A 104,507-nucleotide genomic window follows, 5' to 3' on the forward strand; every position below is an offset into this window, starting at 1 on the left:
TCCTGTCAAGAAAACAAGGAAGGGAAAAACGGAGAAGCTGGTCATCATATGGCCGAGTTGTGAACCACATCAGAGGTCAGAAGCAACACTTAAGCCAAATTTATGACCTGCAGAGATCTTGCTGCAGTAGAAAATGCAGTATACAAAGTCTTGCCTAGCACTCGCAAACATCCGTGTCTCACTGATTTTTTGATGCTTTCCTGCAAAAGAAGTGCGATAGTAATCCCCAGGGTTTAATTCCAAGGCCTCCACCCTCTTCTTCAGGGTACTTCAGATGCTCAGCCATACCTGAAAGAAGAGCAGTGCTGCAGAACTGCTGTCCCCTCCGTGTTCAGGGGACACGGGAAGGAGAGGCACTGCAAGAGGTAAATTGTGCCAGCCCCCAAGTAAGTCAGGTTGGCACAACACAATTCCCCCATGGAGTAAAGTTACACAAGGGCTTGCATTATGACTTTCGTAACATAATTCATTCCCTGATTTATTCCTGTAGCAAAACTATATCCTGCCCTTTATTCAAGGCTCTTGGCAGTCCCATAAGTGTAGGTGGCATCAAGTGGTATCAATAGAAATTATAATTTAAAAAATTAAATTAAAATAAACCACTGGACTTTGCTTTTGGAATGAAAATTCAACAAAGAAAATCACGAGTCCGTTCCTATAATTTCCTCTCTACGGGGTGAAAAAATAGGGGAGTGGTTGGCCCACTTCAGTGAAGATTCTTCTCATGATGCTGTCATTTGGGGTATGTGGTAATTTATTAGATTATGGAATAGTCAACTGAGGGAATTGGTGAGTTTCTTTGCTCTGAGACATTAAAAACTAAACTAGTAAATTCATCAAAAAGTCCCATTAACAAGGGGGCACAATGTGTTTATACAAGTGGTTCCTTCTCTAGTATCTGTGGTACTATGAGTTTAAAAAGAACAGTGTACAGTAATTCCAGATTTTCATTAAGAAAGCTTAAAGATTTTGCTTTGTGGCTTATTTTTAAAATAGTATATATTCTGTTGTTACTGGCTACTTCTATGGGTATGTGGCCTCATATCTTCTAATTATCTCACATAAAATCTACCAAATTTCACAGTTAAAAGTGTTTCTTTAAAATACTCCCTCTTTAAATTGTACAACAAAAACATTAAACCCCATAATTTTGTTGGACTAAAATGCATCATTTAACTACTACAGGCACTGTTGGTCTGAAATGCCTGTTGTTAATCTTCTTTTTGAATTAGCAGTTTCTTTAAGAAAGATTAATAATTGCACAGTTTGATAAATCATGTTGTAGCAACAGAGGGACTATACGCATGCATGCACAAGACAGTCATGCAAGTGACCCAAACCACTAGGTGCTCAAATAAAAAGTGTAGGCATCTAGTCCTTACTACAGGAAATATTTCCCTACCTCAGACAGTAGGAGGAATCGGTGTATGTATAGTCTCCTATGACTTGATGGAAGTTGCACAAATTCCATACAACAGAGTGCAAACAACTTCTACTATAAAAGCTGGCATCAAAACGGTCCTATACTGCAAAGTTTGGAACTGGATTCAAGCACTGCTGAAGTTCATGAAACTCCAAATCCTGGTTCATGATCCAAAATCCTGTCCAACTAGAACACCACATACTTGGCATTTAACCATTGACGCACAGGCTTACGGCAAAATACCTGGTTTTCCTAGGTAAGCAATTTGTAATGACTTCTGGCTCTATTCATTATACACGCACAACACAGACAATACAACAATGCACGTGTAAAGCACCAAGGTTTTAATTAGTTGGCATTCCTTCATCTCCAAAACACAACTCCAAACCTACTGAGACAATAATATGTCTCCATTTACTTCACGGACTACTAAAATGTTAGGTGACAAAAGGGAAAAATCACAAGAGAAGGTGTCTGTTGTCAGCAGAATCATGGTATAAAGAAGAGCTGGGGAGTAAGATGTGGGCTTGACTTTAGATTTCATAGTAATGAGAGGGGCAGGGAGACAAACAGGGATAAGGGTGTGCTAAATCACATGCAAGGATGGTACATACGTACCATCAGCTTCTTCCTTATGATCAGTGATGAACTTATATGCATGAGTTTTAACAACCACTTAACAAATTGGCTATTTATAATTTCAAGGATCACTGTAAATATTTACAGTCAATTCAAATTGTATGTATTTTGTCATCCAGAAAATGATTAGGTTGACCTGTCTGTCTGAGAACAAGCAATAGGTCTTGTGTGACACAGTAAACTCCAACATCAGTGTTAAATATTATAATGGTTACAATGCACTCCTCTGGGCTTTATGTTGTTTGGAAAAAGTGACACAAAGTATTCCCCACTGATTTCAGTATCTCAGTTAGAAAAGCACCTTGCAAATTATCAGTTTCTTGTTAATCTGGGGAGAAATCCTAGCTCCAGTGGTGTCAGTGTAAATTTATGCAATTGGTTTGGAGCACATTTTATGCATTAAGTTTTCTCTCTTGGTTTTTTCCTTCCATTTCTGGTCCTTGTTTCTTAAAGCCAAAGTTTAGCTTTTAAAAAAATTGCAATTATCCATAGTAAGCTTTCCAACATGGGCTTCCCTCTTTCTGTTCCCTAATTTTCCAGAGATGTATGTCAGCAAGTCGCAAAAACAGATAGGGGGATACGTATACAAAAACTACTCAGGAGCTAAACATGCTTGTTCAATAGCATGCTCACAAAGCAAAATGTGTTTGTATGTGCAGAAATGTACAGAACAAATGTAAGACCTAATCCAGCTGAACATTATAAATCCTTGTTGATTTCTGTGAAGCAGAAGTTAGCCAGTGTCTTTGAAGATATCATCAAGACTTGGCAAGATCATTAGGGAAGGCTGTGTTCCACAGGATGCCGAGTACGTGCACATACTGAAGTGCTTGGGAAACTGCTCAGAATCTTCCAGGATTTGCTTTCTTTTGAAAATCATGCCCTGGGATTCAGTAATCAACTAAATTAGCTCTGCACAGGCTTTTTGTCATTGGAAATCAGCCTTGATGGGGCTTTTCAGGATGAATAAAGATTTGGTCATAGTTCAGACTCAAATTCCTCAGGAGTACTTTAGAGTTCACCCAGTTTTAAAGATTGAGTAATTAAAAAAAATAAAGTAAGGCTTTGTACTGGTTATTCCCTAACTATGTTAATTGCATGACAAGTTTCAACTCAAATTTTATACAACAGAAACTTTTCATGTTTTTCTACTTGCTGAAGCAAGATTTCATGAGAAAGTTATTTGTTTTATCTCTGCAACATTTGTATTTAAAACTTGCTTTTCTTATTCTTTTTCACTAAGTCTTAACTTCATTTCAGGCCAGACGCTCACATGACAGTAAGGCTTTCACAACCTACTGATATGGATTTTCTGCCATCTAGTCAACCATTTAAAACCTTATGCTTGATATTTCATTTTTCCAGAGTAACCAAAAGGAGGCATATATTTGATGAGGAAAGGGAATTATTTTACCAATTTAACCAGTAGAAAGAATTATCATGTGCAGATGCCTTACTCATATGCATAAATGGAAGTCTCTCAAATTCCACACAATAGAATAGAAACTACTTCTGCAGAAGTTGGCGTTATCTTTGTGGAACAGAGTTACAAAGAGCAAATCTCAGAGAGTAAATCCTTTCTGGGAATCCTGCCACAAAACCTTTGAGCAAGGACTTTATTTTATTTAAAATATTCAGAGAGCTGAGCATTAAATGTTCCAGAGACAAGGAATGTATAGCATAGTTGGTTTCCTGCAGATCCAGCAAGCCAATTCTTTCTCCTATAAGTAACTACCATTCTATCAATCTTGGTGGAGCTTTGCCTGTTTACACGAGAAGCAATTTTTGCTCTGGATGCTTTTCACCGGGTTTTTTTTTTATATAAAATGGTTTCTGTTTGAATGCTATGTTAAAGTTTTCAATAAGCTTTCAAACATCATAAAAATACTGCTTAAAAACACCTGGTAACTGTATTGTCCAATGTTGAATGATATTTCCAACTGGGATAATTTCAAAGGAAAAAAGATTTTTAATACCTCATGGAATCAAGCCCCTGTTGATTTATGAATCCATAGATACCTAGCCACTTCACTCCATAAATAAAATGGTCATAGTACCATATTAATTATACTATATTTTGGACTTTATTCTCTCACCTATCCTTTCTAGCACTCAAGTGTGACAAGTAATTTCAGCTGGAACATATTTATGTTCACATTTCACTCAGTTCATGTGAAAGTCCAATATGAAATTTTACTTTCATGATCATTTTGGTCTGGTCAAAAGAAATTATAGTTTTCTCAACTATGCCTGTGTTCAGTAATATTCAGCTTACCAAAAATCACTGTATTAAAATCTAAAGACTTTTCTGACTACTGTATTATCTGAAGATACTAACAGATATTTGATCAATCTTAGCAACTTCCTATAAGCTTGTACGAAATAAAAGCTTCCTGGCACAAATGGAAGTCATAAGTGTCATGCAACTTTCAGTAATGATGCTTATAAAATGTCAATGATTTCACATGAGCAAACAGCATAAAGCCATTCACTGATAAGACAGCACAGAAAACTTATCAAAACTGAGCTAGACTTGCTGTCACTAACACAGTCAGCTTCAAGATAAAGTCTAAATCAGATTTTCAGAGGAAATAGAAATTCTAGTAGCATCTAGAATTGACCTAAATAACTTCCGTGTAAGCAACAAAACACTGCCACCTAGTGAGCCAAAGGAAAACCCAATAATGTGTCATTTAAATAACTGCATCATGAATGGCAGCATAAAATTTAACTGGTGTACTGTCGTGGTTTAACCCCAGTCAGCAACTCAGCACCACGCAGCCGTTTCCCCCTCCCCTCCCAGTGGGGTGAGGAGGAGGAAAGCAAAGGAAAAAAAGTAAAACTCGTGGGTTGAGATAAGAACAGTTTAATAACTAAAGTAAAATATAATACTAACAATAGTAATAATGAAATATAATAATAAAAGTAATGAAAAGGAATGCAACAAAAGAAGGGGGGGGGGGGAAGAAAAAAACCAGTGATGCACAATGCAATTGCTCACCACCCGCTGACCGATGCTCAGTTAGTTCCCGAACCGCGATCCGTGCCTCCCAGCCAGCTCCCCCCTGTTTATATACTGGGCATGATGTTCCATGATATGGAATATCCCTTTGGCTAGTTCAGGCCAGCTGCCCCAGCTATGCTCCCTCCCAGCTTCTTGCACACCCGCTTGCTGGCAGAGCACGGGAGACTGAAAAGTCCTTGGCTTAAGATAAGTGCTACTTAGCAACAACTAAAACATCGGAGTGTTATCAACATCATTCTCACACTAAATCCAAAACACAGCACTGTACCAGCTACTAAAAAGAAAGTTAACTCTGTCCCAGCCGAAACCAGGACATGTACTTACTTGAGTCTAACTGTGATTTTTTCAGTTACGGAGTCTCCTGCTCCTTTTTTAAAAATGCACTATTTCAGTACATTTTCTTTTAAAATAATTTTCTTTTTCCATATTCAAAATAAAGGTTACATCAGCTTATGCTGTGGGGATCACAGTGCACTCTCTGGTGTGGCCATTGTATAGACCAACCAGTTGGGTTACCTTGCATGCAGTTTTGACGATCTCACAACCTCGCAATAACCAAGCCTACAGTATTTCACTCTCTACAAATTCAGTTCAGATGGGGGGAAGGGAGGGCCCTACCAAGTGCCAGTTCTACAAGTTTCTCTCTTGTACCATTCTGCAGAATTCAAGGACACGTTTTTCTGAGACGGATAACAAAAAGCCTGGTGACTACCTTTTAAGCAGTCTAAAAGCCTCTGTTTATGTGCAGTCTTCCATAGCTGAAAGAAACAGTATTTGTTTCAAAGAAAGCATATATGGTTTGTAGATAAAAGTTTTCTATTGTTTTGTTTTGTTTTTCAAAACTGGAAGACATACCTTGGCTTTGAATAAATGTATAGCAGCTCTACTGAGTTCAATGAAAGCTGCATCTGCATGGCTGCAGACAGAATGCAGTCCTTAAAGTCTAGCATAAATTGTGGTTTCATTTTGTGTGATACTTATCATCTCCTTTGAGACACTTGTGCTCACTGCCAGCTGTCGACATCCTGCACAATTAAACTTCTAGGGACTTAAAAACCCTAATATGAACATCTTAAGTTTGCACAGAAGCCAATGAGTGGAGGAGACGTATTTACATTATGATTATTTGACAACATTTACCAAAGCAGAGTTCTCTCCCTTTAAAAAAAACCAGTTATTCCAAACATTGTTTATGTCGTTTCACACAAAACTAAATGTGATCTCTTCTTTTCCAGACCCAGGTTGGTCTCTTAGAATGCACTTTAAATAGGTAAAAACTCATCAACAATACCTCTGCCAACCAGACCTTTCTTCCCTAGAAACTTTTAAAACCAATAATTTCCAAAGGATTCATTCCTTTTAATCAGAAAACAATTATAGTAGGTGCTATTTTCAGACCTGCTGCATTACAGAGTTAGCTTTTATGGATGATCCTACACTTACTGATACATGCCTCATGGGAGTTGCTATTTTTGTTGCTCTTTCCCATTGAAATTGCTGATGCTCCTGGTGACACTGCTTTTGAAGCCATTTCCTTTTCTGCTGATGCTACAGATTCTGCTGAGGTAATGTAATTGCTCTGGTCATTGTTAATGGCCCCGAGTGGCTACTTCTCTTGCTATCCAAAGTACTTCTATTTTTATTCTCTGATATTACACCCACCAGGGCCCTGAAAAAAACCAGTGACTGACCGCATGTAGGTAAGTACCTCATGGCTCAGTGTGACAACAAATGACAGTGAGATGATTAGATGACACTATTGCAGCAGTCACCCCGCGCAGCTGTCTCTGAGCTCCAGACCCTCTCCCAGAGCTGGGATAGTTCCTCCCACCGCTCCCTTCTTCCAGCATCAGAAAGTGAAAGTGCTGGGGGGGGGCGGGGAGGTGGGGTGTCACACGCCATCGACGGTGCCCGGCAGAGTTTTCCCTCTTCTCAGCAACGTGACAGAGATGTGGAATCGGTGCGAGAGGGACTCGGGCTGGGGCCCTGTACACCAGGGGAAAAGCAGAAAAGCTCCCAAAGCCCCCGCACCTCGGAGGTAGGCCCCGCCTCACCAAAACGATCAGCTCACAGAGGCAGGGGAGTCAGAGTAAAGAGGGGAGAGAGAGGACTCCCCTGCCCCACCCCGCCTCTGAGGCGCCGCTGCCCGCTCCGCAGGGACCTGGGCAGCCGGCGGTTGCCGCCACGCTCTCCTCCCGCACCACGGGGCCGAAGCGCAAGTAGCTGCCTCCCGCCCCCCGCTCTCCCTCTGCTTTAATCCCCCTGCCCTTCGCCGCGGGGCAGGCCCTTGGCGGCACTGACCCTTGAGAACCGGCCCGCCGAGCCGTGAGGGAGCCAACAGCCGGGAACGGCTGAGGGCAGGCGGCGGGGCGGGGCGCGCGGCATCGCCTCGGCGGCGCCCGCGAAGGAGCGGGAGGGGCGGCGGTGTGCAACGGCTGTCCTCGCGGGGGCGCTGCCGCCGCTCCGCCGCCGCCCTCCTCCCGGAGTCCATGCGGCGCTACTCCCCCCCCATCCGCCTCCATTTCCCAGAGTGCGGCGCGGGAGCGGGGCAGGAAGTCTCGTGCGCCTGAGTCAGGGGAGGAGGGGGAGCCGCTGCCGGGCGCTGGCGATGGCGCTGGAGACCCTCTCCCCGGACTGGGAGTTCGACCGCCTCGACGACGGCTCGCAGAGTGAGCGGGCGCGGAGGGCGGGAGGGGCCGGGGCCGGGGCCAGCGCCAGGCCAGCGGGGCTGCGGCGGTAACCGCCACAGAGTGGGGGGAGGCGCGGGCTGAGGAGACCCTGGGTCCCCCTCCCGGCCCCGGACCCCTCCCTGGTCGCTGCATCCCCGCTGGGAACGAGAGGGAGGGAGGAAGGGAGGGAGGAGGAGGAAGAAGAAGAAGAAGAAGAAGAAGCAGTCGTGGGAGCTGAGCGAGGTCACCCTCCCTGGCTTCCCTCACGGACCCTGCTCTGTGCGGGGAGCCGGGCGCTCGCCGCGTCCCTTCCCCCGGCCGCCAGCCGAGTGCTGCTTCCTCCTCCCGTCAGGCCTGCGGGGGTGGACCGTTCCGGTGCCCTTTTTTCCTCCCACCACCCTCTCCGTAGTTGTCGGGGGTTATTTGGGGTGGGAGAGTGGCTTTTCCAACCCTTCATCCTTTACCCTTTCTGGGGAGTCGTCTCCAGTGCCCCCAGCGTGGCAGGGAGGGGGCAGGCAGGCTTGCATGACTTTCTTTTCTTGCGCAAACCGGGCAGGAGGAACATATGCTTGTCGTGGGGATAGTGTTTCTTTCCTTCCCGATCATTTCTCGTGGCTCACGAATTTTTGCAGTTGCTTCCTCGGTTAGCCAGAGAAGTCATATCAAGATAAGTTAGTTGTATGCAGCTTCTGTTGGTAAAGGCTTTCTGGCATGGAGTTGGGCGGTCACTTGCGGTTTCACCTTTAAAAAATAATTAAATAAGACCTTGTGATGCTTAAGTCTTTGACAGTGGGTCTGTGTGCCCGTCAAAATCCACGTTTTTCTCAGCCTGTGGAGGTGACCTACTTTCTAAACAGGGAACGTATATGGTTGTCACGCTGTAATACACACTGTAAATTGAACTGTGCCAGATTAATTACACCAGATGTTGCTGTGAAAATATGTCACTCATGGACCAACTGTTTCATATATAATGTTATCCCAAGAGATGATACTGTTTATGCCATATTCATTTAATCTGGATTTCAGTGGAAACTGAAACTGTCCTGAGCCGAGGTTTTTACCAGTTCTCTAGCTGCGGAATGGAAAATGTCGCTTTTACTCAAAATGCCAGATCTCCACTAGTTTGACTGTGACATTAAGTGCAGCTGGGAGAACTTTACATGACATAATGTGCTCCATTACCACTGTCTTGACGGTGAACAAACAGGCTGATATTCTGTTGTGAACAGCACACAACGTTCTCCTAGAGAAGAGCCAAAAGTGACTTGAAAAACATTTTTTGTTGCTGTTGTCTACTTTCACTTTATACCTATATCACTAACCTTTAGCAATTGTAATGTCCTCAACTGAGGACGCAAGATACTAAGTGAGTCTGATTTGTTGCACCTCTGTCCTAGATATTTATGGACATAGTACTTGCAAATCCTGCTGTGGCAATAAGTCCACTGAATATTGATATTGCTGATTTTGTGGAAGAAGATGATGAAGTTGCGGGATCTGTACTGCTGAGTAGATCTCTTGCATTCTTCCAATTGTAATGCTTTCATTTTATCACCTGAGGAGAAACTAAATCAAACTTTATTGTAAACAGATTATACCTTATTAATTATGTCTGCTGCTCTGAAGAAAAAGAAAATATTTGCTTTCTGTGATTTCTTTTTCTTTCTCCATGTAAGCCAGTTTATTTAGGAAAATTTTTCTGCATCTTAAAAAGCTTCCCCCATCTCCAAGTCATTTTTTATCAGTTCAACCCTGGCTACCTCTGGCTAGTTAATAGCTTTCACTCTCTTCTCTCTCTAAAGTAGTGAGAAATTACTCACAGCTGTCTCTTATTTTATGTATGGTCTGTACAAGGTGGCAAATTGATAGCTATCAATAGTTAAGTATTTGGAAATTTTTAGTATCAGTTATGTTGAGCTATAGCATTGTTCAAATCCATCATTTGGCTGCCGGAAAGGTGACAGTTTGTGGGCCTCTAGCAGAGTGCTGGTGCGAGATTTTGTTTGAGAAATGCTGCCTGTTTCGTAGGGAATTGATTTGAACAGCAGTGCCAATTTCCTACTCTTGTATGACTTGGAAGCTTTTTCTGGTCTTCTTATAAAGCCCCAATATCTCAGTCAGTTTCTCTGCTCTTAGTATGTCTTTTGTGTGAAGGGAGGAGATGGGATTGGGGGAATACCACAGCATACCTCTATAATAATAAGTCTCCATACTCCAAATTTTCTGGCAGTAAAGTACTGAAGCTGACATGGTGGCTAGTTAACTCTGTTCTGCACGGCTCTGCGTCCATCAGTGTTTTACTGGTTTTCTGCAGCAGAGCTTCCAGAAGATGCACTGGAAGGAACCTGAAAGATGAGCTGAATTTGATGGAATAGAATAACATGATGATACAACTCAAGGGCTGCCCATCAGTGTCTGGAGCGCATACTGCTGATGGAGAGTTTTTTGTTCACTTGCTTCTCATCCGTTTACATGAAATTCAGTCTCCTTATTTTGACAGTGTCTGTGCGCTGTCTAGGCTGCAGGTACAGGTAGAACCCAATGGCACTAATGCAGAACTTAGTGTGGGAGAGTTTACTGTGCTTCTCGGATAGGCTTTGCAGTCCATGTGCCCTTATGGTTGGCATTGCTGCTGGCTTCAAAGTAGTAGAATTAGTTCAGGAGTTTGCTACAGTCATTTCTCCTTCTCATTCTCAACCTTCCTGTGCATAGTCCTTCTCACCTTTTCATTATTAATTTGTCCTTATTCGTTCATCCCCTTATGCCCGGTGCAGTGTCTCAGTCAAATATTTTCTTTCTCTGAAAAATGTCCAAGTGGTAATTGATTCAGTAGTGCTCTCCCACTGAAGTAGCCTTCAACTACCATTTGGCTCAGTTATTGGCAACGTGGATGAGTAAGAGGTTAAACATGCAGAATAAAATAATTTTTTAAACTTTTGTAGAGCAGCCTACTTGCTGAAATGTGAAAAGGGCATGTATAAAGCTACATGAGAGTTGAATTCTTGTTTAGGAAATGTTCAGTTGTTCAGCTGACTTACATTCTCTAACTTTTTTAGATAATCCTATTTTCAACAAATAGCAGATCACAAGCTATTAGATTTGTTATCTAATTACGGGGAAGACACTTTAGTCTTCACATGAAAAAGGATTGTGCTTCCTTACTGAGCATAGAAGCCTTGAGCTGTAATCATTCACTCCATAGTTCAGATTATGCAACTAAGTCAGTAATTGTATATAATTTGGGGAGGAGGGGCGAGTGTCTTAATGTGGGAAGAAAAAAGATCAGGATAGAGTGATGAAACTTCTGTGGACTAATTGTCTTTAGACTTACTTTGCTAATTAATACCACTATTCTTAGCGTTTGACCAGCTGAACCTACTTGCCCCTAATAGTAACAGGACAGCTGTGTGTTTCAATGTCCAGGTGCTAAGCAGAAGAGAAGTTCTGCTTGAAGATGGTGAATTTGCAAGTGGGGGGAATGATGAAAAGCCATAAACTTCCCATGTAGTGCCCAAATAACTTACTGAGAGGTAGCAGGGAGAGCGTGGAAGGAGGATTGCTACTAATACAACTGCTACTCAGGCAGAAATGATTAGATCCATTGCCTCAAAGTTCTAATATAATTGCCTGTGTACTGGTTCAGCCGATGGGTAGAATCACCTGCTGTGTTATGATTTCTACAGTTGTTTCTTTGCTCAGCATCTTGATGTGATTGTTAGGTTTGTTAAGATCTTAGTTTGAAAATATATGTAAACTTAAAAAATAATTTTCTGCAAACCGCTTGGATGTTTGATATTCTTAAAGTAGTATTTGGATTTCTTTTAAACTGGCACTAAATCGTAGGATTGTTTTTAGACAAATAAGAACTTCGTATTAAAGATGTGGTTGTATTAAGGAAAAATGCTGCAGCAAAATGAGGAATACAGTGCTAAAGCTAAATAGCAACAGATTAAATATTTTTTTAATAAAATTTTTGATATTGCAGTTTACTGAGCAGTCTATAAAACTGTACAAATGTTATCAATTCTCAGAAATTCATGCCGAAGTGCAGTTGAAGAATTACGGAAAATTTCTTGAGGAATATACATCTCAGCTGAAGAGAATTGAAGATGCTTTGGATGACTCTGTTGGAGACGTTTGGGACTTCAGTCTTGATCCCATTGCTTTAAAGGTCTTCATATATTTAATATGCATTGCAACTGTTATTTTCCTAGTTCCTCCTTCACTTCAAAACCTGAGTAGTAAAAGCTTGATGCATTTGTGCTCTTAAAATTTTGACTTTTGTGTTTGAGAAACCTATCCAATACTATTTTAATTATCAAGTAATTAATAAATTGGTACATATCATAAGAGATGATGTTTTCATATTATTCTTTTCCAGTCTTTTGGATACTAGTGGAAGTTAAATGAATTTATAGTTCTTCATGTGTTGGGAAGGCTAATTCCAGCAAAATTCTTCCCTGTGGCTGTTTGTGTTTTTATCTGGGGGCTGGGGCTCCAGAAGAGCTCACTAATAGTTGTATAACTGCAGAGCAAATTGTGTGTGTATTTATAGTTGTGTTTTGACTTAATGGCCTTGGTACAGTATTTTCTGTCCTCCAGAGGTGGCTGTTTCCTTGGCCGTAAGTTCTCTGTCCTCTGTGGAGCATTATTTTTTCTCTTTGCTGAATTTGCAGACATCATTTAAAAGCGCTTTTGTTACCATATGGAACTTGTTTGTGCTGAAGATGCACTCTCAAGCAATCATCTGTCTCAAAAATTTGAATAAATTATGTGTAGGGCCACCACAGTGCTGGATGTATATGAACTAGTCAATATCATGGCTGGCTTCAGTACAAAATGTCAGTGCCTGCATACAGATATACTTTATGCATCCTGTTTCCTGCATTTGAGGTTCTTAATTAATGTTTTAGGTTTCTGAGCTGGTTTTTTTCCTACATACTCCATAATGATCGTGCTCTTGCTTTCCAAATTTTGTAAGTAAATTGTTGTAAATGCTATATAGTATACCTAGTTATTTGCCTTTCTGCCTAGAGTGAAAGGAAAGGTATTTCCATGTAAATGTGAAGAGCGAAGGTTTCCTGCAGCGTAGGTTGCCAGCTATGTGCAATTATTGCTCTCTTGTTACTGACCCTATTTGAGATTAAACTGGGGGAAGGGGGAAACACTTACCTAGTTGGATAAATGTGTTTTTGACCAATATTTTCTAAAGTTGTTTGTTTGTTGGTTTTGGTTTTTTTGTTTGTTTTGTTTTGGTTTTTTTTTTTTTATTTTAGCTGTTGCCATATGAACAGTCCTCCCTACTGGAGCTCATAAAGACAGAAAACAAGGTAAGCACTTTATGCTTAAAAGAAAAAAAAAAAATTTAAAAATAGAGTTATTCTAGCTAAAACCAAGCCCTCTAAACATGAATCTATTTGTAATCTGTGTGGTTTTTTCCCCCTTTGAGTCTAGGTTCTAAACAAAGTAATAACTGTGTATGCTGCTCTTTGCTGTGAAATCAAGAAGTTAAAATATGAGGTAAATTCAGCTGTCTTTTATTACTGTGTATGAAAATGTTTGCAGATTGGCAAGCTGATATATAGATTTATTCTTTAGCAGTAAAGAAACAAGATATGATGTCTAAATTTTTGTAGCATGATTACATATATCCTATTTATTAAAAAACAAATTTCTGCTTTTGTTGTTAGGCAGAAACTAAATTTTATAATGGCCTCTTGTTTTATGGAGAAGGAGGTAAGTAGCTCCCTTTACTGTAAAAGTTTGTAGTTTTACGTTATTGCTTCAGGTTATGTTAAATGCTACAATAAGTGTAATTTTATAATATGGATACAAGCTTTCTCTGTATCTTTGATGAACACCAAATAATGGACTTTGCGGTTATAGGGATATGTGTTAGTGTCTTGTAACTGTCCTGTGAGTTACCTTAAGAAAACAATAACAGGGCTTTACAGATAACTCTTACCTGCACTAAGTATTGTTACATTAACAGGAAGTTATGTTGCAGCCTTATTTACGTGAGAAGTAGGGAGTATGAGCTGTTGAGGTTGTATTAAATGTATAACGTACAGCTTATATACTGTAGCAGCTATTTTTCAAAGTATAGCATTGGAAACCTGTTTTTCACATGTAAACACATCCTAAACCAACTTATTTCCTATTGGGACTAGATTTTACGTTGGTTGTAGTAAAATAATAAATCTGTAACTTGATTGTAATAAAACAATGAAACCATTAAAAAATAACTTGGACCAAGTCCTGCCTACTTTCCTTATACAATCATGGTTGTTCCAACAGAAGTTGCGGTGTGTTAATGTCCCCTGCCCTTCAAGTGCAGGTAATAGTACTTGTACTACTGTTTAGACCATGACATAATACAAGGGCATAAGTGATTGTAATTCAATTCACAAATCATGAGACACTGCTTTAGGTGAAAGCTGCTTTTTGTCTTGAAGTTAAACTGGTAACTCCTCCGAAGGATTGGTCTTAAGCTTCCACCTTAAAGGATGCTAGTCTGGGAATAAGCACAGGTCTTGGTCCTGAGGACTGAATGTATTAATGAGTTGATTTAGAGACGTATCACCTAACTTTGTTTTCTATTTCAGAAATTTGAGAGAAAGGGAAGGCCTTTTCATAGTAGTCTTGTAAAAGGGCTTTTTTAAAGCTTTTTCAAGAGCCTTGACTGTGACGGAAGTATTGAGGAATGTTAAATCTTTGAGCTAGGGACTGTGTATCATTCTTCTAAGCGCTATGTAAGAAGGCTGTTGTGGTTCAGTTAAGGAACGTGAAAAAGTGTGGGATTTGTTGGTTCCCTGCCCCCGCTTAGCAGATCCTCACTTCTTATCAGTCATGGTTTTAAATATCTTTAAAGAAAGCGATACCCTTCCAAAATGATACTAGGGGATCCCTGAAAACTTCTCCATGTCTCTAGCATGAAAAAAGTCAGACTGTTGCAGATTAACATATTACAGCAGCAGTATGTTCCCAATGGGTGTTCTGCAGGGGATGCTTGAGAATGACAAGAACTGAGAGGTCAGCCTTCTGTGAGTTAGGTAGGGATGCATAAATTGTGTTCTCCACTTCCATATCCCTCCTTGTAGCATCTTGCTTTGATAACAGCAAGCTTGCTTACTTAGAACAGCTGGCAAAGTTACTAGCTCAAGGATGGTTGAAATTTAAACAAATACTGTGCTGACCTTTTCCTTCTGTATAAAGAAACATTTATTTTTTCATCTTGTCCTTGGAGTGGCTAGGGCTAGTCTAGGAACTTTAAATAGTTAGTTGGATAGGTTTTTTTGGGACATACACTAAACAGAGTAAAGGTTACATAAAATGTGTAAAGGGGAAGCATGCAATATTTAGAATCTTGTCCCAGAGCTCCATCTTATAGAAGTATGGAGACTCCTTTAGTCTCTGGTGACTGCTCTAACAGAACATTTCTTATGCCGATAAACTTGCAGTTGTAAGCCATTTTTGCTCAGAGTGGCCCAACAGAAAAATCTCAAGTCTGGAGCATTAATCTGTCATCACATTAAAAAGACTGTATTTTGTCAGGTGGTATTACAACTGCTCCAGCTGACTGAAACAATTTGGCATTGGTGATGTAATTATTGTATTTCATAGTATCCTGTTAGTGTACTTTGTCATACAGGTAATGCTTTGAAGCTATGATGATGAGCCGGTTCTTTTGTGCAGGATGTTATGTAGGAAAAAGAAAACCAATTTCTTGAGGAAATTGTATGCTACACAGCTTTTTCTTCTGATTAATGATGTATATTCTTTCAGTAAATAATTACCAGTGGATGTTCCTTGCAATATAAATACCTAGTGGTTTCATACAAATTTTTTAAAATGGAAACTTTTATATGAAGTTGCATAATATATATGCCTGTAAAAAATTACATTTCATATTCTTTATTTTCTTTCAGGTGATGGAGATTTTTTTTCCTGCTTTGTGTCTAACTTATAAACAATGTAATTTTTAATGAGCAAGAAACTTCAAAAATAAGTCCAGCTTAGGAAAGCAAACTTAAAAGTTTTTAAGGCTTCATCAGTATGCTTATAATAGTGTGCTCCACTTGTGTGACAAAGAAATGGCTTGGAGGGCAACCTTCAATGTTAATTTAACAGGTATAACACAGGCTTTTGAAAGGTGACAAATGTTTGTCTTTTAAGCCACAGATTCCAGCATGGTGGAGGGAGATTGCCAAATACAGATGGGAAGATTTGTTTCTTTCTTGCAGGTAGGATATGTTTTGATTTTTTTTTTTTGACAGCAATTATAATCTTAATTTTACTTGCAAAATTGATTTAACAGTCTGCAGTATCCTGCTTGCATTTGGCTGAAAGGCATTGCAGTCGTTTGATACCTTACTATGTTTTGCCCGCAGACCTGTCACAACCAGCTGACATATCCACACTTTGTTTTGGGTTTTTTTATACTTGTCTAAAACCCTGGAAGTATAATGAGAGAAGAAATTACAGTTTGTGTAATCATTGGTCAAAGAAAGTAGAATTTACTTAAGAAAATTTCAGTAAGAGAAGATAAATTTAGGTTGTTTCATTTGATGATAAAGTTAAAGATATCTATTCTTATGGTTTTGATTAGCAAGTTTTAGTTTTCATTGAACACTGGGAATGGATTAATTGTTTATACATCTTTTATTAGCTGATAGAAGAAAGCAAAATTAAAACATGTACCTGGAAAAAAACTGCTTGTGCCTCACTCAAATTTTCAGGGAAGAACACTCATTTCTTATACAGTTTGGTTGTTATCAGGGTCCTTTGCATGAAAACAGGATCTGTGTCTCTTCTTAGGATTTCCTGTGCTCTTGGGTTTCAGTCTACTGTGGAATTTTTTTTGTCTTTAGGATAGCTTAAGTGACTGTCCTGTTCCCAAAAATGTTTCTATTTTTATGCAATATTGCTTGTAATGAAATATCTGTGGTGAAGTAGAGAATATACAGGAAGCTTCCAGAATGTTTAAACAAATTCTAGTTTAACAAAGGTTAAAATTCCTGTTCTTGCTGTATAGTAGCATGGCAGTAGTCATTTACTGAGTCATAACAGGTTGAATGCTATAGGAAGTTGTTTCTCAACCTCTTTTACCATGCCCAAGTGTAGTTAGTTGTTAGGATATCTTGGGGTTTTTTTTTTCCCCATTTTTCAAGCTTTTTGTCCTATCAGCTTTGTCAGTTTCATTCTTCATCCTCTATTTCTGAGCAGATGTTTGAGACCGTTTAGTGGTTCCGAAATGGGGCTACTGTATGCTTGTGTTTTTCCAGACTTCCCCCCTGCCCCCACCCCCCCCCCGCCAGGATGCTCTGTCCAGGTGGAAGTTGAGAGCAGGGTGACTGGCTGTCTGGATATCTATGTGTATTGTAAACCCACTCTGTAGAACAAGTTTATGTTTATGGGGTATATGCTGATGTGTATATTTATAGGGTAAACACTACACAAAAATGTAACAGTACTGCTTGTGAGCCCACTTTGTATGTATGCTACGGTGGCTTGCTGATTGTTGAGCAACTTTGGAAAAGGGAGATGCAGGATGTTGCCCCAAAGGGAGGGTTACTGTGCTAACAGGTGTGTATTGCTTTGGGTAAAGCTATGAGGAAAACTTTTTCCTTATTGAGTTTGTTCTTTTTCAACTGTTGTGTTCCCCTAGATCTACTCAGTAGTAGTCTATATTCATAGACTGGGAAATGCTGTTCTGGTCAATGTTATAAGCATATCCCCAAGGGCAGTGTGAAAATATGAATGGATGAAAGAGGTGAAATGTTGCTTTCATAGATGTCCTGGTTTTGGCTGGAATAAAGTTAATTTTCTTCCTAGTAGCTGGTATAGTGCTGTGTTTTGGATTTAGGATGATAATAATGTTGATAACACACTGATGTTTTAGTTGTTGCTAAGCAGCGTTTATACTAAGTCAAGGACTTTTCAGCTTCTCATACTGCCCTGCCAGTGGAGGCTGGAGGGGCACAAGAAGGTGGGAAGGGACACAGCAAGGACAGCTGACCCAAATGAGCCAAAGGGGTATTCCATACCATATGATGTCATGCCCAGTATATAAACTGGGGAAGTTGGCTGGGAACACTGCGGCCCGGGGATCAGCTGGGCATCGGTCAGCGGGTGGTGAGCAATTGTATTGTGCTTCACTTGTTTTGCGTATTCTATTATTATTATTATTATTTTCCTCTCCTTCTCTGTCCTATTAAACTGTCTTTATCTCAACCCATGAGTTTTACTTTTTTTTCCGATTCTCTCCCCCATTCCACCGGGAAAGGAGTGAGTGAGCGGCTGTGTGGTGCTTAGTTGCCGGCTGGGGTTAAACCACAACAATATAGCTGATGTCCATGTATTGGTTTATTGACTCGTCTGAGTTCAGGATTTCTTGATTAACTAGATTTAATAGCCTCAAATTTGCTATGTCAAAACATTTTTTTTTTTTTAATTATCAAAATAATGCTGTGAAACACTAGTGAGGTACTCTTGATCCTGCAGAAGACAGTGTATTTGAAGAACTCTGATAAAATGATAATCTTGTCTGTATTATGTAGCTGCTAATATGCATGTGCTGTTAAATTGGACTGTTTCCTGGAAGTTTTAAAATGACAGCTGGTATCCCTTCCTCAGAAAACATGATCTCAATTGTCTGTTAATCCATTCCTCTGGAATCTGTTGGCTTGTTTCAGCTGCATTTGTTAGAGTAATACAAGTGTAAGAAGTAATGACACTTTTCTGTTTTGTGAAAACTGGTGACTAATAGAAGACAGAAGCCCAAATAAGATCTATTTTTGATGGAGAGGAAGACAGAATTCAGCTGTTAGCCAGTCTTCTGGCAGGAACGGCAGGCTGGCTGGTTAGCCAGTGGGGGCTGTCTGCTATGAAGCCATATGTGTGCTGACTGGCTAGACTCATCACATGCTGACTTTTCCCTGGTGGGATTGTAGGGTGCATTAATGAGCAGATATTATTGTAGTTAAGGGAAACTAAGATTTGCTTATCCTGTTGCTCAAGGAATGCCTTGTTAAAATCCATTATAGAAATTAAGATAGTCCTTTACATGGTCAGAGTTGACCTGTTCTTACTAATTTTGTACTATGTAACTGAGCTTAAGTTCTGCTTTAGTCAAGCATATCTCTCAAGGATATTGTCTTATTTTTTTTGAAGGCAGTTTTTTGTGGCTTATCAATCTTAAAGTAGGTACAGGCTTCTGTGATAATTTCTAATTTGAATTTGGCTATCACCAGCTCCCAGAGTGTGACTCGTGAATCTAGTGGGAAAAGGCACGGCCTTTGCTATCAGGGATATTCTCTCTGAAAGTACTTGGGCACTGTTGTCAAGTCATTTCTTACTGTCTTTGATAAATTGAACCAATAGTATAAATAGTCCAAGTTGTACTGGAAGCTTGTGTTTGGTACCTTCTTAGCTTAGTCCCAGACCCTTTTTCGGAGCTCTTAGTAGGATGTGTTCCATCCTGCTGTAGATCTGTCCACTGACTTGGATTAGGGATGTAGTTGGAGCTTGGGCTGCAAATTCAGTGGTTTATGTTCAGTGTTTTGGAAGTAATGACAACTTGCATATGAGGAGGGTCTATACATATATATGCATTTTATTTTCTTGTATTTCAGGAGCTGTCTTGCTTTGTTACCCGATGTTACGAAGTGGTGGTGAATGTAGTGCATCAGTTGGCTGTTCTCTATACCAGCAACAAGTAATTATTCCCTAAAATGCTATATTGTTTTTATATAGTTAAACAAATGTATAAAATATGAATGTTCTGTCTAAGGCATGGTCATTTTTGGAATATTGTTGACTAGAGATATGGAGAATAGTTTGCTGTGCAAGTTTGGACTTCATAAGCCATTACGGCAGTGAATTTATTTTATTTCCAGAAAAGGTAGTGCTTTATATAATGAGATGCAAGAATTTTGTTTTTTTGTCATTTTTTGATAGAATTGATGCTTCAGAGGCACTTAGTCGTTATGGTTAAGAGATGATATTACTCTTTCATCCTTGCTCTGTTTGAGAGAGAGATTCCTTCTGTTGACTGATACAGTGGATACCAGTAGCTTCAGAAGCTTAAAAATCAGATCACTTCCACAGTCTGTTTTAAATATGTAAATCTTGGTATATATTCCTCACAGAACAACCATGGTTTTAATACCTGAAGTTGAGCTTAGTAAGGGCTGTTGAGTTTAGCTCCTCTGAAAACTCTGAGGAGAGTTTAGCTCTGAATATAACTGCAGGGCTCTTGATTCCCTGTTCTCCCCCGCCCTTGCCCAGGATACCATAATTCTTCTCAGTTTTATTTGTTGTTTTCATTTTTGTCTTACACTACAGCACAAGGTAGTTTTTCTGTATGGTGCTGAATGAACAAGGCTGGATGTGTAGCTTGGACATGGCTTGAATAAATGTATGAAGTGATTTTGTACTCTTGGGCCACAAGGCTGTATGTATCAAGGCTACTTGCTGTAGGCATAACTGAATTGGGAATTGCTGATATACATGTGCACTGAATGCAATCAGTGGTTTGAACCAGTCACATGCTGTACATTTAAAAATGCAATATTAAATTTGATCATAGCACACAGGTTTCACATAGCATATACTTTTAATCAAATTTTGAGGTTCTTTTGTTTTCTGAAATTACCATGTTAATGAAGAAAAATGTACCCCAAGAAACAAAACACACCGTGCTACAGAATTGATAAATATGCTCTGTTCTAAGGATTAAAAAAGCATTAAAATATTGATTTTATTTACAGGAATGCACCTAAAATTATAGAGACGTCTGGAGTTCATTTTCAGGTGGGAATGATTTGGAACCCTTTTGCTTATGTTAATATATGTATGTCTTGATCATTAATCCTGAGAAAAGCAGCGAGAAAGTGAGTTTCAAGTACAACTTTCAATCTGGAATCTCCTTTAAAGGTTTTATTTTGTTAATCAGCTTTTTCTGGCCTTTATGTGGAAAGGGCTGGTATCTCCATGTCTGTCATATTCTAGCTTTCTTAGCTAAAAAGTGTTTGCACGCTCTCTTAATGTGTGCAATATGTGCTTCTGCGTGTAGGCAATTTTAAAAATCCTACCTTCCGTGTCGAAATAGATCAGTGAACTTAGCGTTGCCTGCACGCAAACTAATGTTCCTTGTGTTGCTACAAGAAATACTAAATCTTTAAGCTACCAAACCAAGAAAACTCCAATTATCTCTCTAGCTGATGTCTTGTTGGCTGATAATATATTGAAAGGAACTGAAATTTTATATGCCACGCATGACTGCAATAAACTTTTCAGTAACTACAGTCCTGTCCTTTTTTTTTTTTTTTTTTTTTTTTTTTTAAACAGGCAATGTATGAGCATCTGGGAGAGTTGCTCACAGTCTTAATCACTCTGGATGAAATAATTGACAATCATGCCACTCTGAAAGATCACTGGACCATGTATAAGAGGTGTGTCTCTGAAGGTGTGAAAAATACTTCCACAACATAAAAGATAAAAGCATGTGCGTGTGTCTTTGTTCCAAGAAAGTCAGTGTGCGAACATGGATTTTGGTAGCCCCAAGAGTTTTCCAGAAATTTCAATGAAGAGCAGGGCTAAGCTCCCACTGTGTCCTTCTAACAGCACCAGTAAGTTTTTCAAGTGCTGAATGTTACATTTACAATACATGGTAAGCATCTTGACAAACAGAGTAATGGTTAGTGGGGTTTAAAATATATTCAGTAAGAAATCTAATTTAGTACAGAACTGATCTAAGACTATCCCTATCCATATTGATCATGGGGATGGGCATACAGATTTAAGTAAGAATGCTATCTTAAGTAAAAGCTGAAGAGTCAACAATTACAAAGGTAGTTAAATTAGTGGAATAATAACTCAGTTTCATTGAAAACCTAAATAAATGGGAGTTATTCAAGTGCAAATGGCTTATACAGACCTAGTGGGTTTTGTTTGGTTGGTTTTTGTTTTTTTAAATTTTGGAGTTGCTGCTGGGCACAGATATGGGCAATTAAAATCTATTATCAAAGTAGTACAGGATATGATAAAACTGTTAGCATGTTTTAATTGTGTTGTATGTATGTGTTCCACACCTACTCCTTACAGGCTGCTAAAATCTGTCCATCACAACCCTTCTAAGTTTGGGATTCAAGAAGATAAACTGAAGCCATTTGAAAAGCTGCTGTTAAAACTGGAATGCCAGTTACTTGATGGAATGATATTTCAGGTAATGAAATTAATGTTCCCCAGTATGATAGGGGAAACTATTACATTAAAGCAACACTCTTCTTATAATGGTTGGTTTGTTTGGTTTTGTTTTGTTCCGGATGCAGTGATGTGTGAATTTGGCTCTTGCATCTGTGCATGGGGGGGGGGGGGGAAAAGGCTCTATTGTAAGATTCTTCCTTGCTCTTCTCATGTGCTAGAACTGTGCCAGGCTTTGAATGGTAGCAGTTAATGCTTACTGTTTTGCGGAATTAAAGACATGCAGACAACTTGGTATTAGGACTGTGTATTATCAGAGAGTCTGTTTTTTACCAGAGATTTTAATAGTAGGCAGGCTTACATAACATAGGTCCACTTTATTTTAGCTGCAAGTTAAAGTCTCCTCAGTAATCTTCAAAATATGTTAAGTGTGACCTCTTGTTATATATTTTGTCTCATTCCTAGCATATGAGACAAGTAGCTGTCATTAGGTACCACTTCAGTGGTGTATACCCCTGAAACATGCAAGTGTACAGGTGCATGAGAACGATTATTACTTTTTCAATACAGTTAACTTAAATGTGTTCATACAAGCAGCCATCCTTTTTTAGAAAAGTGTCTATGTGAGACACTGAAATCGGATGTTGTGGCATAGTGGGCAAAGGATGGCATTGCTGAATCTGGTCACAGCAGACTCAGTTGAACAGCACTGTTGCTCAGTTCTTACTGTTACATCTTAAATGGCATAGGGAAGAAGGTTTTGTTCTGTAAAAGCCTCTAAAAGGGAAATTGTAGATAAATAATTAAGCACAATTTGGCTTATTCTTTCAAAGGACATTGCTACCAGCTATCCATTTGTCATCTTCTATTTCTCCAATGTTGCATTAGTACAGACTTCATTGTATGTTTGAGACATCAGTAGGATTTGTCTGGTATTCATTGAGGAAGTTTCCCCTCCTGTCCTGCAAACGGCCCTTCCTAATAAAAATACATGAAAAATATTCTTAAATACAATTCCATTAAAGACTTTTCTAATATCTTTAGAAAATCTGAAGTGAGTGTCTATTTTTTGACTATTGTGTGGGTTTTGGTAATTTTTAACCCCAGTGGTGTGGGGTTTTATGCTACAAGTTCATGAACCGCATCCTATAAGTGACTTGCATGATAATCTTGTTTAGTTAATGGATAGTTAGTAACGTATTATAATGTAATAATGCAAATACGTATCCAGTTTCTTATCACTAGCACATCAAGTGGTTTCTTTAAAAGTGCCCCTTAACAAAAATGTGAAGTAAATAAAATGGGTTTTTGAACGTTAGATATAAGAGAAGTTTTTAATGTTTTCTGTTATTACACTAAATAATTTAAGCATAGTTAAAAATCTGTATGTTGTGAAGTTTAAGACTAACTTCAGGTTAGTCTTAAATCAATGTGCTCTTGTAGTATTCTTCTCTTGCAAAATCAGTGTTCTTTTAAGGTCCAAAATTCATGGCATTATCATTATGCTTTTTTTTTTTTCCTTTTTGCTCAGGCCTGTATAGAGCAACAATTTGATTCGGTAAATGGTGGAGTGTCAGTGTCGAAGAACAGCACGTTTGCTGAAGAATTTGCTCATACTCTTCGCACAGCTTTTGCAAATGTTGAAGCCAAACTTGGTAATGCAAGCTCACGCTTCTCCTGCCAGCTTCACTGTTTCTAAAATTGTTTATATTGTTTGTCTGGGAGTAGACTTCAAAAAAGGTGTATTTCTGCAGGTGAACCTTCAGAAATTGACCAGAGAGATAAATACGTGGGCATCTGTGGCCTCTTTGTACTGCATTTTCAGATTTTTCGGACCATAGACAAGAAATTTTACAAGTCATTGTTGGATGTCTGTAAAAAGGTGATTGCTTTATTCTTTTGTCAATAATTAAGAGGGGGAAAAAATCTTCAGTAATGAAGTAGATAATTTTCTTAGTTGCATAGTATAACACAGACTTGGGAAAAGAAAGACACACAATTTACCAAAACAAGTCAGAAAGCAGAATTAAGATTTTTTTACTTTTTATAATTTCCCCCCACCTCCCATTTTCTTTTAAAGGTGGTCTAAAACCTGTGCATTCACTTAGCACCAAGGTAAAATAACTTGAAATTACCATTAAAATGTTTCTTCTCAAGATTAATGTGGCACTGAGGACAAAAAATTGTTTGAGTTATGAGTGTTGTGGGACTGAATAAATGCTGTGGGTTTTGACCTTGGCTATAAACATGTATTTTGAAAGACCTCTAAGTCCAAAGGTGATTGGGGCTTTTTCGTATCAGGTGGTGTTAAGAAATCATTAAATTCTCTAATACTGTTTAGAATCACTGAAAGTGGTAGTAACTTTGCCTGTGGTATCCTTAGTGGACTTCTAGGGGAGAAACCTTTTTTAACATGAACATAATACTTTGTAGGAACTAGTTGTGCAGAAATAAAATGAATTGTGTGTTATGGTTCAAAAGATGCATAAGAAACATGCATGGTGGCATAGTATTTGTTGTAGTTACTTATGTTTATTGCTACTTTGTAGTATTTCCCCACCTTTTTTCTCTTTTTCATTTTTTTTTTCTTCCCCCCCCCCCCCCCCCCCCCCCAGGTACCAGCCATCACATTAACTGCTAACATTATCTGGTTTGCTGACAACTTCCTGATTCAGAAGATACCAGCTGCTGCCAAACTTCTGGACAAGAAAAGTATTCATACAGTTAAAATGCAAAGGGAGAACTTTCTACAGCAGAAGGCACAGTCACTTACCAAGTATGCTTCCTAAATACTGCTTCATGATGCTGTTTGGCAAATAGTTTATAAACACGTGGGTTCCTTCAGTGTACTAGCATGTTGTGTAGTGTTGCTCAGTGGTATTAATCAACTTTTCCACTTCACTGCAGCAATGTGTGTGTTAGTGTTGCTGAAAAAGTGTTGGTCAAAACTAAGCTTTTTTCATGTCATGCTTTCAGAAAAATGTGTATTATGTCACCACAAGGTTCCTGGCAGTTCTAAATATTTGATTGTTTCAATTATTTCTATTTCCATACTTTCAACTTCCTTGTAAACTAGTGTCTAGTAACCTGAGCTGCTTTGTTTTCTATTAGGGCTCTCTGCTTTCTATGTGTTTATGGAGGTAAGTCACTAGTAGGCTTATAGAGGAGTTTTTCTCTGCTTGGTGATGATACTTTCTTTGCAAGCATTTGTTTCTTAATGACTGTTTTAATTGCTTGTTTAATGGTCTTTGAAATTAATCTGTATTTGAAAAGGCTTCTCTTGTGCTCTGCATGTAGTTTGCAGGTCACTTCCTTCTCTAAGTTCTTTCTAAAATATGTTTAAAGATGAGTTCGAATTTTTTTAGTTGTCAGTCTTATGAACGAGTGTGCTGCCCTGCATAGGGAGATAACAGGGCTAAGATTTCTGTTTATGTTGCAGACCACAACAAGAAGGTGGAAAATGGGGTCTGTGGAATAGAAGTAAAAACTTATATTTTGCAGGTTGTCTTCCAACCCTGTATGCAAGCTGGCAGAACTGGGTTGGAGGGGAGGAGGGAGGGGGGAAAAGCAACTCCATGCCTACATGATCCTCTGCCAGATTATTTTCACTACTGCCCTGTTTCTGTTTCAATCCACCTCTTCCTGGTTTACGTTCTGCATCCACAGAAAGATTCAAGAGCTCTGGCTGAATTCTTTCCTGGGCTTTAATTCCTGGATGGAGCATAATTGCACTGCTGCTTTGGTTCTGGTCTTGGGCAGTAGTACAAGTCATGTCTTGCAGCTCTTAATCTTAAGAAAAGGTTGAAAAAAAGATCTGGGTATTCACAGACATTTCATAGAATCGTAGAATCATTTAGGTTGGAAAAGACCTTTAAGATCGTCAAGTCCAACCATAAACCTAACACTGCCAAGTCCACCACTAAACCATATCCCTAAGCGCCACATGTACACGTCTTTTAAATATCTCCAGGGATGGTGACTCTGCCACTTCCCTGGGCAGCCTGTTCCAATGCTTGACAACCCTTTCGGTGAAGAAATTTTTCCTAATATCCAAACTAAACCTCCCCTGGCACAACTTGAGGCCGTTTCCCCTCATTGTATCGCTTGTTACTTGGGAGAAGAGACTGACACCCACCTCGCTACAACCTCTTTTCGGGTAGTTGTAGAGAGCGATAAGGTCTCCCCTCAGCCTCCTTTTCTCCAGCCTAAACAACCCCAGTTCCCTTGGCTGTTCCTTATAGGACTTGTGCTCTAGGCCCTTCACCAGCTTCGTTGTCCTTCTTTAGACACGCAGTTTTGAGGATATTGTAATAAAGTCCAGATTTTGCGTCTGCTGATTTGAATTCTGCCAATAAGTCTTTATTGCTTTTTTACAAATTCTTGCACTGCCTTTGATAATTGGACTGTTGCCTTAAATATGAGTACTCTTTAAAGTGCGATTTTTGATGTCATAATCAATGACCTGAATACATTCCTGCTATAACTGCTACAATAAGTAGTATTGCAGTGTCACAATTCTGTAGTATGGAATAAATAGCAGTTTTAAAAGTGAACTCTATTTAAACATTTAATTACAACTAGTGTAATCCAAGCAGATTAACTTCTGGAGAATTATGTTATTTAAGAGCAGTCCAGTCTGGCATAGATGTAATGACAAGTTATATTTGTGTGTGTTTATATAACAAAAATTCCAACTTGGAAGAAAAAAATTAACATCAGTGTAGGACTTTTTTGTCTAGTGCTTAAAAGCATTTTCTAGCAGTTTTATTTACTGTTTTAATTTAAAGAATTGTAGTATATGTACTGCTAAGAGGGCCACTGGTTCTCTGGAAAGATAGATGATTTTGACTCTTTGGGGTATGCTTGTACAGATATAATTGGCAGACTAACTAATCCTTACCTATAGAGATTTAAAATGTAAATGAGTATGAGGTTCTGATACTTCTGGGAATGGAGAGTTACTATTTTGGGGACTGAAGATTTAACATATTTCCCTTCCAAGAATTTAAACTTTGGAAAGAGAAAACAAAATCCTCATACTCTTCTTATTTGAAGTGAGCAACATTCTTTGTTTCCTTCTCCAGAGATATGCAGTCATACTATGTTTTTGTGAGCTCATGGATGACAAAAATGGAATCTATCTTGTCAAAGGAGCAACGCATGGATAAGTTTGCTGAAGATCTTTCTAACCGCTGCAATGTCTTCATCCAGGTGTGCAGTCTTTTAATGTGATGATGCAGCAAACTGATGTTTTGGTGCAAGTTGTTGAACATAAAAAGAAATCATAGAGGTTCTGTGATCGTCTGTGTGTTATTTTACAATGTGGAAATTCTTCTAAAACTTTAAATGCCCAGTAGATACTCTTTTAAGTAGATCTGTAAAAAGTGTTTCCGTAAGGCATGTGGGGAAAATAAATCTGACTATTCAGTGGCTAAAACTTTGAATTTTTCTCTTGACTTAGGAAATCAAGAAAGCTTTATTTCCTCTGTAGTAAAGGTTTTGGGTTTTTTCCTTTTGAGTCAGTCATGAGGTACATAAGTTGGACTGAACCAGTGTCTAATTAGTTTTATTTAGCACAGAACATACTTCCAGTAAAGGTTTTGTGTTGTTTCATTGTGCTTTGCCTAGTGATGGTACTTTGCAAGAATCTTACTACGTTCCGAGGCAGCTGGTTTTCTTTTGGCCTACTAACAGCATGTAGTCTTAATGTAAGATGCATCTTATTTCTGAATTTATTTTTTGCTAGTTTTTATATGTATCTGCCTGACAGAAATCTGATGAGAATAGGTGTGTGATAGAAGCATGATCCTGAATCTTCCATATCTAAAGACATACATGTACTGGGATCTGTGGGTTTTATATTTGAATTATTTGCAGTAGACTTAAAATTTTGCTCTGTAGCGAATTGAGTTTCTTATACCACTTGCTATCTTCTCCTAGTCTCTTTTTTTTTATTGTTACTACTTTTCCTTTCAAATAAGTTGAACAACACTTTTGTCATGCTGTATGTAATTGACATTGTATTTAAAAGCTTAGCATACATTGATTTAGAGATCATTGGGTTTTTTTATTGTGGGATGGAGAGTTCTATTTAGAAAGCGTAGAACTGTGTAAATACCGTCAGTGTATTTATTCCATGGAATCTGGACCTTTTAGGCTGTTTTTTGGGGGTATGGGAGTTGTTTGGTGGGTTGGTTTCCAATAGGTCTGAAATTATTAGATCTTTGAGGCTGTGTGATTAATGAATTCACTGACCTATGTTTAATTTGAATGGCTCTAGAAGAGGTTAATGATCAGGTGATCTAATGACTCGTAGGCAGTTTCATAATGTCTGCCTAATAAAAGGGTCTCATTCAGCTTTGGGATCTCAGGCTTGCTTATTAAGTGGAGTGGTAGGTTCTCTAGTGTGAAGAGGCAGAAGTTAGCTGTCTATCATGTATGAAAGAAAACAGACAAGACTTACTTGATTGATATGTTGTGAAAATATTCTTTTTTTCCCCCCCTCCTGTACTCATTTTATTTTTAGGGTTTTCTTTATGCATACAGTCTTAGCACCATCATTAAAACTACAATGAATCTCTACATGTCAATGCAAAAACCTATGACCAAAACCTCGGTGAAAGCTTTATGCAGACTTGTGGAACTTCTAAAGGTAGGTCACTGGATGAAAATTGTTTATTTCATGTAGGCCTTTACAGAGAACATTGATCAAACATCACATATTAAAAAAAAACCCCAAAAATCTCTGAGATGGGAAATGTTTTTGCATGGATGGCTTCTTGTTCAAGACTAAATTTGGTTAGAGAACAGGAGACTTGGGAGGCTAGAACTGATTTTTATGTAACTTCTAACCGGCTTCCTTAGTTGGTGTCACAGAATGATTGAGGTTGGAAGGGACCTCCAGAGGTTGTCTGGTCCAGCCTCCCCCTGCTCAGGCAGGGCCACCTAGAGCCAGTTGCCCAGGACCGTGTCTGGATGACTTTTGAATATCTCCAAGGATGGAGACTCCACAACCTCCCTGGGCAACCAACCTGTGCCAGTGCTCGGTTACCCTCACAGTAAGAAAGTGTTTCCTGATGTTCAGAGGCAACCTCCTGTGTTTCAGTTTGCCCACTGCCTCTTGTGCTATCACTGGGCACCTCTGAAAAGAGCCTGGCTCCATCTTCTTTGCATCCTCCCTTCAGGTATTTATATACATTGATAAGATCCCCCTCTGAGCCTCCTCTTCTCCAGGCTGAACAGTCCCAGCTCTCTCAGCCTTTCCTCATACGTGAGATGCTCCAGTCCCTTAATTATCTTCACGGCCCTTAGCTGGACTCTCTCCAGTGTGTTCATGTCTCTCTTGTACTGAGAAGCCCAGAAGGGGACACAATACTCCAGGTGTGGCCTTACTAGTGCTGAGTAGAGGGGAAGGATCATGTCCCTCAACCTGCTGGCAATACTTTGTCTAATGCAGCCAAAGATACCATTAGTGTTCTTTGCAGCAAGGGCACACTGCTGGCTCACATTCAACTTGGTGTCCCATAGGACCCCTAGGCCCTAGTCTGTATTTGCAGTGTGGATGAGTCAGCCAGCATAAAGCCAAATTCTAAAGGCAACAATTTCGGTAACTACATGAACTGTTGTGTTTTGGGATTGACTTTAGGCAATAGAACACATGTTTTACCGGAGAAGTATGGTTGTGGCAGATTCTGTGACGCACATCGCTCAGCATCTGCAGTATCAGGCTCTTCACTCTATTTCTGTAGCCAAGGTATGTAATCCAAGTTCTAATAATTAATCTTCCTATTTAAGTGTTTAAAAAAATCTCAATTTTAAATTAAAGTATTTTTCTTACTTTTGCAAAATCTGTAGTGTAGTGCTCTATCATAATCGACAGATATATAAGCTTTCCAGTACATCAGAGCTTTGCCCCAGAAACTGTATAGCATAGATGGTTATCTGGTTTTGACCAAGAATGGTTTCTCTCTTCCTCTGAACTGCTGCATCTCTTGTCATGTTCCTCTTGTGTTCTTTTTAGTTTTTATTTCTAGTGACTTTCACAAACTAACCTCTTCTTACCTCTTTTCTGATGCACGTTCCTAAAGCAACCTGTTACAGGTCTAAGCAAACAGGCTGTTATTTGTTTAAATCTTTGTCTGCTTGGCAAAATAGCCGTGGTTAATACAGGAGTCTAATGCGGGCATAAATTCACTATTCTGCTGTGGGGTAAAATGGCTTCTGATGGTGAGACACTGTAATACCTACATATTACATTCTTCTATAAACAAGTTCAGTTTACTAAACATTTTGCTTATCAAATCTTGAATTTCTGAATTCAGGGCAAATGGGAAAATGAGATTTTAGTATACCTGTTCTGATCTATTACTGATTGTTCTGTTATCGCATTCAGTAGCAGAATTACAAAGGATGTATGCTACTGATATCAGTGCAGCTATTAAATTTTGCTTTTATTTGGTTGTAATCTCAATTTATGTATCTGGCATCTCCATAGTTTCTAGTGTAAGCAAAAAAAAAAAAGTTGTACTTCTAAAAAACTGAGATAGATACAGAGAGAGAGACGTGTGTGTGTGTGTGTATATCAGGAGTAGCATGAACTGATGAAGTTCCAAGCTTCAAAGCTACTAAGAAAAACTGTATCTTCAAAGAAACAGTTCACATATTTAGATAACTTTCATAACCTTTTCAAATTATAACTGTAATTACATTACAAATTATTTCTAAATGCATAGAAATATGTTCAGACTTGTGTATTGAGGGTTATCAAATATCTGCGAACAATTCTTCATGTTTTGACTACTTCTCAGAAAATATGTAAAAGGCAAATGCTCGTACATAGAAGGGTTCATTAGTACTAATCTTTATCTGCTCCACTTTGTTTCTAAGTGGTGTAAGGTCTAAGGCATATACCTAACATAGCTTTAGCGTGAAAGGTTAGAAGCTTCATGTTGAACATACTTTCTTAGAATTGGAAGAGGTTTTCTTTAACTCTTTCATGAAACTACCTCTTCTGAGTTACGCTGCTACTCACAAATACGTCTGTGATTTCAACTTCTTAGTCAGAAGACTTGGTTCCCTTCGTTTGTTCATGCAAATGTGTTTGCACTTAATCTTTCTGATAAATGAGAATTTGTAGAAAATTGCAAGTTATCGTTATTACCATGTTTATACCTCTTCTGGCTGTTCAGCTGTAAACTGGATTTTGTTACCAACTGATTAAAAAATAATTAAAAAAATTTAAAATTACATATACCTTAGAACTAAAATTGGCATGCAGTCACATGCTGGTTGCACAGTATTTGTATAGTGTATGACCTGACCCATGTTCATGCTGAACTGCACATATTCCAAGTGTATAGATAGGTTATACCACTGAAATGACAGAGTAAGTGAATCTGGATTCGGTTAGCTCTGTTCACAAAACATAATTTGTTTGTGGAAATACTCAGTTTATGACAAGTCCATAAGCTTTGGAAAGAAGAGGTAAGCTGTTGTTTTTGGGCTTAGGTAACTTTTCTCTGAATTTCTGTGTCTTTTTCTGTCATCAAGAAAAGAGTAATTTCTGATAAAAAGTACAGTGAGCAACGCCTGGATGTCCTCTCTGCTTTGGTGTTGGCTGAGAACACCCTCAATGGGCCAAGTACAAAACAGAGGCGACTAATTGTTTCCCTTGCACTAAGTGTGGGAACACAGATGGTAAGTGCCATGATTGTTCCAGAGCTTTACTTGTTTGGTGTAGTATCTTATAAAGAAATATAATCTTATCTTTTTTTCCTTCTCCCCCCCCCCTTCATTTGCACAGAAAACTTTTAAAGATGAAGAACTCATTCCTCTTCAGTTAGTTCTGAAAAAACTAGACTTGATCAGTGAACTTACAGAGCGGTAAGCAGTGGCACGTAATATATAGAAGGCAGTGTAGTGGCGCTGGGGGAGATGGATCTTCACAGTGTGAATTGCAAAATCTGGTAGCTGCATGCTGGTGGTGATTTTTGCATGTATTGTAGACTAGGGATGGACAGAAAGAATTCCAGATCTAAGCCTGAAGCTCGCTGGTCTTTGGGCAAGTCATATTTTACCTAACTGTTGCCAATTAGGTAATCCACTTCTCTGATTGTTTAGAAGTTCTGTCACTTTCTTGGATGACTTGGCTTTATGTTAAGCTAAAGTCTTCCTCTTAACCCAAACCCAAAAGTTACGAGTTAATACCAGTCTGTTTGGGAGATCAGGCTGTTAGTTCACATATGACACCGTGTTTTACTGCTGCTGTAGTTTCAGTGGACTCTGAAGTTACATAATGTTGGCCATCTGAAAGCGAGGTGAATATCTGGGTTTCATGCATACTTTATGGAGAGAGACAAATGCCTTCAGTGGATGACTCGCGGGATAAATTCCTGGGATAGGTGTCGTACACAGGTTGTATCAGGAGAGGCCTGTTTCTCTTTTTTGACTTACAGGAGAAACTTAGAATATATGTTTGACCTCTAGGCTACTAATTGCACGCAATAAGGAAATAGTTATTTAGGATTTTGCTGTAATGTAAGGTTTAATTCTTTCAGAGACTGAGTAAACCTTTTTTTTTTTAAAGCAGGTACCTTTTATTTATAAATAGCCTAGAGGAAAACAAGAAATAAAAAGTTCTTTATTAAAGAACTTTCTTTTGAAGGACAATGCACCTGGAACATTAAAGTAACCATGTAAAACTTGGCTTGAAAAGCAGTTGTCTTTAAACACACTAAAATAAGTTATCACTGTGTTAGAAGAATGGCTTCTTCCAATTCTGGGTCTAATAAGTAATCTTGTATTCTAGAGTTCGAGCACAATGTGACTGTTGTTTCTTATACTGGCATCGAGCAGTCTTTCCAATCTATTTAGATGATGTGTATGAAAATGCGGTTGATTCTGCTAGACTGCATGTAAGTAGTAATGTTAGCAACTTAGTTTAACAAGCCACTGTAGTGGGAGGGATTCAGAGGAGGAGAGGAGAAAGGTTAGACTGAAACTCTTCAGGATAAAGCTTAAAAAAAAAAAAAAGGTAAAACCCAGGCAAGAGTTACTACTGAGGCAGAAATTTCTTCTCAGTCTGGAGGATATAAAAGCAATCTTTGTTCTAAATCTAATTAAAGTATGTCTGTTAGATTGCTCTAAAAATCTCAGGTTGCTATTGTTGACTCTGGGTCTCTGTGTGCCTGTCTGTCTCCTTGTTCATCTCTCCATTCATTCTAATTTGAAATGAACACCTTTTGCTAGACTTGAACATTAAAAGCCTTTGTTCTGCATTGTGGTTACGTATTTCTAAAGCACGTATCACTATGTTCAGTGATGCTGTGTGGGATAGTTGTCCTGTAGCTTTTTCCACCCCCCATCTCTCCTCCCCCCTTTGAAGTATCAGGTATTTGCTTAGAAGTGAATCATGCTTTGGCATGCTAATCCTGATAAAAATAAATCATCTGTTCCAATATTGTGCATGCCATGGCCAATTACAGTACTAAAATGAATGTAGTGCAAATAATTTCAGATGAAATAGCTAATAATTATGACCTTCCAGTAAACGGATCAGTAGCAACTAAATACTTCAGATGAACACATTAAGGACAGGAAACTTCAGTAGGGTTTATGAAGTCTGTTTTTAATAAAAGTGGGAAGACTAGCGATTTCGATTTGTTTGTTAGCTTTGAACACTGTTTGAGATGCTGTTGATGTGTCTGTCAATCTGTTCGTTAAGCATAATAGTTTCTTTTTTCAGTATATGTTTAGTGCACTACGGGACTGTGTACCTGCTATGATGCATGCAAGACACTTGGAATCTTATGAGGTGCTTCTGGAATGCTATGACAAAGAAATCATGGAAGTGCTCAATGAGGTAATTTGTTGTGAATGGAAATTAAAGGCAATGCTATGTTTGGAATACCTTATAGGCCAGCATCTATTGTACCAAACCTGATATGATCTATAAAAACAGCACAGAGACCTTTGAGATTGGTGTGAAGTATTTTAATAAATAAGAAAGTGTTCATTGATGATTTTGGTTATTTAAGACCTGTTGTTAATGGTATCTGTGTTGGCTGGGAACATGAAAATACTGTGCTCTAAATTACGTAAGTTGGCAAAACCTCAGTTACAGATTTGACTATGCAGACAGAGGAGTGCTTTTTGTCAGATTAGCTTCTGCTTGTATGAATGCCTAAAATAAGTACTACTGTTCTTAGTATGTATGCATGGCTTTTAGGAGTGAAGGCTCTGTAAATGTAGGTGGCCTCTCTAGTGAATTATTATCTAGAATTACGAAGGAAGTTTGGCAGAGAGAAAATGTGACTTCAGATCTACCAAGTCCTAGGTTTTAACCTTTGAACCACTCTTTGTTTGACTAGTTCAAAACCAAACATTACATATTCTGCAGAAAATCAGGCCAAATTGCTTATTGCAAGACTCTTCCTCACTGAGTTGGGTCTTATTGTTATCTAGATAGATAGCCCGAAGTCTAGTTCCCCTTAAGATGAGAAGTGAGAATACTTAAGTTTAAATTGTGTTAAACTCTATGTGGAAGTTTTAATCATGTACAGAATGGCATTAGGTAGCTAAACCTTTACCTTTTCTGAGCTATGTAGCTTTTTCTTGCTATTGTCTACTAGAACAAGAACACAGGAAATAAATATCCTTCTGGTTCCTGAGTATTGATTCACTTTGACTTATGTGGCCCTGCCAAAGTAAAGTTGTCTTCACTAGTTTCATCATTCTTTTATGTATCTCTGGAGAGAGATGTTAGTTCTGCTAACATGGCATTGTAAGCGGACACTGAACATGACTCTTTTTTTAACTTCCCTGAATAGCACTTGCTGGACAAATTATGTAAGGAGATAGAAAAGGACCTGCGCTTATCAGTTCATACCCACCTAAAGCTGGATGACAGAAACCCCTTCAGAGTTGGTATGAAGGATCTAGCTCACTTCTTCTTTCTGAACCCAATACGTTTTTTCAATCGATTCATTGACATAAAAGGTGAGGAGTTACACATTTTCTTGATTCCATTACTTTAATCTCTTACACTTTGACTTAGTATATCTTTTCACTTCTTTCCACACTTCCCTAACTAAATAGGTAGTAGTATTTTAGTTCATCTTTCTGTGTGTTTACAGCTTATGTAACTCACTATTTGGACAAGACCTTCTACAACTTAACGACTGTAGCTCTTCATGACTGGGCCACCTACAGTGAAATGAGAAACCTAGCAACTCAACGCTATGGTTTAAGTATGACTGAAGCACATCTTCCCAGCCAGACTCTGGAACAGGTACAGTGCCCACAGGATATAAATATCATTTGTTCCATTACACTGTCATACTAGCTAGCTATTCAAAGGACAGAGTTGTTAAAATGAAAGTACCCAAGATTAGAGAACTGTTTGGAAAAAGTGACCTCTAATTTCTGGTTGACTTCTGAGACAGGATCTTTATCTACCTTTGGAGATAACACCGATGTCAGTTAATTTCATGTTGGACTTGTGTCATTCATTTTTTAGCATAAGATTTAATAAAATGAAATCGGGTATACAAAGTCAGAGAACATTTTCTTGAAAATTCAGTATCAGCAGTTTGGCAAGCAATACATCTGGAATACAACTGTCACAAGTCTGGAATGACCTTTGAATGGTGGGTCTTTTCCCTGGTTTATTGCTTGCTTCTCAGCAGGTTCTGCTTAGTGATCATCAAGAGAAACTGTTTCACAGACTGGACATCGAGGACTTTGGGACATCCATGCTTAGCTTAATAGGAGAGTGACTCAGAGCCTCCTAGAAACTGCTAAACATGGTTACATATACAGTAAAGTAGTAGTTTCATCAAGTTAATGGTGAAGGCATTCACTGTTACAGGGTCAGTGCAAAAGAAATACAACTTGTGTATTTCTGAAGGCTTTCCTTCAAGAGTTTTAGTATCTTGGATATTTTTGGCAGTTAGCTTCATTCCTTCATTAGGGTTAGCACATTGGTGAAAGCTCTTAGAAATACAGCCTCTTTTTTTCTAATGTTCATGATGGCTGTGTCTTCCTAAGTTGAAAGAGGGCATAGAACTAAGAACTCTTAGCTGCTTCTTGGTACAAAAGTGCTGTGGATTAGTTTCTGTTTCTGGCTTCGGCTTTCTATTGTCAATATTTGACCATCACGTTGTTATAAAGAATTAAATCATTTCACATTGGTTTCATAACATTCATTCTGGTATGAGCTTTACTTCAAAACAAGGACACCCTCCCCACACCATTCCCTCCCCAGCCCCAGCAAAATCCTGATAAAATCCTTGGCACAACTGGAAACAGAGTGTATAGATTAAATAGCATCCTCTCTATGCACAATGATACTAAAGGGGCTCCTTCAGGCAAAACAATTGTAAAACTTATATTGTAAATACACAACTTCAGTCTTCTAGACAGGTTGGGCAAAATGATATCAAAAAGCAGCTAGTTGCTTACATCTCTTTAGAAATCTGTGTCTAGAAATCTGTAAGGCAAGATTCTATTTTCTGGAATCTGAGAACAGCCAAATCTCAATTTTTTAAATTTTTTTTATTTTTCTTTAATTGGGGCTTGTGGAATAGACTGGAAGATTCCTTAGTTTCAGGGGAAGCTGGAAAAAAAAAACAGGCAGAAGTGTAAATGTTAAAACGTGAGCTGAGCTTCTTTTTTCTCTTCTAAGCATTATCTTAGACACTGAACAAAAATTGTTAAGAGATTCTTCATTTTGCAAAGGAAAAACATTGCTTTCTGAAATGCTTTCAAGTAACTACAGAAATAGTATGTGCACACCTTAGTGGTTAGGCATGTCAGTAGTTCTTGAGAATTTTTATCATAATAATTCTCAATAGATAATATTGTTTCAGGGTCTGGATGTTTTGGAAATCATGAGAAATATTCATGTTTTTGTGTCCCGCTACCTCTACAATCTGAATAATCAGGTAAGGTACATACCATACTTTTTCTTGGATTTGGCTCTGATTTGAAGAGATTGAGAAATACAGAGTAGTATACATGTAAGAAAAACCCAAGCTGAACATACATAATAACAAGCTGTAAAATAGCTATTGCTGCTCTAGAAAAACATCTTTGGGGATGCTGTAGATAGGTCTTGGAGAATGTTCTCTAAGTATATTTTGAGTATGGTGTGCCAGTAGGATCACTCCATGTCAAATATTCCAGTGAAGCTAGGAGAAGGCAGCAAGGATAATTGGCTGCTATATAAGGACATACTAAGGACGTGATTTTTCAGCTTAAAAAGGCTATCTGAAAATGGATTATTAGAGAGATGAAGCAGTGAATGACATGGAGAACATGTACAAGGAACAACCCTTTGTGGTTTCTCACAATGTGAGAACAAGGAGCCCGCTACAAAAATGAGCGGCTTCCTTAAAGGAAGTACTTTTTCTCATAGCACATAATTCAGTAGTGGAACTCATTGCCATGGTATATAGTGGGGCCAAAAGTACAAACAGGGGCCAAAAGAGTTTAGAGCAATTAATGTAGGATATAGTCTCAATAAATAATGAGAGTTTGGGTGCAACATGTGCCTTGGAATTGTTGAATCACTGCTTTGCAGAAATCGGAAGAACCTACCAGATAAACTTTATTGTATGCAGGCTGTATTTTCTTGGTTCTTTCCCTAATCACCAGTTATTAGCTGCTCTCAGAAATAGGATGTGGGCTACCTAGACTGATAATTCATCACAGAATCAGTTTTGGGTAAATAACCTTTTTTTTCCCCCTCCCTGCCTGCCAGATCTTCATTGAAAGAACAAGTAATAACAAACACTTGAACACTATCAATATCCGACACATTGCTAATTCAATTCGAACTCATGGAACAGGAATAATGAACACAACAGTGAGTATCTTTTGCGCTGTTGTTGGATTTTTTTTAATAGTGCACAAAAGCCTCCAAACTGTTGCATCTCCTAATGATTTATTTGGTTGTGCAGTTTTAATAATGCAATAATAATGTTCTGTGTGTATCAATAAAACAAATCAGTTCTTGGACGACACAAATCAATATCACAATCTCTTGGGAGTTATGCCACTTCCAGTTGTTTCATAAAAGTTAATGAAGAGATCTAAAAACACATCAAAGAAGATATAGGTGTTCTGGTGGGACTCTGAATTTCAGTAAAGATAAATAATACTTATCGAACTAGCATAGTAAAATATTTTGATTTCTAAGCTGCCTGCATAAATGAGCATGCTCTAAGTTTCTCCTTATTGATACTTAGTAGATGGGTACTTTTGCTGCAGTTAAAGCAAATCTTGAAGAAATGCAATGTTAATTTTTTAAGTTCCTCTTGTAATCGTTAAGCTTAAGAAACATCAGCTTTTCAATTTGTGAAATAAAAGCTACAGATCTCTGATCATTTATTGGAAGACTGCAACTTCTTACTGCAATGCTTTTAATGATGTCTGTAGTGTAGGTGGTCATTTTAACCAGCCAAAGGCATTTACCTCTTTGCAAGGTAGATAAGGGCACTTCCTGTGGCATGCCTACTGCAGCAGGAATTTATCATTGTGGTTCTCAAGTTTGGAGACAGTGCCAAAGGTATTTTCAGGTTGGTGCTTTCCAATCTGCTGCTCAGCTTCTTTCTACCTCTCTGCTGTTTTCTTTTTCCCATTCTTCTGGCCCTATCAAAAAAACCCCAAAACTAAAACAAACTTGCTGAAAGATTGAACCCCCTCTCAAGTCATTACTTTAAAAGTGGAACTGATTAGAAAAATAAGGTTTTCATGATTTCTTACACTATTGGAAATAACTTCCCTTGCACTATTCTTCTGAGAGTGGGGACTTCAGTTACTCAAAAAAAATGCTGTTACTCACATTATTTCTTGGGGATGTAGATTTATTCACTTCTGATTGTGAGTAAAGTTGTTTATGCAGACATGAGAAGTAATTGAGATGTGTAGGGTGGAAGTGTGCTTCTGCCTTATGGGAAAGTGTTTTAGAAAACTTTGAGGAAGTGAAAAGGTGTGTCAGGAGGTTATGCAGATACCACAACTTGATGGAGGAAGTTGAGCTTGTGTGCCCTTTTCAACTTGAAGTGTTTGTGTTGCTTCAAAAGGACAGTTACAGGATATTCCAGACATAAACTAATGGCTGTGTAGGGCAGGTCATCGAACTGAAATAGATAACTTGTCCCTTGGTCCTTCTGCCCTTCCTGGAGGGGAGAGTAGGCCTTCCAGGAGAAGGCTTCTCTCTCTCTCTCTCTCTCTCTCTTTCACTCTTTTTTTTTTTTTTTTTTTTTTTTAAAAACAGTGAAATGAAAAAGATAAGTTGAGAATAACATATTTAAGTAAATTGAGTAGAAGGTTCCATATAACTACAAGTTACTGAGGAATCTACTGAAAATGGGTTGCTAGATATGCTTGTTACTTTGCTAACTTTCTTGATCTGACTTTTTTTTTCTTCTAGGTAAACTTCACTTACCAATTTTTGAGGAAAAAGTTTTATATTTTTAGCCAGTTCATGTATGATGAACATATAAAATCCAGACTTATCAAAGACATCAGATTCTTCAGGGAAGTCAAGGATCAAAATGATCACAAGGTATAGTAATTTTTGAAGGATTGAGAGTAGCTTGGCTAAAAGAAGTGCTGCTTTCATGTGACTGAGGGTACACCAAACTGTAATGTTCCTATTATTTAAATGTGTTTCTCCAGACAAAGTGACAGCTTTTGTCCTAGCAAATGCAGTGTTACAAGTGTCTGTGTTCAGGATGGCTTTGTTTCATTCTGGCTCCTCTGTAAATATGAGGTTGGCTAAAATCATTCTCTTGGTGACCTGAAAACGATGATTTGATGGAGTCATAGTCTATTGGAGATTCTAAACTTCTGGTCCAAATCATGCTTAACAGTTGTTGTCAGTTTTGAATAATAAGATTATTCAAATTGAATCCAAAATGGTGTGAACATGTAGCACTTATTCCAGTATGTCAAGATTTGGGGACTAAGGTCTCATTTTTCCATGCTGGAAAATTGATTTCTCAAAAATGTGAGAGACAATGTATTTAGTAAAATAGACTGTCAGCTTCTTTGTATGTCAAATGCTTATTTCTTTTAGGAATACTTTCTCATTCACAGTAACACTTCTATTTCACTTCTCAGCTTGCCGAAGTGGCTTAGCCAAATGACTTTTGTGAACTAATATAGACAGGCAGGTGTATAATTTAATTAAAAAAAGAAATGAAGCTGTACATGTGAAGTAGGAATACATTGCAAGTAGAATTGTATTGACATGATGAAAAAAAGTTTTTTTTAAGGATAGGTAATTATTCTTACAAATTGTTCTAAAATATTTTTCTAGTATCCCTTTGAAAGAGCAGATAAATTCAACCGCGGCATCAGAAAACTTGGAATAACCCCGGATGGGCAGAGCTATCTTGACCAGTTCAGGCAACTCATAAGTCAAATTGGTATGAAATGCTATCTAAGACAATGTTATAAATGTTATTAATGGAAGAGATCTTCATCGTCTAGTAACTGAACTTTTAGCTCAGACTAAAACTAGATTTAACTCCAGTCAGATGGAAAGTACTTCACTTGTACCCCATGTGAAATAAATACTCCTATCTAATTACACAGAAATGGCCCTTGCATGTCTTAATCTAAAATATAGCTGCAGCTTGCACAGATGCCTGTTCCCTTTCAAGTTCCTCTTTTCTTTATGTTATGGAACTGACTTTTATCCAGATTGAGTGTATTTCCCAGTAAAAAAATAGTACTCTTAAGTTCATGTATTTCAGAAAATGGCCATATATCCAGCTGAAGTAACTTTGGGTGATGCATGACATTACAATGGTGTTTCAGCCATTGATGGTGTAGATGTGCAGGACTGATCTGAACTTGCAAGTGTTTAGCGTGCCCAGTGGAAAGAGTTTGTACTATTTGGCCCTTATGCTACAATGAAAGTGAACACAACCTTGCTAGATGATGCATTTGTGTTTTATTTCTCTACATAGACTTTTGATACTGGGGCTCAGTGTAACTTTTTTAACTTGGCTTTCAGAACAATTTCTTTGCCAGAACTATATGGCAACTTTAATTTACATTTTAGAGCTTATAAGAGTTACGAAGAGTGTGTGTGTATTTAAGTAATTATAAATTACTTCCTTGTTTTTTCTTGTTTTTAAAGGCAACGCTATGGGTTATGTACGAATGATAAGATCTGGTGGACTTCACTGCTGTAGTAGTGCAATTAGGTACTTCCACAAATATTTCATTTTTCTGTTTGCTCCTTCTCATTCCCTTGCTCCCTATTCATGCTGATATTCCCTAGGTTCTTACCCCTCCCCCGTAACTTTTGAAAATGTCTGGTTTTCATGACTTCATTGGAGTGGAATTATCAAAGACAGTGCTGGAATTCAGAACTGTACAATCATTCCATAAACCACTAAAAATCAAACAAATTCTATGGAAGAACGCTGCAAAAGAGTTAATAGAATGTACATGTAAGTCATTAGTCCTTAATTAAGTCAGTAATTCCTGATGTTAATCACTTTGAGGGTGCATTAAGGAAAAAGAGTACAAGCCTTGAGGAACTTGGAAAAAACATGTCTGTGATACTTCTTTCTGTACAGATGATTGTCTGTGTTTATGTAAGGTCATTAAAACATTGTGAGTTTTACATACAAAGAAATAGTTGGTTTTCTTGCAAGTAGTCAACTTACAGTTATCAAGGGCAGCAAGTGCTAGAGAGAGGAGATGGTAGCCTGGTAAAAGCAGAAGTACAAATAATGTTGTGTGTGTTTAGAAGTGAAGTTAATAGTGCCTGGATGAGAATGGTATGGCAGATATGAAATAACTTCAAGTAAGTAGTTTGAGCACAGAAGACTAAATGAACTAAATTATATATTATGGTAGATACTTCAGTGAACATAGACAGTTGAGCATAATCCTAACAGACAGTAAGTTTTCAGGTTTGTTCCTGATCTGGAAGATATCGTTAACTTTGAAGAGCTGGTGAAAGAAGAAGGACTCTCAGAAGAAACACAAAAAGCAGCAAGGTACCCTAACATCGTGCTTTTGAGGTCTGGGGCAAGGGATGGGATGAGAGAATTGTAATTTTAAAGTCATAAATACAGCTATTAGTTGCATTTTGTGTGTGTGTGTTAAAAGTTCAACTGACTTAATACAAAAATATTTGCTGCTTTTTAAAGCAGAGAAAGTAGAAGCAGTTGTTTTAAAAATGTGAAGTGGCATTTGTACTAATAGACTGTTAGAACCTGGTGTCTTAAGAAAATCCTTGTGGTTTAAGGGCTAACAAGCTTTCCTCACCACGTGTCTGACATCTACTTTTAGAATGTTCAGGGCCTTAGAAAAAAAAGATGCAAGTATTCTACTCATAGATTTTTTGAGCAAATAAATCAATCAACATGGTTCAAGGTAGTTGTAGAGGTAGGGTGTAATCTTGGACACTGTGATCCAAATACTGGATTGTGGGTGTAGCCAAAGGGTGAAGAGAGGGTTGTTACCCCAAGGGGTGAGTAAGCAAAGAAAGTTCTAGCACAAACCAGGTAACGCACTGCTTATCCTTTGCAGGCAGTTGGACTCTGTCCTCAGTGACCTCACGCGTAACTTTGCAGAAGGAACGGAGTACTTCAAAATGCTTGTGGATGTATTTGCTCCTGAATTCCGCAGTCCAAAGAATATGCATTTGCGGAACTTCTATATAATTGTTCCCCCGCTGGTTAGTATTTGCATTGTGTGTACCAGTACTTATTTTAAAAAAAAGTATCAGATCAGGTTTGTGTTTAAATATTTTGTATTAGGCTGTTGACATAGTCTACTAGCATATTCTACTTTCTTCCCTGATTATGAGTGGGATTGTTTTGAGCATGGCTTTGTTGATAGTTTTTTAATGATAAGCCATGTTCTTCTTTATTTACATCAATTAATGTACTAGCACTCAAAAGGTAACTTTAAAAACTTAGTCTCCTGTTTGAATCAAATTTGGAGAAGCCAAGATGAAAAAGGAGGAATTGGAACAGCAAGGATGAAGGGAGTTTAAACCCATGTTCTTCAGCTCTCTCGTGTGTGCTTTTTCTGCATCACATTAGGTATCTTTAGGCTCTTTTAATGTCATGTTCTAATGCAGTAAAATTGGGGCCCTCTCTATTGCAATTGGACCTGCTTTTGTGAGTAAGCTTTGTTTAGAAAGTGTCCAGCTGAATTGAGGTGATGCACACTTGAGTGCAGCATTCTGGGCGTTTGGAAGTAGTTCAGTTTGCAGGCCTAAATGATCTGAACATTCATGTGTAACATCCCATTTTAGAAACTAATTTTGGAATGTCGATGAGCTGTAAACTTAAGACTGTGAGAGGACAGGTATGTCATGGTGATAGAAGTGAGGGAAAGTAAAGGCTTATGACAAATACTTTTTGGTCTTTTTCCTTCCCATTTGTGGATTTTTTCTGATAAATATAGTTTCAGGAATATACCGTCCATTTTAGTCTTAAAAAGGCATTTCAGTGTAGTTAAATTTTAAACTGTCATAGGTTTTCAAGCAGTTGTTAATGTACACACATTTCCATGTCTCAAGAGTAGTTATTGTATACACATACTCATTGCTCAGTATTACTAACTGGATCTATTGTTCAACATCATTGTAAATGGAAGACTGTTGAAATGTTTTTACTGTTTTCTAAATAGAGTGAAATAACATACTGTAGCTTTAAAACACAGTATCTTTAAGCTTTCCAGGAACCTGGGCTATTTTAATTATCCTTTACTTGTTTACATGTTTACCTCTAGTAATCACCAAGAGAATGCGAAGTAATAGTCTGACAAGAACAGCAAAGATGAACCTTTGGTTTTTTACTTATGCATATGCAAATGTTTTCCAAAGCTTAACTTACTTTCTTCCCAAAAAATCCATAAAAAGGACAAGTTTTCGTACAAAAATGCCTAATGATGTGAGACACAATTAGCATAGTTTTGGGCATGGAACTGTATTTGTAGGTAACAGCACGTATGTGAATACATTTTAAAATCTGTGAGTGTCTCTTGATGATTCCAAGACAGGTTTTCACTCTTTCAGACCCTCAATTTTGTAGAGCATTCAATCAGTTGCAAGGAGAAATTGAATAAGAAGAACAAAAGTGGAGCAGCTTTCACTGACGATGGGTTTGCCATGGGTAAGTTTTTCAGCACACTGACTAGCCTTTGGGTAAGCCAACATAATGGATATTTGCAAGAAGAGTTTTGTTTATATTTTGTGTGTTCCCATAATTAAAAATTTCCATAATTTAAATTTGGGTTGTCTTGGCTTCAGCACAATGGCTTTGAGGGCTATTGTTGTGTTCAGAGTCTCCTAAGCATGGAATAGCTGAGTATGGGAGCAGACAGTTTTGTTGTATGTCGGTGCTCCCCAATTTCTTTAAAAGCTTGCAGATCTCAGCAGATGAGAAGGTATGCAAGTCTTTGCATAAGTTGTGAGGTTTTAAAAAATTGAAGCTTGTTCTTTGTTATGATTTTTTTTCCTGTTAGATTTAATTGTAAATTAATTGCAATTTAAATGTAATTTGTGTGGGAATTATCAACTTAGGCTGATCCGTTAAAGATATTGACAAAACATTTTACAAATTGCATGTTGACTTTGGTACGTGGTTTGTTAATGACTATAGGTGTGGCTTACATTCTGAAGCTTTTGGATCAGTACCAGGAGTTTGATTCTCTGCACTGGTTCCAGTCTGTTAGAGAGAAGTACGTGAAGGAAATAAGAGCAGTAGCTAAGCAACAGAATGTGCAGTCCACTAATCAAGATGAAAAACTACTACAAACTATGAACCTTACCCACAAGCGACTGGAAGTTTGTTTACAGGTATAGCAAGGGTCTAGTTATCTGTTCTGTATTGAGTTCTGCACTTACCCATCACAATTCAGGTATCTCTTTTCTGACGGAGCTTTTCAAGAGCAAAAAACATAGAGCATTGTCTACAGCAGCAATGCAAAAAGAGTATAAAGACTTGAGGTGTGTGATCTGAAGGGGGTGTCATAAGTGTTTGTGGTATTTGAGTGAGGCAGGAACTTGACCTGGTTGATTGGAATTCTTTGTCCCATGAAGTTTGAAATCTAATGCAACTAAAACCTAAATGCTTAAATAGAAGAGAATAAATTTTTCATTAAATTTCTTCCAACAAAAATTTTACATAACACTGTGAACCCTCAGAGTTGCTTGGGTGTTAATTCTGAGCTGCTAAGTTGAATGATGCACCAGCTGTCAAATAGAGGAAAGATGCATTTGAATTTTGAAGCATAGGAGTTCAGGTTTCATCGGTGGTGTAAATGCTTTCTCTCTTTCTCTCTCCCCTCTTGATTTGAGGAGGCTATGGGACAAATGTGTATTTGGCTTTTTATAAATAGCTCATGATTACATTCTGTAAAAGCACATCTGTTGTTGAAATAGATAAAGCCCTGTCTGTCCTTATGACTCCCACGAGTGTGCACTGTGTTTGGTCCTCTGTGGTTAAAAACCCCAGACTTGTTCAGAAACTGATCAAGCTTGTGGTCATTTTAAATTATTGGCTTGCATGATTTTCCATGGGCAAGTTGCTCCAAATCCTCACTGATGCTACAAACCTCATTTTCAGCCTCAGTAGATTAGTGACAGATTTATTGCACTGATGCTGCTTTGCTTAAATTACCCTTTAAAGTTTTTGGCTGACATTTGCTTTGTAAAATGCATGTGAACAAGGTATGAATGGAGGAAGATTTTTCAAAAGCATTTAAGTGATTTAGATATTGAAATTTAGTTACCTTAGATGCTTCTGAAAAATCCCATTTATACCTGTCTACAAATTCATTCGTGTGATACACTGACACTCCTCTTCTGAATATTTTCCCTTAGGAATTTGAACTCCTGTATTTCTCACTAAGTAGTGCAAGAATTTTTTTCAGAGCAGACAAAACTGCAGCAGAAGAAAACCAGGAAAAGAAAGAAAAAGAAGGTGAGTGAATGCTATACGTAGAACATTTTGGCTCATGAGAGAGTGTGCCTTAGTAGAGAAGGTGCTTTTTTTCTTTTTTTCCATAGCTGCTTTCTTGCTAGTGGGTTGATTCAGTATTCCAGAAAGAGTTTTATGGGGTCAAGGGTGATCGAGGAGTCAAGAACAGCTCAGAGGCCTTTGGAATGCATGAAATTCAAGCTTAGCTTCTGGGGTGGGGGGGAAACCAAAAAAACCAACCAACCAAAAAAATCTGGGACAGGGAGAATTGCATACTTGCAGTAATACTAAATTCAGTAACTTCAGCATCATACTTAGCCTCTCAATTTCCGATTTTGACAATGACAGCCTTTTCTGCACAACCTTAGCTGGTGTGAAATAAACTGGTGTTTTTCACCGGTTGCTTACCAGCTGTTTTTCAACTCATGTAGGCAGATGATGCAGATACTATACCTGACTTTCAGATGTTTATGATACGTTTTGGTCTACCATTGAATTATATTCAAAGGGTAAGATCTTAATTTGTGGTATGGTCTCTTGACTAGGTAACACAGGTATTTTGTGTTTTATATTCATGCTTATATATTCTCCCTCATGAATTCTGGAAGATTCTCTTGGGTATGGGAAAATTGTTTTCAAAGAAATGAGAATGCTCCCGAGGATTAAGATACAGAAGTGCAGTTCAGTCACTCAGTTAGAAACTCAGGTAGCAGTATATTAAAAATGAAATTGGTAAATAATTTTCCACTGTCGTTCTGACAAAGGCACAAGTGACCTGTGAGATTAGTCACTGGAGCCAAAGATCAATTCTTCTGCACTAGGAAAACAGTTCATAAAGAAAAAAGTCTTTTAGGATGAATTTATATTTGATCATATTCAGTGAAGTTGCTCAAGTAATTGTTCAACTCAAAAAACCCCCCAAAACCCCAAACCAAAACAAACAAAAAAACCCCTACAAGCATTGTGGTAAGAATAGACGTATTACCCTGGCTTCTTTAGGAGAGCATTCTGTAGAACATCAGTTAATTATATTTTAGGTTAAGTATTCTCTATTGTGATACATGTTCAGTTCCCTGAAAAATGTGTTTTGTGGTGAGAAAACCTTGAAACGCATACCAGGGTGAAAAGTTTTGAACATGGTAGTATCTTTGCCTTCTACTGTAATATTTGGACTTGGACTCTGCAAAATGTGTGAGCATGTATATGTAATCTTTACACAAGTTCTACTGATAGAAGAAACCTTTCACCCCAAATACAGATTTCTTCATAGGGCCAGGACCCTTTGTGCTGCAAGGTCAGTTTGCATATGCCGACCATGGTATACTGTATCAAGTGTGTTACGACATCAGCATAATATATACACTAAGACTTTGTTTTTACTGCCTTGAATAAAATGTTAAATATGAAACATGTCTTTTTTATTTTTGTAGAGGAATCTGTTAAAGGAAGCAACGGAGATCTTTCCAACTCTACGCCTGCAGATCCTGTTGTGAAATGATATGGCTGGTATGGGTGATGATTACTTACTCAAATAATTCATGTTCTTGTCGTTACCAGTAACGCTCTGTAGGGGTAAAAGCTCTAGATATGATTTACTTGCTCTGTTAAACCCAAGAGAAAATGTACAGTAGTATGCTAGCATCCAGTGAGGCTAGGTCTGTGTTTGTCTATATTTCCTGTAGAAACTCCTATTTTTCAGGAGTTTGCATTATTTACAGCACTTTCTTTAGATTGAAAATCATTATATAAAATGTTGACCTTGGAGGTAGTTATTTTAAAGTACAGATGTGGAGATAAAAGAAAATCTTGCTAATTTTCAGATGCATTCTTGCATCTCTAACATAGCATTTAAAAAAAAAAAAAGACTCATAGGCCGTTGGTCTAATATTTGAACTGGTGCATCTCTTCAATCAGGAAAAAAAATTGAATCAAGATATTGTGCGTATGTTGTCCAAAAAAATAATTCAGATGTGTTTTTCTGCAGTCCTGTTGTATTTAATGCAGTCACAGATTACACTGGAGGTTTAACAGTGTATGTTGTGAATGTATGTTAAAGCTCTTACACAAAACGGAAATCCTTATTAATGTTTTATTCCACAAACCCTTATTATTACTATAGATAGTATTTGCACTGTGGGAACTTAGGATCCTGTCAGGCATTTATTTTCCCCTGCTGTTTTTTCCCCCCTATCAGAGAATGGGAAAACCAGAGAAGTTAACGTAATAAATTACTTCTCATTTCATACCGAAGGTCTGATTTGCATCTACAGAAGTAAGGAAATCCAGAGCCAAGACAGAACCACAATCAGCTCTTCCTTTTATGACCAGACACTGTGTGATGGGTGTCTGTAAATATTAAGTGATCTTACACTTCATGAATACGTTGTGCCTAATTGCAAGTTTCAGCCTCAATTCTGTATTTCCTAGCCTTTGTAGGTCTGTTGTACCGTCTGTGTTGTTCATACAGTCTTACATGCCTGATTATTAACAATAATTGCACTGCAGGCTTCAGAAGCTGCTGAACACTGTGAGAACCCTGTATAATTATGACATCTGTTAATGCCTGCAAGTAGAGGTTCTAGACTGTGCAAGAGTTACTCAGATTCCTAACTTAAGTAGCTAGACTTAGCTTAAAAGTAAACACCACTTTCATTGAAAGATATAGTTGTGTTTTTAATCTCCCAGAACATAGAACACTTCTAGGTCTTACTAACTAGAATAAACCACTCTAGTCAGTCCAACTGAGAATTACTTTTTGGGGGGTTTTTTTGGCACTCTCAGCTATATTTTTAGACCATACTTGCCAGCTGCTTTCATCTTTTCTAATTACAAAAAAGGTAATGTTTTCATGGTTCAAATTGTTCCACCCACCCACCCTTGGGTCACTGGTTACGACAATTCCTGATGTAATTCTGATTCGCCCTTTCCCGCCAGTCACTTCAACATTCAGAAAACTAGGATAAATGTTTTGTTGCAACTGGAAAGACCAGACTGATAGGAAAGTCCTTTCGTTGGTTCTGAAAACATGACACAGAAGCTTCATGGGCTGGTTTAAATCAGCTGGGCTCATTAAAGTTTTTATTTTTAATTCATTGTAACTGCAGAGACTGCCCTAAAGAATGCTGCATTACTTGTTTTATATTTTTGCTTTTTTATTTTGATACAGGTATTTTTTCATAACTTGTGTACACTTTCTTTTTTGACCAAATTGTGCCCGCACCGAACCCTCAGTAGCGCTGCTGAGATCAGCGTTCTTGCTGCTGCTGCTAATTTCCATACTATTGCAATTGCAGTGTACATATTTCCATATTCTTATCTCATCTGAAGTCACATAAGTTCTTGGGTTGGAGCGGCCAAGCACTACACTTCCTTCTTCCACAGCAACTGCAGAATCACGTATAGATGGTGTTTGTTTCCCCCAGGATGGACTTGCTAGGTAGCTATGTACAGTCAAGACATTACCTGTGCCCTAATAAAATCTGCACTTGCATTTTCCCTTCTCCTTTTTTTTTTTTTTTTTTTTTTGGAAAGACACTATCTCAGATAGGTAATACTTTGCAGTTGAACATAAATTGAACTCTGCATTTTCTTAATGTATGGTGGTTAGCAAATTCACGTGGTTCTGGTGATGGAAATTCTACAGGAAAGACATAAGCCTATTTTTATAGCACCCTGTTTAATCTGGGAGACCTGAATGTATACTATACGTGGCAAAAATATATACATACACACAAATATGTACAGTGATAATAGAGCTATTCTTGCTAATACAGGATTGTAGTTTGTATTTCCTTCTTCTTTTTGTCATGTAGCAGCATATACATGCAGAAAGCTTTTCTCATCTGAAATACAAGGTGGGTCCTGGATTTGGATGTCACGCACCCCTCTGTGTCAGTGAGAGTCGCATTAAATCCACCCCCCCACCCTCCCCGGATCTGGAAGAGGTGCAAAATTCTTGCTGTGGTGCTACTACTGTTTTCATTGCTTTTGCCCTCCTGTTCCAATTATAGGAACAAAATGGACCCTAACTGGTTGTCTGGAGATGAGACAATGGAGCTAGAACAAAAAATCCCCCAAACTAAATCGAACGTGCTCACTCAGAATTCCCAGAGGTGATAAAAGGAAAGTGATGATGATGAGTTTCCTGCAGGGCCATAAAACAGATCTCTAGGGTTTTTTTCCTTCAAGACAGGGGCAGAACAGGCTGAAGGCCAGTCTCCCTCCCTGAGAAGGCAGCTGCCACCCCTGCCCTTGTGTGTTCAGTCTTGTGACAAGGCTGTTGCACGTAGAAGTGGTAGCAGCTGCTCTTCCAGAGGTCTGGCAGCCTGCTTCTGATATGGTGCTGTGCCCTTTTATGCCAGAAGCCACGGAGCTGCCTTGCCCTTCCTCCTTGCAGCATCGTGGTTGGGGGAGCAGAGCACAGCTGATGCCTCGCTCACTTCCAGCCCCAAGCTCAAAAGGCATTTGCATTGACTGAGGGTAAGTGATGGCCCCAGCAGCACCCGGCTGGTCTGTGCTTCACTGGGAAATGAACTGCTGGTGCTGAAGGGTAGATTCTGGAGGTCCTAATGTGGTCTGTAATCAGAAGTAAATTTGAGTTTTCATCTGACGTCCATCAGCAACAGGTGTTTTCAGCTTCTCAGGTACAAAGGACCAAATGTAACACTTACTTAATGTTTCCTAACTCATTGTACAAAATGGTATTTTGTTACCTCAGTCTCTTTGGTTTGTGAGTAGAGAACATTATGTACATAAAACTGTGTTAATAAATGCAATTTTGAGAACCTCATTCTTAGTGTCTTCAGTAACATCAGTTCAGCAGGTGTTAATTTTTTTAATAAGACAGCTTCAGCTTTTATTTATGAAGAAGTTTGTGTCAGTTACTAACAGTTTTCTTCCATGGTTCTTTTAAACATTCAACAACCAGCTAAATTAAATTTATTCCATGTCAAACATTTGCAAACTGGGATCTTTCAGATGCTGTAGCACAGATTCTGTTTACAGAAAATCTAGTTTCCTAGTAAGTGATTGAGTTAAATTAAGTTTGAGGAATTCTGGCCATTTGTTCCAGTTACCTTATCTTGATTAATACACACTATGCCACAGATTACACCCCCCCCCCCCCCCCCCCCCAATAACTACTGTTTCTTTATTTTTGTTTGTTCTTGCAAAGTACAGTTTCTCATGTTTTCAGGTTAAACTGGAGAGGAGAAAATCTAAACTTATAGCCAAATGTATCTAGTGCCTAATTTCAGGAAGGTACTATAAGACTAGTCAATACATTGTAGACTTACAATCTAGCATTTTATTGCTCAGTTTCTTAAAACCAAAGATTGCTGGTAGATAGACTCAGCTGTTGCATGTCACTGTAATGTTCAAAATACAAAGAGTTCTTATTATAAGAGTACTTATTTGTCCTACAATTATCATCTCTGGCAATTTAACTTTTAAGAAACCTAACCATAGAAAAACTGCACACAACTAACATGCCACATTCATTGACTACTTCTGATGTTTGCATGTCAGTGGTATTTAGAGTAATAAATCAAGGAGGTACATTATGTCAATTATTTAATTACAGAATGTGTGAGAGTGGTCCCCATGAAGGTAAGAGTAGGCACTTAGATTTGTTGTGTAAGCTTCTTCTAGATGCAATATAAAAATAGATTATATTAATAGGAAAAATTTAGTGTTTAACAAATTGTTTTGTAAATAGGCTAGCACAAAAGATAAATCTTGTTACACTTAAAACTAGACTAAAAGTAACTTCATCTGAAAATAAAGTAAATAGTGCATTTTTAACCTTCATTCAGATGCACATAATCATGCAAACTATGAAAACTGACTATGGTAGGAAATCGGAGGCCTGATATTTGTAAAAGGAGCTGACAGCTTGCACTAATTTCAGTGGAATTGTGGGCTGCTCGCCATGTAAATCTGAAGAAATGAGATTAACCCTTTGTGGCTGACAGCTGTGCTGTCCTAACTGCCAGCAGCAAGGGGCTAATGGAAACATTCCCGACGATTGTCAGCTTCCCAGACACACCTACACACTACGCGTTCACAAATGCAAGAAGCCTCAAAGGCCAAGTCCTGCTGTTGTTCCGTTGTAAATGCAGAGGAAACTCCACTGCAAAGATGCCGCGCTCTCTCGAGCAGGAAGACAGAAGCTGGCCTTGTGTGTGCGCAGATGACTGAAAACCAGAGATTCTTGCAAAACGACTCCCTGCTTTTCCTGCTCCCACACAGGCTGCAGGAAACGACAAGAGGGTTTTATGCTTCTGACTCCTCCCCTTCTTCATGTACGGTTCCATCCTCTTCCGACTGATCATTCAGAAGCACGAACTTTCCATCATTTGTTAATGGCATAGACTTCATTAGCTGAGCTAATGCTTCTGGGTCCTGAAGAAAAACAAAAGAGAGTTCAGCAGGCTCCAGCAATCTTTGAGCAGCACACTTTTCCCCGTACTTCTTGTTAAGGTTTTGCAACTTATTTTTTTTATGACAACCTTTAGTCTAAAGGTTTCAAACATAAATAATTGCTTTTAGTTCAGTAAAACCACCCATTGTGTATATAAGAAAATATAATTACGGACAAACAAGGAGGAAAATAACTGTCTAAATGAATTATTTATTATACCTGTGCTTATTGCCTGTGACTAAAAGCTCATTCCCCCAACTTGTTCTGAAATCTCAGCAGCAAAAATATACAGCAAATATTAATGTATTAGTGTCACATCTTTATATACAAGGGGCTAGGTAACTTTGCCATTCATTTTAAGTGGAAAAACAGTGTGTTTTTCATCCCTAAGGGAGGAAGGAATATGAGTTTCTAAAAGTGAAACAGCAATGTGTGTGATTTACACTTCATCCCAGAGAGTGTTTGTTGTTTGGTTTTTTTAAAGCTTTGCTCACGGCTTCCTTTCAAACATGAACAACTGGATTTGCATAGTTCTGAATTTGATTTTGGGTGGCAAATTTTATCTATCTCAAGTCAAGCTACTGCAAAGTCGAACTGAGTTTATTTTTGCATTAACTACCCAGGGGCTGTGTTAAATAACGTCTGCAAAACTTTGTCATTAGGAGGAATAGCAGATCTTTTTTCTTACGCACACCAGAGGTACCTGGGCAGTGCGACCAAAAGCAGAATACAATGTATCACAACACAGACATGGGGAATGAAACAGACTTACCTTCTGTGCTTCAATGATTTCTTTTCCCAAGCTAATGGCGTAGCAAATCTAAAAAAAGAATATGTAAAGTTCAGTTTTGTTTTGGTTTGGTTTTTAGTTCCTTAATTGGGACTAAAACACAGAAGTGTCAATGCAAACTTAGTCTTAAATACAGGTCTAAAAGCAGAGGTGGAATACCAATTCACTGTGCTAACCTACATAAAACTGTCTTAGGTTCTGCTTCAGAGTTCACTTAGGCTGGTAAATCTTTGTCATCAACTCAGTTTTATTCACCAAACTTTATTGCCAAACCTGGGGGATCTTTTCCAGTGCATGCAAGAGTGTTACTGTTTTTTAAGACAAAAATTCTCCAGCACATTCCTTATTTCTAATAGTCTGTTGTTAGCATATGCAGCAAGCACCCAGTGGTGGCAACACCGTATGGCTGTCTTGTCGTTGAAAGCTTTGTAGATGTACGTGTCTCAACATAGCTGACATCATTGATTTTTGTTAGTGCTGGTGCTAGACACACACACTTCCCCCTATCTCTTAATGTTGGTATTAGCAATCGCATCCTTTCCTCCTTGTTGTACATTCTGCTGCATTATCTATAAATTTGGTCCTTTTTAGACATAAGCCATCAAAGGCTTGCATGTTAAGGCATATTTTCCTGGCAAGAAATCGAGCTGCTCTTGCTTGCATAGCACTGTTTCCCAGACGTGAGAAGCCTAAGACCCGTTTTCTAAATAAAGTACTTTGTTACGCAAACCTTTTCCCCTTCTGTGTTGCTCTCAAAAATATATGCGCTCATGGATTCTTCTCCCAGAGTCTCACTGAGATGGACCACAAAGCCAATCAGTCGCCTGTTGTCCTGATGAGCAGCAAACTGTGTCACAGTGGCAAGTTCAAACTGGAAAAGTATAATAAAGAATTTATTTTTTTTAACCAGCATCTGGTTAGCTTGGTCAAGAGCTCAAGTTCATGTGACTGAGTATTCAATGCTGTGGTAGAAAACCCAATTCAAAACAAAAGTTACTTACACTTGTTCGTGTAACTTGGGTTTGAGGATCTATTAACCTGCAATTATGTGTAGGGAAAGAAAAAGAAAGTAAATTATTTTAGAATGATTCTCAGCTAATTTCAAGGTGCTCTGTAATAGTAAGGCAATCACTATAGCAATTTTACAAATGAGGAAATGCGCACAGAATCAAATGCTTTCTCTGTGATTTCAAGTCAGTCGGTGGCAAGGTTCAACTCTAGACCCCGACTCTCAGCTGCGTGACATGTATAGGTCATAGTATCTTCCTGAATCACTAATTTGGTAAGCGTCCAGAGTGTATGGGCTAATACACTAATATGCATATGGACATAAACGCACTCCAGCTGAAGTGAATGTCTAGTATCAACATATTCTACAGTGACAATACTGACAACAGCAGTTTACTACATGTAAGGAAAGAGAATCTGCCAATGCATTTTTTTTTTTTTTCCATCTTTGTCTGTATCTTTGCAGGGCCTTATAGCCCCACTGCATCCCCTAAATTTTGGTAGGATGTTCTTACAACTTAGTCAGGAGGATGATTTCTAGATACTACAGAGTAAGAAACGAGACGTTTTTACTAAGTAAAGCGAATCTCAGGATCTTGCTCCCTCCAAGGGTGTACTTCTTGGAAAAACAAAACCAAAAATACTTTACTAATCACAAGTTGTATGAAGAGAACAGAATGTTGACAAGTTGAAGGTTTTACAGTACCTCAGGTTCTTGCTGGTGACCATGAGATGGGATTCAGTCATACGGAATATGTTGTGAATGGCACGAGCAGCTAACACTTGTCTCATAGCTTCATAAATCACCTCACTTGTGTCATCTGACTGAACAGCCATAGATCCTAAAAACCGAACTACGAACATCTGCTGCAAGAGCGAATCTGGAAGATAAAAGGCGTGACTTCCTTCACTGTGCTACTTCAATTTTCCAGTAGCTGAAGTTAGCAATGAAATTATTTTTTTCACTTTGGAAATTCAACAGTAAACCTGTGGGTGGTGACTGTAGTGAGTGGTGACTTCCTGCCATGAGCCAGGCAGTGCTCTGACCCAGTTTTAAACTGCTTGAACTGGCTGCAAGTAGGGGGTGGGGGAATTAAAAAAACAGACAGTTGCTTGGAAGCTTTAAAAGTGTAACTGGTCCTTTATGGCTTATTTGATTAGCTAGTAAAATTCACTTGCCTATCTTGTTATCAGGTGCACGTAAACTGTACACATAAACTGTGATAAATTTATGATTGTGCACAAGCCTTGGCTTCCATCAAATTAACTCTTATCTTTAAACCTTGTACAGTCCTCGCTTTCTTCTCTGTCCTTCTGACCTTCCATGCAGCTGGTTCCAATGAGGTTTTCATTAAATCCTTCCTTGCTCATTGACTATCACCATAAGACTCCTATTTAGAACTAAGTAGCCATTATGCAACAAAGCCATCATTTGATCAGGCTCCCTTTATGGTTGGTGGGGAGGAAGGTAAAGCGGGATGACTCCGGCTGAACGTGACTGTTCAAAGGCCACAACAGCTGTGTCCACATTGCACAAGAGGCCACAAAGATTGTTAGGCATCAGCTTGAGCTGAGCTACGCAGATCCACTTGTGCAGGATGAGACGCAGGGCAGTCACCTAAGCACTGTACTCTCTTCTGCGTGCTGCAGTGGAGCAGGGTGCTGCTGCTGCTGACCGTGCAGAGGTGCCTGCTTGTCACAGCTACTCTGCTGTCAGGCGGCTTGCAGCCATCCCACAGCACATGCAAGTGAGAGTGTTCAGATCAGTAGGTTCTGCTTTGGTTCTGAGTAGCTTTCTGACAGGGGCTGTGGGTTCCAGACAGTGGTTGTAACTGGCACAGAGGAAAGGGAGAACAGCCAGGGTCTGAGGCCTGTGTGCGCTGGTAGAGGCAGGTCAGAACTGCTGACTTTTACTGGCATGTCACTGGCAGGAGGGAGAGGGGGCAGCAGTTAAGAAACTCCTTTTGCTGAAAGAGACACGTTGCTGCTGCTAGCTATATCCTGGGCCTCTGTGAGATTTGGATTGTGGATTTCAGAGTACATGTGGGTAAGAAATGGCTACTAAGCAGCCTCAAACTTGAGCAGAATTATAATACAGTCCCATCAAACTCTTTCTACAGAAGTCAACAGCTACTTTTTAAAGAAAACAAAAGAAAAAGAATGAAAGACAAAAAACAAGCAAACCAAATCTTTTTGCCTTTAAACACTTGAAATAAACCTAATCTGGAATACAGCTTGGACTGTCAAGGAAAAAGGTGTTTGTTTTCACAGACAGCGATGTTTAAAAGACTGGCTTCTGAAAGGTCACTACCTTCAACTGTACTATGGATCTGTTATCGCTGCTCCATGGTGTCAGATGCTTTCATTAAGAGACACGGGATAGCTGACAGCTGAATTAGGCCTAAAATCATGACTAATTTTATCTGGAAAAATGAAGCACTGACCTTCCTCCTCATCTTTGCTGCTGTCTTCAGATTCCCCAAATGGATTTGCACGCCTATGAAATAAGAATAAAAACTAATTACAGATTCTGGTCACCACACACACATGCTGCAATACCTAATTTTCTCCCCTGAAATCACTCTGTTGAAGGGATCGATCACCGTCTCTGGCCGTACCTGCCACCTCTGTTCTGGTCCAGGAATTCTGTGGCAGGCAATACAATATCAAATTGAATCGGTGTTCCAGGAGCAATGAGTTGTGTGGAGTCTTGAATGCCAGCTGATTCATTGGGAATTATTTTATCATTTTCCATATTCTTTACATTCTGGCTAAAGTGAAAATGGAAAAAAAATGTTTCAATCAATCAATGACACCCTATCTTTGCTCTAGAAGGGAGACAAGATTATTAAAAAATCCGAAGCGAGATTGAACCACTGTACATAAACATAAATAAAAATATTTTCCTATTTACCTATTAATGAGGACTCTAATAAAATCTCCCGTTTATTTTTTTGTACCTAAAATTATTTAGGAAAAAAGCAAATGCTGGTATATTAAACCTGAATGCAGATCAACTCCGAGCGTGGGCAGACTGTCAGCAGTAGGTTGCTGTTTGCCTCCCTGCCCTCTAGCAGCCATACCTACAGCCGCATTATCAGTTCAAACAGCAGAGACCTGGACTTGTGTCTACAGGTGTAAATGGCAATCCTGACATCTTTTTAAAGACCTTACTTGGCCGCAGGCTTGTTACAATGTGGTAGTTAAGAAGCAGCGTTACACACTGGGTCAGACTTCTTCCTGCACCTTTTCTCAAAGAGAATGAAATTCTAAGTTTCCCCCAGCTACAGAAGTTGTAACTATACACATCACTACATATGGTACACTGGGTTTACTAGCAGCATCCTTCTATTTCTAGAAAGTTTTCCAGTTGCACACAGATGTAAAAGTGACTTGGGAGATGAGTTGTCAATGAAATAGCTATTTCCTTTGCCCAGTGAAATAGATGGCAATACTCTTCTATCTATAAATCTGTAATCAAAGTGAAACAGCTGTACTGTGAATAAAATTAGAAAGAAATTGACTGGCATTCCCCATGGCTATAGGGAATCTTTGGAATCTGTAAGCAATCGTAATAAAGGGAATCATAAATCATAGTAAAGGCACTGGCCTGAGAGGCTGAAGATCTGGAAAAGGTTTGAATTTCTAGAAGTAAATATCTCAGTAAGAATTTACAATTTTCTAGCAAAACTTGCAGAGAAGTCTCTTCATGTTGAAGTCAGTGTGACACAAACTTGCCCTATTTTATTTATCACACTGCTTCTGAAAGCAGGATTTCAGTCCAGCACTGGGCTTGAAAGCCAACTCTGATGATGAAGTCTGAAGAATTCCCACTGAGCAAGATGCTAGGATCACATGGACACGAAGAAGTGATACATAAAATATGTATTTCAAATATAAGCATATCCTAGAGCATTATTAACAATTTTTGAAGGAGCGGAGCTTTATTGATTGACCTGAATGAACACAAGAGAACAACAGCAATTATTCTGACAGCTGTGTAAGGCATATTCCTGTGACAAGCTGACGGGAACTGCTTGAGGTAATATGCAAGAATATACTTACTTCAATGTATACGGGGGACTCTGCTGTGTTACCCACATTACAAATCATTCCCTTACAGCAAGGCACTTACAAGTAAAGCATTGTGTTTGTTTCTGAAGAAACAGCAAAACCCCAGTGGCAGCCACAAGGAGCTTCAAAGCCGTGATGCGGAGCAGTAAGCGTTACCCTCAACACTTAGCATCTCTTACGGCTTTCAGCAGGAAACATCACAAGTAGAGGAATTTGCTGGAACGCACAGGCTTGTAAAGCCAGGGCCTAGACAGGGCCTTCTCGCCGGTGACTGCTGCCCTGTAAGACGAGCATGACTGAGCACACAGTCTCTAGTCCGTGCAAGTGAGAATGTTACCTGGGGTGGTGAACTTCGTGTTTTTTCCCAAAGCTGGTAATGGGAGTCACTGCTTGTAGGGCTGTCTGATTTAACTTGATTGCAGCTGCCTATGAAAACAAGACCGAACAGCTCTTTTACACACGTACTTTATATTGCCATGTAAAGAACAATGGGAAAGCAAGTTGGTAGGAACGGACTGAAAGATGGAAACAAGCTCCCACCTCTGGATTGTCAGTGAGATAGATCTGTCTGGAGATGTTGTTGATGGCACATATCCACTGGAAGGGAAAAATGAAATTGAACTCTTCAAGCTCACTTGTATACAAGAATAATAGCATTAAGAAAATATTTTTACCTCCTCGTATTCTTTCTTGCTTTCTGCTTGAAGGGTTATACCCCTAAAATATAAACATAGTGTATCAGTGCTAACAGTGGACACCAGGACCGTTTGACTCCAGGTCTTATAATAACGTCACCAAGCTTTGTATCTATTAACCATCAAAGGAACAAAAAATCACAAATAAGCTGCAGCTAAAGGATACCGCATGTGCTGTTCAGGCAGTTGTGGGGGAGGATGGGAAGGAACATGCTTTTAATTCGGAAACACCCTTCTGGAAACCCAGAAAGGCTTACTATTATAGCAAGCATGTTTTATACAAAACAGCATCTGAAAGGGTAGGTGTGACTGGCTGTCCTCAAATAAAACCTCTCTCATACGCTTTGCCTGTAGGAGTAGTGATCTGAAAGCAGTATCTTCTGTCTTCGCAGTCTACAGCCATAACAGAGCAGTTGTCCAGGTCCTGAATCAGTCCTCCAGCTACTGCTCCCCTTGGCTGACACATCAAGTTGCCACCTTGAGTGAAGAAATACAGTCTTTCCCAAGTTGTAGTTACCAGACCTGTTTTACTAAAGAGAAGATGCAGTGATAATGACTCATTACTATTTAGAAATGATTCCAACACATATGAAACTGCAAACATATCCTGATGCTAATCTGAACTTCATGTTCAACCCTGGAATTTTTATGATGAGTCTCTGTTAAGAAGTAAAAGCAGCACCTATTCCTAGCAGAGACTAATCCTTAATGAAAGCTGAAGAATTAAACTAATTCCAAACATCCCAAGTTAAAAACATTCTCTGCAGTATCTCCTAGTTAAGGAATAAAAGAATTATTGGTATTGAGTTAACGGACATGAAAAGACTATTAAGCTGGATTAAAAAAAAAAAAAAAAAGGTATTTTCAGGCTCAAGAGCAGCACAAAGAATCATCATTAAAAAAAGTATCTTCTGTAAGTAGTATCTCAGAGTCCATCTTCTCGCTAGCTATGGAGTCCTATTATATTGTAATCCAGCTCTTAGAATGCTAAGAGAAATTAATAAGTGTCCACTCACAAAAAAAGAATTACTAGTCAGATACAAATAAACTGATATTTAATCAATCACATAAACAGGTTTACTATATGCTACCAATATACATAGCTCCTGCAGAAGTCAATGGAAGATTTTATCTGGAAAATCTGCAGAGGTAACTCTATGTATGGTATACATTCAAAGTTATACACTTGAATTGTCGATAAAGCTTTTATGTATGTAAAGGAGGTCGTTTATGAAAACATGTATTAACTAAAAAATATAGCTGTTTATTTTTGTAAATACTATGTCTACATTAGCCCTAAGAACTGGGAACAATCTGAACCCAGCCCCATCAGTTTCTAATTTTTAGCCACTTGAATGCAGGAAATCATCCCTGCAGGTGAATTCAAACAGAAGTAAACTTCTGTTTTCAGGAAAACAATCTCAAAAAGTCTTAAGCTTCTAAAACACATTTCCAAAGATGACAGAAGTACTTAGGAGCTGAAGAGTACAGCTACCACAGTGATTCAGGAGCCTCAAACATCATTACCTGAGGAGTCTTTACGACCTACAAAAAAAAAAAAAGTAGCAACTAGTCAGCAACTAAACAAACCAGTGGGTAGCAAGTCTTCTTACTTTCTAAGATTAAGGTAGCCAGCCTTCTGGATGAGATTTCTATTGATAGCAGGTGAAGTTACATCAGAATCTGGGGTGTAAACAGATTCATTAACTGCAATTAAGTCCTGCTGGGATACCCTCATTTTTTCAGCTTCAGCATCCAGCTCTCCCTGTATGCTGGAAAAAAACCAACACAATAAGAAACCCAAAGCCATCATTAGTCAATTTATACCAAGATATAGCTAACATCTGTAAGCCAAAATGAACAAAGATACCAGTTGAGATGATATTGGAGAGTAGTGCAAAGACTTTTTTTTTTTTTAGAATAGACTTTATAGGAAATATAATGTAAGACTACATGTCCAAGGCTTTCTCTAAGGACTAGATAAATCAGTGCAGTTAGGAAAGAATGGAAGGAAGAGGCCTACAATAGGGAACTACTCGCAGAAAACATCATGTGAGCCTAAAGAGACAAGATGCATATGCTCTGAAGCTATTAACAATAGTTTAAGGAAAATACGGCTATCTTTGGCAGGCTGGCAGCAAAAGCACAGTCAGGGTTTCCCCTTGCTCTTTATTTTTAAAGTCCAGCTTGAAGATGTTACTCTCAATATGTCTCATACAGTAGCTATGCTTTCTTCTTTGCAATTTGTACTAAACGTAGTTATCTTCTTTCCCCAAACAGTACAGAGAGTTAATGATTAGAATTATGAGATTGTTTTGTAAGACTGAAATGAGCACACGAGAAATGCTTAAGTGTTGAGAGTGAAGAGTTAAGTTTATTTTTTGAGACAGCTTCTAAAAGCAATGCTTGTATGAATTTACACTGCTGAACATATATAGATGTTGCCCCAGTATAGTGGCACAGTTCAAAGTAGGCTTTACTACAGTATCTCTTGGCTTTCACAGAACTTTGTTTAATTCCTGCAACTGTGTAACATGCAGGAATTCCTGCCATGAGACCACCTATCAACTGGCCACTGATTTTCAACACTAAGTTTTCCATGAATTCAGAACAATACAATAACAAAATCTATAGCTCAAGTCTCATTTTAGCTTTAATTTTTGTCTACAATACTGTCTTCCACTTTGGTGTGATTCAGAAAACATCCTTGGTGCAGGCTGGCAAAACTGAACGTATCTGTAAAAATCCAGTTTGCTGAAAGTGGTAACTGAAGAGGTATCTGAGTGCAAAATTTAACTCAACGTAAGTAATAATTCATTGCAGAAGCATCATACACATGTATACTGCACTGCTGAATATCTATGTATTCATAATCTTCCTGTAAGACACATTTGGCATAAAGAGGAAAACAGAGCAGCCATTTTACTTGAACAAGCAAGCAGAGAGGTCAGAGTCATCATCACGTACCACTGAAATACCTTCATCTTTTTTTTTTTTTTCAGCTCTACTGTCAGACAATCATTGGGAGCCATTTAATTTTCAGAGGTTCCCACAGACCACTTGACAGTCCCATCACACCAATAAACCTGCCTTGTTTCCATCAAGCTTAATAAGTCTGTGTTTCACTTGCAGACTCTTCTGATCAATACACATCAATGCAATGGGCATAATCAGAAAGCAATTAAAGGCCTGCCATTTTGAAAATGTGACATAATTAAAAAAAACCCTATTAGATAAACTATTAAACTATACCTAAAAGGGCTTAGATCCCCATGTCAGCTGCAAGCACTATTTGGTGCATCTGTGGACAAGGAAGTAGAAAATTATTTTAGACCATCTGTTTGCACTGCCCTTCTGTGAATCTGAGGTCTGGCTACGTGTCTGTGAACTGAGGTCCTGAGGGAGCTGGCTAATGTCCCTGCAAGGCTGGTCTCTATCATCTTCAAAAGTTCACTGCAGTCAGGGAAGGTTCCTAATGACTGAAAAAAGGCAAGTGTCACACCTGCCTTTGAGATAGGCAAGAAAAACAATCTGGGAGACTACAAGCCAGTCAGCAATACCTCAGTCCCTGGGAAAGTTACGGAGCAAATTCTCCAGCCTTTTCCAAACACATGAAGGACAAGAAGGCAACTGGGAACAGCCAGCACAGATTTACCAAGGGCAAATCATGCCTGACCATCCTGATTGCCTTCTGCGATGCAATGACTAGCTTGGTGGACAGAAGAAGACCGGTGGATGCTGTTTCACTTGACTTCAGCAAGACCTTTCACATGGTCTCCCATAGCATCCTTATAGCCAAATTGGTGAAACACAAACTGGAGAAGTCGACTACAAGATTGGTAGAAAGCACGGCTGGACTACTGAGCTCAAAGGGTTGTAATCAGTGAGACAAAGCCCAACTGGTACCCAGCTATTAGTGATGTTTCTCATGGGTCAATACTGAGGCTTACAGGTTTACAGTCTTTAATAATAGCTGGACAACCCATAGGAGCAGATGACACCAAACTGGGAAGACTGATTGACAGATATGGTAGAGCGGAGGGCTGCTGTTCAGAGGGACCTTGACATGCTGCAGAAATGGGCAGACAGAACCTCATGAAGTTTAGCAAAGACAAATACAAAGTCCTGCCTGGGATGGAATAACCCTATACAACTGTAAAGGATGGGAGGCATCTGGCTAGAAAGCAACTCTCAGCAAAGGAGGACAAGTTGAACACGAGCCAGCACCATACCCTTGTGGCAAAAAAAGGACAGTCACATCCTGGGCTGCATGAGCAAGAGTATAGCCAGCGGGTCAAAGGAAGTAATTATTCCCATCTGTTCAGCACTTGTGAGACTCCAACAGGAGTACCGTGTCTAGTTTTGGTGCCCCAGCACACAAAAGACAGAAGCAAAGTCAAGTCAAGAGCCACCAAGATGGGTATGAGGCCAGAACACGTGACATGAGAAGCAGCTGCGAGAATTGTTTGCCAGCGTCATGAAATGAAGGCTAAGGAGGGGATCTTACTGCTAGCTTAACTACCTGATGGGAGGGTATACAACAGATGGAGCTAGACCCTTCTTGAAGGTGCGAAGTGATAGGATGAGAGACAATGGACACAAGCTGTAACCAGATACTGTGTGTGCCATGAGTGAGAGACAGACAGACAGACAGAGATGCTCAAAATTTGACTGGACACAGTGCAGAGCACTCTGCTCTAACTGACCCTGCTCTCAGCGGGAGAGTGGACTAGATGACCTCTCAAGGTCCACACTACAGCAGCTGTTCTTGAACTTTCAGAGAAACAATACTAGCAAATATTTGATTTCTTTATTAACTTTTCCGAACTTGAGGAGTTATTAACCGTGTCCAGGCTACCAGGAAAACTCATGGGGTGGGAACGTAAGAATACTTGTCATTGCATACCTTAGAAAGTCATTAAAACCTGCACCTATGCAATAAGCAATTTTCTCCCTACTTCCTGCCCAAGTAGTTAAACCTTTTGAAGAACATGAGCACATAACACAGGCTGTACACAGCAGGACCAGTGATCCATGTAGTCCACTATCCTGTCTCTGACAGTGGCTAAAGCTTGTGGAAAAGTACAAGGCAAGTACATATGATTCTTCCCCGGTTCTCCTCTCTAGTCTTTTGCAGAAGTTGGTGAAACCCTGTAACTGCTGAAGTAATCTAGAGACACAGTGCTGCATTTAAGTCAGCACTAAGCAGTATCTGACTGGCCAGATGAAGAGTCACTCTTGCATCACGGTGTCAGTCTGTTTCATCTTAGCTTATTTCCAGCTTTTCTGCATCTTTAGAAAGCTGAGACTTCCTAAGCTCCCACATCACCTTCAAAATGAGACCAGCTGTGTGCATCTTACCACCTAGCCAAGTCATGAGAGAGGCTGAGTTATAAAGGCTGAGTAATATCATCAGATTTGAATTAAATTAGACCATATTTTGCAAGCTAGTGCCTCTCAACATCATCATTAAATGTCAGAATAAGAATTATTTAAATTCCATTTTGAAATAAAATGCTGTCAGTTTTTACATAAGTGCTACTTCAATGAATCTTTTGATCAGTCATTTTTGTTGCACAACAAATTGCTTCCTACAAAACTGCCCTGCCATCTTCATGGTTCCCAAGACTGGATTCCTCTTCCTAAGGTGTGCTTCTCCTATCTCCAAGGTAGAAAGGAGAGAAAAGCTGACAATTCTGAAGTTATCTGCATTTGTGGCAATTAGACCAACTGGTTACTGAGAGTATTTTAGTGATCTGTCTTCTCTTACGTGTTTTTACACTGTTAGCGATATTCACTGTCTAAATGAAAATACTTCTAAATATGAACACTCAGTTTCACAATCAGCTTAAAGAGATGCAAGACTACATCACTGCTGAAATTCTCTAACTGCACAATGGGTCTCATCAGCTTGTTGTTCCAAGAAAACAAATCTGACAAATAAAAAGCTTTTAGCTTGATTAGCAAGCAGATCTGACTCACTGAGGCCTTGTGATCCCCAGCACTAAAGAAGGAAAGTAGTGGGCAGTACAGTTTTCAGTGGCTGTGTAATCTTAAGTCATGAAACCATGTCCTGTGTCAGTAATTGCTAAGCTGCACAGTGTCATTCAGAATTTTGCAGGCTTCTCTCTTGGTTTTTCCAAAGACGTCACACTCCTGTACTAGTTACATTTGAATTGTACTTTCAAGCTTTGCCATGTGACAGACTTAAAACACAAAAACCAGACTTGGCAAACCAACTGAGCAGCCTCTTTTTGCTTCCATTTACTACTGTGTACTATCCAGAATTCAAAACCATCAGACTCTGGAAAACAAGGGCTTATTCTATGGTGAGGATCCAATAGCAAGATCCTCACTGTACCTATAAGACACAAGTAAGGTCCTCTGGCCTTACTAAATAAAGGGCACTATTTCAAGGGAGTTTAAAATCTGTCCTCCAGTCTGTACAAATGCTATGTAGACTGTGAAGGGATTTATTTCAGAAGTGAGTGTGAAAAGATATATAAATAAGGATAGAGGTACAGGAAGTAAAGAATCATTTAGTGAAAGAATCTACTACACAGGGAGATTACTTATAACACTGTTCTCAAATTAACAAGCATGCATTATTTAAAATGCCACCAGAGTCAGAATAAGTAATGATTTGGATACAGTCCAATATGAAAGGTATGAAGCAATAAAGTGAAGGACTCAGTTTAGTGTTCCAGCTGATCTAAAATAAATTATTAATGTTCTCTCTAATATGATTACATTTTAAATGTAAAGTTTACATTTACAGGAACTTAATTATAAAGAAAATGTCAATCTTCAGTACAAGTCGGGGGGAGGGGAGGGGAAAGAAAAAATAATCACAAAATTAGGAGTACAAAAGTGAGGCAGTTTATTGAAATAAGGACTTAGCCAAAGCAGGTTGAACTCAGTGGACTGATACAGCCTATACTGGATGCAATGAATATGTTCTCTAGGGCGAGGAGTTTTGTTTGCCTTGTGTAGCTACAACCTCAAACACTATAGGTCCTAATTCCTTATTTGGGAGGTTAATGGGTTATTGTTACAGTATTATTACAGAAGACCCAGCAAGTATAAATATCTCTAATTCAGAACGCACTTTAGCTCTATTATATTAATTCTGTTAACCATTTCAAGCCCAGATTCCATGCTTTGTGTCCATGAAGAGACACAGGGATGTAAGAAAGCATGTGAACACTTTACAATATATAGTTCCTGGCTATACTGTAAAAATACTCTCTGCAGTGCACTGACAGCATTTTCCTTTACATGTACAAACATACCTCCTTTCCACCTGCAGCTTTAACAAAATATGCCCAACAATGCAATGCAAGCATGGAAGGACGCTCATGAGAAAGAAACACAGGCATTTTCTGTTATGTGCTGAAGGTTACAGCGCTAAAGTATTGTGTTACCTTTGAACCATGTCTGAAACAGATGACAAAAAGCTGTCCATTCTTTTGGAAAACATCTCTGCCCCCTTCTTAAAAAAGTTGATCTGAAAAATAATTAAAAAAAAACAAACTAGAAACTGGAAGTTATCTTGGCTTTGGCAGACAAATAACAGATTGTGGGGACTGTGTTAACAGCGATCCCATTATGACTGATACTTTTGGCTGGCGATCAAATACATGGTCAAAAACAGCTGCGTTGCCTTTCTTTGTAATTTCTCACTTTTGCAGCTTTCCACCCTTTCACACACCCTTTTACACACACATATGCTATTGGCTGCTGACAGGTATGTTTCCAATGAACTTGCTACATGACTGAAATAAGGGAACAGGTAGCCTTCTCCCATACTAGCACTGTGCAGAATTTGGTCTAGCGGTGTTATGAGCCACTGTGTGCAATGCCACCATATCAAAAGGAATGGGACATAAATCATCCATTAGATTTAGTAGCCCAACCTGGACTACCAACTCCAACCTGGAAATTTTTAAACTGCTATAGCAAAGTCAGTCAGGAAACTGGTGAAGTGCAGCTGCGCTAGCAGAAGCCTGCAGGGCAATCAGTTATATCAACTACAGATTTACCACGGATTTTGTTCTACTGAAGGAGCTAAAAAAAGCTACTAATGCCACAGTGCACATTTTGTGACAGAAGATGAATTCACTTAGCTGGTATGGCTCAACAGGCATGCAACAGCAGCAAAGCACTCAGTGTAGACTTGACCTTGGATTACCTCCTGTGGGGCACACAGTCATCATTAGGACCTACGGGCAACTGTGTGAAATATGGACACAGCTAATGCGTGTGTGCAATTAATTAGCTTTTTAAAAAAAAAAAAAAAAAAAAAAAAAAATCAGTGAACTACTCCAGAAAGAGATGTAAAAGCAAATTCTTGGCTGTTAAGCAATTTATTAGCTATTTCATCCAATTTTACTTGTGATTCCACTCCTTTTCCCTAACCTTGGGACGTGGGATTCCTCTTACCTGTAACTCAGATTTCTGCAACCATGTAATTGACCACAGACTCCTTTTACAGACAAAGGAGAGAAAGCATGTCCTCTTAAAGAATGATTCACCTATTGTATTTCAGAAGCCTACTTCAGGAGGGAAGAGCTCTAAATTCCACTGATGATAGACTGACAAGCCTAGCTTAGATGTTGATGTCAGTTTTCAGTCAAATAAACCCTGTATTAGCCACTGCTTCTTCCAAAAATTCCTTATGGCCTGCTCATTCGTTGGAAATGTGAAACATGAGACACGTTTTGAGTAATTAATAAAGAAAATACACACTTGGGCTGAAGGGCAGTTCACAGTATTTAAGCATCAACATCAACTGACTTCTGGCTACTCAGCCATTCCAATGACAACCTAAGACCTTCCTGTATAAAGCACTGAGATATCGCAATTTTGCCAGATAAAATACAGGGAAAGAAAGTTCTGTTTGGCTTCCAGTAAAGAAAACCAATGCAGTTCTTTCACTTAGTATAATTACAGCAGAGAAGCAGTGTGAACTCCCATGGTGTGGAAAGTGACTGAATTCTCTTTTAGTACCTATTTTATACAGGGCACATGATCTGCAAAAGACACAGGACAATGTAGTGTGGATCATCATCTCCAATCTCAAACAGAGCACTGCATCCATTTTTTCTATTTTCACAGCCCAATTCTCATTTTCCCAAAGCTTTCTTTCATCACTGTTGAAGCACAACAGACCCTTAAAATGGGTGGTTATGAGAATCAAGTGCTGTGAAAATACTAGTTTGTTGATCCTCCTGACATCCTGGAGAGTCAGATTATCAGGATTACTACCGCATTTTACAGACTTGAGAAATGCTCTATCAAATTGCTGGCAGAATAAAGATTAGAAAGAGAATTTGCCAGCCTTATGCTCAATCTACTCTACTGTTCTGTCCTTCCAGTTCTCCAGTGCATGCTCTGTTCCCTGTCATGTACAGTCCTCATCAGTATGCTGAACATTATGTGCCAGGAAGGGAACTGCTACATAGGAGAGTTTGTGCAGACAGAGTAAACAGTGGAAGTAAATGCTGCTGCACTGATAGCTTAGCCGTGAAAAAATTAACTGCAGACTGATTTTGCATATAAGTGTATTGGATTTTTTTTCATTGGTGTCTTTCTTGAATATCTAAACATTCAACTATCTGCCACAAACCAAATCAGTTGTTAGAATCTAGGCAAGCTGAATAAAAGTCATTGTCGTCCTCCCCCTGTTATCATTTGTCAGTTCTCAAAAAAACAATCCAGAGCTACAATGTTTTACTTTTCCCAGGGACGTGTCTAAGTGATATAGACGCTTTACTGTCCATACCTGTCCTCGTGTATATCCTACCATAGGTTCCATCATTGCCACTCTCTTCCTGTACTGCAGAGCATTCAGGGCACAGTAATACTGCAGAGATGAAAGGTGCTGCTTTCTTCTTGCATTTGCCACTTCTTTTGCCACTTCTGCCTTAAGCTGTATAAAAATTGATAAAGAGGTTGACAAAGTGTTACTGTGCATATGGATATATTTAGTGATTATTTTCAAGTTATCTTTAAACCACTCTCACTACAGAACTTCTCCACATTAAAACAAAGGATGAGAAACTAAGAAAGCAAATCCAAAACCCAAAGCAAGTACTTCAAGCCCTTCTCTGGCAAGATACTTAAGCATTTGGGGAGGCCCTGTGACTATAAACTACGTAACTACCACAACTAAAATTCTGGATCTGATCTCAGTGCAAGAAATTTATTTGCAGCTGAGATCACAACACAAGCCTGCAAGTGCAGAATTCAGAGATGAAAAATTCACAATATGCTATATCACATTCTGTTCTGTAATGCATTTCCTTTAAAGGACCATCCTGTAGAACTGATGCTCTCTTAGGATAGGGCCAATCACACACTTTTTGGCACACAGGGATATATTTTGGAATAGTGGTCCAGTGGGCAAAGAAGAAGAAATGTAAAGCAATCCCACCAACAGTTATGTGTACTGTAAGTGGAACGACAATCCATACAGAGAATTTTAGCAGGAAGGTAGATGCGAAAAAATGGAATGCTTTATAAACAGCAGACACAAGGCTTCATGACAGTTCACAATGAGTTGTACCCCGTGATACAGCATCATCACATCAGCGGTACAACAGCAGGCCTATACAAATCTATTTATAGACATTTGGATTGCCTCTGGCTGAAAAGCTCCCCTGGATGTGAAGGGGTCTAGTTCAGCACAATACTTGATCACTTGCCTAACTTGGAGAAAACAGGTATAACTTTGCTGAATTGATGTTTAAAAGCTTTGTGTCTGCTTGGAAACAAAATCACAAGTACTCTTGAGCTACTGTGAATTTAACTGATGAACTCTCCAAAGTTCATAAGTGAACAATGATGCAGACAGAAGAGCTGATGAAAACTTTTCCTTTTCCCTTTCACGTTCGTTACCTTTTCATTTTCTTTCCTTTTCGGTAACCTGCTATACTTTGCCATGGACACGTCATGTTCTGTAGACAAGGAATATTATTTTTTTTAGAAATGTGATGTGTGTGTGTGTAGATTAAAAATGTCTCATGTGATAACAGGTGCACACCAGTAGAAACAAACAAAACAGGGAAACATACCATTGCTAGCAAGGCCAAAAAGATCCTTCAACGTGCTTACTTCTGGAAAAGAGAAATCAAATATTCAAAGTAAAAAACAGCTGTACACACTTTGTTCAACTGAGACCATTTATGGCACATTTAATGCCTAAGTCACTCCAGCCCTTTCAAAGCAGAGATGTGTAAGTTGTGGCTGTCTTGAAAATGATAAAGCAGATCAGCTGCTAGAGAAATGAATAGGCAGATAGCAAATTAAGAGTTGAGTTTACTTGACTGAGCAAGTTATCACTATGAAAAAGATTCCTTATCTGCCAGTGTCATTTACCCAAAGAAGCACCATTTCAGTATGCTTGTTATGACAAAAGAGCCCCCACTATCACAAGAGATTGGCAGTTCCGACTTCCTGACAACGCTTACGCGATACCGAGAAATCTAAGTCCCAGAGACATATGAACTAAGCCCCTTTCCTGAACATGAATCTTCATCAACGTGGAACACTTTTTGCTGAGTTTCTCTGTGAAAAGAAATATGTATCTAACACATCTGCCTGCTGGCTAAGATGCTTACGTAACAAACGGTGGCCATGAGTTTCTGAGGCAGGTAGAAGCAAGAGAAAGTAAACAGGCAACTCAACTTTGACAAGTGTTGGGTACAAGCTACTCTCAGTGTCCATACCAATGTATGCTGCAACTGGCAAAACCCTTCTCAAAAAGTTACAGAGAAAGCACATTCACAAGAACAGACATTATGCAACTGTGAAAAGAATAAAAGGAAATTGTACGATGTCATCATGGTCTCTGATTATTTGTAACAGCCTACACATTAATCAGCTTCATGCCACCTTTTTCTCCCCAGAACACTTCCTCGTGACTCTAATGCAGAAAGACAGAAATTCCTCCCAGGTGTGACTAACTCGTACCTAGAGGTTTCTACAGTATTCAATACATACACATAACAAGATCAAAAGTAAAACCAAGAACACAGTTAATCATCCTTGTTTAATCCTATGATGAAATTTCAATACATCCAGGCCTCTACTAAAAATGCTGTTCTACAGACTGTCAGAGAAAAATGGAGGTTGTGATGCATGAATGGATAGAACAAAAAAGATTTTGACGTCCAGGGAAGCTGAAGAAACGTTCATTTTTTGTCATGAAGCAGCTGAGGCTTTGGTTGCAGGCTCCACTTGCATTTTCTTTTTATGTCTTCTTTTATGAACTGGGGGGCAGAAGCCGTAAAGACGGGAGCAGAATCACTGTATCACTGAAGCCACATTAAAGAGGTGAGAAAGTGTTTATAGAACCAAGATCTTACCATCCAAATACTGCTTTATATTTGACATTGTATTTTAAACAAGACATCCACTGATGTCTTCACGATTTCAAATGAGATGCTATAAGGAACCTTAACTAGTCAGTATTTTCCTGTAGTTGTTTTGTTTTGTCTCCCATCAAAATGATGTCTTTAAAGAGTACATAAACAGGACTGAGCTTAGTGAGTTGAGAAGTAGGCTTTTTTTTAAAAAAAAAAAAAAAAAAGAAAATGCTGCAGTAAAAACTTATGTTTCTGTTGCATGAGTAGGTTAGGGTGTCCTTGACTCCTTTCTTTTGAAATTACACCACATGTTTGCATTATTGCTCTGCTGTTTAAGCAATGAATTTCCAAGTTTGGGCAATCAGGTTACTTGGAACTACCCCTGGACGGCAAGGATTTAAAGAGGACTGATTTGTTAAAAGGGAGGGAATATACTATGCTCTGAAGTTACAAAAGCATTCTTGCTTGTGCTTTTCAAACAAACTCAAACTTCTGAAGTGGGATAAATACTGTTTGCAAGCCAGATTCACTGCTAAATTTTCCTTCTTTAGACCATTATAACATCAATGACTTCAGTAAAATTATACTAGTGTAAAAGCAGAGTGACCCAACAAAGAACAAATTGTGTATTTTCAAACTTGCACCATATGGTGCATAAAATGTTATGTGGTGAACTTGCACTATTTAAGTCTGAGTAAAAGCACGCACCTGTCAATGAAATTCTGCAGCAGAAAAAAAAAAACCAACACAAAAACACTTTTCTGTGAATCATCAAAGAACAAACTATTACATGACATTATGTCTCAGTTTATTATGAAATAAGCAAGAAGGAACACATGAGGAAAATTGAAACTTAAAATAAAATTTACCTGTGAGATCCTTCTCTCGAAATTGTATTATTGGTAGAACCATTGTATCTGCAAGCTGTTTTGCCAGTTCAGAATGAAGAATATTGAGCTGAAACAGAGAATAGAGAAATGCCCTAAGACACAGTGTAAATAAAAAAAAAAATAAGAAAACCCAGCACTCTACAGCTGTTGAAGAAGCACATCTGCCATTTGTGCCCAGAAGACAAAATAAGGATATTAGGTACTTCAGTGCTTAAAATACATTTCTCAAGATATGCGAGACAGATGGGGATTTTCCCCTAAATGCTTAATTCATGCCTGGTGTTTTCCAAGGACCCAAGAACTTTTCAGTTCCCACATACCGTATTAGGGCAGTTCACCTGACCATTAATGCTAATGCTTAACCCAACAGGATTTAATCTGTAATTAGCCTTTATTAACCAGTTTTTGTTAGTCTCTACACCACAGGGTTACAGTCCCACAGCCATGCCCAGAATCTCTTTCCATTCATGAGGGTTACCTGGGACACAATCCCAACAGGGGGCAAACACAATGAAAGGTCCTATTCAAATATTTTACCTTCAGAGCAGTTTCCTGTTCCTGTTTTTAAGTGTTTCTCTATAATTCAGGACATTGAGACATATTTTAAAGCACTTGTGTGACGCCATTGAGGATGAAGGCAAGGCTCTCATGTCAGCAGTGGCATGCTAAGAATATTAGATGGGTTCAGGTAGGACAACTATCAATCACACTGCTTGACCGCCTGATACTACAAACTAGGAGTGCGCCACACGCTGACATGATATTCTGCCCACTTGCCCATGGTATCCTGGGGGCCTCTAGGCGGGGTTATGCAGGTGAGGATGAAGTCAGCATTTCCCACTAGACGATACAAAACTAAACCAGGACAATTCAATGCCTGTAGACTAGACAACTGAGAAACAGGTACAGGGGGTAGCTAACACACAGAAAAGGAGGCTGAGGAATGGACCAAGTTCTTGTGAGACCAACAGAACTGAACAGAGGGGCTCTCAGCTTTCTGTTCCCAAATGGGATGGTTATCTTGTACCTGGGAAGGAGAAAGTTCTTGTTTTGATTTATTCGTAGTTTACACAGACAAGTACAAGACTTGTGACAATAAATGCTCCTTTCAAGTATCCCCTGAGAGCAGATGTGCAGCAGGAGAAGCCTAAGGGAAAAGTTAACCTTTGGGATTCCTCTCACTATATTGTTAGACTTATCCATGGGCTCTAAAAATTTTCACTTATTTTTTGCCCCACAACCCTATCTCCTCTCCTCTCCCAAAAAGCAGATCTCAATACAGCCTTTTGCCTTCTTAGCGAAAGCTGAAAGTAGACTAACAAGAAGAACAACACTTTTCTGATGGCACAGCCCTGCTCACAACAGAAAGAGTGATGTGACAAATGATACTTAAGCAATAAGGACCTAGATAATAAGACTATATTGAAATGTTATATAGGCAGGTCTAACAAAAGCATTTAGAAAGACTCTCAGTACTCCACAACAACCTACAGAGAGTAGACGTGTTCAGCGCACACAGCTGCAGTACCTAACCTGCCTTCAGCAGGCATTTCTGCAGCCTCCTCCAGACATCTCTAGATTCTGTGTCATCTCACAGCAACTAAACTGCAACTTTACTAATTCAAAGCTGCCCTGCATCCATCCCTGGCAGGTTTTGGCTCAAATTGCAGTGTTTAAAGCTTAAAAAGGTAAGTGTCATTTTTAAAGGGAATTAAATTAAAAATGGCCCCAGCCTAGATGAAACGTCCTGTTTCAGTCTCTTTTCTAATTCCCCTGTTTAGGAAGTTCAGCTTTGCTCTGAGGACAGCATGTGGGATGAAGCCACAGAAACAGCTCTAACCATTACAAAAGGGTGATATTATACTTCTTCTCCCCCCAGTTAAATGATTCTATAAAACCCATGCACAATCTAGCCTTCAGTAGAAAGGCCCAGAATCAAAAGGACAAAGACCAGAAGAAAAATCACCAATATTCTATATTGTAAAAATAGAATATTGGCAATTCAAATTACCTCATCCACAACTTTTGAAAAGTAATGAAGGGTGGATATCACTTCTTCATCTCCTTTACCTAAGGCAAAATGCTGAAAATAGAAACACACATTTGGTCCGTAAATCAATAAAGGTGAGTATAAAATACAACATATGTTTTACTACAAAGGTAATGAATACTCCTACAAAATGCAATACATGATAAAACTAAATGGAAAAACAGTAACTCATTAATACATATTCTTTTACCCTGCTCCACTTGTTTTAAACGAATGGATTTTGGACAACATATAACTAATGCTTATTATATGAATTTTGAAGTCATATTCATACAATAGGAACAAACTGGTTTGCATGTACATAAGTTTAACTCACATTTTGCACTTTTTTTTTTTTTTTTCTTTTTAAGATTCTCAGAAGTGACCTAACTCCCTTGAACATGCTGGGGAATTTTACAATAGCCTTCGCATGAAACCAAGTAAAGCCAATGCCCTAAGCACTTCTGGAAACCACACTGTTAGACTTCTTTGCAAGCGTTGAGGCTGAAAAGAAATCAAAGGCATATGTTGAACATACCTGCTTTTCATAGGCAAGGAGCTGCTTTGAAAGCTGTTGTGTGGCAAGACACATTTCATTCTACAAACAAAAGTGACACGTTAATAGAAATAATGAAAGGTCTTTAGCTCTGCTGTTACTACTACTTTGTTACCAGCTTCTTGACTGAATCTGCAACTACTTACACAAACATTCAGTTGTATGTAAACAATCAGTCCCAAAATACATGCACAGACAAGCAGTGATAACAGGTACAGTTCAGACCTAATCAACACACAGTTTGTTTAACTACTTTGAATAGAGGTAGGATTTGGGGTTTAGTTTTGGGTTTGGGCTCCCCCTCCACCCTCCAAAATAACAAAACTAGAACAACCTCAAACATGTAAGCTGTCATACCAGCATAAGAATGTTTCACATTGGTTAATCATCTCTCCCCAAAGTCTACAGCAATAAAGAGAACCAGTAGATGTGCCTTTATATAATGCATTCACGCTCAGGGAATGTACTGATGTAATTACAGTGCTTTAAGTTGATACAGGAGTACAAAACAGCACACAATTCTGTATTCTCATGGCTAAATCAGCCAATGAAAGCACACACATCCTTAAGACATGCTTACACAAAGCAAGACTTGTAGGGAGGTTGTATAATTTTGCTTGACAGCTGGAAAAAAACCAGACAAGCATTTGGATATGTCAATCTTTACTCAGTGTACTCCTAACAATAGTACATAAACTCCTCTGTTCCTGATTTGTTAACAATGACTTAAAACTGGAATAAAAGAAAAAGGAGAAGGGGGAAACTGGGATCTGTCTTAACCCCTGTCAGATCCTTCTCTTCCTCAGTAATGCAGAAAACTAACCACTTCTCATTTAATTTCATTTAAACCTTAACATAATCTACTCCTCTCTCCAAATACATAAGGCCATAGAGAGTTTGTAAAACTCTGAGCAATCTCTGAACTGCTTTAACAGCACCCTTTATGCTGGGGCTGGTACAGAAAACCATTAGAACTGGCACAGAGTTTGTATGCTCTCTTGTTCTCCACTGTCGTCCTGAGCACGCAGAGCATGGCACAGTTAACTATCTGGGCCAGAGATTCTGAAACACCCTTTACTTTGGCCTGATGCCACCTCTGACATACTGCATTACAGCCTGGTGCTTCTGCACCACCTTGGCATACCAGGAAGGAGGGTTAATATGGACAGCAAGGCCCAAACACTTAGCCAGAGTCTTAAGTATGCCCAAGTGCTCAGAAAGAACAAAGAGACGTAGCTGCAGCCTAGGTAACAGCAGCTGTATGTGAACACATGGCAAAAAAAGATGGGTGAGCTAATTTTGACCAACTTAAAACACTATGGTGATAATACTCACAGGTGGCTGGAGACGGGAGAGCAGAGGCCTTCCAAGGTACAAACAAGGGCTCAGAACTGAGTTAATCTGGGTCCAAACTCAGATCACGTACACCCCATGACTATTCTCACCTCACAGTGATGGATTATTCTTGTTTCTTGTCTCAGACCAATTAGTAATCAGCATTACACTTTCATACAATAATCTGCCAAAGATTCACGTAAGATTTGCAGGTTGCTTATGCAGACTGTGTAGTTTTTAATATGAAAAAGCTTTACACAAACACTTCGCATTTAAGTCCCAAGCCAGTGGATGGAAAAGGATGTCATGCTTTATAATAAATTAACAAACCTTATTAAGGGCTCAGGCAAGGATAGGAATGAGCCTTAACTATCTGCCCCCAGGCCGTAAGAACACCTGAGAGACTCTGCCACCTTCAAAGTGGGAGCTAGCAAGCAATGACTTGATGACAGGAAGGATGAGACTCCTTCTTTGTGGACTGATGACATTAAAAGGGTTTGTTTGTTTGTATGCATGTGGGTGGAGTCCAAAGATTAATTTAAGATTACAAAAAGAAGCAGAGCTTCTCAGACCTAGGATCTTTTTCATAAACGCAACCTCAAAGATAGAGCTGAGCAAGAACTGCAAGAAGACTAAGTCCTCACACAGCAACTGTGATGCCATCTGTCAGTTGTACAGTTGGGTCAGGGTGAGAGAAATCTTTTGAAATAAACTGAGTGTTAGAAACATGCCTCTCTCTTTCCCTTTTTGTTTCAGTTCACTTATTCCGGCAAAGTCTGCAACTGCGTGGTCTGTTTTGAATTTGGAAAATAAATTCTTCTAGCTTAAACTCGCTAACATTAAAAGAAGTTTCAGAATAATGGGCTGACACCAAAGGCATCTTATTCCTTTGTGTTAGCCATCCTCAAAGCTTCTACCAGTTTGATTTTTAAAGACTACCAGATCCTCAATTTCCTCACCCAATATCGAAAGAGTAGAAAAGAGCAAGATTACTCATCTGTGCGGGACAGTTTGAGGATAGGCAATGCAAAGAGGTGTGTGGAAGAAGCATCTTCCAGTGATCACCACTCCCCAGGAGCAGTCTCCAGTATGTGACAGGATAATGGGGGAGTACATAAACCCTGTGGGTCTCAAAGGGGTGTAAGTTAACAACATCATATCAAGTATATGATCAGGTGACAACAGTCACATATAGACCCCAAGCAGACATTCATGGCATGCTACTACTCCAGGTACAGAACAAATTGATGGGAGGGCCTGACATAAAATTTACTTCAGGACTTCAGGATTTTGGGCTGATTTTGGGACAACAGTTCCACCTGTCACTGATAGCCCATTGATGCTAGCAGGTCACATTTTTCATTTATAGGCTCGGTTCTTTGTGTCAGAACACGACAAACAAACTTGTTACTCAATCCCTGCCCATGTGGAAGAGTTAATCCTGAGTCCTTCATCCTCTCTCCCAACCTCTGCCAGACTTTGTTCCCTTTAGAGGTACAAAATCATTTATTACATCACTAGGGAAAAAAAAAAAAAACAACCCAACAACCAAACACCACCACCCTCCAAACAGTTGTAAACAAATCAAATTAAGCTAGCAAACTGAAACACAGCCACATTGCATAAGGAACAGGAAGCAGGCAAAGTGCTCTGCTGAGCTAGTGGTAATACTGCATTGCTAAGCACACTAATCTGGGAAAGTTTGGTTTAATCCTCCTCCCATTTCTTCCTAATCAGCCTTCTCCCTCCCCCAGTACTAATCAGTCTCAAGACTTAGAAGTTATCTGCATTGCCTCAATTGACAGATCCACTAAATTCAGGCAAATTATTTTAACAGGTTTTAATCTATTTCCAAGACATTTTCCCATGGAATACAGCAACATTCACTTATTTTATCCTGAAGTGACTGAAATTCAGTATAGCACAGCAATAGAAAAGCTACTCTACAATCCTGACTGCCTGTCACATCTCTTCCACATTACTTCGACATTTCAGAATTCATCAAGCATTTCTGGAGCGGGAGAGCTATTGATGAGATGATGTATCAGGCAGAAACCCAATAAAATCCTGAACAGAAATCCAAGTATACTAAATTAAGGCAAAATTAACCAGTACTGGGCCTTGCAAATACATTCATTTTCATTAGATGATTTTACTTAGCAGGGAAAACATCATTGCAGCATTAACGTAAAAAAGCATACTAGAAGGAAAGAAGAAAGGACTGTATGCAAATAGGTATCAAGCCATCAGTTATGATTACAGGTGTTCTGAATTTTTTTTCTTTTTTTAACCTTGGCTGGCATGCTAGCCCTAGGAAAAGATTTTTATAAAGTTCACTAACACCAGTTCACATAGATAAGGTAATGGAAGTGGAGTCTGGAATCTAGCATTAATCTACCAGAAATGAAAAAACAACAGATTAAAAAACATTGTTTAATTCTCAAGTTATTTCAGTACCTCACCCTGCCTTCAAATAAGTCAGCAAGAAAACGTCCAAGTGTTATTTTCTGATCTAGTGCCAGAGCAAGGCATGTGATTTTTCTGGGTTGATTCCACCTTCTTCATTATCACCTTTATTCACCAAGCTGTTCACATCATCAGAAGAGAGTATGATTTTTCTGTAACGCATCTGCAATAAAATCTCCATGCCGTTAACCATTTACCAGTGACGCAGTCCATCCTTTTTAGGGTCTCTTTTTGTATTTTTCCAAAATGAACTCTGAGGGCTAATACATTGAAGTCAGAAGATATTTCTATAGACAGTCATCTAACAGAGTCCAGATCTGAGGGCATGTAAAGGATTAAGTTGAGCTGTAAATTAACTTCTAAAGACAGAGAGCTATTCCAGCATGTCCAATTCCAATCCCAATATAATGAAGCTTTCTGCAAAGCTACTTTCCTACTCCAGCTAAAGCTGGCATTTTTAAAACTCTGCAAGTAACCAGCACACAGAACTGCCAAAGGCTTCTTCATGTAAACAAGCAAGATACTGGTAAAGGTATTTATTCATGCACCCTGTATGTGCAGAATGACACGTAATAAAATTTGGCTTACATCTGGGGAAGCTTAATACCTCATAAATGAGAAAAAAAAAAACCAGGTAGGTTGTTGAAAGAGGAGGTCCATGAGGCAGTTGCAGCCTTCTCATCTGTTCAGAACTAGGGAACACATTTACCAGGCACAGCACAGAAAGAACTGGGTCTTGATACAACAGTTTTATGCAGCTCTGTCTACATGTGCGTGTCATCTTCCTATAAAATAGAGTTCTCCAGCAATCTAGTAAATGTTACAGTCCTACAGGCTTAGGTTTGCATATTAAATAGCTTGGAAACATGAACCCAAGGGTGAGAGAAGCTAAGCCTCATCAGGGTGCTCAGGCTGCCCAGCACTTGACAAGATCAGGCTAACATATGGCTTGCCCTGCTGCTGATTCACAGCATGGCATTCAGTCCTCACAAATGTGAATGGCTCGGCAAAGGATCATCTAATAGCTTCAAGAAATAGAAGATACTAGTCAAAACTCTGCTGTAAAACAGCAAAAGCAGCTACAGTAGGATGGCTAGTTCAGTAGGGAAAGAATCTCTTCCGTGTCTTGCAAAATAATTACTATCAGCAGGGCATCCATACATTTATGCCTTCTGGTAGTACTGAAATCTCCAGATCCTGCTTAGCGCAATGTTAACTTGCTTCCAGGCATGGTGACAACTCCAACTTCATAGGTAGTACTAAAAACAACTCCCATGGCTTTGTAAATACATTAGTTCTCATGTGATAATGCTCCACTTACCTCTGTTAGCAACATATGGTGAATATGCCTCAGGAAGTGCAGAGGTACATGGTGCATACTTACAATGAATATGGAACAATAATATATAGGGTATTTCACAGAAGTCAGTGCTGACAACTGTAATTTATTGCAAGTGTTTGTCCTATCTAATACTCTATTGAAGCTTCCCTATGTGGAACTGAAAGTTTACAAAACACTAACTTAGACTTTACTGTTCCAAAAGGTTTTGGGAAAATAAGTCTTATCGTTTGAAAAGGCAACACAATTGTTCCCTCAGACATGAAAAGAAAGCAATTAAAAGAAAAACTGTATCAGTGCGTACTTGTCAGTTTAGCAAGAACTAATTTCAGAATTCTGAACACTTGAGGTTAGCTATGCAACATAATAAATATGAAAATCCATGCATGCCCTAGAGAACTTGACACCTATCTACTGAGTTATAGCCTAGTGAAGTCAATACACAGGAAGATGAAACAAGCAGCACTGTTGAAAAATGCAGACATGAGGTGTCATGAATTTGGGGAGAGAAACAAAATAAAACTAGTATAAAGCATTACCTAAAATAGACCTGGACAGACACAAGCTGTCCTGATACCCATGTAATGTGGTACATATAACCCAAGACCATTCCATAACTGTCAAGAGTTTCCTTAAGAGTCTGGACATAAAAAGGCAGTGAGCCCCAGAGGTTGTTGCTGCTTTGCCTGTGTGACTCTGGAATCACAAGACAACTGCTCACAGAGACCCAGATGCTGAACACAATTACACCTCACAATTCCCATGCTGTTCTCTCTCTGGATATATTGATAAAGGCAACACGGGTTTCTTTTCATTCCTCTTCTGCCATCACTGCTCTTAGTATCTAGACAGATTTGTCAGCAATGAGATGAAACCCTTTTCCAATGACAAAATACTGCATCTTACTTTCCTCTAACCTGCCTAACTGTTTATCCCTTCTAATAGTCAGTAGAGACACAACAGTCTCCTGAGTTTCTAAATGGCATTTTGTTTCAAGTGAAGATCCCAGCTGAGCCATTTCTATAGTATGATGAAGAACTGGAGATTATAGTAAAGCTCTGAAAATAATTTACTATGGCAGTGGGAAGTCAGGAATGTAAACTGGGCACACTTTGCTCATACACCATTGCAGGAGTCTCAGCACACAATTTAAGTAAATGAAGTTTTCTAACAGTCCCTGCTTGCTGCATTACATATTGCTCAGGTAATAAAATGTCCAGAACGACGAACAGAACATTCACAGAAATCAGACAGCAGTAATGCCAGATGCAGCGTCAGGGCTTGCTTGCAAGGAGGAAGAACTACAGGAATAAACTCTGTAAGGAAGATTTCCTCTATAAGACCACTAACGTGGTAACTACTTCAGGGTACCACAGCACAGATGGGAGAACTACAGCAGGAAGTACAATATGCACTCACACGGATGTGGTTTATTTGATGAAGAAATATAAAAATGCTTCACTATATTTACACCCATGGGCTTGCCAGATCAACCAAATCTCCCTCCCCAAGCACAGCTCATACATTTGGTTCCTGTGACTTCTCCTTAATCACAGCATCATACACTGCATCTGCTTTGTAGCATCACAGTCTCTTTTTCACTAAAGAACAACATGTGCAAAATAGGGTCACCACCCCATCACATCTGGTGTGGGTGCCCAAAGAGGTGAAAGCACTGTCCTGATCCTGTACAGCAACCAGGGGCTTGTCACGCATTGAGGGCCTTGCACCCAAAGGCAATCTGCTAGCAATACATCACCCAGCCACAGCCTAGCATTACCGGCTATTGTCCACATCAAGTGGCTCCCGGTGCCTAGGCAGTGTATCCACTGCTACACCCTGCAATGCCTCCACTCTGTGACAGGATGCTGCAGATCCCTCCTTCCACTCTTGGGTTGTGGTTTAACCTCAGCTGGCAACTAGGCACCACGCAGCCGCTCACTCACTCCACCCACCCACTGGGATGGGAGAGAGAATCAAAAAGAAAAATAATAAAACTCGTGGGTTGAGATAAAGACAGCTTAATAGGACAGAAAGGAAGAAAATAATAATAATGATAATAATAATTAAAAAATGTCAATAATACTACTAAAAGAATTAGAATATACAAAACAAGTGATGCACAATGCAATTGCTCACCACTCGTCGACAGATGCCCAGTTAGTTCCCGAGCAGCGAACCGCCCCTCCCAGCCAACTCCCCCCAGTTTATATACTGGGCATGATGTCATATGGTATGGAATATCCCTTTGGCCAGTTTGGGTCAGCTGTCCTGGCTGTGTCCCCTCCCAACTTCCTGTGCCCCTCCAGCCTTCCTGCTGACCGGGCATGAGAAGCTGAAAAATCCTTGACTTAGTATAAACACTACCTAGCAACAGCTAAAAACATCAGTGTGTTATCAACACTATTCTCACACTAAATCTAAAACACAACACTATACCAGCTACTAGGAAGAAAAGTAACTCTACCCGAGCTGAAACCAGGACAGGACAAAAGCAGTTTCAAGTCATTTCAAAGGTGCATTTACATTGTTTACTGAAGCCCATCCCAATGAACGCACCCATCCTAACAATTGCCCTACTGTCCTTAGAAAAATTAAAGGCATGCCAAATGAAGTCCTGTTTGAATACACGTAAGTCTGAAAAGTTAGGTCCCCAGCACCTAGCAGAAACCTGTAGCTTAAAAAATGGGAGGGGAAAAAAAAAAAAAAAAAAGGAATGTTCAAAAAGATTCCTACTTTCCTAAGTGTTTTAAAAAGCTCTGGGCAAATATTTCTCTTTCTCACATTCCTTTCAAATGCACTGATCCAAGCGTTCAGAGCAGCTTGAGCTGTCAATTTACAAACTTACTGCTGCTCTGCACACAAAGCAGTGTTTTGGGACAAATATATGCATATATCCACATGGATAATTAACAGCATGCAGTTGGTACTAATTGCTACTCCCCTGAGACTTTGCACTGCATCCATTCAGAACCATCAACTATTGTTATTTGATCACAAGCTACAGTGGTTTGAATTACATGAAAATCTGAGTTTTCATCACAAGAAACACCAAACTTATACAGTAAACAACTCCAGAAAATCTTGAAAATATGGTTAAGACATCCGGGAAATTTTAAAGTTCAGAATGTAGTTAGGAAGAAAATATGATTAACGTTTTTTAAACTGTGATAAATGTTTTGAGGGGGCATAAACCCCGATTTTTCAGTACTGTGGACTGGTACAACCCACTGCTGTTTTGTCCAACTGCCATGACTGTGATTCCAGCCATTTTTACGGTCATTGCTTCAAAGTAGGTCACTGACTGTGATTCCTATTTTACAGATAAAGAAATCAGAGCAGGGGATGACAATGACTTTGTAAAGACAAAATTTAAGTCAGGAAAATAAAAAGGCAAATTCAGAACCTGGCTTCTCAATACTCTCAACTTTTACACTCTCTCTACTAAATCTCGTTCCTTCTCAAAATGAAAAGGGTTTGTAGCACTTCCTAATATGCTGCTACTGAGGCCCAGACAACATGTCTCCTAACAACACATCAGCAAAAGTTGATTTTCTCTCAAGTTGTGATTAGGCAACAAAGAAATATTACACATAGATTTTTCTTAACTGTCCATTTATGTTTAGTGGGCAATTTAGCATTACACTTCTCTTTCTACAGCAATTGCAATCATAAAATTTTGTATGAAGGTGTGTGCCTCTCAAAAATTGAGGGCGAATTCAGTCAGAAAGTGTGTCTTCCTTTGAAATATTCAGAAATGGCTCCTGGAAAGGATATATTGATATTTGCAAAGCTCGGTAAAATTAGTCAGAAATCAATGTTAGCCTATAGAACACCACCATTCTCTTGGGAATTAACCACCATATATGGCTCCATTAAATATTTCCATTAATTTTTATTTTAAAAAAAAAAATCAGAATTTTGCCCCAATTTTAGCATATTCTTTTAGGTCTCATGCAAAAATTTCAAGACTTTGTAAAGCATATATAGGAAAAAAAACCACAAAAAGTTTCAGTTTTCTTTTCCGCTTACATAATTAATATGATCTACTTATGCTTTCTTGTTACTGCAATGTCATTTTTTTGCCACTACTGGATTCTGAGAACACAAACCCAAACTGAAGTCACAATGTGAAGTCACAGTGATTCCCAAGGAATTTAGCAGAAGCAGCAACACTAAGAACACTAAATGCTGAGCCAGTGTACTTGGTAAAGTCCCTAACACTGGCCACTAAACCTGACCTTTCCTAAGTCAATCATAGTGTAGGGTGCCCTCCTCCACATCCTTACCAAGCTTAACTTCAAAAAACTGCTATGTGCCTCCCATCCCAAAATGGCATCAAACTCTGATGAGGTATTTCAAGGAACACATCCAATATTCACAAGTGACTGTATATTTAGATTAAACTACAGCAGGAAGTGTACAGGAAAAAAGTGGCCAAGAACTGCTGGGAAAATGAAGTAGACTCAGTACTACTGCAAAGTACAGATGGGTAAATGCGCTGAGACAGTGAGAAGAAAGAGGAAATGTCATAACTGTGGGGCAATAGAAATGGAGAAGGCTAAAAACTGAGATAGAAAGCAAGAAGCAAACAAAAGCAGACAAAGCATTTTTTCAGAATCACAGGCCAGAGTAACCGCTTCCTAAAATGCCATCCTAAAAAGGCATCAGCAGGGGAAAGGGACACGTAGTCCACAAGCTGGACACTTCATAATCAAACCATATTTATCCTCTGATTTCCTTCTTTCATCCATCTCAATCCAACCTGCTCTTTGGTCTCAGACTTCTACCATCCAACATGCCCACACTCTTGCTACTCTTAAAGCTCAGTGACTCTACCAAAATGCGCATCATTGACTTTCAGTGCTGATTTCAGGTCACCTCTCCAGCCCCCGGCTATGTGCTGTATTGTTTTCTAAGTATCTAAGCTGCACTGTAAGCCTCTGATTGCTCTGCATTTGCACAAGATCCAGGACATGAAGACTCTGAAGCTCTCCAAAGCTGGATCTTCCAGGTGTAGGTAGCTAGATCCTGGGCAGATGGCTCTTCCAAGTCATACCATCAGTCACCCAAAAGAGCAATCCCACCAAATGGACATACACTTGCAGTAGTTTTATCGCTGAACTGATTCCTGATAACATAAGAATCAGGCACTTGGTCTTCCAGTAAATTCAAAATACCCCCATTCTCCTCATCTCTCTGTGTCCTCTGATTTACTGGTTTAAGAATAGAAAAGCTGTTGTTTCTAAGGAACTCGGGTATCTAACCTACATAAATACTTGCAAAAGTTCCAGGAGATACTGTGCATGTCTTTAAAAGACTTAGACGTGGCATTTTGAAATATCTGGTTTCACGCACATGGGAATCTTAGCTTTACTGAAAATCACTCAGATTTACAATATATTTTCCAAAGCACTGGATATGATTTACAAGTTTTACTTTCAAAGGGATTTAGTCATCTAGGTCATGTAAGTACCTTAGAAAGTGTTATTTTTTTCTGCTCCTGCTCCCATATTTTTCACACTGACTACTTTAGGTACTCAACTTCAGTATGACTCAAAGTGTACATCTGCTCTGTAATCAATGGACACAGACAGTTCCTTCCAAATGGTGAGTCACAGCATCTAAGTTAGATGCCTAAACTCAGTGTGAATACCTATCTGTGTATTGCGTCTACATTTAGGCAAGCAATTCTGTCAAGGCTGGCCTTCCAATGTACCATAAGGTAAGGACATACCACAATTTTTCTTTCATTGTCTGGAGACAGACAAAGCAGATAAGATTTTTTTCACGCATACGACTTTTCTGAACATCAAGGCAGGAAGGGGCTGAGCTATCAGATTGAAAACACCCACAACTCCTCTTAAACCACAAGAGGTGCAAGTACTCGGCAACTTTCATGTAAATAACAGCATCATAATAGCAATTTATCTTCTACTCCACATTGAACAAAAGAAACACAAATGAAAAATTACCTGAGCACCATAGACTCGTTGCATTGCCTGAAGCAACTGGTTTGTATATTCAGTGAGGGTTCCTGCATCTTCTTCAAATACACTGAGCAAAGACCGCGTCTTCAATAAAAGAAAAAAGGCAAATGGTTTTAGTCCTGAGTGAAAATATTAAAAAGAATCACAAACAACTGCAAATAGATGGTAGCAAAAAATACAAATCAATCAGAAATAATAAGTCTTTAACTTTGCATGACTGTTTATTCAGAATCTCAAAACATGGAGAAATTAGTTCTTCTACTATGGATAGGTAAACTGAGGCATAAGGAAGCTAAGCGATAAAATGCTATGGCCAAATGCTGACTCCCAGTCGCTTGCTCTAACTAACAGACATCCCTTCCAACATAATCAGGAATGTAAAAAATCCTGAATATCTGCCTGCTGACTACAGTAATCCAAACCACGTTAAGGACTCCGGGTCAAACACCACTGCTCGCTCACTTTACTTCTCTAACGTCAGACTGCATTAAAAGCACCCCTTTCCATGAGATAATTTACAGAGTATTATTCACTCTCAACTGTCTTGAGCAACTCTTAAAGGGCCACTGCCAAAGCTAGCTGACGTAATCGGACCAAACAACTGAGTGTTCATCTACAACAACAGGCAGAGAAGTATACACCCACTCAGAGATACCCTGTACCTTCTCCATTCTGCTAGCTCATCCTTGTCAGCAAACGGGAGGAAAAAAGAGCATAATGACTTGTGTTATCTTAAAGACATGAATTCCCTTGGTTTGTTTTGGTGGAATCATCAGGAACAAAGAATTATGTTGCTGACACAGCTCCTGAGATGGGAAACAAAGATATCTCAGAATAATGCCAAGCTCCAGAATTTGCTAGATCATGACAATACTGAAAGAGGGAAGGCTGTCCCTTTAACAAAGTCATGATCCATCCTTAGTCTTAACTTTGGTAAATCCAATCTATTTGATGCTAACTGGCAATGTCTTTCCATCTGTACAGCTAACTTACATGACATTAATTAGTTTCATCTGCTTACGTGAAGGGCACACATAAACTCCAGTACTTTCATAATCATGTCAGTCCTGTAACAGAGCAAGTGCTTTATCTATCCTCCCATTACAGGAATCTCTACTGAAGTATACAGTTTCGAATCTGGGAAATTTACTTCAAAGATTTAAGATAAAGTTGTTCCACTGCTTTAACAGAAGGCACGTGTACTTCCCCAAGGCATTTATTCTTCTCTGCAAAACTCTCTGCCCAGACTTTATGTTTCTCCTGAAAAACTCAAAATCAGCATCCTTCAAGAACACTGTCCTAAGATTAACTATCATTTCATCTCTGCCAGGAAGTATTTAAGCCAGAAATTAGTGTCACTCAGTGGTTAAAGTACATGACTTGGGAGTCAGTCCTTGGGTTCTGTTCTAGACATTGCACAGGAGTACTTCCATACTTTGAGTAACAATAAAGCTCTCAACATTTCAGTCTGCTAACATGCTAAGCTGCTACAATACTTCCTACCTTAGAGACACTGGCAGTCAATGCAATTGGGAACCTAGTTTGAGATCTCAGCATGTAAGGAGATATGTAATACAAAGGACTGATTTCAAATAAAGAGAACATAAAAACCAAAGAATGGAGAGAAGGCCAAATCAATGAAATGGATACCAAGAACCCAAACGTATAAAGGACCTTTGTGCAGAACTTCCCTACAAGGACAGTGGCATGATTTTGAGAGTTTTCCACACTAAGCTATTATTTCAGTAATTGAAAACATACTGCTTTTCAAAAATATCTGGTTTTAAATGTTTTATATTCAATGATGCATTAAAACAAGCAAAACTAATGTCAACAAACTATCTTCTATCTATACAGTGCCCATCTTGTTTTGTGTTACAACAGCACATGAAATGCACAGGCTATAAAGATGGTTAAAAAATAAATCTAAGGAAGGCAAAAATGATAAAACTTGACACAATGTTTATCAAGACAAACCTCAAGCCAAGACTAAAAAGTTATAAAGAAATTGCCTTAAGTAGGCAACAAATCACACATTTCTGCATGCTGGAAAAGGTTTCCAAACACAGGAATGTCAGCTACATTAATAAATCTTAGTGAATTTTTGCAGGTTCAGTTTTTCAGATGTCTAAATATGGGTTGAGGTAGAACAGCTCTGGGAAATAATTTCTGAAAGTCTTGGCCTCAATTATTAGCACATTGTTCAAAAATATTAAAAACAATAAATGATTCAAGCAGTTTGGAAGTTATTCTTGGAAACTTTTATATTTAAGAACACCATTTTAAAATCACTGCAACAAAATACCAGCATGTGTATATTTGCATTGTTGCTGTTCTGACAAATTCTGGAATAGCAGCTAATGCTGCTGAAATAAACCAGTAATCCAAATATTAAGCTAACATTTAGGAGGCCTCATTAATAGCACCATTATCTCGGCTTCTGGAAACATAGGAAAAAAATTTCTACTTTCATGTAAATATTCCCCTTGGTTTTAGCATGACTGCTTACGTAAATTTCTCTCCTATTTTGTGGCCAAACACTTCAAAATTAAGACACTTCTTATGGCCTTTTTCAGCCAGTGCTTGGAGACAAATCAAGACAAAAGTACAATATTGTTGGGGAGAGAGAAATCAAGTTTCAGAAAACTGATGAAGAAATAACTTTGGCCTAATTCTCTTCTGTCTTGCACATAATTTACATACTTCACAGAGTTTATACAAAGTGAGGTTATAGCCTCATTTTACCATCCCTTTGCATTACCGTAAGTGACTGCGCAGGGCAGAGGAGAATCAGGTCACTTTATGCAGAATTAAATGATCCCATAAGCTGCTATGCTGTAAGTTCTGTGGGACAGAGACTGCCTTTTTGCTTTGATCTTGTAGCACCCAGCTCACAGAGGGACCCTGTTGCACTGTGAATCTAAAGGTGTCCCCAAGAAAAAAAGTAATAAAAATATAAGAGACTGAAAAAAAACCCTGTTTCCTTGCATGAAAAAATAGACTTTAGCAACACTGGACCATTATAAAAATTAAACAATGCCCCTCCATCCCAAAGTTGTAGGACTTGAACAAAAAGTAATGACCAAATCAAGCCAAAACATCCTGCAAATACTCAATTTATGCACAGCCTGGTATTTCCAGTAATTGCAAAGGAGATGTTAACAGCCTTCATTTCAGCTCAAAAGAAAGATGAAGACCTCAAATTCAATTCAGTGCATTGTTCAGCTGCTTTCAGTCAGTGTTACATTTTTAATCATTGAAGGAAGTGTTGACTGAAGAGGTAAATGAGTTCACTTATCCTGCGTGCCAGGTTCTTCAGCTCCAGAATGCAGTGGGAAGGTTAATACTAAAAATGTTAATAACTGCTCATAATAAATCTAGCACATTTTGGTAAACTGTGGAACACAGAACAGTTCAGGCTGGCAAGGAACTCTGCAGGCCACCTTGTCCAAACCCCTGCTCAAAGCAAGGCTGACTTTGACATTACGTCAGGTTACACAACACTTTTTCCAGTCGAGTTTTGAAAATCTCCAAGGATGGAGATTCCACATATGCCATATCAAACAGATGATGAAAATCATTCTTACTAGGATGGGATTTCATGGAATCACTGAAAAACAGGATAAGAAGAGGTGATCAAGATGAGCCCCAAGACTCATTAAGTCCTGACAGGTGCATGTCCAATCTTTCCTTCAAAATGTCTCACAACAGACTCCGTAACACCTTTCAGTAATCTGCTCCACAGCTTACCTGTTCATTCCTCCTCCTGACCCATCAGCAGATGAGTTAGGATTACAACACAGGGCTACTTGGGAGCAGGATTCACGCTGATCCACCCTGCCCTCCCTTCTTCTTTCCCTGCTTCACCGATTACTATTGTATCTGTCTGCACCACGCTTTGTCCTCAAGTGCACCTTCCCCACCTCTCTGTGAAGTTTCCACTCTTTCCCCTTCCCTCTACTTCTCTCTTCTACCCAAACTTCCCTCCTTCCATCCTCCTTTCGCAGTTCTCAAGGCCTCACACCTCTCTGCCCCCTGAAAACATCACGACATGGTATGTTCTTCGCTGTGGGGTTTCCACGGTCCTCAGGGGTCACTTCTGCAGCTGCATTGCATCATGGCTCCCAGCAATGGGGCACAGGGCGCTACACTGGGCTGGGCACAGTGCTGGGATAAGGGTAGAAACATCCTCCCCTGCCTGCAGCTGGGAAGGAAAGGGCGGCAACTGCCCGTCCTTGTTTCTTGGACTCCTTCAGAAGGAGGTCATCTTCAGTAGGATCTACCTCACCTCATCTATCCTCACGGGAAGCCCCTGTATCTGAACTACGGCCCTTGGGACCCCTCACCACGGGTGGGGAGGAGCAGGCACGCTGGCGGTGACATTCCTTCAGCCTACTTTTGTCACTGGGGCCAGGTGACTCACAGCACAGAAGTCTCCCTTTCCCTCAGGGACCTCGGGGGAAGCCAGGGCACGGAGCCATGCCCACCTATCCTTCCCCAACACACCTCACCTCTTCAGGGCAACCCTTACAGCCAGCGAGCGCACACCAAGACAGGACAGTGTGAGGAAAAAGCCAAAGGAAGGGTTTCTCTGACAGAGGTGAGGAGAAAGGGCGCTGTGCCCCGGCCTCCTCACACCCTGCCCCTCCTCGCTAGGGTGCCGCCCTCTTCCCCGGTGGCCCCCGGGCGCAGACACGGCCTTTTTTTCCCTGACAGATGCCCATTAGGAGACCAAAGCCTTCCCCCGACGCCACACAGGTGCCGTTTACCTGCTTCACAGCATCCCTGCTCCCCGACGGCTCCGACAGGCGAAGTCACCCTGACCCACTTCTCCGCCCGTCGGGAGCCCGCTCTGCTGCCCCGCCGCCCTGCCCTCCTGCACCGCCTGCTGACACCCCTCTCCCCGCCGCGGGACGGCTGCTCCCCGGCCCTCCCGAGGTATCAACTCCCCACCGCCCCGGCCGGACCCAGAGGGCTGCCCGCCGGCACCGTCAGCTCAGGTGCGTCACACCGGCGGGCCCGGGCGGCCGGGCTCTCCCCCGGCAGCGGCCGCGGCGCGGCTGCGCCCCCCGCCCCGGCTTCGCCCCTGGCAGCGAGCCGCTACCTGCGGGCTGTCCTGCAAAGCCTCTTCCAGGAGGAGTTTGTCGACGGCGGGCATGTTGGCGCTGCGGCGCGGCTGGGCGCAAGGAGCTGGGTGCGCGGCGGACGCCCGCTGGCACGCCCCGGCGGCGGGGCTCGGCGGCGTCCCTCCCCGCGGGGGCGGCCGCGGCTCTCCGCGGGCAGCGGGGCACGGCGGCTGGCTGGCTCCGCTGGCGGGGTGGGGGCGGCAGCCCGGGGCCGCTCACTCCTCCCAGTTCCCGTCCGCCGGAGGAAGCGAGTCACGGGGAGGGCCGGCGGCAGGAGGGAGCGCGGCAGGCGGGGGGTGGCTTCCTGCCGCCATTAACTCCTCGGGCCTGGCCGGCGCTGCGGCGACCTTGCCCGTGGGGACGGAGGCCCCAGATGGAGGGCGCCCCTTCCCCTCCTCCCCCGCTGCGGGTAGCAGGGGCTGGAATGGCCTCCCGCAGTCCCGCTCTTGGCTGCGTCCCCTGGACAGTAGGGTGGCGGGAAGGGGGATGCAGCAGGACGGTGCGATCCCGCCTCAGCTGAGGGAGACCTCGCTGGCTGTGAGGGGGTGTGGGTGTGATGGAAATGAGAGGAAGATCGCATCCTCCAGCCTAGGCTTGTGGGGCTTGAGGACCTCCAGCTGTGGGTGAGCCCTTTGCTGTGCCCTTCGGGGCGTCGCGGCTCTCCTCAGGTGCATCGCAGGGCTGCGGGCTGCTGGCAGGGTCAGCCAGGCTACCGGAGCCCCAGGTGGCTCAGAGAAGCACTCCTGGGCCTCCGCCACTTTCTAGGACCAGTGCAGCCGCTGGCTAAGATGGGCCTGCTTACGAGCGGCCCTCATTTGTGGCATCTGCATTCATTATCATTTATGGGCAACTCTGCAAGTGAAGTTATGGGACCGCAGGGGACCCCAGGCAGGTCAATCCCCACTCAGCCATATCCCTACACTTGGGGGGTTAGAAGGGATGCATTTTAAGTTACTGGTCCTTCATGTACAAAGCCATGTTTTTATTACTGTCTCACTTCTGTCTTAATTGCATTGGATAACTTCAGCATTTGGACATTAATTCAGATGCTTAGTTGAACAAAGCTACTGTTTTCAAAGTAGGCAGAGTCTTGCTTGATCCATGAGTATTTCATTATGTTCACATTTTTGAAGGGTGGCCACTGCTTTTGAATGCCTCAGTTTCTCTAAAAGTCCAGAGTTACTCATCTGCAGATCAGTTGCTTTGTGGTTGTCAGCTGTAGCTTTTGTTGTTCCAGTGTGGCTCGAGACAAAAATGGAGATACTCAAAACCAGAATCCCATTTAAGAAAAAAACATTTCTGAAGAGTTTAGGAAGAATCCTGCCAATTAAACAGAATATGCAAACAAAAACATTGGCTGTAAAATGATGTTATCGTATTTGAAGAAATTCGACAGTCTTCAGATAATTCATGTTGCTGCCCTCTTTTAAAAGAAGAAAAATAATTTTTAAAAAGATGCAGCTTGAGTGGTAAAAGAACTCCAAACATTAGCATTGGCCTGCTTTGCCATTATGGTAAGTGCCTGCTCTTTGCATCTAAATCCCAGTGGATTTTTCCACTTCTGTCATTCTTAAACAATAGTGAACATTTTATATGGCAAGAAAGGTGATTGCTAAAACAAATTTTTTTTGCTGATTAAAAGACTGTACACAAGCAGGTGGCCTTAGGAGGTTTTGCAGATCAGCTGGATGATTGTTTGCTTTAATTATGTTCGAGAAATGATCATTGAACCCTGTAATTTTGGCTAAGGTATTTCTGTGGGTCTGACATTGATTGGTATTGCTTCTGAAGCTCATGATAGGACCTTTAACCCAATGTGCCAAGCCTGCCTTGGTATGACTCTGCTCCACCGGTCCTGAAGCTGGACTCCCTGTTCCAGGCCCTTGAATAAGAAGAGAGTTCTCACGTTCAGTCTGCTTTTCCTGCCTGAAAAAAGACACTGAGCCATAATAAAAATCACTGGCTAATACCAAAAATACCAAGTATGACTGTATATATTTACATAATGAGAAAACAAAAATAGATATGGCTTTATCATAATAATGTTGTTTCAGAGAATTTTAGAATGGTGGAAAGAGGTCAGAGAAATTTTTTTTTCCCTACAGAATATGAAGTAAGACACTAAGTAGGCATTAGACTTCAGAATCCATGACTGCTTCTGAGCCAATTTTGTCAGTCTGTGTTAAAGTCTTATTTTTCTTTCTTCAGAGATTTTGAAAACATTATTTGAAATTGACTGAGGAAGAGAAGACCATGCTTTATCAGATTTTCTGTATCTGTTAAAGTAGCTTCAGGGCATTTTTTAATATTTCCCAAATACTTCTGTTACAACTCTGTCCTTTTCTTTCCCCCTCTAGTCTTGAAGTAGTTGCAACAGCTCTTCCCCATTTGGTTGAAGTATTTCCTTCACCAAGAAAACATCAGTGTGGTTTGTGTTTTTATTTCACATTGTCTTCCCTCCCAAGAGCTATAACCTTTAAGGTCTTATCTTATTCTCCTTGATGGCTTTGTTTAGTCTAAGGTTCAAGTGTGGAAGCCTGTTGTCATTCCAAAATTGAGGATAGCTATTTCCAGAACAGGTTCTACTAGTTTTATTTAAATAAAACAAAAAGCACTGCAGCAACCACTGAAGGGTGACACTTTTACTATCTGTCATTCTTTGTTGCATCATTCCTTATGCAGCTATAAACTTGGTGGATTGCTTATTTATAGTGATCAAAACATTTTTATTGAACTTTCCCAATACAGTCCAGGTGGTTTTGAATTAAAAAAAAAAAAAATCTTGCCTACTAATAGTTGAAATTACATTCTCCTTGTATTACTGATAATTGCAATTAATTTCCCAGTCACCTAGTTTTATTCAGTCTCAAGAATTATTCTTCAGTCTTGGTAACTCCAAATAATGTTTCTAAAATAATTAAAATAACCCATAGTACTACCACCAAACATTTCAACAATTTATTTATACAACAGTAGTGATATTATAAAAAAATTAAGTACCTTTGTGTATAGGCCGACCTTTGGGTAGGGGGTGTCTAAGCCTTTGACACAAGAAGACGCCGTCTCTGGGTTTCACGGGTTTCCATGCATGGCACCAGTGCTGCAGCACTGGGCTGCCAGGCCTAGGCAGCACACTGGAAGCAGCCTGGCCAGTCCAGCTCCAGGTGGCATGCTTCTAGGGCACTCTGCAGTACCTATGCTGCATCGGGTACCCAAGCCAGCTTCTTCAGAGCTGTCTCAGTAGCTTTACTTTGCACAGTATATTATCCCCCTCTGGAAGAGAAGTGGCATGGCATTTATCTTGTCGTGTGGTCCAAGAGCTGCTCACTTGTCCTGGTTTTGGCTGGGACAAAGTTAACTCTCTTCTTCGTAGCTGGTACAGTGCTGTGTTTTGGATTTAGTGTAAGAATGATGTTGATAACACACTGATGTTTTAGTTGATGCTAAGTAGCGCTTATCCGAAGTCAAGGACTTTTCAGTTTCCCGTGCTCTGCCAGCAAGCAGTTGCACAAGAAGCTGGGAGGGAGCATAGCCGGGGCAGCTGGCCTGAACTAGCCAAAGGGATATTCCATACCATGGAACGTCATGCCCAGTATATAAACAGAGGGGAGTTGGCTGGGAGGGGTGGATCGCAACTGTGGCATCAGTCAGCGGGTGGTGAGCAATTGCATTGTGCATCACTTGTCTTTTCTTGGGTGTTATTTCTTTTTTTGTTGTTGTATTCTTTTTCATTACAATTATTATTATTCTTAGTAGTGTAGTTTTATTTTTACTTTAGTTATTAAACTGTTCTCATCTCAACCCATGAGTTTTACTTTTTTTCCTTTCCTCCTCCCCATCCCACTGGGAGTGGGGAGGGGGAAGTGGCTGCATGGTGCTTAGTCGCTGGCTGGGGTTAAAGCACGACATCACTGCTCTGAGCAGCGCTAGCAGCGGACTAACAACACTTCAGCTCCTGTCGTCTAAATCCAGGTATTGAATGCAATACTCGGTTACTACAAAAAGTCTTGCTAGTGAAAAAGCACTCTGATAGCTATTCTTCAAAGTCAAATTTAATGGGAACATTGTACATGTGGAAAGAGAACAGGGAAACAGCAGACGCAGTACCTAGAATCAATCACTTGAATGTTCAAAAAACCTGTCACGGCAGTATGAACTGAGCAGGAGAACACTTCCAGTAAGCAGTCCAATTAATTTTTATGTGCGTATTCTGTAGCCTACAGATGACTTGATTATGTTAAGATGAATGCCTCTTAGAATGTGAAAACTTAAGGTAAAAACCCTGGAATGGCCAAAACGAAATCGATACATACTGCTTATAAAACTAATAAAAATTAATAGTATCAAATAAAATCAATAAATAATTGAGCATTGAGTATCAAATAAAATCAATAAATAATTGAGCATTGAGTATGAAGTAATTCATTGCATGAACTAATTGTACTGTTTCTAAGAAAAGATGGTGCTTCCTTCCAGCAAAAGCCTGAATGTAGCCCAAAAATGTCATAGTTGAGAGAATGAACAATTTCAACGGAAAGAAGAAGAAAGTTTGGATTGGTCTGTAAGCTTGAGATTTGTCTGCTATATGAATCTCTTGGCAAAGTGATGTAAAATCTTCCAGTACTACTGCAGTTTTGCAGAAATTAGTGCATCTTCAAACTTGAATTTGGGGTTTTACGTGTGACAGTCTTGTTCCTGTTTGAGGCTGGTCAGGAATATCCCTTGGTAACTTGCCAGTCAAGTGTGGTCCTCCCCAGACTGCCTTTGCTTACGTGACAGAAGGGACCACAGCGTGAGGTGGGAGCTGGGGACTGTGCCTTCTGCAGGACTGGAGGGTCTCAGTGCCACGCTTCCAGGTTTGCCCAAGTGCTTTTCCACCTAACTGCCCAGCGCCAGCTCAGAGCTGGAAGCAGCAGTGCTGAACCTGGACAGTGCTGTCTGTGAGTTAATAAGCCCTGCCAGCTTTAATTGGCCTGTTTGGAAACAAGGCAGCTGTTGTGCATCCATAGCATAATTTATTTCCAAATTTGATAATCCACCCAGTATTAATGGAGAGCTGACTATAATTATTTTTTCTGGTTAGACTAGTTACAGAGTAAGTCATATTGCATTGTGCTTTCTTTCTCATATGTTCCATTATAACTTTAAAGAACATATTGCGTTATACTTCCTTTTTGGCTTCATACCTTATACTTTACAAGAAATTTCTGAGCAGTAGTGTGCTAGTCACATGTTTGCTAAGTCAGCTGAGTCTATTTATGCATTTAACACAGTGTCTAATATTCTTATTCTTCTTCGTGCTCAGTGACAAAGAAATCTTTGAACTACGAATGACTTTCAGAGGTGTAATAATTTAGCCTCAGTTGTGCAGCTGTCCCGCATAAGTATAGAGGGTATGTTAAATGATAGTAGCAATAAATCACTTCATATTAATTCTTTACAAGTGAAAGATTTGAAAAAGAATCTCACTACTCTCACTCCCAGAAGCATCCCAAAACAATTTTTAATAGTATCTGAAGAAATTACTGGTTAAATTAATAATAGGGCATCTAATGTACAGGAGAGCTCTTGGACACATAGAGGAGTATCTTGTGATTTTGTGTATGACCCGCAAGATAATACCAGGCTGAAATAAAATTCCATTGAAATTATTAATTGCCATGTAACCAAGATCTCATGCTCTTTGTTTTAACGTAAAACACATGGCTTTGTTTATTGCCATTAAACACACTAGTAATAGGCCAGAATGGTTATGCACAGATGTACTTGCTAGTGGGATGGATCGAATTAAAATCTGTTTGAAGGTGGAGGGTGTAACTGCCATCTTTAATTTCATGTAATTTAAGGACAATTACATTCCCTCATGTAACCAAGTATAGCAGCAGCCTCCATCCAGATCCAGAATAAGAATATGGTTTCAAAAGCCAGAGTCTCTGATGACAATACTGGCTAGAGGTATTGCCACCACTTCCCCTGTGTCTGCCTCTGCCCTGCGGTGCATGGCCTCCGGTGGTGTTGGCACGACTCTTTGTTTGGGAGCCTGCCTGATGAAGGGCATCTGGTTTAAGAGTTTCCCTTTGCTTTGCAAGGAACAGGAGCAGAGAGTGAGTGGTTTGTCGGTAGGGAGAAGTATTGAAATATTTTAAGCTAATATTATTAACTTTTGTCTACAGTTTTTGCAGTGCTTGGGCAAATGTTAAGATACAGGCTCCTTTCTCTTTTTAGCTGTGCTTTTTGTAACATATGTTGCTCCTTAGCCTAGCAGACACTTCCCTATTTCAGGTGATGGTCCAGTGGAGTTCGGGGATATCTGAGGGATAGTGAAAAATCTTACTGTGAAATACAATAAGTAACAGAAAGAATAATACAAGTGCTTCGTCAAAGAAATGTGCGTGTGCTGTGATTCTGTAGATTAGAATAAGAGACCTCTAATGCCTGGCATATAATTGTTTTATGAAATGCTAATAAGTAACCTGTTAGGTATAAAGGTTACCAAAGGTCAGAATACCAGGTTGCAAATGCAGGCTGGATCCGCAGGTAGGACTGTCAATTTAGTGTCAGAGGGAACACTGACTCAGAGCCCTTCTTTTATAGTCTTTAAAACACAACATTGATACAAATATTGCAGGTAAATGCACTTAATGTTGTCACTGTGTCTAAAGCCAGCTTTCAGCCTATTTTTTTTATCATATCATGAGATCACCTGAACCAACCAGGCCCTGCACTCTTGTGTTTCCTTTTGAACAACAGAATTGAAAAGTTCATGTTGTCTTAACTCTGATCACTCCCTTTGATTCACCTTCCCTTGGCATCTTTCTATGGCTGCTTAGGGTAAAAAAGCTGAACGATGAAGTCATAACACTTACATATAGCAGGACATACCCTAAGGCCTATTAGAAATCCACAGAAGTCTACTAGCATTATTATATCCCTTTTGGCCTTCCTGCTTGCTGTTCGGGCTCTTTTTGTTCTGCGTACATAGTGTAGCACAAGGGGGTCCTGGTCCATAACTGAGGCTACTGCAGACTGCAGAGGCCCCAAACAGCTCTCCTGGTTGCTTCCCCCTTGCGTGGAGCCTGCCTGCGCTGCCCAAGGCAAAGGCAGAGCAGGACGTGGTGGTGCAACAGGGTGTCATTTTGTGTTTTTAGAGAAACAGCAGAAAACCCTGATGATACAGAGATGATAATATCATAAGATACAAAGATGATACAGAAAGCAATAAGGAAACTCTAGACAGCGCCCAAATGGCCACTGATACCACAATCTGTTTGTTTCCTGAAGGGGAGTGACTCCTCTGGGCCGGCTGCCAAGGCGGTGTCACAAACACATGTACACAAGCAAGTGCTGGCATACCAGAAAAATACGCTGTTGCGTCGCTGCCCAGGCAGAAGGTTTGGACACCCCCAGTCTAGCACAGCAGGAACCATCTCGCCGAGCTCTGTGTTCCTCCACGGCGCTCAGATGCTTCCAGCTTCGCAAGATCAGACGTTCCCAATTTTTCTTCCTGTGACGGCCACTTAGAAGTTCTGCTGCTGTCTGGAGAAAGCCAAATACTGGAGACCTTTTCCTGTCATATGACTGGACCTACTGTTGCAAATGCAAGGCTTGCCAGACAGCCAGAAGTGCACAGCGTGTGCACTGAGACGCTCCATCCAGCATTGCTGCTGGCAGCAGGATCATCACCCTGGCACGCTGGTGGCTTGCTCTCATGGGGGCCAGTCAGGAGTACAAGGGGAGCAGAGATTTGAATTATTATAGTAGAGGTTGCAAGCCACGTATTGTTATTACCTTTCATAGCGTTGTAGCTCTTAGAGTGTCTTGTCAGAGATGCGCTGGTCTTACAACACGGGTAAGAGCACAGCCCCTAGGAAGGCCGGCAGCAGGGCCAGACTGCCGCTGTTAGCAAAATAATTCTTCCAGTTGGCAAACCTCTCTCAGTGCGCTTGCGAAGTTTTTCCAGGATAAAGGCCACCGTGAGCAAGGTACAAGCAAGATGAATTATTCCACCAGGCCACAGGCAGCTTGCTGGCTATAAACTGCCCACCTTATGTGGCTGTTTGAGCACCTCACATCAACTGCAGAGTTTGCTTTGCAGCAGAGAAGCTGGCCTGCTGTTTTTCTTTCCACCGTGTGATTTGCAATGCAGGCAGGTTAGCTGTAACGTAACAGGTAGCCCTGTAACGATGCTGTATGTTACCTGTGCACTTGACTACCTGGCTCCAGTCTTGCAAACATAGAAACTTGGGTTTAGCCTGTCAAATTCCTGGAGATTAATTGGGCATATAAATGTTGGCTGGATCTAGAAATAGTTTTCCAGTTGTCCTGGTTTCGGCTGGGGTAGAGTTAATTTTCTTCCTAGTAGCTGGTATAGTGTTATGTTTTAGATTTAGTGTGAGAATAATGTTGATAACACGCTGATGTTTTTAGTTGTTGCTAAGTAGTGTTTATACTAAGTCAAGGATTTTTCAGCTTCTCGTGCCTGGTCAGCAGGAAGGCTGGAGGGGCACAGGAAGTTGGGAGGGGACACAGCCGGGACAGCTGACCCAAACTGGCCAAAGGAATATTCCATACCGTATGACATCATGCCCAGTATATAAACTGGGGGGAGTTGGCTGGGAGGGGCAGATCGCTGCTCAGGAACTAACTGGGCATCTGTCGGCAAGTGGTGAGCAATTGCATTGTGCATCACTTGTTTTGTATATTCTAATTCTTTTAGTAGTATTATTGTCATTTTATTATTATCGTTATTATTATTTTCTTCCTTTCTGTCCTATTAAGCTGTCTTTATCTCAACCCACGAGTTTTATTATTTTTCTTTTCGATTCTCTCCCCCATCCCAGTGGGTGGGGGAGTGAGTGAGCCGCTGCGTGGTGCTTAGTTGCTGGCTGGGGTTAAACCACAACACCAGTTCTTTCAAATTCATTTATGGTAACACATTGCTTATCCTTGTTTTCCTTTCACTTTTTAAAAACAGAAAGTTTAGTTCAAGGGTCACATACAGTCATTACCTTTAAATACTTTGTAAACATAAGTGCTGACAAGATCCTAGGTCAGCAAGCATCTGTCTTTGTGAAAACCATGAAGCGTGCAGACAACATGTACAGCAGACAGAGTCAATAGGACCGAATAATATACATGAGTTTTTCTTAGAGGGACCAATGGTTCCTAATCAGTTCTTCACCTTCTCAAATCAAACCTTTATGAAATAAAAAAGCCCCAAGCAGAACAGCAATGCATATCTGTGACTGGGAGAACGTGAATAATAATGCAATGGAAAATGTTCTTGTCAGCATTTAAACTAACTTAATTGCTTTGAAAGCAATCTATGACAAAAGAAAAGTCTCCAGAGTTTTTCAGCCCTTGCCTGAACAGAACTGCTTGTGCATACAGTACTTCAGAGGTTTTGTTACATTTGATTTACACTGCGTAGCATTGCCAAATGGAGCAATATTCAGTACTTTGAAAACTAAATCGAGAAAGAGCGGCTTGGTTTCAAATAAGCACTCTGGTCATTGTTAGGTTTGAGTCCAGATCTCTTCTCGTTTACACTGTTTTACATTTGGATTGGTGCTGCTGGCACATGTGGTTTCACCGTGTTGCAGCCTTCTGGGGCAGGTTTGCTGCGAGGGGCTGCCGGGGCTGTCAGCTCCCCGTCAGCTCTTCCCCGAGTGACATGTGCTTCTTGTTACGAGATGAGAGAGTTTTGGGGTTTGCTGGAAAAGGACTAGTCCTTATCATTGTGGAGGAAAGAGCAAATGCCAGTCCTCAAAACCTAAATGCTCACTAATCAGAAATCAAAGAAGTAAATCTCCACAGCAATTATTTTAAGCTAAGTTCATCATTTTTACGCAATCCCATGCATTTTAAGAGCCCCAAGTCATGATTTTTGGACACATTTACACATGCAAATACTAGTAAACAAAATACTAGTGTTTTGGGAGCAATTCCAGGGATATATTGAGGAACAGCTGGTCTTGGGTTTTGGTGCGTTGCCTCCATTATGTTGTTAAACCTGGAATGAATGAAACTAGATAAAGTATTCAATGCAGAGAATCCCAAACTCTGTCCGTTTCTGTGTCTCTCTCTACCCTTTGCCTCTACTTGTGGATCCAGAAGCTGACTTCATGTTAGAACAAGGGTGAATGCTTCATCTTTATTAATATAAGTGAGAAGAGATTGTCACCTTTGTATAGGTGCTAAAAGGATGTCTCCTATGAGAAAATCATGTAACTACACATACTGATTGCTTACAGTTTGTTTTATTTCGTGTACAAATACTCTGCTCTTACAAATATTTCAAATTATGTATACAAAAGCCTTCTTTAAGTGCTTAAAAATTACTAGTATTTTATCTGTCAAAAATCACATTCTGATTAAAATTCAGTGTTAAAAACATACTTTTGCTCTTTGTCAGTCAATGCAAAATAATATAATTGACATACGTGGGTGTCTTTTTTGAATAAGCTAACACACACTGCTTCCATGTTGCTAATTGTATGAACAACTTCTGTTTACCGTATGCCTAATGTGACAGAAGTTTCAATTAATCAAAATGATTAGCATCCTCTTGTATTAAATGCATATTTAGATAAAGATGTGCTGTTTTGATGGACATAGAGTTTTTCTCTTTTTTAGCCTGGCTGGTATTTGCTGAAGCAGAATTCCATTTTTTCAATAAAACGGCACATGCAAGTTATGAAAGTCCTACCCAGTGTGAATTATATATAGCCACTGTAAAAATACTGGCAAATTTTAGCCTACCTAAGTTTTCAAAAGATAAGGTGTTAATTAAGCAGAGGTGGATAAATACGCAGATTTGATAAAGACATTTTTTGTCATGAGGATGTATCTCCTGTTTCTACAATCTGCAGGCACGCTGCATACAAAAACGAGGCAGCAACTGTGCTATTTGGCTTCATTACCAATATAAGGCAAAAGCAATTACTGTGTGTGGAAACCTGTAATGGAAATCTATCTCAACACCAGAGGAAGAATTTACATCCGAAAAATTGCATGAAAATGAAAAGAAAATACAGCAGGGATACCATCTTCCCATGATGCTGAGCAAATAAGAGCCTTGTGTGCAGAAGGGCCTCTCTTGAAATAAAAGTGTGGGACTCTATAAGACAGACCGTTATATTGTGCAAGGACCATCTCCTGAAACACATGCCTTTTCTCGTATACAATTTTGAGGCAAGGAGAGTTTTCTCTCAGGGATCTAGATCAGATTGTCTTACCCTACTTGAGTACTAGTTTAGGCTTATCAAATGGTGCAAGTGTGTGTTAACTACACATCAGTGGAATTAAGCATCTGCCTGAAGTGAAGCACATGCTTTGTTTCGAAGGGATGCGCTGCTGCACTGGCATCTCAGTGGCATCTCAGTATAAAGGTCCTTTCTCTAACATTTTGCCATTTTTTATCTTGTCATTTTTGTGATCCCTTCTTTGTTTGTAAAAGCTGATTTAGCTGCGTCTTGCAAATTAATTTATGTAGTGAGAGACAGGGGAAAGAGATTACTCTGTCTGCATAACATATTAAAAGAAGAGAGTAAGACGCTTTTCTCCTCTGGAATAGAGCTTCAGGAGACTGTTTGTTATCAGCGATAGTAAAATGAAGGTTGAGTGACCTCAGAGGTAGGAAGCACTGTTATGTATCATCTCCTGTATTTTTATAAGCTCTCTAATAGAAGGATCTAATAGAGCATATATATCAACCTTTTGGGCACAGAAAGGATTCCAAACTGTTTCTGAATATACAATGTAAGCATTTGTCCATTTGTTATTTTCAAGAGCACCTGCCTTGGATTGTAGCAGCAAATGCACCAACACTAAGCCAAGCATCTTTTTCAAATGGAAAGGAGGGGAATTAAGGAAAATGTGCCCACGAATTTAGAATTTTATTAATTAAAAGTTACTAGGATCCTCTGTTTGTATCTGGAAAGGGAAAAGGTGAGGTAGTTACCTAACTGATTCTGAAGAAATAAGACATGGAAGGTCAGAATTTGCATTCAGGTAAAGATCTCCAGGGAGGTTTTCTTGTTTTCCTCTGCCTTTCCCAGGGAGACTCTGATGTCTCAAACGTGACCATTCCTTGAAAGCTGGTAATTCACTCTCCTAGGCCTGAATGTGCTACAGATGTTAGAACTGTATTTCACTGCCACTGATATGAATGCAGCTGTTTAAGGAGATTGATAAAATCTACCTTCTAAATCAGCTTTGAGGTTGATATAGTGATCCTCACTCAGACAGGGATCCCGTGAGCTTGGAGAATGCTTGGTTACATGGCCCAAAACTGAATCATCTGTATAGCTCTGAAAGAAAAATCTTGCAGGGAGTGGGTAATAGCTGAGCTCAGGAGCAAGTTCTTCAAAAGCTCCGTGCAGGTCTGTGTGCTAAAATCTAGACTTTTTAGGAACAGACATGACACTGATGTGAACATACTAGTGTTGAATTATGACTTATTTCTTCCCCATGAACTTACCTTTGAAAGTTTTACTCCTGAACTCTATTTCTACCTTGTGAATCAGCTAAGAATCATATGCTCTGGACTGTTAGCTTGTAAAAACAAAGTGGATTTCATGACTATGCACAATAGTCACATTCAGAAAGAATTATTGCAAAATTAATTACTATTTATTCTGTCAGAGATTGGGGGGGGGGAGGACTTTTTGTGAAGCTGGCATATCCACTAACAGAATATTCACATTTCTTTGGCGCTTATTGGCCCTCTACTTAGTGATATGCTTGTGTTTCTCCCTGGCTGACCAGTGGGTTCCTTGTTCATTTCTTGCCAGGTGTTTTAGGGGATGCCGCAGTTTCATGGATGTCATTGATTTTGTCTCAATCCATGTTTGATTTGGCCCAATAATGAGAATTTTATTTGTGACTTCCATGAGAGCAGGAACAGATAGATGAATGAAAACCTTCTTGCCTTAGGAAGAAAAAAACCCTTGGTCTTGGCAAATACTCTTTTTTCTTTAAACTGGGAGTTTAAAGTGATATTTTTTTAAGTCAGCTTCCATGGACCATTATAAACCAACACATTTTACTGGTTTTTGTTTTTTAAATAGAAGGAGTCATCATTTTGATTTAAAAGAAACACTCTAGTCAAATTTTCCACTGTCACTGCAAGGAGAAAGACAAGTTGCTTTTCCTCTTAAGTTCTTGCAGTTTGATTCTGTTCTTCACTCTGTTGCCATGATAAATAACATCACGTGGATGATTTAAGGCTGGCTGGTGGCTGGCCCATCTGTGGGCTGCTCACTTCAGTGGTGGGCTCAAGGTGAGGCAGGAAGAGGAGCTCAGGGCTCAGAGGAGTGTGGGGTTGGTGCCGAGAAGTTCGCACAGCGAGCATGGGGCTCCCAGGCAGCCAGAAGAAGGAAGAGGGGAGATCATATAGAAAGCTGTTTATCCACATTTTCTCATTGCTAACAAGGAGTGCAAGGGGGGACACACTGCATGGATTACAATAAGTCTATGATGGGCAAAGCAGT

General features: G+C 39.7%; 2 protein-coding genes across 3 annotated transcripts; one reads left to right on the forward strand and one right to left on the reverse strand.

Moving 5' to 3' along the window:
- Positions 1-7,695: 7,695 nt before the first annotated feature.
- WASHC4 (WASH complex subunit 4) lies at positions 7,696-49,424 on the forward strand. Of its 2 annotated transcripts, none has more exons than XM_050908452.1 (34): positions 7,696-7,756; positions 11,791-11,930; positions 13,036-13,089; positions 13,214-13,279; positions 13,450-13,495; positions 15,935-16,002; positions 19,393-19,475; positions 20,530-20,572; positions 21,110-21,213; positions 21,866-21,986; positions 23,496-23,619; positions 23,719-23,846; positions 24,580-24,740; positions 27,049-27,175; positions 28,491-28,616; positions 29,610-29,717; positions 31,514-31,660; positions 31,767-31,846; positions 32,772-32,877; positions 33,708-33,824; positions 34,792-34,960; positions 35,098-35,252; positions 36,832-36,906; positions 37,725-37,829; positions 39,399-39,533; positions 40,290-40,398; positions 41,118-41,184; positions 41,902-41,988; positions 42,524-42,671; positions 44,022-44,118; positions 44,608-44,804; positions 45,831-45,930; positions 47,358-47,433; positions 48,122-49,424. In XM_050908452.1, exons 1-33 carry the CDS (start codon positions 7,696-7,698, stop codon positions 47,423-47,425), a joined length of 3,522 nt encoding a protein of 1,173 aa, XP_050764409.1. In that variant the 3' UTR covers positions 47,426-47,433; positions 48,122-49,424. The 2 variants fall into 2 exon arrangements, with proteins under 2 accessions (XP_050764409.1, XP_050764400.1); XM_050908443.1 differs by having other exon boundaries at positions 48,179-49,424.
- Positions 49,425-51,060: 1,636 nt separating this feature from the next.
- On the reverse strand, positions 51,061-91,106 carry APPL2 (adaptor protein, phosphotyrosine interacting with PH domain and leucine zipper 2). The gene is made up of 21 exons (XM_050893653.1): positions 90,993-91,106; positions 85,874-85,972; positions 74,741-74,800; positions 74,185-74,256; positions 72,153-72,240; positions 69,991-70,032; positions 69,815-69,873; positions 68,700-68,846; positions 66,340-66,422; positions 60,529-60,687; positions 59,257-59,445; positions 58,895-58,937; positions 58,761-58,817; positions 58,558-58,646; positions 56,765-56,917; positions 56,591-56,643; positions 54,853-55,027; positions 54,140-54,176; positions 53,869-54,009; positions 53,121-53,168; positions 51,061-52,329 (listed from the first exon to the last, which is right to left on the reverse strand). Exons 1-21 carry the CDS (start codon positions 91,044-91,046, stop codon positions 52,201-52,203), a joined length of 1,977 nt encoding a protein of 658 aa, XP_050749610.1. The 5' UTR covers positions 91,047-91,106; the 3' UTR covers positions 51,061-52,200.
- Positions 91,107-104,507: the final 13,401 nt, after the last annotated feature.

The sequence above is a fragment of the Gymnogyps californianus genome, chromosome 1 (assembly GCF_018139145.2).
Source record: "Gymnogyps californianus isolate 813 chromosome 1, ASM1813914v2, whole genome shotgun sequence".
In the NCBI taxonomy this organism is placed as follows: domain Eukaryota; kingdom Metazoa; phylum Chordata; class Aves; order Accipitriformes; family Cathartidae; genus Gymnogyps; species Gymnogyps californianus.

Bases quoted from the DNA above. Each gene is read 5' to 3' on its own strand.
- WASHC4 (XM_050908452.1), top strand. From the start codon at position 7,696: ATGGCGCTGGAGACCCTCTCCCCGGACTGGGAGTTCGACCGCCTCGAC. The intron at 7,757-11,790 runs GTGAGCGGGCGC...ATCAATTCTCAG, and splicing joins CCTCGACGACGGCTCGCAGA to AAATTCATGCCGAAGTGCAG. The intron at 42,672-44,021 runs GTTAGTATTTGC...TCACTCTTTCAG, and splicing joins ATATAATTGTTCCCCCGCTG to ACCCTCAATTTTGTAGAGCA.
- APPL2 (XM_050893653.1), bottom strand. From the start codon at position 91,046: ATGCCCGCCGTCGACAAACTCCTCCTGGAAGAGGCTTTGCAGGACAGC. The intron at 58,818-58,894 runs GTAAAAATATTT...TTTCCCTTCCAG, and splicing joins GCAAGAAAGAATACGAGGAG to TGGATATGTGCCATCAACAA. The intron at 55,028-56,590 runs GTCAGTGCTTCA...TTTATCTTCCAG, and splicing joins CAGCAAAGATGAGGAGGAAG to ATTCGCTCTTGCAGCAGATG.